Source organism: Rutilus rutilus, assembly GCF_951802725.1.
Source record: "Rutilus rutilus genome assembly, chromosome: 1".
Classification (NCBI taxonomy): domain Eukaryota; kingdom Metazoa; phylum Chordata; class Actinopteri; order Cypriniformes; family Leuciscidae; genus Rutilus; species Rutilus rutilus.
The window spans coordinates 14,734,337-14,857,087 of NC_140209.1; the positions used below are offsets into that span (position 1 = coordinate 14,734,337).

Below are 122,751 nucleotides of genomic sequence, written 5' to 3' on the forward strand. Positions count from 1 at the left end.
TTTTTGTTTTGTTTTGTTTAGTTTTTGCGCACACAAAAATATTATAGTTGCTTCATATTCACAGTCTGTAAGTTTTGCCTCTTTGTTGCCATCTCTGTTTGAAATCTGCTATTGCATTTATTTGTGGAATTATCTTTACGTGCATCAACACGGATGAATAATGTCTTGAGGTGTATGTGTGGGCTGTCAGCCAATGCACCAGTGTGGATATTCACTGTACTTCAGAAATACAGATACGACCTCCTGGAATTATTTCCAAAATAAGAAGGAAAATGTCATCTGAACAGGTAAGTAACATGTCAGCCACTTTTGTTCTGATCAACTGATGATTAAATCTTACAATCACAAAGTTAGATAACGTCAAACCGTGTAAATTGTTGTTATTTTTTGTTCTCAAATTGTTAATGTTATCAACACTACGTGACTATGTGTATTTAAGGCTATAAATGATCCGCCACCTGCAGCAACCTCACACGCAAAATAGCCTACTAGCCGAGACACCTTCTTTATGAATTCAGATGTGATGTAATGACGCAGAGATGAACCGCGGCTAGCTCGTATTTTCCGTGGAAACCTAACGTTACCAGTACCACTCAAATTAGAGCATATTAAAAGCTCACGCTGTGAATCAGGCTACGGTGAGGAGATGAAAATGTTGTAGGGGTGGGTCTAAAAGACAATTTTCACCTGAGATTCAGACCCAGACAGCAACCTCTAGTGCTACCAGATGTGGGCCGTGTCAAATAAGTCTCTTACAACGACTTTGTTGCTAAGAACTTATTTATTTAACAGCTTGCAACAGACACAGTCTTAACAGACACCGTCTCAATACTACTGGATTCAAGTCCCACCCCCTCTTACTCTCAACTTATCCTATTACCAGGCTAGGTTGTCAATCAACATATGTAAATATCTATTCTCTATGACAGGCCGGATCACTCACTCACACACTCAATCACTCACTCACTTACTCACTCATTTTTAATGACACCTTTTCAGTGTTTTAAAGGATGCGGAGTGGGTGGGCCGTGTCAGTAGCGTGATACTGCGAGCACAGAGACAAACCTCGGTTGGTATGAGGGTTGCCTTGAGCCAGGCTGAGGAAGCTGTAAATTTCATTGCGACACAAAGAGTAGTTTGCTTACCACCAATGTTTTAAATGTAATAACTTGTTGGACTTTTTTTCATACATATTGCACCAGTACTACCAGACAATCAGGCCCCACAGTGTTCAGGAAGAGAAAGGCTGCAACCGTTTTTTTCTTTCTTGTTCTGGTGATGCGGTCCACAGTGTCTCTCAGTACATGAACCACCTCCATTCGATGTGCATACCTACACAGATACATGTGCACATATCTGAGTGTATACACTCAGTTACATCTTGTCAGTCACAGTCATTTCATGATTAACATTTCCTTTTAAATTTTATTTCAGCAGGTATAAACTGGGCATGTCAACCAGCCAGGGTGTGCGTAGGGTGGTTGGGGTGGACGCCAAACTTTTATCAGCACACCAACAGGACTTAATAAATTGTGCAAATCTGTTACCCGGTATCCTAAAAGTTTGGACGGGGTGGTGGATTTTGTTCCCTTCCCGAAACCTAAAACCCAAGGGGAGAAAGGCCGGGCGTCATCTTCATTTATATAGCGTTTTTAACAATGTAGATTGTTCCAAAGCAGCTTTACATTGATAATAGGAAATTAAAAGTAAAGTGTTTTGGCTTTATAGCAGCTCTAGAATAAAGTTATTGTCCAGCTCGTGGATCAAGCAGTGTGATTAAAGGCAAGACGGAGGCTCACTGACATAACTTAACGTTACTTAAAAATATATTTAAGCATTTTGTTAATCGACGGCTAAACTAGTACCCCAATCCGATTGCGACTCTCCCGGTGTTAGTTCTAGTATAAGTAAAAGGTAGTTAGTAAAAGGAGGGAACATCAGGGGGCTTGCCGGAGATCTCCAAGGAAAAGGTTGGTATGCAAACTTAATCAGTTCATAACAGTAACGTTAGTCACTTATGTGACCCACGACGTGTGAGCTGTAAGTTAGCCTGGCACACTAAAAATATAAGCGGGAGAATGTTATCATTGCAAAGTGGTCAGGCTAATGTCTTGTGTTTATTCCACAATACTTATGGATAAGCTGTTTGATTTATAAATATTAGATTTTCAAATTTCACTCACCCTGCTGTGCATGCACATAGCTGTTCCTCAATTTGTGTGTTTCCCATTTGAATGGTCAGCGTATGAGGCGCTGCTGCTTGCGCTGGGACCTAACGATCTAGGCTTTAGCTTCAATTTTGATGAAATTATTCTCTAATCGTTTGCATATTATGTCGTGGATATATCCCTCGAATGCATACTGCAGTCCCTTTTGTCTTGCTCTGGTGGCAAGGCACCGGGGGTGGATGAGATCCGCCCTGAGTACCTCAAGTCTCTGGATGTTGTGGGGCTGTCTTGGCTGACACGCCTCTGCAACATCGCGTGGCGGTCGGGGACAGTACCTTTGGACTGGCAGACCGGGGTGGTGGTCCCTCTTTTCAAGAAGGGGGATCGGAGGGTGTGCTCCAACTATAGGGGGATCACACTTCTCAGCCTCCCTGGGAAAGTCTATGCCAGGGTACTGGAGAGGAGAATCCGGCCGATAGTAGAACCTCGGATTCAGGAGGAACAGTGTGGTTTTCGTCCCGGTCGTGGAACACTGGACCAGCTCTATACCCTCTACAGGGTGCTGGAGGGCGCATGGGAGTTTGCCCAACCAATCCACATGTGCTTTGTGGATTTGGAGAAGGCATTCGACTGTGTCCCTCGCGGCGGCCTGTGGAGGGTGCTCCGGGAGTATGGGGTCCGGGGCCCTTTGCTAAGGGCTATCCGGTCCCTGTACGACCAGAGCAGGAGCTTGGTTCGTATTGCCAGCAGTAAGTCAGACTTGTTCCCGGTGCGTGTTGGACTCCGGCAGGGATGCCCTTTGTCGCCGGTTCTGTTCATAATTTTTATGGACAGAATTTCTAGGCGCAGCCAGGGGCCGGAGGGGGTCAGGTTTGGGGACCACACGATTTCATCTCTGCTCTTTGCGGATGATGTTGTCGTGTTGGCCTCATCAAGCCAGGACCTCCAGCATGCAATGGGACGGTTTGCAGCAGAGTGTGAAGCGGCTGGGATGAAGATCAGCACCTCCAAATCCGAGGCCATGGTTCTCAGTCGGAAAAGGGTGGTTTGCCCGCTTCAGGTTGGTGGAGAGCTCCTGCCTCAAGTGGAGGAGTTTAAGTATCTTGGGGTCTTGTTCACAAGTGAGGGAAGGATGGAACGGGAGATTGACAGGCGGATTGGTGCAGCTTCTGCAGTAATGCGGTCCCTGTACCGGTCTGTCGTGGTGAAGGAGCTGAGCCGCAAGGCGAAGCTCTCGATTTACCAGTCAATCTACGTTCCTACTCTCACCTATGGTCATGAGCTGTGGGTCATGACCGAAAGGACAAGATCCCGGATACAAGCGGCCGAAATGAGCTTTCTCCACAGGGTGGCTGGGCGATCCCTTAGAGATAGGGTGAGAAGCTCGGTCACTCGGGAGGAGCTCAGAGTAGTGCCGCTGCTCCTCCACATCGAGAGGGGTCAGTTGAGGTGGCTCGGGCATCTTTTCCGGATGCCTCCTGGACGCCTTCCCGGGAAGGTGTTCCGGGCATGTCCCACCTGTAGGAGACCCCGGGGAAGACCTAGGACACGCTGGAGAGACTATGTCTCCCGGCTGGCCTGGGAACGCCTCGGTGTCCCCCCGGAAGAGCTGGAGGAAGTGTCTAGGGAGAGGGAAGTCTGGGCATCCCTGCTTAGACTGCTGCCCCCGCGACCCGGCCCCGGATAAGCGGTAGAAGATGGATGGATGGATGGATGGATGGATGGATGGATGGATGGATGGATGGATGGAAATATTACATATTTTTTCCACAAATAGGCCTATTTAAATTTAAAAAAATTTTTTATTATTCCATAATTTAATGAGAGCCCAGTTCTGCTACCCACCCCCTGCCCTCATTCTCTCAAAAACCCTTCTAAAGCCCTTTACTGGCCAATAAATATTATGTTGTGAATGGATCTAATCAGCTTTGTTCTTTTGTTTCCCCAGAACAACCAGTACATTTCTAAAATAATCTGAACATTTCAGAGGCAACATTGAATTACAGTAAGTTACCTGTGAAGGGGGTGGATTGGAATCCACTGCTGCTTCAATGTGTAATGAGTGATTGTAATCAAGGTATTCATCAACATTTTTCCTTCTAAATATCGAATGAGTTGAATGACTTCTCTGGAGATTTTACTTTGTTTTAGAAGTTACCAGGGTGATTACTGAAATGTTCTTTTCATGTACTCTTTAATGTCAGTATTTGATATCTGGATGCAGTAACAGTGCTTGCTTATTTAGGCAAGCTTCCAGAAATGAAATAAGGACTTGGTTTGTGTTTGAAAAAGGTCTTCAACGTGTTAAATCATATAGGGGTCATTGAAGCCAATAATTTAAGGGATCATTTCTCAGTTAAAGCCTATATTTCCAGTTAGACTAAAGTGTCCTATCCCTGAGAGAAATAACTTGTTACCTTGATGTTTTGAGATGACACTCCTGTTTATAGTTAGAGCCTGGTCAAATCCTAACCTTGGAAATGCTGTGTGTCGGTGTGTGTGTTAGTCTTCTTGGCTATTTTTACATGTAAAATAATATCACAGGTTTGGCAAATTGGCGCCAATAATGCTATGCAGTTTTTCTTACCTTAATCATTTGCATTTGATTATAAGACATTTGAACTCTGAATTATAACTTCAAGTTTAGTCTTTTTTAGACAAAAAATAAACGAATAAATAAATAAAAGCTATTATATGGTTTCAGAACAGTTACAACACAACCCATAAAACAAGAGTTGTGGATTCATTTGATTACCTTTAGGAACTTTTCTGGGACATTTTTGGAGTTTAACAGAATATTAATCCATTTTTACATAAATTGTTGCATTGAATTGAACTAGACAAGTGTACATAAGAATGGTTTCATGAATGATTTACATAATTTTTTTCTACTTGTTTCATGCAGAGAAAGCGAACGGTGACTGCGGTTGCATTATGCCTGAGATCTGCTTATGGTTCCACAGACAGAAAGTCAAACAGGTCTGGAAAGTCACAAGGCTGAGGAAATTTTAAGTTCACTACTATCTCTTTAATAACATTACTAACAGTACATTTTGTACTTTGCAGGGACCTCGGTAAATATAAGTTTGAACAAGAATAAAAATCCTCCTGTAGACCTGAAAATCACTGAAATGCCGGACCATCCACCAGAAAAGAGGAAAAACAAAATGGAAGATTAAGCTGCTGCATCTTTTCACTTTTCTAACTCGTTAAGTACCTCACATGTCCCTTGTGAAGATTTTATTATTGATTGCATTTTATGTTGCAGCGAGTAAAGGTGCGTCACATTTGTGAATTTCATGATGAAGCACAGCTCACACAGGAGTCACTTTCACACAGCTTTCTGTTGGTCAAATCCAGAGAATTCCAGTGACCAACTTGGTCCCATAGTGACATTTTTTACCACACATGAAATTGCAGATCGTGTGGATTCTTATTGAAATGACTGGAATTCACCAGTAAACATTTACAGAACAACAGGTCATTTTACTCCACCTTAACTCTGTTATAATGGAAAATGTTTTCTGCTTGTTGTGACATAAGGAATAGTGTTTCTGGGTCAAAGCCTCTACTTCCTCGATCTTGTTTCTAGTGAGAATATCAACAACCATTTATGAGCACTGTTGATTAAAGTCACACATTTAAGCTTTTCAAAAGCTGTAGTGTACATTACAGTCTCCAGTCTCACGGCATCCCAGACTTCAACATTGTACGATTCACAATAGCTGAATAACTAACCATCTGAGATTTCGGTATAGAGATAAAAGTTAGGATCATAATTTTCAGGAATATTACAGCACAATTAGTGTATATTAGCACTGTTTGTTGTATGTTTTTGGCATCTGATAGAGCTTTCGGACTTGGAAACAGTGACGTCAGATTTAACAAGCTTAGCAAAACTTAAGTTAAGTGAAGATGCACATTTTTAATTAGGACGGTCAAAATGTTAATGTTTTTAAATTTATTTATTACATGGAACATATGTGTTTCCTTGCATTTTGTTGTCATGTCTTTTCTTGTAGCCTATTGTATATACATGGTTGATTATTCATTTATGTATTATACAATTTTTTTGTGTGTATTCTATTATTAATCTATTTCTAGCTTTTTTCCCAAGTACATTGAAGTGTATGTATTAACCCATTTGTGCCCAATTTTTTCTGAATGGTTTCATGCATATAATCCTGTTAATAGTGTCCTATGTGAACATGTTCTGCATTTATTTTCCCCAGGTTTTTTTTTTTTATTTCTTGAAAATCATATTTGAATGTGCGGCAACTATAGTTGCCGGTGGGCAAATATGTTGTATGCACCCCTTCAATGTAAAATATGAATAGGAGGAGAACATTTGGCATTTATCTCAAAATAACTGCTTTCAACAGATCAATCTTTATTCATAAACAAATTTATTATGTATAAAAGTCGAAAAACATTTGATGCAGACCCAAAAGAAAACTGCATCTAGCTTATAATCTCTTGAATATGAAAACACAACAAACAACAAATCCATTTGCCTTAACCATTGTGCGCTGTTCAGGGTCTTTTTGACCCACATTTCTGACTTTCATTCATGGGGATAACATGGATAATTTGACATGGTTAAGTATTTTTAAAAGATTTTTGCCCATCTTTTGGAAAATGCTGTTCTAAAAGTAACAATTTATCACTTTAACCAGTAGATGGCTGCAGAGCACCACTATTTGCTATTTGCTTTTTGACTAACTGAAAGACATCTTTTCACAAGTTTTTCCAGTTGTTCTCATATCTACATATAATGAAATCACAATTATAATAATAAAAGTTACTTTTTGTACTGAAAAAAAATCTGTTTTTCAGTAATGTTATATATTATGATTAGAATCAAATGAATTTGGTCAATGGACAAAATTCATCCTCAAAATCAGAAACAACACAGAACACACAGACAGAAATGAAGTGGCACACTTTAAATTTGTAGAATTATATGAAAAACAGATGTTTGAAATAAATGATAAACTCTAAAAACTACAACTTTTCTCTTTGTAACATCCTGATCAGGTTTGATTCTAATCATAATGGAACATTATTGAAAAACTGTTGTTGTTTTTTCAGTACAAAAACTGCAAAACTTTGACAAAAAGTAAATTTTATTGTTATAATTGTGATTTCATTATATGTAGATATGAATCTAACTGGAAAAACTTGTGAAAAGATGTCTTTTAGTTTGAAACCTTTAGTACTTTTAGAGCTCTGCAGCCATCTACTGGTTAAAGTGATTTTTTTTATTTTTAGTATGTAAATAATTCAAATTCTTTACTTAACCATTTGTAAGTGATGGCGATTCATGTCCAGAGGAGATGGGGGAGAAATACTGGAAATACCGTGTTCATCTCTTAAAGTGTCAGTTCTTCCAGAGGCCAGTTGCTTTAGTTCAGTTTAGTTTGCTCTCCTTTGTCTATGAGCTTGTTTTTGCATTACAAAGTCGGGTTGAGACTGAGAGTGAGAAACAGGTTGCAGGTTGTTTTAATTATATTTTTAATGCAGTTTTTCTCTAAATGTTCTTTTATCAGAGTAGATACTTCTTGTAATCCTACTCGTGATGAATTTCAGTATTTTGATCTGTAAGCTTTTAATTGTTAAACCTTGTGCAATATTACATCTGTGGTGTTACTTCAAAACATATCTGAAATGTCTTTGCTTCAGAGCCATTTAAATCTTATAATTGAATGTTTTTAGACTGTGAAGTGGTTTTAATTGTTTTATATTGAGCAATTAAACATTTCTTTTAAAAATTGTATTTAAATGATCAATGAAACTGAGTCCTTCCCCTTAACTGTCACCGTCCCACAGGTGGGACGTTTGCCCATATATATTTAAAACAATAATATCTTAGTAAAAACCTAAAGTAATATTGACAAACTATATATCATTTGAAAGCTTACAATCTCTAGTTTTCATATTTGGTGGCTGTTTTTTTAAATAAATTACAGAGGAGCAGTAATTTATCAATTTGCAACAAGAATATTTCATATTCATTAGGCGTGTTTAGGCCTTTATTTTGAAATAGAAATAAACATGAAAAATCATGAAAGATTGGAAGAAACCTCAGTTTGTTTTCATGCCAAGAGTTCAAAAGATAACACCAATTAAATTTTATGAGAAAAAAAGGTCTGAAAATGTTTAGAATATAAAGAAAAATATTATGGATTCTCGATTTGTGATGGGGCACGCAGCGAGCTATAGCGCACATGTGCTCTTTTTATGTTTATTAAAGGTTTAAATCAAATAAAATACTGCCAAAACACCCATACTATTTCTGAATAGGATGTATCCTTCATACATTGTATGAAATTATGGAAATACATGGTTCAGATCACTCAAAACATATATGAAAATGGAGACGCCCTTATATGGTCAGTAAGGAAGCTGGCTGTCCATCTAGTGAAAAAGTCTGGTACTGCGCCCAAATAAAATCTTACTGAAAGCTCATTTTTTGAGATATCAACCTAAAATATGGAACACAACTTGTTTATATTTTTTGCTTTAATTTTCTAGCAGTTTTAGAGTAAAATATATTTTGTAATATATATATTTTATATAAAATATAAATAATTATATTTTTACATTCTATATTTTCATAAACTCAAACTTATATAATTTTTTTTTTCTATTTCACTTTCATAATTTATTTCACTTCTACAATAATCTGGCAAATGTCTTCTTAAAAACAAGACCAACCATTTGTCTATATTCCAAAGCATTCTTGAATTACAACCATTTAAGTTTGTATAGTGATTTTTTTTTTGTCTATGCGAAAAAAGGGGGGGTGACAGTTAAAGGGTTTTTAAAGTAATTTATTTATTTATTAATTATTACCTAAAGTTGCACATCCCTGCTCATTTTAGAACGAACCAAAATTTGACTTCAAATATTGTTAACACCAGAGACATTGACAAGAAGGACTTGCTATTTGTGTTCGGGGTAACGAACGGGGATCAGCCAATCAGCGCTTTCGTTTTGAGTTAGTAGAGAGAGTGACCACGGGCAGCACATCGTAGATATTTCTGAAGTGCACAGTTGTCGTCTGTGTCGTTATCTGTGCATGTGTGCGTTCAGAGACATGTGAGTACCCTGGTGTAAATGTTTACAAATGTGTATTTTGGTGCCTTAGGTTTTTTTATGAGTGTTGTCTATTCTGGGAGACTCAGTTGGAATGCAGAATGTTAGCATAAAGTTCGCTAGCATTATGCTAATACCTAGTATTATTAGTGTTACACTACTATTGTGTTTATGTGTGTACTCACCTGACATTATAGTTATTATCGGAGTGTCTACAATGGTTGTGTAATAGAGAACTATGTTTTTTGGGTTGCTGAACTGAGACCCAGCAGTAAAAGGCTGTTCTAATTTAATAAGGAGCTAATGTGTGTTATCTGGTATATTAATTGGTTATTTGATATAAGCAGCTAAAGTTACTTGAAGGGAAAGTTGTTCTAATTACCATTTATTAGCTTTACTTATTGCATCATGTCAGCACTGTCGTTTATGCTGATATTTTTCTTTGCATTGTTTATTGTAGAACCACACATACTGTACACAGTGTGTACTTGTGTTTTTTAATCAGTTATTCTCTGAAAATCTTCCCTCATGCTCTCAAATCTCATTCATATTATTTTTACATGTAAAATAATATCAAAGGTTTGGCAAATTGGCGCCAATAATGCTATGCATTTTTTCTTATACCTTAATCATTCAATCATCAACACAACCCATAACACAAGAGTTGTGGACTCATTTGATTATCTTTAGGATCTTTTCTGGACATTTTTGGAGCTTAACAGAATATTTGTATTCAATGAAAAATATGTATCTTTCAGAAATGTGTACATTTAAAGAACAAATACCATTTTGAAAATATAAATAATAGAAACAATCACCATAAAATGACCATAACACAAAAAAGACTGTCAATATCTCATTCCCAACTAAAGTAAAATATAAATATATTTTACAAATTAAAAAATTCTGTAAATAACATGTTACTTTTCTCAATACTCCTATTTGCTGAAAGTGAAATACTCAATGGTGTTTGGTTAATTCTTTTACCAATGTCTCTGCCTATGCATTTGCTTCCACCTCCCCTTCTCTATCCCCTCAGACTCGTGTTTCACAGATCCAGCACATCCAGGGAAGAGGCGCACGGTGGTTAAACTTACAGTGGTAAAATTAAAGACAAGAAACACACATTCTGACATATAAAATTAATAACTGGGAATTTTATTAACATTAAATCGTCCCTCTGCCATTTTGCATGATTCTTTTGCAGGAGACAGACTTTTCTTTCTTGATCACGTCCATCAGGTCTAAAAGACAAATTAAATCAAGTGAGTTTCTATGGAATATTTTATGCAAACAACCAGCTAATCATGGCTTACTCATGCAGTTTAAAGTGACGTTCAAGACATTCTCCTGACTCTACTAACACTCTACTAACACTCTAATGAGAGTTAGTCAGACATGAAGGTACAACATTACTTATAGTCAACAGAATGTGTTAAAGGGACCATCAAAATGAAGTGAAACCATGTTTTGTAATCTTTTAAACTAGTAACATCTATCTCTTGACCCCCTCGCTTGTCAATGCAGGCCTCTGTTGTTGTTGTTCCTTCCCTTTAGTTTGGTTTTATACATAGACAGTAAAATAAATGGACACAGCGACCCCACAGACTTCAACGGAGAAAAGTGAAGTCCATTAGAAGCACTCACTTCCTGATGGCCTAGCGTACTGCGCAGACTCAAACTGAGCTTGATGACGTAGATGTGACGTGAGTAACCTGTCTGACAGCTGTGAGTCTTCTAGTAGCTGTGCCGAGAGAAATCTGAATCATTCCCTTCCGAATCTCACAGAGACGGCGAGCGTGAGTAGGAGCTGTCCATGAGCTACTTTTGCTAAGTATTCTGATTAATTATTTTGCCTCCACGTCCCCCCGATTGCCTGCGAGCTTCTCCTCTTGTCTATACGGTAATTTCTCTACTGTGTACAAAAACGGCTTCTACGGGGCCATAGCGTAAGATACAAGGTTAATGGAGCCTTTTAAACATTGTCGTGTTTCTTTAGAAATAAATAATGGACAAATAGAGTCTTTAAATGCCTCAGATGTGAAGTTATAGTAAAGAAGGTACGCTTTCCGGATGCTGGATTACCCCCTTGGTTTTATACTGGGAATAAACAGGCCAGGCCAGTGCTGCCACCTTGTGGAAAAACTGAGTACTGCAAAACAATGCAATTCAATGTGCGACCTGCGTGGCAACATTAAATCAGGTGGCGCACGATCTATACTGATTGATTTTGTATCACATGCACTGTATGCGGACCCTTACGTACACATATAAACCAATATACACTTGATTAACAGAAATAATCTTGAAGCGTCTCTCTCATCTCTGTATCTTAATAATCCCCATAGCAAATACAAAATTCTGAACGGATGTTTGAAAACATGAAAACACTGTTTGACATTCTTCTCCATAACAAGTCAATGTCAGAAACAGAAAGTTGCGCTGCTTCATATAGTGCTTTATTCCTGCTTTTCCAGGAGCGCCACCTACAGTGAGAGAGTGAATTTGCATCTACTGCTATTTTTTGCATTGGTCTGAACAGAGAAAATGCATGTGAAAATCAGACTGAACTTTCGTGTTGGTGTGAACATGAGTGAACATGAACAAAATGTGCTCTCGCTCATCATGACTGTTGGGAAACTAACTTACACAGAATTGTTTCTCAGCACATAAAGATGAACTACTTACCGTTATCTCAGATTGTGTTGGATGGTTAAACACGTTACACATGGATCTTCATGTGTCGCTTCAGGTGACATTTAATAGAGAAAATAATTCCACACTGATCACACTTCAACTTCTCTCCAGTGTGGATCCTCTCGTGTTTTTTCAGAGGTGTTGATTGACTGAATCTCTTGTCACAGTGTGAACACTTGTAAGGTGTTTCTCCAGTGTGAATTCTCTGGTGCACTTTTAAATTGTTTGCTGAAGTAAAAGTCTTCTCACACTGAAAGCACATGTACTCTCTCACACAAGTGTGTATTTTCTCATGTGCATGTAAATATTGCAGCTGTGTAAAACTCTTTCCACACACAGAACATGAATGCGGCTTCTCCTTCATATGAACTGTCAGGTGTCTCTTCAGGTCTGATGCCCTAAGAAATGTTTTCCCACACTGATCACATGAGAACGGCTTCTCTCCGGTGTGGATCTTTATGTGTTGCTTAAGATTTTGTTTGTCTGAAAATCTCTTTCCGCACTGATCACATGTGAACGGCTTCTCTCCAGTGTGAACTCTCATGTGAATCTCAAGTTTATGTTTGCTTGGGAAACTCTTTCCACACTGAGTGCAGGTTGTAGATTTCTTGGCTCTTCTTTTCTTTAAAAATGTCTTTTTAGTCTTTGAGCAACTCAAAGGTTTTTCTCCAGGTTTGACATGATGTTCGTCCTTCACTTCACTCAGTTCTTCACTCTCCTCCTTCACTTCACTCAGTTCTTCACTCTCTTCGCTCTCTTCAATCAGGTCTGACATGAAAGAGAAAATTGAACTTTTATTTTCAGTACATCAAAAGGACATAAAAATGATGTAAGACTGCTACATAATATTATCATGAGGTACACCGATCTTGAAATTTTTATTTTTTAAAACAATATAGAAAAATCTCACGGTAATAAGCAGGTTTTCTACTGATACGAAGCTTAATGCTAATCGGTGAACTATCATTTTAAGTTTACAGTGTCCATAGAAATTCCCAGCCTGATCTCACGGCAATTCGTACGAATTCTACGAGGTGGCTAATTCGTACGAATTCATACGACCTCACTCGTACGATTTTTGCTAAATCGTATATATTGTACGAATTGCCCAATTCGTATGAATTCATACGAATGACCTACCCCTGACCCCGCCCCTAAACCTACCCATCATGTGGGTTTAGACAAATCGTACAAATTCGTACGAGTGAGGTCGTGAGATAGCGTTGAAATTCCACATACTGAAAGTCAAGAGTGACCGCAGCTTTAACTAGTTTTAAATTAGCTATTTTTATTAGCATTATCAGTGTCCTACATGTGTCACTCAACCCTGTTACTCCTGACATGATTTTCCTTATAGTTACTGGTAAGGTTGTATTTATTATAAATAATAGAAGTGTCGTATTTATTGAGATATTTCTTCTTATAATAACGTTGGTAACAGAGTTGATGAATGTGATCAACACTGTACAGTTTGTGTAAAAACAGAGACAATGGATTGAGATTATTTTCTTGTCCTCCCATCATGCAGTAGAAAGAGCCCAGATGATGTCACTTCCTGTGTCACAATTTTAAGAAATGCTCTTATGCTTACAACCCTGTCAGCCATTCTGGAAAGTTAATTTACTTGTTATAGTTTGTCGTTTACTCTGTTAATTGCTAATGTAATTAGCCTATAATGATAACTATATTGAAAAATGTCAAACATATTGGCAACATTGTTGCAAATAAATGTTACATAGCTAGAATATTTAGTTTGACCTGATGTTGACAAACAGCATAAAAGTGTATAAACCTCCCATTACTGATCATTTGTTGAAAACTAACTATAACATTTGACCCATTTCATAGTTGAACTGTTTATCTAAAAGTGATGAAGTGCTTGAATGTTTCTAACATGAATGTTCTTCAGCATCATGAATGAATGAAGAATAAACACCAACCTCTTTGTTCTTCAGGATCTTCAGTGTGTTTCATTCTGCAGGGTTCTGGATCACTCATGTTCTCACTGTCCTCTTTAATAAACTCAGTCTTTGCAGATTTCAGCTCTTCCTGATGCTCTGATGCTCGCAGTGGTGTAGTCTAGTTTTTTGTAGTGAGTATACTCTAATATAACCCCCCCCCCCCCCCCCCCCCCCCACATTACTTTTAGAAATGGTGTTTTTGGAAAAAAAAATATTTTAAAATACATTTTACTGTGCAATTTCTTTCTAATTAATTTGAGTTCGACCGAACTTTATTTTGGTGGGTTGTAGACATTCGAGTTTCTGTGTGTTTTAATAAACTATTATTATTATTATTATTATTAGGCCTGAAGTATACTCCGTGCAATAGTACTATATTTCTGTTATAATTTCTTCAAGTTATACAGAACTTTTAATTTGACAGGTTGTCGTAAAGACATAACAGTTTCTGTATGTATATGAAACGAATGAATGACGATAGTTTTATCAAATGAAATGGTGAAATTCTCATCAAGTGACTCTCATAGCAGCTCTGCGATGAAATGCACATGTAGCTTACATCATGCCTCGAGTCACGCGTGCTTTTGTGTGTGTGTGTGTGTGTGTGTGTGTGTGTGTGTGTGTAGTGGAGGAGCACACACTGAGCGCTCATTCCCAGAGACGCGTAGAACAATTGCAGTCTCTTTTAGCTTTAATATTCATAGACACTAGTCCATATCGAGATTTGATTCATAGTACAGCAGCTACTTTTGATTTATTCATTAAAAAATAGCAAATTCCGTGACGTTCTGCTTTATATAGCAAGTTCCATTTGTGACTGGATTCCGCGATTCGATCCGTCGCTTCGCAAACACAGACGGGGTGAATTTATGAATGAAAGTGTGAAAGTTCTGACACAAAACGAAGTTGATACGTATCCTCACGCTTTTTTTAAGTGGGTATACGCAAATCCTTGGCCTTTTCTAGTGGGTATACGGCGTATACCTGCGTATCACGTAGACTACACCACTGGATGCTCGTCTTCACTTGTAGCTGATGGGAATTTACAGCACTTATGGGTTAATTGCAGTGGGTGGATCTTCACTGATGATGTAATTGCAGTGGGAGGAGCTTCACTGATGATGTAATTGCTGTGGGAGGGGCTTCAATTATAGTAAATTTTAGTGGGAGGAGCTGATCTGCCCAAAATAAAATATATCATTTACGGAGTTTGTTTTTATACTTATATCACATATAAGCATTTATTTCTGTTGGTCTGTAAAGTAACTGATGCTAATACACAACTGTTTTTATTTTATTTTTTGCACACAAAAAGTATTCTCGTCACTCACTAAACTTATGGTCGAGCCACTGAAGTCACTTGGACTATTTTAACAATGTCTTTACTAACTTTCTGGGCCGGCAAGTTTCGTTTACAATAGAAGCATATGGAGGAGTGAGACAGCTCTCAAAAAAATATCTTAATTTGTGTTCCGAAGATGAACGAAAGTCTTACGGGGTTGGAACAACATTAGGGAGAGTAATTACTGACAAAATTTTCATTTTTGGGTGAACTAACCCTTTAATAAATAAATACCTCAGCCTGTTGACACCAATGAAATGAGCTTTAAGTGGCCATTTACAGGAGATCTGAAGACATCAGCATAATAAATTAGGTGAAAACAGCAACTTTTGACGTGAAATATGGGTATAACTAGCCCATTTACTGCCCTAGTACAGCAGTTGTCACTTTAAAAGTATGCATGTGAATTAAATGTTGGACAATGGCCTCATGATCACAGTATGCTAATGCTGTGAATCTGATGCGAGGGAATTGCAGAGTGAGGACTGTTGTGTCTCTCACACCTCTAACACACATGTGTGCCATTTGCTTCACAGGACAAACATGCTTCTTCCCATTACTTACTATGGATGTGTTCTAACATGTTTGGTCTCATCTGACAGCTTATGAACTGAACAGAATTATGTTGAACTAGACATATTAAAGTATTGTAATGTACAGTCTAGGCACAGCTGCTGAAAGATGCACTGAGGAGAATATGTTAATGTACTTCTCCTTCCGTCTTTAGGTTTCGGTGTTGATATTGCAATCATCTTTAACAATCCCTTGCTATGGGTATAATAAGAAAAGGAATGTTTTCCTATACAGTATGTTGTCCCATTCTACTGTGTTTGACCGGTAAAAACAGATTCCTGACTTTCAGTGTGGCGATGTAGGAGAATGCAGCAGAACGGACGGTCTTTTCGCCATCCGTACTCCAGATCTGCTTGGTTTTACAAATATTCGTCAGAATGTCTTCCTTATAGTGTTCATCAGAACAAAGAAAATGATATAGGTCAGACAATTTGAGTAACTGATGACAGAATGTTCATTTTTGGGTTAACTATCCCTAAAAAAAATTGTAATACAGCCAATTAAATACATGTATAACGTTATACCCTTAAGTTTTCTGCGCTCAAAACGGTTATACTGGTTGTACGTTAGATGGCGCTATGGAGTAATTTTCCCTGAGCAATTGCGCAAAAATAACACTAGGGAGTTTGATTCAAATCGTCAATTTAGTTTTATATATTTCTTTATTTTAACTAGAAATTAAAATGAAACTGAATAACGTTAATTAGCTATAATTAGTAATGAATTTTAGTTGAGAACCACTGATGTAAATAATTTGAAAGAATATAGCTTAGGCCTTATGTCCATAAACCAACTAAAAATACCTTTTATTACCTTATTGTTACTAAAATAAAAATGAGGAGGTAGAGGTAAAAACAAACAAAACAAATATAAACCACAAATTGTTCTTATTTTTTTTCTTACCTTTTTTCAATGTTCTGAATCCAATCAATTTTGCGATCTTACTGTCGATAGAAGAGTCACTACACTCATTATATTATCGTAATTAAATTATTAATGTATTGTTATTAATTATTATTGTTACAATTATAGTGGCTAAACATTATGTGTTCTGATTTTTTTGTGGAAACAAATACATTGTTACAATTTTCAAAACTTTTAATAATAATAATAATAGGTAGGCTATGCATGTTATTAACCTACTATTAATATATAAAAACAAATATAAAAAAAATAGTATAGGCTAATCAGAACAGTATTATTGTTTATACAGTTTACAGTTTTCATCTCGTCTGAGACTCTGACCAGCTGCATGAAAGCTCCTCTGGTGCACCTGCCAGCACTGACGGCAAACTGGAGCCCAAACATGGCGTTCAGCATGGTGGATTTCCCAGAGCGCTGAAGCCCTAAAACTGACAGCACAAAGACTCTGGTCTGGTGTCCCAGTTTCTGGATGAGTTCTTCTAGAACAGCAGAGATCCAGACAAGAGGAACATGAGCAGCATCTCCATCCATCAGCTCCAGTGGAAATCCAGAGATCATCATCTCTGCGGCAAGACTCGGGAGAGAAGAGAAGTCAAGCTGCAGGCCTTTCTTGTTCTTCTCCACAGATGAACATGATTCATAGATCTGACCGATCTCCCTCATGATGTGCTCCAAACCAAAGGCAGCTTAAAGTTCCTCAGATAATTTCTCAAGGTGTGTTTGTTTAGCTTTATGTTGTTCAGATTTATTACTATTGTCTTTCAGTTTCAAGACTGTTGACCATGTTTCATCATACTTCTGGAGTAGAGCAGAAAGGTCAGCTGATGTGTGTTCATCCAGGAGGATTCTGAGCCATTTGAGAAAAAACATCTTATCATGTTTAGCATTTGAGTTCATTTCTTCAATAAATTGCAACATAAATTTGCTGATGTCACATTTATGCTGTTTTTTATGGATTATCTTCATCTCTGTTTTTTTTTTTGCACTTGATACCATTTCTATATTTTCTCCTTGAGGTCGATGTAGTTCTTTGTTCTTCTTACTCCACTGATACCACAGTTTCCCTTGGCATATATATACACAGAGGTTAAATTGGGCGTGAGTTTTTTTTTTTTTCTCAAAAGTTGGAACTTTTGCGCGCTTCCACATCCCGCGCAACTATGGATCTCCCAGGAACATTCATTATATATTGCTGCGTACATTTATCCATGTCGGAGTTCTGCAGTAGCCTACATGCGCATGGCCTGCGCGAGCGGTGCGCGATCATGGCCGACTGACGAGATTAAGCAGCTGAACAAGAATACGGCCGTGTCCCGATTGTTCTCATCTCAGTTCCGCCGAGACAAAATAGACATGCCATTTAAAAAATCTTTCATTTATTGTCAGAAAGATGTTTTCAAAAGCATCACTTTCATCAAATTTTATGTGACATAATTTCCAGACTGCAAACAGGCACATCTGGACACAAACGAGCATGCTTAGGCCTATTGGGGCTGAGCCCTGGAGAGCCCCGGCCCAATTTAACCATGTATGATACGAGCAAAGGTTTGTAGTTCACTTTGCAATTTACAGAAATTGTTTTTTGATGAATGTTTACTGAATTATAATTTATTGACTTTTCTATATATAAAAATGTGCATTTATCATCCTGAAAGGGCATCTTTTTCAGGGCTGTAGTTTTGCTTATAATTGTGCAAAGTATTTTTAAACTAACAGGTGAACAACAATAATGGAGCATCTTTAATGATCAAGTGCTTTGAATGTGTACACTTTTAAAACTTCCATTCTTGTATGTTCAAGGGCTAATAGCAAAGCAAGGGCCTAATAATAAAATACTTTTTTTTCTTACAGTCCATCTTATAGGGTTCAAAAAGGAACCGTGACAACAGGCAGGTTCTTCTGCCACATCAAAGGTTCTAAAATGAACTGAGAACATGTGCCAAATAAACAGTGGATCATTATAGCACCTATAGGTTCAACTTTGTACCTTTTTTATAGTTAGAAGTTATTTGCACTTTAAAGTTATTTTTTGAACCCCAAAGGTTCAGTCTCTTTTAAGAGTGCAGTTTAATAGTCTTTTTATCATCTATCCTGACTCAAATAATGTGTTTCTAACAGCAAACACTCAGAATAAAGTGAGATGATCTGCTGATGATCCTGAATGGCTTGTTGAATGAGTGTTGATAGTCTGAGGCTCATCAATATTAACAGATCTGCTGAAAACACTCTTTATTTCATGACAATAGTTCCTGTTTTCACCTCATTTATTATGCTGATGTCTTCAGATCTCCTGTAAATTGACACTTAAAGCTCATTTCATTGGTGTCAGCAGACTGAGGGGATTTGTTGGTTACATTATGTAGCCTACATTTATTTCTGTGTTTATGATTTAACTTTTTTTTTCTTACTATTATTTATATTTGGAAGAATTTAAACTATGTATATTCTTTTCTTTATTTCTAGATACCTGTATTTTATTAAAAAAGCAGAATAATGCTAGGATTAGCAATTCAAATAATGAATGAATTGTTATTTCTCACAACAAATTCACTGTTTTTCAATCAGTGATCAGAATAATCAGAATCAGAATAATCACTTTCCTCCTGAGACCCGAGAGCTTGCCTGGTGTGCATTTTATAATTGTTCTTGCTATTTGGGATAAGTTGGACCTAATAAGTATAATAACTAAAATTTGTTTTTGTACTGGAAGTAGTTTTTGCAGAAAATGATGTCCTCATGCGAGGACAGTGGGTCTATGTTTTACCATTAAGATGTCCTCATGCAAGGACAGTGGGTCTATAATTTACCATTTTACTAGCAATTATGTGAAGTGTCAGTACAAATGAAGTGATAAACACTTGACAAAATCTTTACTATTATATATTATTATTTACTATTATAAAATTTTATAATAGTACTGGTAATGGCCAGCAGGGAGCAGTAGAAGGCCACTTATTGGCTCACTTTCATTTTGAAATTCTTGATTTTTACCAGTTTTCTGCACTACAGCAAACCAGTTTTTCCATGTTAACTCAATAATTCATGCTTACACACACACACACACACACACATACACACACAGACAAATGTTGTTTTTTCAATGCTATTGTGATCCGTCTAAAAATTCCCAAGTTTAGCTAACCACATGGTAGAATAAATAACGTAATATAGTCCCAATGTCCTCAAACGAGTACTTCACATTTACTGATGTCCTGGAGTGCTACTATTACTAAAATATGTCAAATTTTAATCCCCATATGATGATGGAGACAGTATTGTACATAAATACATTTGTTTCATTCATATAATTTGAATAGATTTTTTACCTGGGTCATTTTTCTTTCGGGAAGTGTTTTGCTGATATTTTGCTGATTTTCCAGCCATTTTCTTCTCACTGACATTGGTGTAATGTTGTTATATCACCACAAGATGGTGTGGGCAGTGTCCCTAAATGTGGCCAACATGTCTAAGATTTACAAATTTGACTATCATTGTGTCAAGAGGCAAACATGTAATGTCCTCATATGAGGACGCAGGGACTCAGGAGGTTAAAAAAAGGCATTCTGAAAATGTATCATAATATGTTAGAAGTGCTAATAATATGTTGCATAAAAGTGTCATTTAGTATAAAAACAAACTCAGTAACAGATATATTTTAGATTTTAGGAAGATCAGCTCCTCCCACACAAATTGCATCATCAGTGAAGCTCCTCCCACTGCAATTATACAATAAATGCTGTAAATTCCCATCAGCTACAAGTGAAGACGAGCATCAGAGCATCAGGAAGAGCTGAAATCTGCAAAGACTGAGTTTATTAAAGAGGACAGTGAGAACATGAGTGATCCAGAACCCTGCAGAATGAAACACACTGAAGATCCTGAAGAACAAAGAGGTTGGTGTTTATTCTTCATTCATTCATGATGCTGAACAACATTCATGTTAGACACATTCAAGCACTTCATCACTTTTAGATAAACAGTTACACTATGAAACGGTACAGAAGGTTCTGGTTTTTTCTTCAACAAATGGTCAGTAAAGGGAGGTTAGAGACTTTTTTTGATTGATTGTCAACATCAGATCAAGCTAATACTATTTTAACTGTTTTATTTTACATTTATTTTAAACCTGGTTCCCAATTTGCAATTTTGCAACAACTTTACCAGAATTTTAGAAGATTCTTCTTTCAGTAACGTTGATAACAGCGTTGATGAATCAGCACTGTACAGTAATTAAAACCTTTTTAGTAAAATAAATATCAGTCTCAAAGTTGGTGTCAAAATATGGCAGTATTGTATATTTTTATGTTAAAATTATGTTAGATAATTGTTTCATTGATCAAATATATTTAATAGTTCTTGCTAAAGAAACATGGGATTCTAGATGTTTTAAAGATAATAATTGGAAGATAAATTTACCTCATTCATGGAAAGTTTCAAGGACATATGATCAGTTTATAAAAAGGCATAAAATTATCATAATATTTTATAGAAATTGTCTACTTTTTTATATTACATCAGGGCTCACTTTCATTTCCTTCCACTTTATATTTCTCTCATTGAATTATTTTGATGTACTGAAATTTTTATTTAATAAATTTTTCGTTCATGCCAGACCTGATGGAAGAGAAGGAGGAGAGTGAAGAACTGAGTGAAGTGGAGGAGGAGAGTGAAGAACTGAGTGAAGTGGAGGAGGAGAGTGAAGAACTGAGTGAAGTGAAGGAGGAGAGAGAAGAACTGAGTGAAGTGAAGGAGGAGAGTGAAGAACTGAGAGAAGTGAAGGAGGAGAGTGAAGAACTGAGTGAAGTGGAGGAGGAGAGAGAAGAACTGAGTGAAGTGAAGGAGGAACATCATGTCAAACCTGGAGAAAAACCTTTGAGTCGCTCAAAGACTAAAAATACATTTTTAAATAAAAGAAGAGCCAAGAAATCTTTCACCTGCACTCAGTGTGGAAAGAGTTTCACAACGAAACAAAGTCTTGAGATTCACATGAGGATCCACACTGGAGAGAAGCCGTTCTCATGTGATCAATGCAGCAAAACATTTATCTGGGCATCAGACCTGAAGACACACCAGACAGTTCATACGAAGGAGAAGCCACATTCATGTTCTGTGTGTGGAAAGAGTTTCTCATGGCTGTATAGTTTACATGGACATCAGAAAATCCACACTGGTGTGAGAGAGTACATGTGCTTTGAGTGTGAGAAGACTTTTACTACAGCGGGCAGTTTAAAACAGCACCAGAGAATTCACACTGGAGAAAAACCTTACAAGTGTTCACACTGTGACAAGAGATTCAGTCAATCAACAAATCTGAAAACACATGAGATGATCCACACTGGAGAGAAACCGCACACGTGTGATCAGTGTGGACAGAGTTTTGCTTTTAAAAGTGTCCTGAAGCGACACATGAAGATCCACACTGGAGAGAAGCCGTTTAAGTGTGATAAATGTGGGAAAGATTTCAGTCGATCTTCACACCTTAAAGGACACATGAGGATCCACACCGGAGTGAAGCCGTTCTCCTGTGATCAGTGTGGGAAAACATTTATCTGTGCATCACACCTGAAGTCACACCTGACAGTTCATACGAAGGAGAAGCCGCATTCATGTTCTGTGTGTGGAAAGAGTTTCTCATGGCTGTATAGTTTACATGGACATCAGAAAATTCATACTGGTGTGAGAGAGTACATGTGCTTTGAGTGTGAGAAGACTTTTACTACAGCTGAACATTTAAAACAGCACTTGAGAATTCACACTGGAGAAAAACCTTTCAAGTGTTCACACTGTGACAAGAGATTCAGTTACTCATCATCTCTGAAAACACATGAGATGATCCACATCAGAGAGAAGCCGCACACGTGTGATCAGTGTGGAAAGAGTTTCTCTTTTAAAACTCACCTGAAGCGACACATGAAGATCCATGCAGTGGAGAAACCGCTTAAACACAGTCTGAGATCACAGTAAGTAGTTTATGTTCATGTGCTGAGCAACAAAGTCTCTTCTGTGTAAGTTAGACACACATCACTCTAATAATAAGACTATCGATAGGCGAGACCACGCATGCAATGCTAGTGGGCTAAAGCTAGTAGCGGAAGTTCGGAAAGTTGGATATAAGTAGCAATATCAAAGCAATCCGATTGTTTTTTATAGAGAATAGTATCGGAGATATGTTCACACGCGGTAAAAATAGAAAATGTTCGTTTGTAAATGAGTGTAAAGAAGAAAATCAAGGATTATGAATCAATTCGACAGAGCTCCAAATACAAACAACGTGCTCAGTCGCAACGCATGAAAAATCGTGTCAATTTAATTGACACATCACTCTATAGCCAAATCTCTCCTCTCCACGTATAGCCGTTGTGTGGTGAGCACAGGACACTTTGTTGATTGATATCTATTAACTTGCGCTCTCTGACAGTAGGTGGCGCTCATGTAAAGCAGAAATAAAGCACTATACAGGGCTCTAGACTGCAAGTAAATGGAAATTCATTATAATCCATTATAAAGCTTGAAAGAGCCAGGACATTTTTTTTATATAACTCCGATAGTATTTGTCTAAAAGAAGAATGTCATACACACCTAGGATGAGTTGAGAGTGAGTAAATCATGGGCACTGACTTGGAAACCAGGAGAAACTTTGTGCCTTGAACGAACAAGTTCATGAAGTTTTAAGTTATAAGGCTTTTAAGTCCACAAATCACCAATATTCCCTGTGGATTTAATGTAGTAATGCTAACTGTAACCATGGTATTGTGGCAGAAATAGTCAAATGTTTTTACATTATTCATTTCAGGGTTCGTACATCCTTTTGAGAGTAAAATTCAAGCACTAATCAAGAACTTTCAAGTCCTTCACACTTTTTATAGCTCTTCAAATTTTTTTTTATATTATCCAGTTTTAATGTTATTTTTAATGTGATGACCAAAACCATGATTTGTTCATCCTTCAAAGATTGTTAAACTAAACATTGATTGTTAAACCATTTGTAAAACTAAATGTTTCAAAGTGTAGGAAAACAGTAGACCGAAGATTTAAAACTACAGTTACAGTTTATGTGTTATACTTAAGAGTAAAGAAAGAATATTCGCTGGAATATATATCTATGTATAGATATATATCTATGTATCTATGTATATCTATGTATATCTATGTACACTGGGGATTTTGCTGTGTATATATATATATATATACACAGCAAAATCCCCAGTGTTAAATTAACACTGCTCAGAGTTTATATGAGTCCACACTCAGAGTGTTATAATTAACACTGAAGCAGTGTTAAAGTTAATGAGATAATTAAGTGATTAATTGATTAATTGAGTGATGATTGAGCATTATTGAAGACATATTATGTTAATAAGCAGAATCACTGAAGGAGAATTTTTTTTTTTTTTATGGTCACCATTATGGTGATGGGTGTTTAGTTTAGTTGGACTCTTGACCCTTACTTTATTAACTTTAGATTTTGTTTGGCTGCTGTAATTCGATTATAACAGCCAGATCAACAAAGAGAAAAGGTGTTATGATGGTGTTGGTTATGTTTTAATATAATCATTATTTCACAATCATTTAACCTGAATCACTGAACTCATATAGAGCCTAATTTTTTAATTATATATACTTTATTAATTATAGCAGCACTGTCCTTGAAAAGCATAATATTTTTTAACTTTTACAATGTAATCCAAATCATTTCCTAAAAGTGGTTCACATGCTTTGCTTTTTTTTTTTTTTTTTTTTTTTTTTTTAGACACAGACATCAAGAATCAGCCTGTGAATCTCAACAATGGTGACAATAATAAAGCATGTTGCAGTGCATTCTGGGTACCACCAATCAAAACTCATTCATGGCTCCCATCATGCATTGCTGCATGAATAAATAATGAGCTTATGTTCAGAGTTGATCTGTTTGTCACCATTGTTGAGATTCATACGCTAATTCCTGATGTCTGTGTGTGCCTGAAAAGAACAATTTTTAAGAATTTTCTTTTTTTTGTAATTGATTTGATCATTTGGTTTTCATTGAAAAGGCTAAAAATGGCATGCTCGACAAGGACAGTGCTGCTATAATCCATTAGGGAAACTTAACTCAGAAATTTTACTCTCAATGAGTTCAGTGATTCAGGCCAACTACTGATTATGTTAAAACACAACCAACACCATCAGATCACCTTTTTTCTTTGCTCATCTGGCTGTTATTGTAACTGAATTACAGCAGCCAAACAAAATCTAAAGTTAATAAAGTAAGGGTCAAGAGTCCAACTAAACTAAACACCCATCACCATAATGGTGACCATTTAAAAAAAAAAAATTCTCCTTCAGTGATTCTGCTTATTAACATCATATGACTTCAATAATGCTCAATCATCACTCAATTAATCAATTAATCACTTAATTATCTCATTAACTTTAACACTGCTTCAGTGTTAATTATAACACTCTGAGTGTGGACTCATATAAACTCTGAGCAGTGTTAATTTAACACTGGGGATTTTGCTGTGTATATATATATATACAGGGTTGGGGAGTAACGGAATACATGTAACGGCGTTATGTAATCAGGATACAAAAATCCAGTAACTGTAATCCGTTACAGTTACGTCAAAAAACGTAGTAATCAGATTATAGTTACATTTAAAAAAAAGGGGGAATACTTTCAGGATTACAATGGTTTAATTTAAAACTAAATAAATAAGTATTTTGGCATAATAGCACTATATTAAGCGCTGCTTGATTATACAGTAGTTCCTCGTTCTGTTGCCAGTAATGACTCACGTGTGCCACGCACTGGTGAATGCGCAAATAACAGCTGTCTACAATCTCCTCAGACGCAGATTGAATCACTGCTGCTAGTAGAAACGATGCTGCCTGCGGGTAAAATCGCTTTTAATTCATGGAAATTCCGCTGCTATTTTGTAGAAATTAGGAGAGTATCTTTTTTAGTACTCAAAATGTCCTTTCTTAATCTTTTCTCACGTAACGGGATGTTCGCTGTCTAGGTAACGTAAGGGAACTCCCACTGCCAACGCCACAAGTTCAGTCAGGCAAATTAAGAAAGATCACGGCTTTAGTCAACATGTAGGCCTATTTTAAAATAAACTAATATGTAGATTGTGTAAAATTTTTAAATGTTGTGTTTTTATTTTTTATTTAAAAATTTGTTACAAATAAAACAAAATAATCTGTAATACCATACATTAGCCACTAGATGTCTGTATAGCCCTTTACATAAATATATATTCAGGCCTGTGTGTATATTTTGAAAATATTGTAATGTACACTGAGCCAAATTCTTAATAAATTTTTTTTTTTATATAATATTTCTTGCTTGACTTTATTTATATACGTGACCTTGAAGTAATCCAAAAGTAATCAGTTACATTACTTTCATATTATAGTACTTGGATTACGTTACTGAATACTTTTTTTATGAAGTAATTTGTAACTGTAACGGAATACATTTTTAAAGTAATCCTCCCAAGCCTGTATATATATATATATATATGTCAGAAAAGTAAACAAATCAACGAATACATCATCGCAATTACCAAGTCCATCTCATCTGGCATGTTATTAGAATTACTGATAATGTTTCAGAACTCATCTCTGTTTATATGACACATTAGTTACAGTTTCTGTTTTCATAGACGTTAAATGTAGGTTTTAAATCCTTCATGTTAATCTTTAATGAACAATGTAGATTAATGTAGAATAAACAAATGTATATTTTAGTCAGAATTATTGCTCTTCATCAACTTGAGGTCCTGGAGCTCGCTCTGTAAAGTTGAACAGAGACTCACTCGCTCTCGGGACAAGCATTGAAGGAAAATGGAAATACACACATGACTTTCTAACATTTACTGATAAAGATATAACCATTAAATATAAGAATGTGCCTCAAAAGTCATTGAAATTACAATAATTTATTTCAATCTCTGCATTTAATAAACTATCAGTGAGTGTTTTTTATCACATATAAATGTTTTAAATGATTTTAACTCTCCTGTCAAGCTGTTGGTGAAAATAAGAGCTTGTTCTTCAGTGATTTGCCTGGTTAAATAAAGGTTAATAAGTTAAACAAAGGGAATACCGCATCAGAGTAAACAGCACATGCATCTGAACGACGTGTTAAACTGTATGTTTATGAGTTTATTTGAAGCGCTGAATATGAAGCACTTTCAGGTTTAGGAAACCTTGGCTTGTTTCAGCACTAGGTGATTTATGTTAGTTTTGTTTGTTGTGTTGTTGTGGCTTCGACAAAACCTGATAATCTTAAATTACATGATCAAGGTCACTATATTTTTTCAACATGTGATTAGCCTTAGTACTTAGTTCAGAGTCTGAAATATTGATTATTCCTTCTCGTATCATGACTGTAAGAAATGAAACTTGTCTGTTTTTAGCAGAACTGCCAGAAAGCATCTGGAAGGAGAGGACGGAGTGATCCAGAACCTGCAGAATGAAACATCATGATACTGAAGAACAAAGAGGTTGGTGTTTATTCTTGATTCCTCATTCATTCTTCATGATGAAGAACATGCTGATGCTCACCAGATTTACATTGTTTCATGACCAAACTAGTTATTTATAACACAAATTATTAAAATAGATCATAATCGTGCACAGCAGTTGTTGACCAGATTTGATGGGATTAAAATTACCATTGAACTCATCAGTGATCTTGACTTTGAGCTTCACTTTTCATTTCACGTTTGTCTTTCATTTGAAATCTCACATGATTTAATGTTTCTTTTAGACCTGATGGACGCGAACGAGAAAGGAAAAACAGGCCTAAAAAACTCTTCAAATGTAAATCAAGTCTGAAGAATCTCATGAGGATCCACAGCAGAGAGAAACTTTACACATGTGATCAATGTGGGAAGAGTTTAACTCGGGCCTTCGTTCTGAAATCACTTCTGCCTTCTCATTCAGAAGAAGAACACCAGAAAAATTACACCATAAAAACACTTTCATGTTCAGGGGCTGAAGAAGAGGCTGTAACACTTTTAACAGAGACATGAATCTGAAATTAATTTTAACTCGTTCATTGTTTGAGATCTGTCTCAGTTTTATTTTTTATTCATTTTTGTACTTCAAGTAATGATTGATTAAACTCATTATAATTTTATCAACAGCTTGTTGTTATTGTCCGGCACAGATGAATAATGTCTTGAGGTGTATGTGTGGGCTGTCAGTCAATGCACCAGAGTGGATATTCACTGTACTTCAGAAATACAGATACGACCTCCAGGAATTATTTCCAAAATAACAAGGAAAATGTCATCTGAACATGTAACATGTCAGACACTTTTGTTCTGATCAACTGGTGATTAAATCTTACGATCGCAAAGTTAGCTCAGATCACGTCAAACCGTGTAAATTATTATTGTTATACTTTGTTCTCAAATTGTTAATGTTATCAACACTACGTGACTATGTATATTTGAGGCTATAAATGATCCGCCTCCTGCAGCATCCTCGCACGCAGAATAGCCTACTAGTCGAGACTCCTTCTTTATGTATACAGACGTGACGTAATGATGCAGAGACGAACCGCGGCAAGCTCGTATTTCCCGTGGAAACCTACCAGTACCACTCAAATTAGAACCCATTAAAAGCTCACCGCTGTGAATCAGGCTACGGTAAGGAGATGAAAATGTTGTAGAGGTGGGTCTAAATGACAATTTTCACCTGAGATTCAGACCCAGACAGCAACCTAGTGCTACCAGATGTGGGCCGGATCTGGGCCGACACTATGTTGCTCTCTGGGAGCCAAATTACAAGGGGGACAAAGTAAATTTAGAAAGGCAGCATCATTATTTTTTTTGCTAGGTCTGTTAGTTTTATCTGTTGACTTTAGCAATCTTTGTTGCATAATAAACAAATGGAGACAGTTGTCTCCAAAAAATGGGGAGAAGCACTTTTCATGTTTTTTTTTATTTTTTTATTTTATGTTAGACCAAAACGACAAATAAAAATACATTTATAATGCTTTTTCCTCAGCGTCCATCTGTCTGGTGGCAGACGCCAGTATTTCACAATATGACATATAATATAAAACTTCCTTGCAAATGGCCCGTAACTAGACAGAGGCCAGAAAAACCCGGTGCATGAGCACTACATATAAAAACAAAAGGCAGATTAGGTAACCTAGATCAAACTTTATTACATTCATGAATCAGGTATGATTGAGATGATTTCAACAATAGCCTACATCTTAATGCGGTGGTAAACAGACATCATGGCTTTTTTTAGATAGTAGGAAAATCTTGCATAGTACACAAAATCCCATGGCTTAAAATTAGGTTATTGACCGGCTAGTTATTGAGCTTATTGAATGGCTGGTTGAATTCCGGGAAAGATACACATGTAAGATACACCACATATGGTGATGATCCATTTAATACATTGCAATTGCAGGGGCTCTGCAGTGTTCAGCATGGTTCAACTGGTCATTTGCCCACTTTAGTGAGTAATCAGACAAATAGTGGGTTCGTGGGATGGGGGCGTGGCTTGGGAGTGGTCTGCGGGGGTCAACCGTACATTTGGCCACTTTAGTCGGTAATCGGACAAGTAGCGGGTTAGTCGGATGGGGGCATGGCTTGGGAGCGGTCTGGAGGGGTCATTTGCCCCCTATAGTGGGTAATCGGACAAATAGCGGGTTCATAGGATGGGGGCGTGGCTTGGGAGCGGTCTGCGGGGGTCGGGGGTCATTTGCCCTCAATAGTGGGTAATCGGACAAATAGCAGGTTCATAGGACGTGGACGTAGCTTGGGAGCGGTCTGCGGGGGTCGGGGGTCATTTGCCCACTATAGTGGGTAATCGGACAAAAAACGGGTTCATGGGACGTGGACGTGGCTGGGGAGCGGTCTGCTGGGGTCGGGGGTCATTTGCCCATTATAGTGGGTATTCGGACAAAAAAACGGTTTCATGGGACGTGGACGTGGCTTGGGAGCGGTCTGGTGGGGTCGGGGGTCATTTGCCCTCAATAGTGGGTAATCAGACAAATAGTGGGTTCATGGGACCTTATATATATATAGTTAGGTAAAGTAAGTCAAATCTGTCCTAAATAATAAGCATTTTGAATTTCCATACTTACAATATTTAGATCACAGAAGACTTCTCCGTGGTCAGTTCAGCTCAATCTTTTTGTAAACAGAGACTTATGGCAGGCAAGTTTCTTAATTTAAATTATATATATATAGCCTATATATATTATTAAATACAGGTAAACTAGTTCACATAAAAGTTACTAATATATAAAATAAAAGTAAATCAAAACCAAATAATTTACAAGCTTTCATCTTCATGAGGCGCAATGGCAAGGCATCTAACACTGGAGAGGCTGTCCTTGGTGAATCAGCGTCTGGACATGTCATTCCAGCTCTTTTTAAAGTCCATCAACTTTTTGACATCTTCAGAAATCTCCTGGAAACTCCCTAAAACTTGTTCATTGGTCATCCCCTCCTTGAAAGGACTTGGTCATTAAAGCCTTTGACTCTCCGTCCTCCTTCTTCTAAACCTTTTCTTCATCGCTGTATCTTCTGTATCTCGTCTGCAACACACAGACGGTAATGATTGCATTTTTTTTTTTTTATTTGGCAAAGCTCTAACTAATACATTTTCAATTTCTCTCTACTCTGCCGTATGCTTCATAAATGCTTACAACAATCAGTGTGGTATGTTTTTCTTTATAAACCATTTTCTCAATAAATGATTTTACAACAACAATTGCAGTGTTTTTCTTTATAAAACATGGTTACAATAATTAATGCAAGTGTCTTTCATTATTTAACACTTTCTTTTAACAACTCCTGGTAACTTCTTTTATAAAACCACTTTTCAATAAGGTTACAACTGTGGTTCACTGCCAACACATCAGCACTTCATATACCAAAAGACATAATCATAATAGAATAAGTGCATATTACATAACAGCCCCTTCATGCAATTTTTCTATTTCACAATTATTCTTTTATTCTCAAACTCAGGTACTGCATGTAACATTGTCTGTTTTTATCATACTTTCTTAGTTTAGTATATATTTGTCCTGACTCTGTTAGGACAGTCATCTAAAAAACATTCATGTAACGTTCCACCCAGGGTCGTTAATTTTTCGGCTTCATTACTTTACTTTCAATTATGTTTCCCTGTTCTAAATCTCCAGAAGGCCAGGTGTTTGTACTTTGTTTTATTATGGTCAAATAACATCCAAATTTACTTTGCATCAGTCTACCATTTGTAATCTCATGATAAGATGCTCCAATCAATTGTCCCTTAGAGGCTTCACACAGAAAGGTACGGCCTTTTCCTTTAATCAGAAAAATCTTGCAAGAACTGATCATTGGAATTAAGGATTGGGGTATTACTACCTTCCCTTGGGCCGCTTGTTTCTTCTCAATGCTCAGATGAGACAATTGTGTCTGGCGTGTTTGATCTTGTCTCTTGCGGGACTCCATCAATGTTTTTGTCTATAAGATAAAATGCTTCATCAAATTTGATCACTCTTATAACATCCATGGTATATTTACCATGAAACTCATGTATAAACAGCTGGTCATCTTCAACGTTTCTATATCTCTCAAACACATCTGTGCTAAAATACATTATCAACTCGAATGCTTTCACACAATATTCCATCAGTCCATCACTGTCATTATACCACATATATTCTTCACTTTACCAAAACCATTCTTTACATAGGTCTGCCATCTCAAAATCAGCTTTCTGTACAAATAACATTTTAAAGACATGCATTCATCATCTCTACTTGCAATCCAGCACTTCTGATGTCTTAACAACAGTCGTCTTCTTGCAGTTTTTCTGAAGTCCTATAAATACATTATAATCCAAAGTATATTGATCCATTTCATAACTACTTCTACTTCTTCTCATTAATTACAATGTTCAATTGTTATTAATGAATAAAGTTATATTTTTCTAGATATAATAAATGTTTATCTACCAGTATGTTGTGCATGCCATGTTCCTCCTGTTAAGGCTGTAAGGACTGATTTTCCTGATAAAACAAAGCTCATCCTGCAATAAAGCCATAAAATGCAGCCTGGACAGGAGATAGCAAAGACAGAGCACAGGACAAAGCCCTGACCAAACTTATCTCCTTTTCCCCTTGTGTGACTTCAACTCATCCCCCCTCTCCCTCCTCAAGACACTGAAAGATCATTAAGAATGTCTATATATCACATATGATGTATCTTGTGAATGTGTTGTTTTTTCATTTTCATGTTTGGTATCATTTTAAGTGTTTCAGTGCGATTGGTAAAATGGTCTTAATTTCATTGCCGTCATTGGTTTAATGAGAAAGACTGAGAACTTAGGAGAATCCTGTTTCTCCTCTCTGGCTGATATCTCTTTACGATATCTCCTGAAACAAGGTGCTCCATATCAATCTCTTTGTCTATCACAAAGGTTGCATCCTTTTTGTAGCCAGGATGTATGTCTCACCTTTTTTCCACAGTGTTTTATTGATTTATTATAGTCAAATTCTTATTAAAATTTTGACTACAACCCAGAACACCACCATGACTACTGCTATGTTTATCAATGTTACCACAACACTTGACTTAAACAAGCCTTTCTCCTGTCGTTGTGTTATTCTGGGACACTCTGTTAGCCCAACATCTCGATCCAGACTCTATCTCCTGAAAGATATAACATAAAGTTGAGCTCTCTGTAAGACATCTCTTAGTCATTAATCATTCGGCTCCTTCTTAAACTCTTCAGTATTTGCTTCTGAAGTTCCAAGTTCTTGTTTTATGATTTTTCTCTTTAAATTGGGTTTTCTTCATTCATATACTTACGGTGTTAGATATCCAAGCCATTGCCAACAAGTTTACATTATTTGTTTACAGCCTCATTTACTTGCTCTGCCATGTCCAGTCTCATTTCATATTTAGCTTTGTTTCATATATGACACGTTATTAAACACTTTTATTCATATTAAACTTTGCTTATTTTATTTTCTTTAACTTTGCTCCATCCAGAGACACGCTATCAGTAGTTTTATTACCCCATAAATCTGCATTCTTGCTGTCTCTCTCTCTCTCTCTCTCTCTCTCTCTCTCTCTCTCTCACACACACACACACACACACACACACGCTGGAATGAGTTTGTTCTGCTCTATTCTAGGATCTTTAACGCAGTTATCACAAATAAAGGTAAGAGACCTATCTCTTTATATCGTTTTACTCTTTTTAATTAAAAGAGCATGTTAGAAGTATTTTATACTCTTTCTTTTTCTTTATTTTCTTTGGTCTTTAATTTGTTATTTTACACTGTTTGTAAGATACAATGTTTTTTCTTTTTTTCCCCACAAAGGTAATTCTACCTTCCTTCCTTTCTTATTCCACTAATATCAAATTCTTCTTACTCCAAAGCTCATTTTCTCAAACCATACTGCATGTTTATCAACTCTTTTTTTTATACTGTATCTCTCTTAGTAATTAAATCCTTAAAACATTTAATTGATAATATGTTTAATTTACATTGCGTCTTTCCCAAGCTCAAGGACGCTTCACAATAACAGTAAAGAACAAACAATCAGTTCATACTTAGATGAACAATATACATTCACCCAGTCTAAGAAATGAGCGATTGCAGTTGCATATCATATTACAATTAAAATACAAACAGAAACAATTACAAAACAATTACAGAAACAAAAACAACACTAGTAATACTATTAGTAACACTATTTAGTAATTAACTTCTTATCATCAAATTTTATCCACACAACCTGACGTTTGTCATTATTTTTCTCTTTATCTTTTTGATTTACATTAGTTAAATTATTATAATTTAATGACTCCTCAATCTTTTCATCCCATCTTATGTCCTTATGATTTGCTCTAAAGAAACTTTTTAAAGTTCCCACTGCACATTTTACAGTTACATTACTTTCTGGCGCATATACCGCAAATCTTTATGCAAAACAGTTTGTTTTCCAGATAACCTCTAACTTTCCTCTGACAAAGTATGTTATATTATCAAGCCTAATATTCTCGGGTCTAAAGCATGCTGTCAGTAACTCCTCTATTGCTTTTATAAAGGGATTTACAATAGTGTCTTTATTACCAAAAGACTATCCACTGCTACTAATATATATTTATTTTCCTACTTTGACCTAGGATTTAATGTCCATCTATTTACAATCCACACCAATGGTCGACTCTTTCTGGTGTGATTCTAACATAAGCACTTCTTATCATTTTTGTTTCCCCTATTAATATAATTATCTATATTATCATTTTTAGGTTTTCAGAATATTTCCTATAATCGTGTATTTTCTTAATACAACTGTCTCACTTTCTTAAATTATGATTCTTCTTTTTATTCTTGCTAATTTATCTACTTCTTTGTTTCTTAAAGCTATATCTGTGTTTCACGTTGAATGTTCATGCTGATAAATCACTGCTAGGTCCAAATTCCTCACTGGATCATTAATCTTCTTCCATAAGTCACGGTGTTCAACAGGTTTTATGTTAAACTTAACGAACATGTTCTCTCTCCAAATGTCTAAGTTTTCATTTAAACTTGCCTCAACCTTTTTGCTCTCCGTTATAATAAAAACTTGTAAAAAAATCTAGCTGTATATCGTACCTTTAAATACATTCATATTTCTTCTGTCGCATTTTACGCTCTTTATTTAATATCCTCACATTTGGATCTAATAGTAGTATTATCCTATTGTTGCTCAAATAATTTTGGGTTTTTGCATTTTATACTTATATTTAGTTTAATGCCTCTTTATTGTTTTATCAGTATTAATTAGTCTATTCCTTTATTTATTTATTTAATTTATTTTCTCTTGCAAGACCTGGTAATTCTGCATATCTTTTACTAATATCTGCTAGTTTCTTCTCTACAGAAAGAAATGTCTTTTCTGGATTTTCCCAGCTTTAACACCTTATACATATTGGTATATTGCTCTTCTTATTCCTTGCCATTGATAACCAGTTAAATCTATATCTATAGCTCAACCTCAAGAGCCTTCTCCTCATCTCTTCCTTCTAAGAGCTTAAAATTGCTTTTTACGCTCTTGAAGTGTTTTTTCTGCCTATTCACTAAAACACAATTTATTGCCTTTTATTGTAGCATGCATTAGTCTATCTTTCTGACTAAATTCAGGAATTATATCTCTCATATAATTCATAAGCCGCTCTACTTTTTGTATGTTTCTAACTCTCTCTGGGGTTTTACTGTAGATCTGCTATCCGCTCTTTCATGGATTGCTTAATTCATTTGTTTCCTACAGATACCTAAGATCCTAAATTTAAATACTTCACTTTTATATACTGTATATTCACTCACACATATATATTTTTTTAATCCAGCCTTGGCAAGACAATTAATATATAAATATATGATATATATTAGATTAGATTAGATTATATTACATATACTAATATATCATCAATATAAACTTCCACATGTAACTCTTAAATAGAAATACTGCTGAGGAATTTACATATCCCTTTTTTAATCTCTAATATACATAATGCTTGTTATTTACAGTAAAATAAATATTTTCTTGACTAACCTCTGCTAATGGAGTTGACCAAAAGCCATTAGCCAAATCCAATATTAAGAGAAATTAACCTTCCCTCAATTGTTCAAACACATTAATACCATAACGCCTATCTGACTTTGTTCTTCTGTTTAATGCTTTATTTGTTACTTATCTAAAAGTTTCATCTATTTTTGGTATTTATTGTACAAGGACTGTTTGTTATTGCAGAAGTAATCTTCCTTAACTCCTTTCTCAAATAACTCCTGTATTGCCTTAATTCTTCTGTACCCATTATATTAATTGTATATTATCATGGTAGTTTATGTAACTCACTTTATGTTTTTATGGGCATATTCTTCACTAATCACTATTAGTCTTTACTCCACAATCGGTTTTATATTTTAATAACCCAAAACCCTTATATATTTTATAAGGAAATTTTCTTGTGAAGCTCATAGTAATTCCCCTTTTAATTCTATAATTTTACTCCATATTCATTTTTATTCTTGTTCAATATTTACTTTTAATCTTTAAGTCTCTTCCTGCGTGTAAATTGTCTGCACCTTTTATCATTTTAATGCTGATTTTTTCTCCTACTCATTCACTTTTCTTGTCTTAATAAAAACATTATCTGTAAATTGCATTGGCTCTGTTGTTGAGGACACCTGAGCACCTTTATCTAAAATAAATTCAATTTTTTCCATTAATAAAGGAGTTTACATCGTTTTTAATGATTATTATACCGTTAGATTAATCTAGATTTAATCTAATCTTTAATACCAATTTAATTATTGGTCACAAATGTTTCTCTTCAACAGGCTAAGCATTTTTCACTGTATCCTTTCCTTCTTTTTATCTTTTGCTCTTTATATTCATCAAGCTGTATTTCTTTTCTAATGATGTTTTTATTGTTTACATCTTTTTTATATTTGAGGTTTCTATTTTACTCATCACCTGACTTCTTTGCTCTGGGATCATCTTTCTCCATTTATCATATTAAATATAACTTGTCTTTTGTATAGTTTTTCATTTTCATCCTCACAAATTCCTGCATTATGTTCTGCCAGGCTTTTGTAGTCTAGTCTTCTGTTTTCAGTCGTGTCATCTTCATTTATACAGCGCTGTTAACAATGTAGATTGTACCAAAGCGTCTTTACAGTGACAACAGGGAATTAAAGTATACTAAGTGTTTTAAGTATACTAAACTTATTTCCATCTCTCTGTTTCGCTTTAAAACGAGTATTATATGTCCTTATTTCATTCATCTTGACACTTTGTGCTATCAAAGGTTTAATTTTTGTTTCTATATTCATTTATTCTGTTTTCCTCACTATTCTCACATGCTGAGACATTAAATCATACTCGGCTATATTGTCCTCTATTTGTTTTTTAGTTACAGTATTCAGGATCCAGAGGTGGGAGTAAGTCACATGAACAAGTCACAAGTCTCAAGTCTTAACCTTCAAGTCTCAAGCAAGTCCAAGTCAATTTTGTGAAAAGCAAGTCAAGTCAAGTCATTAATTGAGTGATGATTGAGCATTATTGAAGACACCTGATGATAACAAGCAGAATCACTGAAGGAGAAAATCACAAATTGTAAGTTACCATTATGGCGATTTGTGTTTGCTTTAGTTGGACTCTTGACCATTTTATGTTTACCTTAAATTTTGTTTGTCTGCTGTTATTGATTTAGAACAGTCAAATGAACAAAGAAAAGTGTGATCTGATAGAGTTGGTTATGGTTTGACATAATCATGTTGTGAACCTTAAAAATGAAATTTATTGAGGTATCTTATCTTGATAATTACAGCAGCTCTGCCATTCTACAGCATATGATTATCAGTATTTTTCATATAATTCAAAATATTTATTAAATATTGTTCTGATCAAAACACTTTCAAATGAATTTATTTAAAAACACAGATATCAATAATCTCTAATCTGCCTGTGAATCTCAACAATGGTGACAATAATAAAGCATGTTGCAGTGGCTGCCACCAATCACAACTCATTAATGGCTCCCATCATGCATTGCGGTATGAATAAATTATGATCTGAATTGTCTATGTAATTTACTTTTCCTAATTGAATATTCTGCTCGTCACCATTGTTGAGATGCATAGACTGAATCTTGACGTCTGTGTGTGCCTAAAAGAAAGATTTTTTCATCTTTTTTTTTTTTCAAAACAACTTTTAAGAAATCCTTTGTATTATATCTATCTGGATATTTATGCAGAATCACAGTTATGCTGTAACCAACAACGTAAATCTAAGTCAGAAATAAGGATCTTAATGAGTTCAGTGATCAAGTTGAAATGATGATTGTCATAATATAACCAACACCATCAGATCACTTTTTTGCTTTGTTCATCTGGCAGTTATAACTCAGATACAACAGTCAGACAAAATTTAAAATAAACATATATGGGTCAAGAGTCCAACTAAAGCAAACACAAATCGCCATAATGGTAACTTACAATTTGATATTTTCTCCTTCAGTGATTCTGCTTGTTATCATCAGGTGTCTTCAATAATGTTCAATTATCACTCAATTAATGACTTGACTTGACTTGCTTTTCACAAAATTGACTTGGACTTGCTTGAGACTTGAAGGTTAAGACTTGAGACTTGTGACTTGTTCATGTGACTTACTCCCACCTCTGTCAGGATCGTTACTAATGTATCAACTTTGTGATTTTCCGACCTACTTCACTTAGTAACCTTACTCTATCTGTTATAGGTATTTTATCCTCTATTAATAACCATACACTTAATAGTGGAATCTGGTCTTTAAATGCATTAACTAACATCTCCTTTCATTGCGAATATTTCTCCTCTGTCCCTGTTAAAGGGGTTAGTTCACCCAAAAATGAAAATTCTGTCAGTAATTACTCACCCTCAAGTTGTTCCAACCCCGTAAGAGTTGTCTCACTCCTCCATAGGCTTCTAAGGGACTGAAACTTGCTGGCCCAAAAAATGTATTAAAGACATCTTTAATATAGTCCAAGTGACTCCAGTGGCTCAATCTTAAGTTTATAAAGACCCGAGGCCCAGAGAGAAGGAAATGAAAAGTGGAATAAAGTCGTTATTTTTGTTTGTTTTTGCACACAAAAAGTATTCTCGTCGCTTGATATACTTAAGATCGAGCCACTGGAGTTACTTGGACTATATTAACGATGTCTTTAATACATTTTCTGGGCCAGCAAGTTTCAGTCCCTTAGAAGTCTATGGAGGAGGGATCCAGCTCTCAGATTTAATAAAAAATATCTTAATTTGTGTTGCGAAGATGAACGAAGGTCTTACGGGGTTGGAACAACATGAGGGTGAGTAATTACTGACAGAAACTAACCCTTTAAACTTCTCACATTGCCCATAGCTTTCAGCTTTTGTTATAGCTATATCAACTTAATCAATGTCATAGCTTCTCAACTTAAATTCACATTTTTAGCTGTTTTAATTATACAATCTCTATAAGCGCTGTTGTCTTCTGGTCACATCTGTTACGGCTCCAATAATTTTTCTTTGGGTTTCTGAACTGCAGCTGTCTGACTGGATTCCTCTCCTAACAGAAGTCAAAGGTCTCCTTCTATCATCCTTCCTCTGCTTTGCTTCTACACTCTCCTTCTCAGATATCTCTGAGTTTAAGAGCTTTATTGCTTGCTGACTTTTTTATTGTTTCCAGCATTCTCTTTAGTCTCTTTATTTCTGATGTTTAATAGTTTTATTATTTTTTTCTCTCTCTATTCTACTCTTAAATTCATAATACGATTGTTTCATATTATTCTGTTTTCCTGACTTTAACCATCCCTCTTTTCTTTAGCTATTATTTTAAAGCAGGAGTGATCGGCTGTTTTCACTTGCCCATAAGTCTAGACTCTGTCAGGAACTTTCTCTTTATCCCAGTTTCTTATCAGCGCTCTTTTCACTGCTAGGATTCCTATGTAGTTCCTTTAACTTCTACTTTTGAATTTTTTAGTTATTCATTTCAACTGCAATTTATCTCCTTTTTTATTTTGCAGTCTTTTTCATATCCCTAACTTTGTTTCACTATTTTTGTTTTCACTATATTTAGACCTGAGCGATTTTGTGTTCGTTTGTGTGATTGTTTCGTCAAGACAGAAGTCAAGTCAGTTTGAGATCAGTGAGGGGAATTGATATGGGAATCAATCTCAAATAAATCAAGTGAAAATCAAATAAATAAAAAATCAAGTGTCATACTGGAACAGAGACTGCTAAATGCTTTACATTGAGCCTATAATGAGCCACGTGAGACATTAGTAATGAATATGAATAGAGGAACAATAGTGCAACTCTTTGGAACATAACTATTCCCTTAGTTCCCATAACTATTTGGAAAGTTTTTTGATCGTTTTCAATTTCTGTGCTTATAAATATATATATATATATAAATATGAATTATGTGCATTATTATTTTAATGATCTAACTACTTTATAGTGATTATAGTTATAAGATCAAACTAGCTATATTTAGATTGATCTGGACATTATGCTGCTGTAATTATTTATCTGTAGTTGTTGATGAAGATGAGTGACATTGTTTTGTGTTATTGATGTTTTATCCATGTCATAGTGTGAGAAATAACAGTATTGTCTTTCAATAGAGCAGTTTTACAGTCTTTTATCATGTATCCTGACTCAAATAATGTGTGTCTAACAGCAAACACTCAGAATAAAGTGAGATGATCTGCTGATGATCCTGAATGGCTTGTTGAATGTGAGTGTTGAATATGAGTGTTGATAGTCTGAGGCTCATCAATATTAACAGATCTGCTGAAAACACTCTTTATTTCATGACAGTAGTTCCTGTTTTCACCTCATTTATTATGCTGATGTCTTCAGATCTTCTGTACTGACACTTAAAGCTCATTTCATTGGTGTCAGCAGACTGAGGGGATTTGTTGGTTACTATCTGTACATTTATTTCTGTGTTGATAATTTTAACTGTTTTTCTTACCATTATTTATATTTGGAAGAATTAAAATGATTTATATTTTTTTCTTTATTTCTATTTAGCTGTATAGCTGTAGAAGCAGAAAAATGTTAGGATTAGCAATACAAATAATGAATGAGTTGTTTTTTCTCACAGGGTTATTCACTTGAGCTTGTGTTTCTGGTGTCCCACTTTCACATGCGTATGAATGGAAGTCAGTGAAAAGTCTAGTGTGAACGGCCATTAATAATTCAAAACGTAAAACTAGTAAAATAAATATCGATCTCAAAGTTGTTGTCAAAATATGGCAGTATTGTACATTTTAATTTCATGTTAGATAATTGAGTAATTTATCAAATATATTTAATAGTTTTTGCTAAAGAAACATCGGATTCGTCCCTATAATATTTTAAAAATAATAAATGGAAGACAAATTTACCTCATTCATAGAACGTTTCAAGGACAAATAATCAATTTATAAAAAGGCATTCTGCAAATGTATTATTTTAGAAGTGCTATTTATATGTTGCATAGTAGTGTCATTTAGTATAAAAACAAACTCGGTAACTGATATATTTTAGATTTTGGGCAGATCATCAGTGAAGCTCCTCCCACACCAGTTGCATCATCAGTGAAGCTCCTCCCACATCAGTCACATCATCAGTGAAGCTCCTCCCACAGCAATTCCCCAATAAATGCTGTAAATTCCCATCAGCTGCAAGTGGAGACGAGCATCAGAGCATCAGGAAGAGCTGAAATCTGCAAAGACTGAGTTTATTAAAGAGGACAGTGAGAACATGAGTGATCCAGAACCCTGCAGAATGAAACACACTGAAGATCCTGAAGAACAAAGAGGTTGGTGTTTATTCCTCATTCATTCATGATGCTGAACAACATTCATGTTAGAAACATTCAAGCACTTCATCAGTTTTAGATAAACAGTTACACTATGAAATGGTACAGAATGTTCTGGGATTTTTCTTCAACAACTGGTCAGTAAAGGGAGGTTTGAGACATTTGTATATTGATTGTCAACATCAGATCAAGCTAAATACTATTTTAATAATTCAGATTTAATTTTTTGTCATTTTCAACAGTTTACAAGATAATTTTTTTAGGAATAATTAGTAAACACCAAGTTACTGATAAAGTTGTATTTGTCAAATGCCATAGAGATTCTTCTTACAGTAACGTTGATAATAGGGTTGATGAATCAGCACTGTACAGTTTGTGTAAAACTGAGACAATGGATTGAGATTATTTTCTTGTCCTCCCATCATGCAGTAGAAAGAGCCCAGATGATGTAACTTCCTGGGTGTTATAGTTTTAAGAAATGCTCTGTTTTTAAAGGAGGAAAATCATGTAAGGAGTAACAGGGTTGAGTAAAACATGTAGGACACAGATAAGGCTAATAAAAATTATTAATTTAAAACTAGTTAAAGCCGAGGTCGTTCTACACTTCGAGCATGTGAAATTTCTACAGACGCTGCAACTGTCGTGAAATTACGTCCCGCTCTGTGGCAGCTTTTTTACAAACATATATTCAACATATAACAAATAATAATAATTAGTGCTGTCAAACGATTAAAATATTTAATCGCGATTAATCGCATTAATGTCATAGTTATCTCGCAGTTAATCGCAATTAATCACACATTTTGTCCCTGGATTACAAACTTTGATTTATTTTTGTCCCATTACAAACATTTTAAAGGCACACTATGCAAGAATTGTACTCATAGTAGGGCTACTCATAGTAAACGCAAAGTAGTAAAGCTTGGGGGGGATGCCGCTGGAAAAAGCAAGTTTGAGAGAAGCACCCCTTCACACTAACATTCACACTCAGAGCAAATAATCGCATCAGAGAATTCGCATTCCATCACAGATCATTTTGGTCTTGTCATTTGGCAACTTTTTAAAATGAAACTTTCCATTCAGAATCTTGGCATCCATTTCAGCGTCTCACACTCGCCATCCACTCAAAATGTAGCGTTAAAGGCAGGGTAGGTAGGATTTTTCTAAAAAAAAAAACATTCCAAATTTGTTTAAACTGTCTTTATATACCAATACATAATTAAAATGTAAGTACTCTGAAAAAGAAAATATAAAAATCGAGTGACTGTAGACCTTTTAATCTGCAATAAACAGCTCATTATTTTCTAGTGTTACTAGTTGTTGCAACGGCATGTGAAAAACTACAAAGTTTGCTAGGCCAAAAAGAACGTTAATCTTGCGATAAAAAAAATGTATGCTGTTAACAATGCTTTTATCTGACAGGACTAATAATAATAATAATAATAATAATAAATAATAAAAACAATCCACTCTACTTGAATGCAAAATGCTTGTTATTTTTCACAGGGTTATTCACTTGAGCTTGTGTTTCTGGTGTCCCACTTTCACATGCGTATGAATGGAAGTCAGTAGAAGGAAAAGTCTAGTGTGAACGGCCATTAACAATCAAACATTTTTAGTAAAATAAATATCAATCTCAAAGTTGGTGTTAAAATATGGCAGTATTGTATATTTTAATGTTAATATCATGTTATATAATTGTCATTTATCAAATATATTTAATAGTTCTTGCTAAAGAAACATGGTATTATTGCCTATAATGTTTTAAAAATAATAATTGGAAGATAAATTTACCTCATTCATGGAAAGTTTCAAGGACATTTAATCAATTTATAAAAAGGCATCAGATTATCATAATACTTCATAACAGTTGTCTACTTTCTACGATTACATCAGGGCTCACTTTCATGTCCTTTCACTTTATATTTCTCTCTTTGAATTATTTTGATTTACTGAACATTAAATTTAATATTTTTTTTCTTCGATTTCAGACCTGATGGAAGAGAGCGAGGAGAGTGAAGAACTGAGTGAAGTGGAGGAGGAGAGTGAAGAACTGAGTGAAGTGGAGGAGGAGAGTGAAGAACTGAGTGAAGTGGAGGAGGAGAGTGAAGAACTGAGTGAAGTGAAGGAGGAACATCATGTCAAACCCGGAGAAAAACCTTTGAGTCGTTCAAAGACTAAAAAGACATTTTTAAAGAAAAGAAGAGCCAAGAAATCTTTCACCTGCACTCAGTGTGGAAAGAGCTGTACAAGTAAATGTAGTCTTGAGATTCACATCAGAGTTCACACTGGAGAGAAGCCTTTTAAGTGTGATCAATGCGGGAAGAGTTTCACAAACAAACAAAATCTTGAGCGTCACATGAGGATCCACACTCGAGAGAAGCCATTCCTGTGTGATCATTGTGAAAATAGATTCTCAAGCAAACGACATCTTGATGTTCACATGAGTGTTCATACAGGAGAGAAGCCGTTTAAGTGTGATCAATGTGGGAAAAGTTTCACCCGATCAGATCAACTTAAAGGACACATGATGATCCACACAGGAGAGAAGCCGTTCTCATGTGATCAATGTGGGAAGAGTTTCCCATACAAACAAAGTCTTGAGGGTCACATGAAGATCCACACCGGAGAGAAGCCGTTCACATGTGATCAATGCAGCAAAACTTTTCTTAGGGCATCAGAGCTGAAGACACACCTGAGAGTTCATACGAAGGAGAAGCCGCATTCATGTTCTGTGTGTGGAAAGAGGTTTTCACAGCTTGGTCATTTACGTGCACATCAGAAAATTCACACTGGTGTGAGAGAGTACATGTGCTTTGAGTGTGAGAAGACTTTTACTACAGCGAGCAGTTTAAAACAGCACCAGAGAATTCACACTGGAGAAAAACCTTACAAGTGTTCACACTGTGACAAGAGATTCAGTCGACCAGAACATCTGAAAACACATGAGATGATCCACACTGGAGAGAAGCCGCCCACGTGTGATCAGTGTGGAAAAAGTTTTGCTTTTAAAAGTCACTTAAAGCAACACATGAGGATCCACACTGGAGAGAAGCCATTCCCCTGTGATCAGTGTGGGAAGAGTTTCTCAAACAAACAGACTCTTGATGTTCACATGAGAGTTCATACAGGAGAGAAGCCGTTTAAGTGTGATCAATGTGGGAAAGGTTTCAGTCAATCTTCACACTTTAAAGGACACATGAAGATCCACACTGGAGAGAAGCCGTTCCCCTGTGATCAATGTGGGAAGAGTTTCTCAAGCAAACAGTATCTTGATGTTCACGTGATGATCCACACTGGAGAGAAGCCACATGTATGCCTTCAATGTGGGAAGAGTTTTACCCGATCAGAACACCTTAAAGGACACATGATGATCCACACGGGAGAGAAGCCATATATGTGTGATCAGTGTGAAAAGAGATTCACATGCAAAAGTAATCTTAATACTCACATGAGGATCCACACCGGAGAGAAGCCGTTCTCATGTGATCAGTGTGGCAAAACATTTCTTTGGTCAGCAGCCCTGAAGTCACACTTGACAGTTCATACGAAGGAGAAGCCGCATTCATGTTCTGTGTGTGGAAAGAGTTTTTCACTGCTGCAAAGTTTACAAACACATGAGAAATTTCACACTGGTGTGAAAGAGTACATGTGCTTTGAGTGTGAAAAGACTTTTACTACAGCGAGTGATTTAAAAGTGCATCAGAGAATTCACACTGGAGCAAAACCTTACAAGTGTTCACACTGTGACAAGAGATTCAGTCAGTCTGCAAATCTGAAAACACATGAAGGAATTCACACTGGAGAAAAACCTTACAAGTGTTCACACTGTAACAAGAGATTCATTCAGTCAGCACATCTGAAAACCCATGAGAGGATCCACACTGGAGAGAAACCTTACAAGTGTTCACACTGTGACAAGAGATTCATTCAGTCAGCAGATCATAAAAAACATGAGAGGATCCACAGCAGAGAGAAGCCGCACACGTGTGATCAGTGTGGAGAGAGTTTCTCTTTTAAAAGTCACCTGAAGCTACACATGAAGATCCATACAGTGGAGAAACCGCATCAACACAGTCTGAAATCACAGTAAGTCGTTTATTTTCATGTGCTGAGCAACAAAGTCTCTTCTGTGTAAGTTAGACACACATCACTCTATAGCCAAATATCTCCTCTCCACTTAAAGCCGGTGTGTGGTGAGCACAGTGTTCAACCAACAGGAATGTCTAATTTGTCAGTTCAGACCATTGCAAAAATTCCACAAATTTGCTCTCTGACAGTAGGTGGCGCTCATGTAAATGCAGAAATACAGCACTATGCAGGGCTCTAGACTCAAGATCAGCTTGGAACAATACTAAACAGCGGTTTACTCGTGGGCCGATCTTGATCACGAAACAACATTACTGCGCAGCGCTGGGAGATCAGCATTTTAAAGGGATAGTTCGCCCAAAAAGGAAAATTAGCCCATGATTTACTCACCCTCAACTCATCCTAGGTGTATATGACATTCTTTTCTCAGACGAATACAATCGGAATTATGTGAAAAATGCAGTGAATCGCTGTTTCTATTTTAAAGTCCATAAAAGTGCATCTATCCATCATAAAAGTGCTTCACACTTCTTCAGGGGTTTAATACAGGCCTCTTGAGAAGAATGTCAAATACACATAAGATGACTTAAAGCAGCACTCAGTAGCTTCGGGATTTCTTCGCTGTATTCTCGCTTTTTGCTCGCAGGTTTCTCTCTAGAGCTCCCCCCGCAGCTTCGGAATAGATATTTGACAACACTGTTGTAAAAACTCGTTGGTGATTCTCAGACACCAGAGGCTAGTAGATCAACGACATCAAAGCAGATGGGACATTCTTTAAAACGTCTTCTTCATTCGGGTTCGGACAGCGTGATGGAGCGCAATAATGACAGTATTTGAGCAGATTTCTTTTGGCCGTAAAGCAATTGTTTACATCGCGAGACCTGATATCACGTGATACTTCCTGATGCGGCGGCCGCCGGCCCACCGGCTCAAAGTTGCTAGTGCGGATTTTCCGCTCACGGGCACCAGGGTGGTGCGAGACCTAATTTCTAATTTCAGAAAAAACATAACATCCCTTAGCCATTGAGCGCTGGAGGGGGCTTTTGTAGATTTCCAGTGGAGAAGGAGATGTCGTCTCGCCAGTAAAGATGTGAAAGCAAAGATGTCTAATTGTTTTGATGTAAATCTATTGTAATCCTCTGGGCATACAAATATGGCAATATGTGAGAGATAGTAACAGTCGTCACAAGTGTTTCAGAGATAATATCAAAGTTCCTCTGCCAGAAGGAAAAAACTAACGGGCAAGAATAAAAACACATGAGTTAGATTGCAGGGAGAGGTATGGCATTTGTCACAGCTTTCGGTGACAGTGGGAAAAATTTGCGACAGGCGTGCCTTGGAGAAATGGATCCTGTACAATACTTTGAATTGTATCAAAGTTAGACGGGCACAGGTTGAGCTAGAGTGGATTTTGTTGAGGGCAACGTCCCACCAAGTGTCATGCAACTCCAACCCAAGTTCACCCTCCCAGGCAGCCTTAACTTTAGTGATGGAGGAGGTATCATGATTCAGGAATTTGTTATAGATCTCTGAAATTAAAGACGTCTGAGGGGGGTCCGGAGAGAGAAACTCTTCCCACAATTGGAGTGGGGGTGATGAGGGAAAGGCTGGGAACAAGGATTTAGCGCTGTGTCTGATTTGGAAATAGCGGAAGAGGTGAGATGGCGGGAGTCGGATTTCACTTGACAAGTCTGCAAAGCTACGGAAAGTACCATCTCTATAGAAATCTTTAAAAGTTTTCAGGCCTTTGTCATACCATGTAGAAAACGTGGGATCAGATCGTGTTTTTTTTTAGTAAAGGAGCTGAAATAGATGGAGAAGTACATTTAAGATATCTTCTAAACTGGTACCAGATTTTTAGAGTGGAAATTACCACTGGGTTATTTGTAAAGCCAGAGAAGTTGGTAGGGATTGAGGAGGTGAGCAAAGCCGACAGAGAGGATGAGCCGCATGAATGTGTCTCTAACTTGCACCATGGGGGATGCATAGATTTGGACCAAAATGAGATTTTATGAATATGTGTTGCCCAGTAGTATTGGATATTTGGAAGAGAGAGAATCCGGCATTAAGTTTACATCTCTGAAGAATTGATTTACTTATTCTGGATGCCTTTCCACACCATAAAAAGCTAGATATATCCTGATCAATAGTCTTAAAAAAGCGCTTAGATAGGAATAGAGGGAGACATTGGAATAGAAACAAGAACTTGGGAAAAATGTTCATTTTAACTGTGTTGATCCTACCTATAAGCAACAATGGCAAGCCCCTCCATCTTTGAAAGTCAGACTTAATTTTAGACATTAAAGGGAAGAAATTGGCAGAAAAAAGGGAGGTTAGCTTTCTGGTTACATTAACTCATAAATACTTAAAACCTAAGGGGCTCAATTTGAAGGGGATATCAGACTGACTCAGTTGACAGGCCAGAGCATTAACAGGATAACATTAGCTTTTGGAGATATTAACTTTGTAACCTGAAAATGAGCCAAATTTCTGAATAAAGGACACAATTACTGGTATAGAGCGGCCGGGGTCGGAGACATTTAACAACATTATATGTGATATACCAGAAAAAATGGAGGAGGATCTCAGATAGATAGACAAAGGCTCTATGGCCAGCGCAAAGAGTAAAGGAAATAAAGGACAACCCTGTCTGGTGCCTCGAGATAAAGGAAAATAAGCAGATTGAACGCCATTGGTGGAGATACTAGCTTGTTGGGATATATAGAGAAGGTGTATCCATGAAATTAATATATCACTCAACCCAAATTTATTTAGTACGGGAAGCAGGAAGTTCCATTCGACCCTGTCTAATGCCTTTTCAGTGTCAACTGAGATGACCTCTTCAGGGGTTATTGTGGAATTTTTCAAGTATATTATATTTAAAAGGGTGCGGACGTTGTAAGATAACTGACGGCCCTTTAAAAAGCCAGTTTGCTCTTCTGAAATCATGGCTGGGAGAAATCTTTCCAAGCAACTGGCCAAAGCCTTAGCAAGGATTTTAGCATCCACGTTTAGTAAAGATAGGGGTCTGCAAGAACCGCAGAGGTCGGGATCCTTGTCTTTCTTTAACAGCAGCCTTATGGAGGCAGATGAATAAAAGTAAAGTAGGGCTGCAGCTATCGATTATTTTAGTAATTTTTTTAGAAGTATTTTACCAATTATTCCACCGATAAATCGAGTAATCAAACCAAAATGTAGTAGCAAAGATAGATCCAAGTGAAACAACAGCCTTTAAAATACAAATATATAATAGCAAGCAATGATTGGTTCAAATAAAGTATCAAAGTAAGTAATCATTTGGGTTTTATTGGACAACACTGATAAGTTACATGATCAAGGTCACTATTTTTTTTTATTTTATTTTTACATGTGATTAGCCTTAGTACAACCTCTTTGTTCTTCAGTATCTTGATGTTTCATTCTGCAGGTTCTGGATCACTGGCGTTCTCTCCGTCCCCTCCTTCCAGATGCTTTCTGGCAGTTCTGCTAAAAACAAACAAGTTTCATTTCTAACAGACATGATGAGAGAGGAATAATCAATATTTCAGACTAAATTGTTTATTTCTTGATTCCTCATTCATTCTTCATGATGAAGAACATGCTGATGCTCACCAGATTTACATTGTTTCATGACCAAACTAGTGATTTATAACACAAATAGATCACAATCGTGCACAGCCGTTGATGAGATTAAATTGACTGTTGAACTCATCAGTGATCTTGACTTTGAGCTTCACTTTTCATATCACGTTTGTCTCTCATTTGAAATCTCACTTGATTTAATGTTTCTTTTAGACCTGATGGACGCGAACGAGAAAGGAAAAACAGAAGCATAAAAAACTCTTCACATTTAAATCAAGTCTGAAGATTCACATGAGGATCCGCAGCGGAGAGAAACTTTACACATATGATCAATGCGGGAAGAGTTTCACTCGGGCCTTCGTTCTGAAATCACTTCTGCCTTCTCATTCTGAAGAAGAGCACCAGAAAAATTACACCATAAAAACACTTTCATGTTCAGGAGCTGAAGAAGAGGCTGTAACACTTTTAACAGAGACGTGGTTTTCGGTAATCAACTTAATTTGACTTCTGCTAAGCATGTTCCATTAATTAAAATTGTCATTAATGAAAATTTGTTGTCAGGTTCTGGAACATTACCCTTGTTTATGGTATGGCCTCAATATGGGAAACGTAATATTATGACAGTTAGACAATTCCAATCAATGGGGGTTAGACAAGGAAATTCAGTAATTAGATTAGGAAAGAATGGATATTGGGCTGAAGGTGATACACCAATGATTTCTACCACAGACTGTTGTGTTGAGGAACATGAGTGGGTAATTTGCTCATGCTCTACAATGTTCAGTTTATCTCTTAATGGATCTGCAGTTTGGGAAGTAGTTCCTTTAGATCAAGCCACAGGTGCATGGCAGGTGTCAGAAGCACAGTGGTGCATATTACATGATGGAATAAGTAAAAATATGATTTACGGAGGGAAGTTATGTCCAATTCCTCCTGATCCATTTTGCGTTGAGATTCTCTATCCTCTTTATTTGGGTGGAATTCATGTTCCACATGTGCAATTGTTGCAGTTAGAGGCACAGTGGTGGAATAATGATTTGGTGGAGGAGAGGAATTATGAACTCTTTGAAATGGTTAAGAGAGTTAAAGGAAGTGTTAAGGCAGCCCAAGAGGAGGGAATTCAAGCAATGGGTCATGTCATCGTAGCGAATGGAATAGCTAAATTGATGTCTGAGACAAAATTAACTAAAATTCCAGGAAATCTGTCATGGTCAGAATGGATAGTTTTGACTATGGTAGTAGTCTTGGTGATTCTGTTAGCAATAAATATCATCATATGTGTCACTAGGAAGAAAAGTACCAAACCTGTTAAATTGGTTATTACTAACCAAATGGATAGAACCGGGAACGGGAAATTCGGTGTGAAATAGAAGATTTTACACATTCTACACTACATACAAAACACAACCTCACAAACAATGAACACCCGCTTACTGATTTTCTACCCCAAGGGATAGGATCCTTTAACATCAACGTTTATTTTAGTTTGTTGTTTTGGCCAGGAACTTGAGGAGTTAAGTAATTAACGAGTCAAGGCACTGGCAGAAGACTTATTACTTTTTCTTTCCTTAGATGATTGGGGTTTATTTTTAAATACATACACATAGATGTTAAATGACACATGCGGGGACATAACATGGGTTGGGGTTCTTTGTTCTTTACTTTTTGTTTTGTTTTCATTTCGGTTTCTAGTCTTCTATTCTTTATATCTATTTCTTGGTCTGCTTTTCCTCCTCACTATCACTTCTATAGGTTGGCCACCTGGGAATGATGGTGGAACTGACGGCCGTAGTTCCAGTGGAGGGACTGAAGACTCAAATTTCATAATTTAATGTTTTTAGTATTATTATTACTTTTTTTACCTTTCATTAATATTCGTAATCAGTAGTATTATGTATCTCTTTTATACTCTTTATATACATTCATAATTATTTGTACTCATTGTATTTTGTGAATATGTGGGAGAGACTTTGGGAGACTTTGGACTTGAGTGTGCTGCTGGACTGAAATGTATATGCAGTTTTTCATCAAGCATAGTATAAGGGGAATACATTCCAACGTTAATGGAAACCATATGTTCTTCTGCTAAATGTATGTGTTCCTATTAGGGGTGGCACGGTTCACAAAACCCACGGTTCGGTTCGTATCACGGTTTTAGGGTCACGGTTTTCGGTTCTGTACGGTTCATGTTGTTGTTTTTTCTTTTAATCTTTAACACTCCAAAAATTTACTTCAGCATATGATATATAGCTGAATTATCTAATTATTTATTTATTTATTTCATAAATGGGGTGTGTTTGCAAAACGCAGCTTCTCATTTCCCATTCTGAAGTAATATGAGTGAGCAGTCACCCTGAGGAAACTTTCAGTGGCCCTGGAGGTCCATCATCTGTAGAGCTACGTGGGCTGTGTTGGACCGTTATTTGTCAATTTATCCTCGTGTCTCGTCATCATAGGCGGGACATGTCCCCACCATTTTTTGCCAAGGTTGATATTATCTTGCAGCACGGGTGTACCAATACAAATAAATAAAACATTTCCAGTTAACTAGCAAAGTATTTGTTTCATTCGTTTGTTAAATAAGAAGCAATTTAGCGCTGAAATGTGTTTTTTTAATCAAGTGATCAAAGTGCTCGTTGCAGTTGCGATCAGTGGTGCTGATACAGTGTTCTCGTGGCTCGCGCACACACCGCAGCGGCCGCACATTCATCACTCGGACGCGCGCTTCAATCCATTGAGGAGACTCAAGGCTACTCGTTCCGATTAAATAATAAAACAAAATTCATACAAATCGGTTCCTGCTTGATATACAACCGCTGATAAACATAATCGGTTTTGATAAAGAAAAAAATATATACGAGCGCAGATTAGAACTCAGAACCTTTGATACGCTTGGCAAGTTCTGCCACTGGACCATTAGGCTACGTGGAACAGTCGATCTATGTAGCCTATTTATTCACAGTAGATCTCATTAAATGTCTAGGTAAACTCAGTGTACTATATAAATCGATTGCTGGACATTGTAATGTAATTCTACATATGTCTGATTTATGATTTAGCATTGTATTAGCACGGGCACGAGGCTACATTGCGCATGCGTCGAACCGTGCAAACCGCGCGACGCACACGCGCACCGAACCGAGACAAGCGAACCGAACGGTTCGGATGTTTTTTCATGTACCGTGCCACCCCTAGTTCCTATGGTGATGTAGTTTTTTTCCTTGGTCAGGGATATAAAAACCAAGCCCTGTTTGTCCGAAAATTAGAGAAGAGATGGAAATAATGGAAAGATGACTGAGCAGCTGAATTAGATCTTCGCTAGTCCAATGTCTCTCTCTCCTATGTTTTATATTAATTAAATAAATACGAGATATCTTTTGGCAAAATCACTGGTGTCTGTTTCCATGAAATTAAACAACAGGGGAAAGCAAGATTCTTAAATCAACAGCATAAGATACATTTTACGGCAGACTACATGAAAGTGTACCCCTGTCTTATTAGAGCAAAACATAATGAAAGTCTTGCACGCTGTACAGTTTGTAACAGTGACTTCAGCATTGCCCATGGCGGGTTAAATGATAAGACATGTTGAGGTGAATTCAACAAGTTTCATTTCATTAATGTGCATATTATTCCTTAGACCTGTTTAAAGCTGCAATGGAATATAAATAAAAGCAGTTTACATGAATAGTATTCATGTTACGAGTTTGACAGTATATGGTATGATTCTTCGGCTAGCAGTTGTGGAAAAGACATAACATAAGCAGCTTATAAATAGTAGGCTAAACGTAATCTACATATTGTAACATTATGAACAAATAATTGCATAGGCCTATAGCCTATATAAATTATGTATTATGATTTTATATATTTTAGGGACAACAACTCTGTGGTGAAATGTCCTTGTCCTCCTTCCTCTTTTTTTCTTTTTTCTTCGGGATACCTCCCTGAAATGAACTTTTGTAGGTTGGGATGTCTGCAAACACGAATAGAGCGTCTGGCGCGAGTGATTTCAATGTTAAAAGTCAATGTATCTGGAGGTCTTGCGGCGCGAATGAGGAGTCACGCTCTCTGTGCATAACGGTTTAAATGAACAACAACAAATAGCAAATGTTGAGTGCTGATCTAGAGTTTTGTGCAAGCAATTTAAGGTCGTGACTCTCATATAGCAAGTTTCATTCAGTGATTGAAACAATTATTATATTCATTGAAGTTTTAGAATGCTCCGAGCGAGCTGTGCTGTGGTAAACATGGAATTTTTTCTTGACATGAAACGGTAAATAATCAAACCAGTGGATGCCTGCAGTGTATGAAACTGCTGTATCTAACCTACCTTATTCATTCAGTATCTATTCAGTCAGTACAGTAGCCTACACTTTAGTAATGTTTCTGTTTAATGTTAAGCTTCTTCCTGTTACCTGTCCCTGACCCCTCAGGCAGCGCGCCCACTCGCAAAGCAGACAGCCGCGCCTCTGCTACCATGGGCGTTTTCCACATTCGAATATTCATTTTCACCTTCGAAATTCTGTTTTTTTAAACTATTGGAATATATTTGAATTTAGAATATTCGTTGACAGCCCTAATACTCACGGGAGTTGTAGTGTTGTAGTTTCACACTTATTTCAGATGCCTTTTGAAAAGACTACAATTATTCAACACGCCAAAGTGGCTAGTTGGAGTGACTGTGTTACCCGCCATGAGCAAAATCCACCCGCATTTGGCGGGTTGGCGGGTGTTAATGTCAAGCCCTGGTCATCTATGTTGTATTTTGAATAAAATATTGAAATTTGAAACTTCCAGATCATTGCATTCTGTTTTTAATTCACAATTTGCACAGTGTCCCAACTTTTTCTGATTTGGGGTTGTAAGTAACTGGAGTGTTAATGCAGAACTACTCATTAGTCCTTCATTACTTCCTGCATAGTTCTTTATTAATGATGGAGCATTATTGTAAAGTGTTACCCATGAATGAAGGATTAAAAACCTACATTTAACGTCTATGAAAACAGAAACTGTAACTAATGTGTCATATAAACAGAGATGAGTTTCTAAAACATTATCAATAATTCTAATAACATGCCAGATGAGATGGACTTGGTAATTGCGATGATGTATACATTGATTTGTTTACTTTTCTGACAATACATACATATTCCAGCGAATATCCCAGCATATTCTCTTTACTCTTAAGTATAACTGTAGTTTTAAATCTTCGGTCTACTGTTTTCCTACACTTTGAAACATTTCATTTTACAAATGGTTTAACAATCAATGCTTAGTTTAACAATCTTTTAAGGATGAACAAATCATGGTTTTGGTCATCACATTAAAAATAACATTAAAACTGGATAATATTTAAAAAATTGAAGACCTGGAAAAAGTATGATGGACTTAAAAGTCCTCGATTAGTGCTTGAATTTTACTCTCAAAAGGATGTATGAACCCTGAAATGAATAATGTAAAAACATTTGTCCATTTCTGCCACAATACCATGGTTACAGTTAGCTTTACTACATTAAATCCAAAGGGAATATTTGTGATTCGTGGACTTAAAAGCCTTATAACTTAAAACTTCATGAACTTTTTTGTTCATGGCACAATGTTTCTCCTGGCTTCCAAGTCAGTGCCCATTATTTACTCACTCTCAACTCATCCTAGGTGTGTATGACATTCTTCTTTTAGACAAATACTATCGGAGTTATATAAAAAAAATGTCTTGGCTCTTCCAAGCTTTATAATGGATTATAATGAATTTCCATTTACTCGCAGTCTAGAGCCCTGTATAGTGCTTTATTTCTGCTTTACATGAGCGCCACCTACTGTCAGAGAGAGCATTGATCTGAACTGACAAATTACAGATTCCTGCTGGTTGAACACAAGTTAATAGATATCAACCAATCAACAAAGTGTCCTGTGCTCACCACACACCGGCTATAGGTGGAGAGGAGAGATTTGGCTATAGAGTGATGTGTGTCTAACTTACACAGAAGAGACTTTGTTGCTCAGCACATGAACATAAACTACTTACTGTGATCTCAGACTGTGTTGATGTGGTTTATCCTCTGCATGGATCTTCATGTGTCGCTTCAGGTGAGTTTTAAAAGAGAAACTCTTTCCACACTGATCACACGTGTGCGGCTTCTCTCTGCTGTGGATCCTCTCATGTGTTCTCAGATATGATGAGTAACTGAATCTCTTGTCACAGTGTGAACACTTGTAAGGTTTTTCTCCAGTGTGAATTCTCTGGTGCTGTTTTAAAGATTGCGCTGAAGTAAAAGTCTTCTCACACACAAAGCACATGTACTCTCTCACACCAGTGTGAGTTTTCTGATGTCTTTGTAAATTTGACAGCCGTGAAAAACTCTTTCCACACACAGAACATGAATGCGGCTTCTCCTTCGTATGAACTCTCAGGTGTTTCTTCAGGTGTGATGTACTAAGAAATGTTTTGCCGCACTGATCACATGTGAACGGCTTCTCTCCGGTGTGGATCCACATGTGTCGTTTAAGGTGTGAAGATCGACTGAAATCTTTCCCACATTTATCACACTTAAACGGCTTCTCTCCAGTGTGGATCATCATGTGTATCTTCAGGTGACTTTTAAAAGAGAAACTCTTTCCACACTGATCACATGTCTGCGGCTTCTCTCCAGTGTGGATCATCTCATGTGATTTCAGATGTCCTGACTGTCTGAATCTCTTGTCACAGTGTGAACACTTGTAAGGTTTTTCTCCAGTGTGAATTCTCTGGTGCAGTTTTAAACAGTTCGCTGTAGTAAAAGTCTTCTCACACTCAAAGCACATGTACTCTCTCACACCAGTGTGTATTTTCTGATGTGCATGTAAATTTGACAGCAGTGAAAAACTCTTTCCACACACAGAACATGAATGCGGCTTCTCCTTCGTATGAACTGTCAGGTGTTTCTTCAGGTTCGATGCACAGAGAAATGTTTTGCCGCATTGATCACATGAGAACGGCTTCTCTCCGGTGTGGATCCTCATGTGAAGTTTAAGACTTTGTTTGGATGTGTAACTCTTTCCACACTGAGTGCAGGTGAAAGATTTCTTGGCTCTTCTTTTCTTTAAAAATGTCTTTTTAGTCTTTGAGCGACTCAAAGGTTTTTCTCCAGGTTGGACATGATGTTCCTCCTTCACTTCACTCAGTTCTTCACTCTCCTCCTTCACTTCACTCAGTTCTTCACTCTCCTCCTTCACTTCACTCAGTTCTTCACTCTCCTCCTTCACTTCACTCAGTTCTTCACTCTCCTCCTTCACTTCACTCAGTTCTTCTCTCTCCTCACTCTCTTCCATCAGGTCTGGCATGAAAGAAAAATGTATTAAATAAAAATTTCAGTACATCCAAGTAATTCATTGAGAAATATAAAGTGAAAGGACATGAAAGTGAGCCTTAAAGTAATAGTAGAAAGTAGAACTGTTATAAAATATTATGATAATTTGATGCCTTTTTATAAATTGATTATTTGTCCTTGAAACTTTTCATGATGAGGTAAATTTATCTGACACACTCAGTGCTGATTCATCAACGCTGTTATCAACGTTACTGTAAGAAGAATCTTCTAGAATTCTGCTAATGTTGTTGCAAATTGGGAACTAGATAAAAAAAGTTAAATAAAGCAGTTAAATTAGTATTAGCTTGATCTGATGTTGATAATCAATATAAAAATGTCTCAAACCTCCCTTTACTGAACATTTGTTGAAGAAAAACCCGGAACATTCTGTACCGTTTCATAGTTTAAAGGGATAGTTCACCCAAAAATGAAAATTCTGTCAGTAATTACTCACCCTCATGTTGTTTCAACCCCGTAAGACCTTCGTTCATCTTCGGAACACAAATTAAGATATTTCTGATTAAATCTGGGAGCTGGATCACTCCTCCATAGGCTTCTATGTGACTGAAACTGGCTGGCCCAGAAAAGTTATTAAAGAGATCGTTAATATAGTCCAAGTGACTACAAGTGACTTATTGGTTCACTAGTGTTTTTGTGCAGTTTATCAAGCGACGAGAATACTTTTTGTGCGCAAAAAAAAACAAAAATAATGACTTCCACTATTCATTTCCTTCTCTCTGGGCCTCGAGTTGGTTCACTATTGTTTTTGCGCAGCGCGTCTGTGTTGCACGTCACACGCATTACACACATGGCCAGCGTTGGCCAATAGTGAGCCTACGTGTGACGTACAACACAGAAGTGCTAAAACCCTAGTGAACCAACTCGAGGCCCAGAGAGAAGGAAATGAATAGTGGAATAAAGTCGTTATTTTTGTTTTGTTTTTGCGCACAAAAAGTATTCTCGTCGCTTGATAAACTTAAAGGAGAACTTGGTAACTTTTTTTAACTTAATAAAACTGTCTAGAAATCATTTGGATGGTTAAACAACCTGTTCTGGTGATATTGGTGACTTTCCCCACTCCCCCCAGCGTTCCCAGGCGGAAAACCAACCTTGCCACTTGGGGACTACCGTCCCGGCAAGATAGAAATTGGAAGTCTCGTGAGAAGCGAGAACGAGCGCGAAACACGAATTGCTTTACGGCAATTCGACATAAACAAACACGCATGATGTATGATGTATTACCAGATTACCCACCTCGGTAGACATAGCTCCACACGATACAGTTGGCTTGCTCCGATCAAAACAAACGCACATGAGCAGCGGTAGAGAGGGGGAGGAGGCCGCCGCAAGTGAGTTTTTTACGGCCGTGTTGTGAAATATACGCACGCCCCCCCACAGCTGTAGGGGGAGCTCGTGGGGAAAACATGCGACAACAAAAGGGAAAATCAGCGAAGAAGTGCCTAGAGTTCGCTAGAGTTGCCGAGTTCTCCTTTAAGATTGAGCCACTGTAGTCACTTGGACTATATTAACGATCTCTTTAATAACGAAGATGAACGAAGGTCTTACAGGGTTGAAACAACTTGAGGGTGAGTAATTACTGACAGAATTTTCATTTTTGGGTGAACTAACCCCTTTAACTGTTTATCTAAAAGTGATGAAGTGCTTGAATGTTTCTAACATGAATGTTCTTCAGCATCATGAATGAATGAAGAATAAACACCAACCTCTTTGTTCTTCAGGATCTTCAGTGTGTTTCATTCTGCAGGGTTCTGGATCACTCATGTTCTCACTGTCCTCTTTAATAAACTCAGTCTTTGCAGATTTCAGCTCTTCCTGATGCTCTGATGCTCGTCTTCACTTGTAGCTGATGGGAATTTACAGCATTTATTGGAGAATTGCTGTGGGAGGAGCTTCACTGACCATGTGACTGATGTGGGAGGAGCTTCGATGATGCAATTGGTGTGGGAGGAGCTTCACTGATCTGCTCAAAATCTAAAATATATCAGTTACTATGTTTTTATACTAAATGACACTTCTATGCAACAAATGGCTATTATGATCATTTGCAGAATGCATTTTTATAAATTGATTATATGTCCTTGAAACTTTCCTTGAATGAGGTAAATTTACCTTCTAATTTTTTTTTTTTTTACATTATCAAATCTGAATCCAGGGACAAATCCCATTGTTGCCATACTTTGAGATTTTGAGATTGATATTTATTTTACTAAAAACGTTTTGAATTATTAATGGCCGTTCACACTAGACTTTTCCTTCCACTAACTTCCATTCATACGCATGTGAAAGTGGGACACCAGAAACACAAACTTAAGTGAATAACCCTGTGAGAAATACAGTGCTATGCATACGTTTAGACACCCATGCTAAAGTTGACTAAAAAGAGGAATGAAAAAATCATCTTTTGGAAATTGAACTTAATCACGGAATCGCGGACGGAATCGCGGAATTGCCAAATTAACGCGGAATAGTGTCAACGCGGAATTTCGCGGAATTTTACATATTTGGAATAAAATTCTGTTTTTGTGTGGGAGAAAAACGTAGCCTATGTCTGAGGAAAATCGCATATTACTGACAGAACGAGCAGAGAGAGAGGCCCGGTCGCGCGCGCGTCTTCAAACTGTCTTGCTCTCTCTCACTCCCTCGCGCTTATTAATATAAATCAGTTGAGAATTGACACAATGGTAAAAGATCGGAAGAACGAAGTTTCACGTTGAGCATTCGGATATTATTTTCCTGAATTAGGCTAACACTGGGTGTGAATTGTGCAAAAAAAAACAAAAAAAAAAAACTTTTTTACCTTTCCTTCTTCTCTGAAAAGCGTTCCGCCCATTCAGCTGACATAAAAAAACACTTTCAATAAACTAAACAAAACCTATCCAATGATGAAATGTTTTCTGTGTTGACAAATCTTGTGCGATGTCCTAAAACTGCCTGCTAATGATACGTCCGATTCGCGAACGAATGACTCATTTGAACCGATTCACTTTAATGAATGGTTTAAACAACTGATCTGTCCAACACTGAATCGGTTCGGTGTATAACAAAATCGGAAACACTTTACAATAAGGTTCCATTTATTAAACTCTAGTTAACTAGATCAGTTAACATTAACTATTAATAAACTGCACTTCTACAGCATTTATTAATCTTTATTCATGTTAATTTCACCATTTAGTAGCCTACATTATTTAAATGAAAAGTTGTATTTGTTAACATTAGTTAGCTTAATGCACTGTGTGAAGTAACATAATAAAAATACAGAGGTAGGGTTAATTAAGATTAACAAAGATTAATAAATACAGTAACAAATGTATTGCTCGTGGTTCATGTTAGTTAACCTAATACATTCACTAATGTAAACAAACCAAACCACATTTAACACCTCTTAAAATGAGAATTGTGTGTTACCTCAATACATTTAGGGTCATTCCTATTTTATTTGTGTACATTAATTTTAATCATTAACATTAAAAACGCTCTTTTTACGACTAAAATTACAGTAAAGGGTAAAAAAAAAAAAAACTGAATTCCCAAAAATTAAAACGGAAAAAACGAAATTTAGGAAAAAATAAAACAGATTTAATAGGGCAGAGGGGCCCTCACTGGAACTGTTTGATCCTACAAAATGTGCTGAAAATTGTCTGTCTGCTGGAAAGAGGTCAAGACGACCAGGCTACAAAGCTTGGCCAAGTGACTCAGACATGATCTTCATTTCAGATAAATTGTAAAACATACATAGGGCCTACATACAATGATAAATGAAATCTACATGACGATAAAATAGAATTAAATGAAAATCTTTTGTTTGAAAGGTTTAGTCTGATGTTCTTAACCTTACAATGAGCATTGTAAATTTAATTGTTTAATAATTCTAATAATAAAACTATAATGATAAACTTATACAACAAAAATGACTGTGCCCCCAAATATTTGTCTGTGCTCCTAAATTTTTTTATTTAGGCGCACCAGTGCTCCTTGTTCAAAAAGTAAGTGTAGAGCCCTGATTTATGAGACACTGAATTAATTAGTGTTTGAATTAATGATTCAAACGAGTTTAAAAAAAAAATAGACTATGCTATTCTGAGTAGGCTAGTTGTCTGATGTAATCGTGATCTCCATTTAAAACAGAACACAAATTATTTTAAGCCACATAGATTCCTGAATTAGGGACCGTTCACATATACAAATGCATGGAAAAGCACGGCTGTGCTGCTTTCTCCTTCTTTCCACAAACGCTTGCGCTACTGTGGCGTCTGTCGTTGCTATGAACTGCGCTCTCCATGATGACGACGAGGAAGTATCAGCAAAGAATGCATTGATTTATAGCCCTTGCACTAGCTTTACTAGGCTACTAGATATATTTATGGAGATGAGAAATAAAAACCCGCCCTGTTCAGCTATGATCAGCTGTTCGGCCGAGCTTTCGTTGTTACAGAAAAAGGTTGGTTACATTTGAAATAACGAATTTGCAACTGTCCCAAAGTCAGGAATCGATAAGAGGAATCGTAATGCGTGCGTCTTATCGAATCCCCGGTTTTTGGAAATTTGTTACTGGTTCTAAAATGGAACCAGTTCTCGATACCCTAGTCTGGGATCATAAAAGTGGTTTTCTCAAAGTAGGCCTAGTCATTAAAATAATAACATTTTATATGTGCAGAAACTGAAAATGATCAGATAAAGATCACCACAAAGCACTATTGTTCCAAGAGTAAAACACTATTCATATTTATTAGTATTGATTTAATGTCTCACGTGGCTCATTATAGGCTCACTGTAAAGCATTTAGCAGTCTCTTTTCCTTTAATAATCATTGCTATGCATTTAAAATTAGTTTAATATTCTATATCTATTATTAAAATTGCAGCTTAATAACATTTTGATTATTTTAAATCATTTTAATCAAACACTGGTGAACCAACCACTTATGTCTGTAATGGTGACTTGATAGCTAGGACTGTAACTGTAGCTAGTTGAGAATAGGTGACCACTGTGGTGCATCGGTAAGAATGCAATCCAATGCTCTAATGCTCTTCAATGGATTTATTGACAGACAGCAGATGATTATCTGTCTTCCTGAGTGTACAGTATGTGTGGTTCTACAATAAACAATACAAAGAAAAATATCAGCATTAAACGACAGTGCTGACATTATGCAATAAGTAAAGCTAATAAATGCTAATTAGAACAACTTTCCCTTCAAGTAACTTTAGCTGCTTATATCAAATAACCAAATAATATATCAGATAACACACATTAGCTCCTTATAAAATTAAACAACAGCCTTTTACTGCTGGGTCTCAGTATTATAAGTATAATTGTAATTCTATATCTATAACATTGATTATTTTAAATAATTTTAATCAAACACTGGTGAAACAACTACTTATGTCTGTAATGGTGACTTGATAGCTAGGACTGTAACTGTAGCTAGTTGAGAATAGGTGACCACTGGTGCATCGGTAAGAATGCAATCCAATGCTCTAATGCTCTTCAATGGATTTATTGACAGCCAGCAGATGATTATCTGTCTTCCTGAGTGTACAGTATGTGTGGTTCTACAATAAACAATACAAAGAAAAATATCAAGTAAACGACAGTGCTGACAGTGACATGATGATGCAATAAGTAAAGCAAATAAATGTTATTTAGTAAAACTTTCCCTTCAAGTAACTTTAGCTGCTTATATCAAATAACCAAATAATATACCAGATAACACACAACAGCCTTTTACTGCTGGGTCTCAGTTCAGCAACCCAAAAAACATAGTTCTCTATTACACAACCATTGTCACTCCGATTATAACTATACAATGTCAGGTGAGTAGCCTACACACAATAGGCTACTAGGTATTAGCATAATGCTAGCGAACTTTATGCTAACATTCAGCATTTCAACTGAGTCTCCCAGAATAGACAACACTCATAAAAAAACCTAAGGCACCAAAACACACATATGTAAACATTTACACCAGGGTACTCACATGTCTCTGAACGCACACATGCACAGATAACGACACAGACGACAACTATGCACTTCAGAAATATCTACGATGTGCTGCCCGTGGTCACTCTCACTACTAACTCAAAACGAAAGCGCTGATTGGCTGATCCCCGTTACCCCTAACATAAATATCAAGTCTCTTTACAATGTCTATGGTGTTTACAATAGGCTATTTGAAGTCAAATTTTGGTTCGTTCTAAAATGATCAGAGATATATGCAACTTAAGTAATAATAAATAAATAAATAAATTACTTTAAGGACTCAGTTTCATTGATCATTTAAATTTCATTTTTAAAAGAAATGTTTAATTGTTCAACATAGGCCTACAACAATTAAACCCACTTTACAGTCTAAAAACATTCAACAATAAGATTTAAATGGCTCTGAAGCAAAGACATTGCAGATATGTTTTGAAGTAACACCACAGACGTAATATAACACCACAGATGTAATATTGCATAAAAGGTTTAACAATTAAAAGTTTACAGATCAAAATAATGAAATTCATCACGAGTCGGATTACAAGAAGTATCTATTTAGATAAAAGAACATTTAGAGACAAACTGCATTAAAAAAAAATATAATTAAAACAATCCGCAACCTGTTTCTCACTCTCAACCCGACTTTGTAATGCAAAAACAAGCTCGTAGACAAAGGAGAGCAAACTGAACTGAACTAAAGCAACTGGCCTCTGGAAGAACTGACACTTTAAGAGATGAACACGGTATTTCCAGTATTTCTCCCCCATCTCCTCTGGACATGAATCGCCATCACTTACAAATGGTTAAGTAAAGAATTTGAATTATTTACATACTAAATACGATTTTCAGTTCCAATCCCTTTTATTCGTTTTTATGTGAAAAGGAATATAGTGTGTACATGCCCTCGGCCCAACAGCCCTTCTGTTCTCTAAAGCATTCAAGTTGTAAGGAGGCTTCAACATTTAGACACTCAAATATTGCAACATTTTAAAGGAAGAAAGTGGTTTTAAACAGCTTTTCAATTGTCAATTTGCTTTTACATTTCAATCTTTCTTTCAATCAAACAGTTTAAGATATTAAATACTTCTGAACAAACTCCAGTGTTGTGCTGGCTTCCACCTGATACTCTAGGTTGAATACACAGTAACAGGCGAGGAGAGCGGCCAAGGCAGTGGTGGTGAAGTCAGCCATGTGAACACCAGGTGGGATTACGACCCTCCCCTCAATCCACAGCATCCATTTGTTTGCAGTCAGGATTGTCTCTCCTAGTAAAGACAAGAGTCATCACAAAAATTATATTTCATAGCAATACATTCTCTAAAAGATTTGCTCCACATAAATGATTGTAAATAGCAATCCACATAGCAAGCGATCTGAAATAGCAATAACGACATCAGAGGTGGCTACTAAGGATGAGAGAGTACTCCACATAACTTCAGTTTTTGAAGTGACTGTGCTGTTCCTGACTGGTGAATGACACGACACAAACTGCATTCACTAGTGTTTTCCAGACTAGACTTTATTTGCTTGTGCTTATACATTTAAAGGATTTGTTAACATTGAATGTAAAACTTGCAGAGCATGATGATCCTTGGAGTGATGGGGAGAGACAGCTGGGCCTCTGCGTCTGCGGGACTGGTAGTGTTGTGGCAAAAATTCATTAAACACTCATCACTGCGTAAGAGACACTCTGAAATTCAAATGATCATTAAAAAGTATTTTATTCTTGCAAGAAGGCCCAGTTGCCACACAGAAGTCACAAGTACAGTCTGTGGAACAAGTGCAACAACGAGGAAGAGAAAAACAGAGCCTTTATATCTTTTCCAAGGTCTCTTACAGGCCGGCTCTTATCTATAGAAGGAAAGGTTTTTCTAGTGATCTAATTCTGCCGAGTTTATTCTTACAAACTCAGAAGTCCCAAATGTGACCACCTCTGATCCCAAGGGGTCAGAGGTTCCCTTTTCAGCTGTCTCCCCCTTTGTCTCAGTGTTCACATTAGTTCAGAAACACAAGTCAGCTATAATATTATTTCAATGTATTACTGCAAATGGAGATTCATACTGCAATCAATGAAAATCAAAATTTTCCATTACAGTAGTCACCTATGAATGCCAGCAAAGATAAGTGTTACTTGAAACAAGCTAGACGTTATATTATATCTAGGATAGAAACAGCTTTTTGAAATTTGTTGAAATTTTTGTTGCTCCGAAGTACCACACTAACTTTATGCCAGGCTACATCAATTTTCTCTTAATTAAAATATTGTGCACACAGTGGACAACAGTAACTTTACCCAGCATGCTCTACCACAGAATTGAGATAGAAGCTTGCACCATGTGGATTATAGTGTGAGGTTTATCAATGAAAAAGTGCTCAACCACCAATAGCATAAAGGTGCCCTCAAACAATATACCTGGCCTGAAACCCATTGCGTCAAACTATTAACAAACTACAAGCACCAACACTGTAAAAATAAAAGGTGCCTGGAGGAACCTTTTGGGGATCTTCACTTCGCCACACCGCCGGACCCATCTGTAGATCCTCTAGGACCCTTTAAAAAGGGCCGATTCTCTGAGGAACCACACAGGTTTCCTGAGGAACTCTTATATGAGGCACTGTGGGGAACAGGTTTGGGGTTTTATTTAAATTTTTTATTAATTTCATGTTGTTACTATGGTTACCATAAACTTCTATAATAATAAACAAACTGAACCAAATACAAAATAAGAATTGTTTATTACATATTTTAGATACATTTTAATACATACAATTCAATGCACTTGGGAAAAAAAAGCTAGTAATAGATTAACATCAATGAAAAGAATACACAAAGAAATTGTATAATACATAGGCAACATGAACAATCAACCATGTGTATACAATAAGCTATATAAGAAAAGACATCTCAACAAAATGCATGGAAACACATATGTTCCATGTAATAAATCAAAAAATCTTTTAAAATTGACATTAACATTTTGACTCCCCTAATTAAAAATGTGCATCTTCACTTAACTTGCTAAGTTTTGTTAAGCTTGTTAAATCTGACCTCACTGTTTCCAAGTCCAAAAGCTCTATCAGATGCCAAAAACAAACAACAAACAGTGCTAATATACACTCATTGTGCTGTAATATTCCTGAAAATTATGATCCTAACCTTTATCTCTATTCCGAAATCTCAGATGGTTAGTTATTCAGCTATTGTGAATCGTACAATGTTGAAGTCTGGGATACCGTTAGACTGGAGACTGTAATGTACACTACAGCTTTTGAAAAGCTTAAATGTGTGACTTGAATCAACAGTGCTATTAAATGGTTTTTGATATTCTCACTAGAAACAAGATCGAGGAAGTAGGGGGTTCGACCCGGAAACACTATTCATTATGTCACAACAAGCAGAAAACGTTTTCCATTATAACAGAGTGAAGGTGCAGTAAAATGATCTGTTCTTCTGTGAATGTTTACTGGTGAATTCCAGTCATTTCAATAAGAATCCACACGATCTGCAATTTCCTGTGTGGTCAAAAATGTCACTTTGGGACCAAGTTGGTCACTGGAATTCTCTGGATTTGACCAACAGAAAGCTGTGTGAAAGTGACTCCTGTGTGAGCTTCATACATCGCTACACTGTAAAAATAAAAGGAGCCTGGAGGAACCTTTTGGGGATCTTAACTTCGCCACACCGGCGGAACCGTCTGTAGATCCTCTAGGACCCTTTAAAAAGGGCCGGTTCTCTGAGGAACCACACAGGTTTCCTGAGGAACTCTTATATGAGGCACTGTGGGGAACAGGTTTGGGTGCCTCCAGGAACCAAATTTTTTATTTATTTAATTTCATGTTGTTACTATGGTTACCATTGACTTCTATTATAATAAACAAACTGAACCAAATACAAAATAAGAATTGTTTATTACATATTTTAGATCCATTTTAATACATACACTTTCATGTACATGAGAAAAAAGCCAGTAATAGATTAATATCAATGAATACACAAAACACTTTTATAATACATAGGCAACATGAATAATCAACCATGTATATACAATAGGCTACACAAGAAAAGACATCTCAACAAAATTTTCAGTTAAGCTTGTTAAGTCTGACGTCCCTGTTTCCACGTCCAAAAGCTCTACCAGATGCCAAAAACAAACAACAAACAGTGCTAATATACACTGATTGTGCTGTATTCGTGTGTGGTCAAAAATTTCACTATGGGACCAAGTTGGTCACTGGAATTATCTGGATTTGACCAACAGAAAGCTGCTTGAAAGCAGTGGCGGTTCTACATTGAATTACACCCTGGGCGAGACCTCTTTCGTACTTAATACTTAAGTATCAAAAGTAAATGTCAATGCATTGTTTTATTATTGTTGCATTGTTGTATGTAATACTTAAAGTACCGTATGCCTCTGAATCTACGCCTGCCTACCCTCATATCAATATCAAATTTATTTCTAGAACACAGTTCCAGTAGTGGGATTGAATGTGAGATTGAATAAGTGCACTCAATAACGTCCACAATGGTTTCGGACACCCAAATGGCTGTTCCCTCAAATATTGCCCTATTTAAAGTTTTTTGAATGTTAGTATGAATATGTTAGCCTTACTGTTATCTATAAGCTAGTGTGCTCCAAAAAAGTGACAAAAGTCGCATTTAGAAGACCAAACCCAACGTTGAAAATGAAAATCAGGTTTATATCAGAATCCAATGTCACATTGATGTTGATCTCCAACATTGGACAGACGTTGTATTGTGGTTGAAAATAAAAATCAGGTTGACGTCAGAATCCAACATCAGTCGGGTTCTGACATCAACCCGATTTTTTTTTCAATCAATATCCAACGTCAATCTGACATCGGGTTCTGATGTCAATCAGATGCAGGGTTCTGACGTCAACCCGACTTTCATTTCCAACCAAAATGCAACCCCTGCAACCAAAATCATCCACTGACTGATGTTACTTTCTACTCAAGGACCTTGACAGAACTGTAGTTGAGTAAAAAGTACAATATTTGTCTTTCAAATGTAGTGAAGTTAAAGTAAAAAGTTTCCAGAAAAAATAATACTCAAGTACAGATACTCAAAAAGTGTACTTAAGTACAGCACTCAAGTAAATTTGAGTGTCCACTTTGTTACTGTCCACCTCTGCACATGGAGAAGAAGCACGGCGGAAGGAGGAACGCTGCCGTCGATTTATCCCCCTTCTAAAAGCAGGGCTGTCAACGCATTCAGCGTGAGACTCCCGCAATTCACACACTCTCCCGCCACACATCTATTTTCTCACGCAGAGAAAAATCACGGAGCAAAGACACTGATACCGACAGACTAGAAAGAGCAGGCTACTTTTGAAATGAAAAAAATTCTCAGCTCTCAGATTCTGTCCATTTTATTACGAAATTCAGACAATAAATACCGTTTTGGCGCTTGTAAATGTGACGTGAACAATCGCTGTAGCGCCTCAGTTCAAGTAAACCGATCATCTGTTACTTTTTATTTAAAGGTACAGTAAAACTTACTGAAAGGTTTTAAATGCCTCATACATAATATCGATCAATCAGTGTTTTTCAACCATGGAAAGAGGTCAATAAAACTGCAGGTGAACAATTATGTCACAGAACGTTACATTTACCTCATTTAATGACCAACACGTTAGTTGACTAGAAAAAAATAGCTATAGAGAGGAGTATTTTGCTAAATAACTTGTGTCTTAATTGTTATTATAATGAAAACCAAATTATATTTAATTTCATTTATTTTTTAACCTTTAATAATACCAGCTGACAGGGCTCTCTGTATGTTTACAGCATTATGTGAGATATAGTTTTTCTTGAGAAAAATTAACATGTAGGCTATCTACTGTAGCCTAATATTTATCCAAAGAGTAAATATTGAATCAAGATTGAAATCAAATCCCAAGAATTGAAATCGTGAAAATTGTGTAAAAGTCTGTTTAGTTACCAAATGTTTTGACAATCACAATTACACCTATTGTGATGCAAGTGTTTTTTTTTTTTAAGTATGAAAATTTGATACCGGCACATGCCTAAAGGGACATGTGAGGTACTTAACGAGTTAGAAAAGTGAAAAGGTGCATCAGCTTCATTTTCCGTTTGTTTTTCCTCTTTTCTGGTGGATGGTCCGGCACTTCAGTGATTTTCAGGTCTACAGGAGGATTTTTATTCTTGTTCAAACTTGTATTTCAGCTTACTGAGATCCCTGCAAAGAACAAAATTTACTGTCAGTAATGTTATTAAAGTGATAGTTGTGAACTTAAAATAATTTCCTCAGCCTTGTGACTTTCCAGACCTGTTTGACTTTCTGTCTGTGGAACCCAAAGCAGATCTCAGGCATAATGCAACCGCAGTCACCATCTGCTTTCACTGCATGAAACAAGCAGAAAAAAATGTGTAAATCATTTATTAAACCATTCTTATGTGCACTCGTCTAGTTCAATTCAATGTAACAATTTATGTAAAAATGGATAAATATTCTGTTAAAGGTGCCATGTGTAAAAATTGAGGTAAAAATATCCCAAAAATGAGCTACACGCATCAAAAGAATGAGAAGAAATAAGGGCGATGATGTCATAAAAAAAATGTCAAGTTAAAGAGCTGCAGAGATATCAACCTTAATTAGCATTAGCATTACTAGCCACGGCCCGACAGGTGTCGTAATACCAGTTTCGGCCATGGGAGGCGGTATGCGGGCAACATAAACATGCAATACACGAATAAATCGCACGGCTTGTGGGCGTACTTGAACCTGATGTCAATCGTGTGGAAAGTACAGCCCACTACTACATTTCAGTTCAGGGAAGAGAGCGGAAGGATGGCTGAAGCCCTTAGCAAGAGACCCCTTTTCCGCTGCAGGGAAAAACCGCGCTCTGAAGCACAAATAAAATCAGATAAGAAAAGGAGCCGAACCCGAGTAAACATCGGCACTGCTTTCCATCGCTGGAGACAACTGATGGACATGAAAGAAATTAGGTTCGACTCCGAACTTGCAACATTTCTTTTGGATTGGCAAGTAAGATGCTGTTAGTATTTCGCTAGAAGTTTGTTTAATATGTTTGTGTAGTTTTTTCGGGAAGTTATAACATAGAAATGTATCGAAGGCTGTTCGATAAACATGCTAATGTTAGCGATGGCTAACCGTAGCTGCGTTTGATAATTAGCTCTAACTTACCCACAGATCCGATCCGGTTTTCACCTGTTATCTACCAGAGCCCGTCTCTACCAAGCTGATGCTAAAATGTAACATTACCTAAGAAGCTTGAAATGTCTTCGATGATAATGAACCCCAAATAGACGCACGCAGGGTCCAAAACTAACACCCGCCAAGCGCCATATGCGGGTAGATTTTCTGTTTGGCGAGTAAATCTCAAAAGGCTATCTGCCACACTGGCGGGTGAACGTTCATGCCAAAATATGACATTTTAAGCGCGCAAGCGCTCTTCTGCCTCTAAGAACTAGCAGAGAGAGCGAGAGCGAGCCCCGGCCGCGCGCGCGCACACACTCACTATATTCAGAGCGGTCAAGTTTCCCCGTACTTTTTGACAAGCGTCCTTGACAGGGCGGCCAGAGCTTCTTTGCAGCTCAAGTCAGCGACGGTGTGTACAGTTTTAGTAACGCTCTATCTGTTGACGGCGCTGAGGAAAAAGCTCCCGCCACTGGAAGAAGCTATTGCCGCTCATTTGTGTCGTCCTGCGCACCCATCAAAGCCGTGCAGAACGTCTTCAGCACTCACGGATCGCGCATACTCCGCCGCTGGCCAGGCTGCTTCTGCTTTACACACCCTGGACGCACGAAACGTAATGGAAAACAGTGCAAGGTGTAATGAGACCGAATGTTTTTTGGTGACTAATGATAACTTCGCTAGAAGTGGTATTGCTAATGAAAATCAATCTTGATATATGCAGCTAAATTAGCTTCAGGCGGGCAGCATACGAAACACTCTAAATAGATGTTGTCCCTATTTTCACTTGTATATGTGCAGCTAAGAAGGTAGGGGCGGAGCATAGAGACTATGCCGTTTCTCGTTTGTTACTCTAGAGTAGACCAATTCACTTTCTGGAGGTATACTGCCCCCATCTGGTATGGAATGTGGAGTATGACTTGATTTTTTTTTGCCAGACATGACACATGGCACCTTTAAGCTCCAAAAATGTCCCAGAAAAGATCCTAAAAATAATCAAATGAGTTCACAACTCTTGTGTTATGGATTGTGTTGTAAGTGTTCTGAAGCCATATAGTAGTCTTTTTTTTTTTTTTTTGTCTAAAAAGACTAAACTTGAAGTTATGTATACGAGTACATAAAGAAGGGACTCCTTCTTTATGTATACAGACGTGACGTAATGATGCAGAGACGAACCGCGGCAAGCTCGTAGTTCCTGTGGAAACCTACCTCACTATTTTGCGTGTGAGGATGCTGCAGGTAGCCGATTCATTTATAGCCTTAAATACACAGTCATATAGTGTTGATAGCATTAACAATTTGAGAACAAAGTATAACAATAATAATTTACACGGTTTGACGTGATCTGAGCTAACTTTGCGTTTGTAAGATTTAAGCTAAACCTATTTTTAAAATAAAGGAAATATCTGAAACAGAGGTTATAAAATTCATAACCTCGTTAAAGAATTCAAAAGCAAGGGATTCACATGGTTTGGATACCTCATTTTTAAAATTACACAGGGACGTACTTGCTCGCCCTATTGCACATCTGATTAACCTGTCAGTTAGGCAAAGTATTTTTCCAAGTTCTTGGAAAAAAGCAGTAGTATCTCCGATTCATAAGTCTGGTGATAAAACAATGGTGTCAAATTATAGACCCATTGGTATTTTATCAGTGATATCTAAGGTGACAGAAAAATGGGTAGCAGAACAGCTGAAAAAACATCTAAATTTGGGCTACACACCTTTGCATCCAATGCAATTTGGATTTCGCACAAACCATTCTACAGAGACAGCTAACTGTTTCCTCCTTGAAAATATTAAGTCACAATTAGATGAGGGTGGTATAGTAGGTGCAGTGTTTCTGGACCTTAAAAAGCTAGAGACTAGATTACTGTAATGCTTTATTAGCCGGTTGTCCTGCATCCTCAATAAACAAGCTACAGTTAGTCCAAAATGCCGCCGCTAGAGTTCTTACTAGATCAAGAAAATTTGACCATATAACACCAATTTTATCATCACTACATTGGTTACCTATAAAGTTCCGTATTAATTACAAGGTATTGCTACTGACTTATAAAGCCCTAAACGGCTTAGCTCCAGTATATTTAACGGATCTTCTATCGCCCTATAATCCATCGCGCTCTTTAAAGGGACACTTCACCCATTTGCATTAAGCTTTGTATTGTTAGAAACCCAGTCATATATTATAATAAACGTGGATTTTTCATTAATTTTTCCCTGAGATGGGAGAAATAAGGATTTAAGTGTTTTACTTCCTGCTTATTATGACGTAAAAATCATCATTTTGCGTCATAATAAGCAGGAAGTCACATTTCATTGAAAAGTGTAGAGACTACAAACACTAGCTCCTCATTATTCCAGGGGGCGGGACCCGCTCACGCTACAGGCCTATTACAGATCAGTGGGTGGGACTTCACTTTCTGAAACTAAAAGCAATATCCTCCATCTTGTTTGGAAGCTAAGCTAACAGGCACTGTGGAGCAAGCTGTGAAGATATGACAATAGCGGAGGGTAACGTTACTCAATATGATGTAGAAGAAGAGGATTTCGGAAGTCTGATGCTCGAATCAGGTGTTTGTGGCTACCTTTACAAGCCGCATAGCGAAGAGCAGCCGAGGCAGAAGACCTGCCTGTCGCGGACGAGAAGCCCAGACTGGCTCGAGCTGGGGGCGGACTGGTGGCGCCGGTGATCTCACTATGCAACTACGAACCGCTACGAACACAGAGATAGAGTCCGTCTGCTGCAAAGAATTTAAACGATGCCAATTTCTCCTGGACGAAATCTCTGAATCAGACGAGGACACGGACGTTTGTGTTGTGAACCATCCTAGTTTCGCACCGCATCTGACTGAACATCCCGGTAACGTAACCATGCAATAATTCACCACTTCGAAAGAAATACAAATGAGGAGTAATTCACTAATGAGTTCGCCAACTAACTAACGTTAGACATTTTGTGTGAAATGAATTTCAAGCTCCGGTGGTAGCTAGCCTTATGGACGGATGAGTGATTCATATGCTGTTCTGGATTAGTGGGAGTGGCTTGCGCAGCTGTGCAATGTGGTGCATTGTGGGAGTTGTTGTCTTTCATACAAATGCGTCCTGAAGTTACTTTCTTTCTTTCCTCGGTCAAGAAGGCACCAAATTCAAAATTTATTTTACATTTCGACTACATATATGACCCACTTTCAATAAAGATCAATGTTCCCATGGGTGAAATGCTCCTTTAAGATCACTAAATTCGAGGCTTTTGGTCATACCTAGGATATCCAGATCCACCAAAGGAGGGAGAGCATTTTCACATTTAGCTCCAAAACTCTGGAATAGTCTTCCTGATACTGTTCGTTGCTCAGACTCGCTCTCCCAGTTTAAAACTAGATTAAAGACGCATCTCTTCAGCCAGGCATTTATATAACATTTTTAATCTTACAGTTTAATCCGGTCTCTACTTCATAAACGCCAGAGGAGAACTGGCCCCCGACTGAGCCCGGGTTCTCCCAAGGTTTTTTTTTTTTTTTTCATTAGGTCACCTGATGGAGTTTTTCGGTTCCTTGCCACTGCTGCCTTTGGCTTGCTCAGTTGGGGATATTTAATTTGATTAATCGATTCAACAGTGCTATTGATCAGCATTACCAAACGTGCATGTTTTACACCAGAAACAAACACTGATGTACTATTTTATTTAATACTGTGAAGCTGCTTTGATACAATCTGTATTGTGAAAAGCGCTATATAAATAAAGTTGACTTGACTTGACTTGACTCTTAGATCGACTACAAAATTATACTGGTGTTCAAGGGCAAGCATTAAGCTGGTTTAGATCGTATTTATCTGACCGCTACCATTTTGTTTATTTAAATGGAGAAAAATCGATCATAACTCCAGTAAACTATGGAGTGCCGCAGGGATCTGTCTTAGGCCCTCTATTATTCTCAATATGCTGCCACTTGGAAATATTATAAGGAAACATGGAATTAGTTTCCATTGTTATGCTGATGACACTCAAATATATATTTCATCACGGCCGGATGAAAACGCTAAATTATCCAAATTGACAGAGTGTGTTAAAGATATAAAAGATTGGATGACGCGCAATTTCCTTTTATTGAATCCAGACAAGACAGAGGTAATACTTATCGGTTCAAAAAACCACCCACAAAACCTCTCACAATACAACTTTAACATAGTAGGATGTCCTGTTACTTCATCCTCTACCTGGGTGACCTGGGTGTTATACTAGACTGCAAACTGTCTTTTGAAAATCATATTTCATATGTTACAAAAACGGCCTTTTTCCACCTTAGAAACATTGCTAAGCTACGTAATATGCTATCTGAGAGAGTGACCACGGGCAGCAAAAAGAGAGCCTAGAAAGATAAATATATATTTATATACCCTTGGGGAGGGTGGAACTGAGGGAAAGGGTTAAAGAATGCTTAATTAAAGAATGGCAGAATGGATGGGAAAAGTAAATCAAGGGTAGACACTATTTTTCTATTCAACCAAAAGTTAGTAAAAAATGTTTTTGTACCTTTCCGTCCCCTACGGGACTCAGTTAAATTGTGCAGATTGAGGTTGGGGCATTGTGGGTTAAATTATTTTTTGCATATTATAGGAAAGCACATTTCTGGTCTATGTGAATGTGGGAATGTGGAAACAATAGGACATGTTTTTTTAGAATGCAGGAAGTATAATGTAGAAAGGAGAACTCTTTTTTGTAAATTGGCAGAACTTGGACTTAAAGTCTTTTCTGTTACTTCTTTATTTGGACACAGTGACAAGCATAAACAGATCTCTGAAGCAGTCATCCAGTTCTTGCATGAGACAGGACTGTATTTAAGAATTTAGTTTACAAGTTGACCTGTGGAGGGCAGTAATACGCCCAGTAGAGTCTACACTGCCGGAAAGAGAAGAAGAAGAAGACCACAGGCAGCACATTGTAGATATTTATAAAGTGCATAGTTGTCGTCTGTGTCATTATCTGTGCATGTGTGCGTTCAGAGACATGTGAGTACCCTGGTGTAAATGTTTACAAAGTTCGCTAGAATTATGCTAATGCCTAGTATTACACTATTGTGTTTATGTGTGTACTCACCTGACATTGTATAGTTATTATCAGAGTTTTTACAATGGTTGTGTAATAGAGAACAGTTTTTTGGGTTGCTGAACTGAGACCCAGCAGTAAAAGGCTGTTCTTTAATTTAATAAGGAGCTATGTGTTATCTGGTATATTAGTTGGTTATTTGATAAAGCAGCTAAAGTTACTTATTGTAGAACCTAGGGCTGTGCAATTAATTGTGATTTTGGCTCCCAACGATTACCAAAATAGTACAATCGAGTAAAACGATTATTTTAGAGAGAGAGAGAGAGAGAGAGAGAGAGAGAGAGAGAGAGAGAGAGAGAGAGAGAGAGAGAGAGAGAGAGAGAGAGAGAGAGAGAGAGAGAGAGAGAGAGAGAGAGAGAGAGAGAGAGAGAGAGAGAGAGAGAGAGAGAGAGAGAGAGAGAGAGAGAGAGAGAGAGAGAGAGAGAGAGAGAGAGAGAGAGAGAGAGAGAGAGAGAGAGAGAGAGAGAGAGAGAGAGAAGACGCAGCAGCAGCGCTGAACACTCGCGCGGTTTGTGAAATTGGGTCTTGGAGAAAGTTTTAAAATGATTGATTTGATTTTATAATCTGTGTGGATTAATTTAGGCTACTCATACAATCTACATGCTAAAGTGAGTCAATGTTACTTTGCGGGGGAATTTCCCGCATTATAAGTGGTAGACCTGCGGGAATTATTAAAATACTCATTGAAGTATTATTTTAATAGTTCAAAAAGTAGGCTACAATAAATGTTAAAATTTCGAAATTTTTTTAGCACTTTACAATAAGGTTCATTAATTAGCATTAGTTAACTACCTTAGTTAACATTAACTAATAATGAACAATACTTCTACAGCATTTATTAATCTTAGTTAATATTCATTTCACCATTTACTAATACGTTATTAAAATGAAAGGTTGTATTTGTTAACATTAATTAATGCACTGTGAACTAACATGAACAAACAATGAACAGCTGGATTTCTATTAACTAACATTAACAAAGATTAATAAATACTGTAACAAATGTATTGCCCATTGTTAGTTCATGTTAGTTAACACATTAACTAACGTTAACTAATTAACATTATTGTAAAGTGTTACCGTGTCTTTTTAATAAATGCAACACATTCCCTAGAACCACACATACTGTACACTCAGGAAGACAGATAATCATCTGCTGGCTGTCAATAAATCCATTGAAGAGCATTAGAGCATTCGATTACATTCTTACCGATGCACCACAGTGGTCACCTATTCTCAACTAGCTACAGTTACAGTCCTAGCTATCAAGTCACCATTACAGACATAAGTGGTTTTTTCACCAGTGTTTGATTAAAATGATTTAAAATAATCAAAATGTTATAATTTTAAACTAATATTAAATGCATAGCAATGCATTTTATTAAAGGATAATATACTGCTAAATGCTTTACATTGAGCCTATAATTAGCCACGTGAGACATTGAATCAATACTAATAAATATGAAGTGTTTTACTCTTGGAAAAATAGTGCTTTGTGGTGATCTTTATCTGAGAATTTTTGGTATCGGATCGGATCGATTCTGAAAAAAATGGTATCGTTACATCCATAATTATTTTAATGACTGCTTTGAGAAAACCACTTTTATGATCCCAGACTAAGGTTACAATTTAAATTTCTGGATTGTTTTGAAAGAGTAATAGAGAGTGATGTTTATTTCAAAGTGAATTAATTTTTTTCAGATTACATGATTTGTCAGTGTATTTTACAGTTCTTTGAAGTAGGTAATGCAGAATTGGTGTTCATATTTTACTCTCTTGTTGTAACTCTGTGTCGGTGTTGCGAGAGGCAACACTTTGAGGGTTCTTCCCATATTTACACTTTTAAGTCAAGTCAAGTATATTTGTATAGCGCTTTTCACAATACAAATTGTATCAAAGCAGCTTCACAGTATTAAATTAAAATAATACAAAAAGTTTTTTTTCTAGTGGAGTTTATTGATTGTTAAAAATAAATGAATATTCCCAAGATATCCCCAACTGAGCAAGCCAAAGGCAACAGTGGCAAGGAACCGAAAACTCCATCAAGTGACCTAATGGTGTCCTAAAACTCCATCAGGTGACCCAATGGAGAAAAAAAAAAAACCTTGGGAGAACCCAGGCTCAGTTGGGGGCCAGTTCTCCTCATGGCGTTTATGAACTAGAGGTCGGATTTAACTGTAAGATTAAAAGTATTAGGCCTAAATGAATGCCTGGCTGAAGAGATGCGTCTTTAATATAGTTTTAAACTGGGAGAGCGAGTCCGAGCAACGAACAGTATCAGGAAGACTATTCCAGAGTTGTGGCGCTAAATATGAAAACGCCCTCCCTCCTTTGGTGGATCTGGATATCCTAGGTATGACCAGAAGCTAGGGCTGAACGATATGGACAAAATTTCATATCTCGATTTTCATGCCAGATATCTCGATATCGATACAATACGATATGACTACGGGTTTGGTGAAAACCAAGCATTTCTCAGAAAAATAAAAAGATCATAATACAAAAAAAATGTGGAAAGTATAGTTAGACAAATGTTTGGAGCGTAAAAAAAAAAAAAAAGACGAGCAAGCAAGCCGAGCCAACAGCGAGTAAAACATGTTTGATCAATTTAGCCTCTCAAATCAACGCTAATACTTTACTCTTTTTAATAACAACGCTAATACTTAAAATCCATAGATATAAAACACTTCAAGCATATCACACAGACAGTTTAATGTTTATTTATTAAACCACAGTGAGTAAATTTTTTTGAAATACTGAGGCAGGCTCAGGCTGCTCGCAACAGCGCTTGCAAAGGAAATGAGCAATAGTCAATCTATACAAATTAAATTAAATAAATCAAAAACAAACTTGCAGGTTATCTTACCTCAAATGCACCACAGAACATGGCCATTCTTTTTTCCAGTAGGCTAGTTTCCAACAGTTAAACGAAAATAAAGTCCAATCAAACGAAAAACCAAAAACATCAGTAGTTTCCAACAGTTAAACGAAAATAAAGTCCAATCAAACAAAAAGTTAGAACAGTCTCTTACAGAGCATCTAGGAGAAAAAGAATAGCATCCACAGTGGAAGATTTTAACCCAGTCCTCTCTTCTATCACTCGCGATTTTTCTCTTAATATTCTCCATTATTTGCACGAGGTGAATCGTTGGTTCCGCTGACGGGAAACCACCTGTGTGTGTGCGTGCGTGCGACTGTCATGTCAGTCAGTGTAATTATAAGATTATGAAAGTTATGAGGTTATTAAATGTCTTTCTATGTTTGTTTTTCTATCGTCAACGTCTCATATTTTTTTTAATTAATGTCTAAAAATATAAAAAGAAAGATAACTCAAAAAAGGCCCGAGGCCCGGCCCGCATGTGAACTATGATGTGAAAATTGGCCCGAGGCCCGGCCCTAGAGGCGTAAAAAAGTCGGGGCCCGTCGGGCTCGGGCTGAAATGCAGGGCTTTAACTCTTCCTATTCTCCGTGGGAGCGCAACAAGACCACGCCCCCTTTTTTTGTGTATTCCTGTAGGCAGAGGTTAGTCAAAAAAACTGTTTTAGTGACATCATTAAAGCAGGAAGTAGAGGGATGTAGTCCAAACTGACCGTTCGCTGTAGTCTTTGAAAGGAGACTTCTGTTAAATAAAATATCTCGCTTGGCATTGAACTTTATAATTTTACAGGTATTATTTATACTCTAACAGCAACATTACACACTAACTATAGTTTGAAACATGAAATAATGAAGAGCAGGACCTTTAACTGTTTTTCTTACCATTATTCATATTAGGAAGAATTTAAATTAGCCTAGTTATATTCTTTTTTTTATTTCTAGATACCTGTATTTTAATGAAGAAGCAGAATAATGTTAGAATAAGCAATACAAATAATGAATTAGTTGTTATTTCTCACAGGGTTATTCACTTGAGCTTGTGTTTCTGGTGTCCCATTTTCACATGCTTTTATTATTATTATTAAACCTTTATTTTTACAGGCAAGAACAAGTTCTTATTTACAATGGCGGCCTGACAAGTGGAATAACCACTTAGGGAAAGGGAAGGAGGGCTAAAATAAATACATTAAATACATACAAGATACAGTTTAAAACACAACACAGTACAGACAACAGACACTTATAACCAGCTAAGTGTATAGGTACATAGAAGTGATAATGGATGATAAAAAAATAATAACTATGTAGAGAAGCAGCTGCATATATCCGTGAACAAGGATGATATAATAGTTTTGAATGATGCAATTGAAATGAATGTCTCCAGTTTGATAATATTTTGGAGCGTGTTCCAATCGCGAGCGGCAGCAGATTGAAAAGATGCTAGACCAAAGGCAGAGTTGGTTTTGGGAACGCTTAATTGAAGATGAATTGAGGATCGAGTATTATAAGTGACAGTCTTTGGCTGCAGCAGGTATGAATGGAAGTCAGTGGAAGGAAAAGTCTACTGTGATCAGCCATTAATAATTCAAAACGTTTTTAGTAAAATAAATATCAATCTCAAAGTTGGTGTCAAAATATGGCAACAATGGGATTTGTCCCTGGATTCAGATTCGATAATGTTTTAAAAATAATAATTGGAAGATAAATTTACCTCATTCAAGGAAAGTTTCAAGGACATATAGCCTAATCAATTTATAAAAATGCATTCTGCAAATGATCATAATATTTTAGAAGTGCCATTTATTTGTTGCATAGAAGTGTCATTTAGTATAAAAAAAAACTCAGTAACTGATATATTTTAGATTTTGGGCAGATCAGTGAAGCTCCTCCCACACCAATTGCATCATCAACGAAGCTCCTCCCACACCAGTCACATGGTCAGTGAAGCTCCTCCCACATCAATTCTCCATTAAATGCTGTAAATTCCCATCAGCTACAAGTGAAGACGAGCATCAGATCATCAGGAAGAGCTGAAATCTGCAAAGACTGAGTTTATTAAAGAGGACAGTGAGAACATGAGTGATCCAGAACCCTGCAGATTGAAACACACTGAAGATCCTGAAGAACAAAGAGGTTGGTGTTTATTCTTCATTCATTCATGATGCTGAAGAACATTCATGTTAGAAACATTCAAGCACTTCATCACTTTTAGATAAACAGTTAAACTATGAAATGGTACAGAATGTTCTGGGTTTTTCTTCAACAAATGTTCAGTAAAGGGAGGTTTGAGACATTTTTATATTGATTATCAACATCAGATCAAGTTAATACTATTTTTTTACTGATAAATAATCAATTTATAAAAAGGCATCAAATTATCATAATATTTTATAACAGTTGTCTACTTTCTACTATTACTTTAGGACTCACTTTCATGTCCTTTCAATTTATATTTCTCTCAATGAATTATTTTGATGTACTGAAAATTGTATTTAATACATTTTTCTTTCATGCCAGACCTGATGGAAGTGAAGGAGGAGAGTGAAGAACTGAGTGAAGTGAAGGAGGAGAGTGAAGAACTGAGTGAAGTGAAGGAGGAGAGAGAAGAACTGAGTGAAGTGAAGGAGGAGAGTGAAGAACTGAGTGAAGTGAAGGAGGAGAATGAAGAACTGAGTGAAGTGGAGGAGGAGAGTGAAGAACTGAGTGAAGTGGAGGAGGAACATCATGTCAAACCTGGAGAAAAACCTTTGAGCCGCTCAAAGACTAAAAATACATTTTTAAAGAAAAGAAGAGCCAAGAAATCTTTCACCTGCACTCAGTGTGGAAAGAGTTACACACGCAAAGATAGTCTTGAGCTTCACATGAGAATTCACACTGGAGAGAAGCCGTTCACATGTGATCAATGCGGGAAGAGTTTCACGCAATCATCAAGCCTTGATGTTCACATGAGGATCCACACCGGAGAGAAGCCTTTTAAGTGTGATAAATGTGGGAAAGATTTCAGTCAATCTTCAAACCTTAAAGAACACATGAGGATCCACACCGGAGTTAAGCCGTTTACATGTGATCAATGCGGCAAAACATTTTTCTGGGCATCAAACCTGAAGAAACACCTGACAGTTCATACGAAGGAGAAGCCACATTCATGTTCTGTGTGTGGAAAGAGTTTTTCACGGCTGCAAACTTTACATGCACATGAGAAAATCCACACTGGTGTGAAAGAGTACATGTGCTTTGAGTGTGAGAAGACTTTTACTAGAGTGGACAATTTAAAACTGCACCAGAGAATTCACACTGGAGAAAAACCTTACAAGTGTTCACACTGTGACAAGAGATTCAATCAATCATCATCTCTGAGATCACATGAAATCTTGATCCACACTGGAGAGAAGCCGCACAGGTGTGATCAGTGTGGACAGAGTTTTGCTTTTATAAGTGCCCTGAAGCGTCACATGATGATCCACACCAGAGAGAAGCTGTTTACATGTGATCAATGCGGCAAAACATTTATCTGGGCATCAAAGCTGAAGTCACACCTGAGAGTTCATATGACGGAGAAGCCGCATTCATGTTCTGTGTGTGGAAAGAGTTTTTCACAGCTACAAAATTTACATAGACATGAGAAAATTCACACTGGTGTGAGAGAGTACATGTGCTTTGAGTGTGAGAAGACTTTTACTACAGCGGACAGTTTAAAACTGCACCAGAGAATTCACACTGGAGAAAAACCTTACAAGTGTTCACACTGTGACAAGAGATTCAGTCGAACATCACATCTGAAATCACATGAAATCTTGATCCACACTGGAGAGAAGCCGCACAGGTGTGATCAGTGTGGACAGAGTTTTGCTTTTATAAGTGCTCTGAAGCGACACATGATGATCCACACCGTACAGAAGCCGTTCTCGTGTGATCAATGCAGCAAAACATTTATCTGTGCATCAGAGCTGAAGTCACACCTGAGAGTTCATACGAAAGAGAAGCCACACTCATGTTCTGTGTGTGGGAAGAGTTTTTCACTGCAGTGTAATTTACGTAGACATGAGAAAACTCACACTGGTGTGAGAAGAGTACATGTGCTTTGAGTGCGAGAAGACTTTTACTACAGTGAACAGTTTAAAACTGCACCAGAGAATACACACTGGAGAAAAACCTTACAAGTGTTCACAGTAGCCGCGTTTCCATTACCCTTCAAATTGCGCAAATTGAAATTGCGAATTGTAAATACGCCCAATGGAAACACGTCAATTTCGCAAAAACTCCCAGTTATCGCAAAAAAGTTTTTACGCTCGCTTGAGGTGGTTTTTCAGGCAATTCGAAAAAGAAATATTTTGCAAAACTGCAATGGAAACAGTTTTTGCACATTTACAGGTCACCTGACTTCAGTGCCGGCCCGAGCCTTTTGGGGGCCCTAAGCAGAATTTGATTTGGGGGCCCCCTCCCACCACGCGGAGTCACCTGTGCTTGACGATTATTGACACAATGTCACTCTATAATGTTACATTATAAATTAATACATTGAGGTTATGTATTAATGCAAAATAAATAGCCTACTTAATAAAAAATAGATAGGCTACTTAAAAATGTTTTAACTTTTTCTTTACTCTTTTACTAACTCTTTGAAACTTCTGAAAACAAACTGTCAAAAAACATATTTAAAAAAAAAATATTTGCAAAATATCCTCCAACGTTTTGCAACCCTTTGCAGTTTGAATGATGTCTTATATGAACATGACGGAGTATGTGTTTATGTTTCCACTGTTCGATCGCGCCCGCGCCTCACACACACACACACACACACACACACACACACACACACACACATATTCCACATATTCCAGCACTGCAATCTTGACATCGCAGCCTGTTCGTTATAGCCGTAATAAAATATAATAATAAAATAGTCAAACTAACATATAAAAATTACACTGCTCTATTTAAATAAACAGTAGTAGCAATTCGTACCATTCAGCGCTGCGTAGCCTAAGCACCGCTCCACTGTGATGTTTCCAAGCACATTTTTGCGCATGTGAAGAGAATTATTTTTTCCCTCGATATTGGATTTCAAGCACATTTTTGCGCTTGTGAAGAGGATGATTTTTTCCCTCGATATTGGAACGTGGGTGAAGTACAAAGAAGCCTATAATAAAGAGTAGTTTACCATCCAAATCCATCGCGAATGTTGAAACATTTTGATTCTAATGACAGAGATCCGCTTTCACTTTCGTTTTAAATTATTTCGTTTTGGCTTGTTTATAGTTATTTTTTTATTCTTGTTCTGTTCTGAATATCATTAAATTTAAATGATAAATCATTGATCAAATCAAATTTGTGTGAAATGGCTTAACATTACCGTGACTTTGCGCACGAATTTTCTATGCACGCGAGGTTATGCGCATGACTCAAACACTGGCAGACACAGCAGCAGTTGTAGGCAGGTATATTGATCACGAAATCAGAATTTTCTTGTCTTGAATTATTAATCCATTCATTAATTTATGTCACTTGTTTAATTTAATTAATATGTAAAAAAAAAAAAAAAAAAAAAAAACTCGCTTGGGGGCCCCCTGGTGGCGAGGGGGCCCCAAGCAGCCGCTTAGTTCGCTTATGCCTCGGGCCGGCCCTGCCTGACTTGGAAGGCGCGGTGTGTTTGGACAGAATACGAGATGGACTTCTTGATCCAGAAATACTGGATTCTAAACCTCAAAGAAATGCCACAATAGAGACCTCGGAGCAGAAATGAGTGAGAAAAACCCAGAAACACATCATATGTGCTGCTCACAGACACAGTATAACTTTCCTTGACATTAATGCTTGGATAACACGCCTGTTTCCTTCCATTAATAATGTAACGACAATGACTATGACGTACGGTCACATGCTGTTCAAATTAGTGAATCCTGGTCTCCAAACACATCCTTCGTTGTCTCCTTAGACAACGGATCTGTCCATGGCGCCTTTAAATCTGCTCGGACTGTAAAAAGTGCAACCTTGTTGCTCCCCAGAGGGACATTTGAGTCACAAAGGAAACCCTGTTTTTGAGAATCCCCTCTAAAACCCCCCAGCTCAGCATGGACCCCTAGTGATTTTATAGTCGCGTGACAAGCCTCAAAGACATTCCAGAGCACGCACACACACACACACACACACACACACACACACACACACACACACACACACACACACACACACACACACACACACACACACACACACACACACACACACACACACACACACACACACAAAACATCCTTTAAGTGCAACTTCATATAGAAATATGGCTCTTGAATGTATACCTTCCGATATGTAGGGCTGTACTCAACCAAAGAAAATCTTGGTCGACTGAAGTCCTGGAATTTTCGACTAAAAATCGACTAAAATCGACTAAAAATGACGTTAGAAAAAAAAAACCGTTAAATTAATTAAATGCGCACTGTGCGCAGGACTTGGTAGCCTTGTTGTTGCCTAAATGAATTATAAATAAACAAACAACTAGTAGGCTATTTGCAGTATATTAAATCGTTTTTGACCTAATTATTTTGCACTGAAATGAGTCTGACACTCGAGTCTGTCAGCTCTGACAGCGCTGCATCACGTGCACCTGCGCAATATCATAGCTTATGATTTCCGAAAATAGTACTATGTTGTCAACTAGTGATATCATCACAAGAACTGTTGAGGAATATGCAACATAATTTAGACAATTATTTTTGTCATATGTTATAATAAGTTATAACTGTCAGACACTATCATTTCACCGTGCATGTCCTCGCACCGAGCGAGGCTGAACATGAGCTCAGCTTAGCAGCTGAGACACGAATAGACTATTAATATTAACTTAAAGCTTTTACTCTTAATAAACACAAAAGGCACGTCCACTTTAATAAAAAAAAATAAAAAAAAACATTTATTAAACAAACCAGATCAAGAGCAGAAACGAAATAAAGTGCATAACTGAAAAATAAAGCATCCTAGGCTCAAAACTAACACAACCAACAGCACAGCGCAATTGCGCATTAGGCTCCAAATAAAAAATAAAAAAGTTTTTTTTTAAAGATTTTTTACTTTTAGATGATATGTCATGTTTGTCGTCAAGCTGTGGAAAACTGTTGCTTGCAAACTTTGCATTCGACCTTTTTCATGTTATCAATTTTAACAAAATGCTGCCACACTGTCCATTTCTTTGTTGTTGACATGTTAGAAGAGGACTGACTATTAAACGCTCTCACAATTAAATAAATAATATTCAGCATCAAACCTTCTATGCTCGACGCTCTCTCTTGGGTTGGACTAATCCAAAAAAGGTGAAAACAAGGGGGGTGTTTTGAAGACAGACTGTTACAGTGAAACAAGGGTACTCTGAAAACACCCCCATTAGCAGTTAGTGCTTTCCACCTGATGAAATGAGCGCGCCTCAGCGCGGCAAAACTGATGAAATAAACGCGGCAGAAAATCGACCAATCAGAATTTTGGTCGAACCAGAACGTATCGACCAACTAATCGACTAATCGACTAGGACAGTACAGCCCTACCGATATGTATGTGCTTGTATTTGCTAGAGTATAGTTTTGAATTCTAAATGTTCACTGAAAGAAGGTTCCTCAATAGTGTCTTGTAAACCGACCTCGACATGGTCATAAACTTTATGACCCCAAAGCTGCAGCTCATCCAGTTCCTCTGCAAGCCAACATTCCAACACCTTAACACACATGGAACTTTTCATGGAACATTTCAGAGAAAACTCTTCAAACGTTTGATACGTATTCCTGTGTTTCGCAAGTGTTGTCACTAGCCATAATGGAAACACTGACAATTTTATTGTGTGTTTAATCCAACGTAAGTTGTGTGTAATTATGCATAAAATGTAACATTATGTTTCCTCGACCTTTATCTGTCATAATTGGTACCTGTCTGACCGTCCGGTTTTAATTCAACCAGTCACACACAGATTACAGTAAAATGTATTGTTCTGTGTGTACAAGCTTAAGAGGAAATATGAATTCTTTCCCTCATAAGACGGTCAACGGAGGCGGGTTTTCTTTACACAAATAAACTCTTTCCCGCTTCAGAAAAGACGATCTGATTGGCTGTTGTCCCAACAGGAGGGCGTAAACAGAGGTCTGTTAAAAGGCAGAAAGGCTTCCTTTGCAACGAAGATTTGCAGCCTCTCCCATCCCGGGAGATGAATCTGAACTTTCTCGGTAACGTTACATTCAGTGAGCCTTTTTAAACTTCCCGCAGCACCGGATGACGCAGCAGAAACAGGATACCGTCCGCGCTGTCCTGCCTCAGCCTCAGCCTCACCCGAAAGAGCACAGAAACTCGCAAGTATATTATCTGATAAAAGCTGTTCCAGGTGTCTCGTAACTGAGGTTTCTGTATGTAATAATTACTAGCTTTTCCCTTCTCTCTATTTCTTTCTTTCTTTCATTTCATTTTATTCCGATCACGTATGTTATTGTTTGGTTAAATGTTTGTTTGTGTTTATTGTTTGCATTTTTACGTATGTTTATATTTGTAGCCCATATAATCTCTAGTCTTACATTTATTAAAATTCATTAATACTTTTCACTGTCTCTGTGTTTGAAAACCCACCTTATAAGTCAATGAAACTAAAAAGATCCAATTATAAGCTACAGAGCTCGATATATAGACTACATAGAGTAGTTCTTAATTCATAAACTCAGAAAGTTTGATGTTCGTGGCCAGAAGATAAAACTTTCCTGGAGTTTGTATTTTTTTGTGGATCTTACATTTATTCGCTGGACGAATGACTGATGACCAGACCAGTTACAGAACAAGGTAATCTCGATAATTGATAAAATAAATATACATGCGACTTATGAATTATGACCATGAGTTATGATTATTAATATTTCCAAAATTCCCTATATCCTTCAGCTAATTCACATTTACCCAGAGTCGTATTTGTTACAATATTAATGTCTAGTGCGGTACGTGGCTGTTATATATATATATATATATATATATATATATATATATATAAAAACTTACCAACGTCCGTTGCCATGATTTTTGGAATGACTTATCGCGAGAGGAAAAAATGGCGTTTTAGTCGCATAACATCGCTTAATGGAAACGCCATCATTTCGCAATAGTTTTTTTATCGATATGTAGAAAAAATCGTTTTGCGCGAATCTTTAATGGAAACACGGCTACTGTGACAAGAGATTCAGTCAGTTAACAAATCTGAAAACACATGAGAGGATCCACACTGGAGAGAAACCACACACGTGTGATCAGTGTGGAAAGACCCATATGAAAAAAACCTGCATGGTTCATAAACAGCAACCATACATCTTCCTTACTTAAATCGGCCAGAATTACCTTCTGTGTTTCATGTAAGGCCAATATATGTCCTATACAAAATCAGACCGATTATGGCCCATTTCATACTAAATAGCACACATACAACTTGTAGGGGATGTTTGCATTATATATGAATACTGTTAAAAGTCTTATATGAGTTTTACATGATAAAAGTATATGCAAATGTGTATGGTATTAGGATAAATATATAAAACTCATATAAAATTCATATATAAATCATTTAAAGTTCTTATATTGAATCATGTGCTAGTCAAATTAAAGTCATATTGAATTTATACACATTTTTTGTCATTTGTGTATGTGTTTCATACAGATTTCATGTTTTGATGACCAACATCTGATTCACTCATATGCAGTTAGCAGATTTGTAAATTGTACAGTGCAGAAGCCGGTTCGAGGATTACTGTCAGAGTATCACTGACCTTTATGAAGACTGTTCATTTTCCCACCGGATTTGAAAGAGCAGTTATAAAGCAATGACTTTGTAAGACCGTGTATTTACATTAATTGTGAACTGTCTGGGCCTGTTGTTTGTGAACAAATCATAACATATTATTGCAAATGAACAAAGTTGTGTCAAATATGTTTCTAGAACAGTGATTAAAATGTTGAAAATTGACTGTAATATGTTTTTGTATATGTGGCATGAACTCTGGTGGTGATGCACTCTAAAAACTATGATTTAACATTTTTTATAAACATTTTTAAGCAGTGAAATCAATTACATGCACTGTATATTAACTGAGTAAATGTAAGTAAAACCAATTAAATGATCTGAGTAACTGCATTTGATACATTAACAAATAAAAACAAACGGTGTACATTAACTGTGTTTATATGCCAGTAATATTAACTTTATTTCCTCTAAACCTTTGTAAAAATATTCCATACAACCACCAGTATAACTATGTTACATGACATTGGCCTTTATTGTCTTTGAGTAACGTTAGCCTAACGAAAGCATATTTTTCAGCGATTTTTGTGTGAGCAAATCAGTGAACACCCCTGACCACTCGGTGAGTTTCACGTCTTTGTAAACAAAAGTTTAATGTGTTTTAGGAAGGAATGTTCCAGTGCACCTAGACAACCATTGTGGGGGTGGGGGGGAAAGCGAAATAAACCTAAAATTCTCAGGACAGGAGCATGTGTCCAAATTTTAATCTTAACTGTTCTATTTCATCAGATACGATCTGTAAACAGGGCTTTAAATGTAAAATACAGAACTTGTCCTTTAAGAGAAAACTCCTAGCTGAAATCTTTTAGTGCGATTTAGGAGTACTCCTAGTGGTAAGATAAAATGCTTTGGGAATACGGCCCCTGGGGCTTATACCATGAAGCCGGTTTAGGTGGCTAGCCAGCTATGTTCCAGTTTAGTTACTGCCAACCCTGGGTTTTAGGTACTATGAAAGTAGCTCGGCTTTAATCGGTGTTCGTCGCCATGGTATCTTACGTTGCACGGCTAACCTGCTCCGAGGCAGGTTATGTTCTGGATTCCAGGGCCCGTATCCATAAAGAATTTTTGTGCAAAAAGTGGCTCCTAGCGGACAAATTCTAAGAAAATTCTCAGAGTCATGACATTTTCTTAGAATTTCCCCTAAAAGTGACACGAAAATCCCAGTTAATATAAAAGCTATTCCTCAAGATTCCTAGCGCTTAAAAGGGCTCCTAAGGCGAGATCTGCTAAGAGCAGGGAAGAGGACTTTTAGTGGCTTAGGAGTTCCCCTAAGCAGCTGCACAAAATGGCCAACAGAGGAGGCAGGAGAGATGCTTTCCTTTTTTTCTCCATTTTCTGTGTTTGTAGGATATTTGTTAACAAGCCTTCATAAATAGACCAGCCAGCAATCACAGACATTGATAAAAGCTGAGCCGTGTTACCCTCGTTAAGACCACACTGAGTTGTAACGTTGCAATTAATTAATTCTACTTCATTAAGGACAGCCCCTTGAGATAGGCCATCTTGTTTTCAATGGGGTCCATATGGGAGTGAAAGTACAAAATATGCCAGCTAGGATATTAATATGAGCAAATAAGACACAAATCATTATTTGAACAGGGTGTAATGAGCTTAAGTTTTCACATATTTTAGATTCTAATGTTAGGCTATAACCCCTACAGCTTACTATTCATTTTCCAGATATTTTCTTGAATGTGAAATATTATTTACAATTACAGTCTGCATAAGATTAGAGTGTATAATTATGTTTATTGATTTGAGGGTACATCCTTTGCTCATTTTCACCAAAAGTTCATTTTCATCAAACTTGTAGGATCAACCAATCACGGCTTTTGAAATGATGACTCATGCCTAGCAACGGGGTCAATCACACCTCCTCACTAAGATAGGATTTTCCATTCTTTCCTTGCTCAGAGTTCACTGAAAATGTTCTGGAATCACTTCTAAGCTAAAACTCCTGGCAAGGAATTTTTAGGTTAAGTTAGGAGCTCTCTGAGAGGATTCTCAGAATCTTTAGGGATACGGGCCCTGATCTCAAACTGAAGTTTGACCAATCAGCTGAGAGCAAAGAAACATATAGGTGACGTAACTTATTCCCAATGTCTGTTGCAATGACTTCTCCTTTTCTTCCAAATCCGGTGGACATCTCAGCGCAAATTGTTTGATGAGCACTTCGTGGAGAAAGAGTTTTTAGCCAGACAAAATCCCCTTGCCTTAACTGATAGTTACTTGTATGAAAGATACAGATTTTCCGCGGAAGGAATGTCTTATCTTTGCGAACTTCTTGAGCCGCACATAAAGAATTTAACATGTCGAATTCATGCACTTACTGTACCGCAAATGGTATTGCTTTGCGTTTTTTAGCGCAATTTTCCACCGGACAAAATTGCGATTGTTAACTCATGATTTCTGTTCTGTCTGTGCGCACCAATCCTGCACTTCTATCTACTCCTCAACCAGACCACCTAGAGACTTCGGGTTTTCGGCATTATGTTAAGGAAGGTCTAATCTCGGGAACGCACAAAAAAAATCCAGGAAAAGATTTACTATCTCTTAGTGTTGTGATCCCTTGACGTCAGAAAATTGCGCTAAAACACTCACTGAGTTTTTATTACTTGTTTTTTTGCAAGTGGTACATACTTGCACGGTGGGTGACGCACAGAAGCTAGGGGAAAACACGGGTTGTCGAACCATTCGCAAGGTGGTCCTTGCTCTGCAGGAGAATAGTTTCATTAATAGTGTTCCCTGGACATTTATCGACCATGTCCATAAAAGAGGGCTTTTATAAAATTGCCGGTAAGATATATTGATAGGGTGACATCACATGAACACATTTTTTTTCTTTTTTTTCAAAAAGCAAATTTCACAAATGTACAATATAATACATGTTAAGAATTATTTTAAATCTTTATTATTCTGTTAATCTTATGATAGGATTCCCAATTCATTGCAACATGTATGCAGTCTATTGCTCCAATATCCACTGCTCTAGGAGAACATGAGGAAGATTATGTTAATAGGAAATCCTATCACAGCCATAATGTTCAGGTAGAGATGATGTGAATATGTGAGATGATTATTTTCTGTGAGATGAGTCTTTAAATTAATAGTAACATTAAAAGATATAACAATGATCTACTAAACATTTCATCTGCAGACGACTTGTGGTCATGAACGTATGATCACAAGTTTGGATGCTGAATGGCCTGGCTCCAGTGCTTGTCTCACAAATTTTCTGTGAGTCTGTGTTGTGTCAGCGCTTTGAGGAAAGCAAGTTAAATTTGGTACAATACAAAACACTGTTAATTTGAACTGAGATAGAAAAACCTACACAATAACACCCTATCATGACCCTCAGACAGGGCCACAGCACCGCTTCAGTGTGGCCCTCAGTAAAACCAGAGTGAAGATAGAGATGACCTTTGGCATCCTAAAGGCACGTTTCAACTGTGTTCGGCGCTTGAGTCACCAGAGCGGGCATCACAGATAGTGGCTGCATGTGCCATTCTGCACAATATAGCCACCAGTAGAAAGGAGCGAGAAACGCCACAAAACCAGCTTCTCCCCGATGAAACTGACCCGATCACACTTGACCACTCAGCTGATGCAGATGTAGATGCAATCACCATACAATATTACACTTAATAAAAGCACATTGAAACTGCAGATAGGTCTCAAACTGTTTTATTGGTTTTGTGGGATGGGAGGGAGAAAGAGAGCAAGGGAAAGTTGCATTAATAAATATTCATACTAAAGTGTTACTTGGTTAAATAAGTTCACATACTGATGTCACAGGTCGGGGTGGAGCGCCAGCGGGCCGCCCACCCCTTCGCCCGCGTACCGCCCCTGAGGAGCTGACCGTGGACACAGGAGACAGACACAGAATTAAAAATAAATGTTCTTTATTAAATAAATAAAAAAAAAGTGCTTAAGAAGTCTCTTCAGCGTTCTCTTCGTGTATCTCAGCACTTTTAGACAGAGGGAGGGATGAACATAATTCACAGCTTCCGCGTTCTCTTCTTCAGCGTTCTCTTCGCGTGTCTCAGCACCTTCGGACAGAGAGAGGAATGAACATAATTCACAGCTTCCGTGTTCTCTTCTTCAGCGTTCTCTTCGCGTGTCTCAGCACCTTCAGACAGAGAGAGGAATGAACATAATTCACAGCTTCCGCGTTCTCTTCTTCAACGTTCTCTTCGCGTGTCTCAGCACCTTCAGACAGAGAGAGGAATGAACATAATTCACAGCTTCCGCGTTCTCTTCTTCGGCGTTCTCTTCGCGTGTCTCAGCACCTTCAGACAGAGAGAGGAATAGAATAGAATAGAATGAGGCATTTATATAGCGCTTTCATATGTACTACTGTACACCCAAAGCGCTTTACAATCATATCAGGGGTCTCTCCTCAACCACCACCAGTGTGCAGCATCCACTTGGATGATGCGACGGCAGCCACAGAACAACGGCGCCAGTGCGCTCACCACACACCAGCTATAGGTGGAGAGAGGAGAGAGAGTGATAGAGCCAATTCAATGTAAGGGGATTATTAGGAGGCCATGATTGGTAAGGGCCAATGGTGGAATGTGGCCAGGACACCGGGGTTACACCCCTACTCTTTACGAGAAATGCCATGGGATTTTTAATGACCACAGAGAGTCAGGACCTCGGTTTTACGTCTCATCCGAAGGACGGTGCTCTTTGACAGTATAGTGTCCCCGTCACTACACTGGGGCGTTAGGACCCACACAGACCACAGGGTGAGCACCCCCTGCTGGCCTCACTAACACCTCTTCCAGCAGCAACCTGGTTTTCCTCAGGAGGTCTCCCATCCAGGTACTAACCAGGCTCAGCCCTGCTTAGCTTCAGTGGGCATGAACATAATTCACAGCTTCCGCGTTCTCTTCTTCAGCGTTCTCTTCGCGTGTCTCAGCACCTTCAGACAGAGAGAGGAATGAACATAATTCACAGTTTCCGCATTCTCTTCTTCAACGTTCTCTTCACGTATCTCAGCACCTTCAGACAGAGAGAGGAATGAACATAATTCACAGCTTCCGCGTTCTCTTCTTCAGCGAGCTCTTCGCGTATCTCAGCACAGCATTAGCCGGCTCTTCACTGGACTCAGGCAGAGAGAGGAATAGATACGTGTAACTCACAGCATTAGCAGGCTCTTCACTAGCCTCAGACAGAGGGTGGAGAATACGTATAACTCACAGCATTAGCCGGCTCTTCACTGGACTCAGACAGAGAGTGGAATAGATACGTGTAACTCACAGCATTAGCAGGCTCTTCTTCCAGCATTAGCAGGCTCTTCCAGCATTAGCAGGCTCTTCCAGCATTAGCAGGCTCTTCCAGCATTAGCAGGCTCTTCACTAGCCTCAGACAGAGAGTGGAATAGATACATGTAACTCACAGCATTAGCAGGCTCTTCCAGCATTAGCAGGCTCTTCCAGCATTAGCAGGCTCTTCCAGCATTAGCAGGCTCTTCCAGCATTAGCTGGCTCTTCACTAGCCTCAGACAGAGAGTGGAGGATAATGGTATTTCCCCAATGCAGCTGTAACTTCACAAGGCTCAGATAAAGGAGAGGTTAATGAACAGCTGTGACTGCGAGTGAACAGCAGAAACAATTCCCACACTCACATATCCACCACACACTGCAAGGTTCCACTCGTGCTCATTTCCATAATAAAACTGCAATTCAACAGACTCACGGTGCAACCAAGGCTTCCGCCCGCAATCCAGCCGAAGTTTTCTGTCTCTCTCTTTCTCTCTCTCGCGGCCTCCCTCCGCATCAGCGGTCGCGGCCTCACATGTCCTCTCTGCTCGTGCCTCTCGTGCCTCTCGTGCCTCTCTCTCCCATCTCTCCTGCCGCCTGCGCGCGCGCCCCCCACCTCCGTCTCTCTCGAGCGTCAGCTTCTTTTATCTGCCACTCGGTCCAATCGCCTGTCGACATTTTTCCCCGTGCAGCTGCCAGCGATTACCCTCATTCGCGGCGTTTTTCCGGCTTCCGTGTATCCCCGGAACTGTGTTCCTTTCTTGAAAGAAATGATATCTGCGAGGATTTCCAGTCAGGATTTAGACCGTACCATAGTACCGAAACAGCTCTCGTTAGAGTCACAAATGATTTGCTCTTATCATCCGATCGTGGTTGTATCTCGCTATTAGTGTTACTCGATCTTAGTGCTGCATTTGACACCATCGACCACAACGTTCTTTTAAATGGATTAGAACATTATGTTGGCATTACGGGAAATGCACTAGCATGGTTTAAATCATACTTATCTGACCGTTATCAATTTGTAGCAGTAAATGATGAGATGTCTCATCGATCACAAGTTCAGTATGGCGTACCACAAGGCTCAGTACTAGGACCGCTGCTGTTCACTCTGTACATGCTACCCTTAGGAGATATCATTAGGAAACATGGCATTAGCTTTCACTGTTATGCCGATGATACTCAGCTCTATATTTCTTCAAAACCTAACGAAACTTATCAATTCACAAAATTAACGGAATGCATAGCGGATATAAAAAATTGGATGACTTGTAATTTCCTACTTCTAAATTCTGAAAAAACAGAGTTTCTAATTATTGGACAAAAAACTTCCTCACGTAATAATCTAGAATACTGTCTAACACTTGATGGCTGCTCTGTTAAGTCTTCGTCATCGGTTAGGAACCTGGGTGTGCTCTTTGATACCAATCTTTCATTTGAAAGTCACGTGTCTAGTATCTGTAAAACTGCATTTTTCCATCTTAAAAATATATCTAAATTACGTCATATGCTCTCATTGACAAATGCGGAACAATTGGTTCATGCGTTCATGACCTCAAGGCTAGATTATTGTAATGCTCTACTGGGTGGTTGCCCTGCACGCTTAATAAACAAACTACAGCTAGTTCAAAACGCAGCAGCTCGAGTTCTTACCAGAACCAGGAAGTATGACCATATTAGCCCAGTTCTGTCAAAACTGCATTGGCTCCCTATTAAACATCGCATCAATTTTAAAATATTGCTGATTACTTACAAAGCACTAAATGGTTTAGCTCCGCAGTACTTGAGCGAGCTCTTAACACATTATAGTCCTTCACGTCTATTACGATCTCAAAATTCCGGCCAGTTGATAATACCTAGAATATCAAAATCGACTGCTGGCGGTAGATCCTTTTCCTATTTAGCACCAAAACTCTGGAACAGTCTTCCTACCATTGTCCGGGAAGCAGACACACTCTGTCAGTTCAAAGCCAGATTAAAGACACATCTCTTTGACCTAGCATTCACATAATACATTATAGACTTCTATAATTTAATGTTAGGCTGCATATAGTAGGTCAGCCGGAACCGGGAACACTTCCCAAAAATCCTGATGTACTCGTTACATCATGAGAAGAATGGCATCTACGCTAATTTTAGTGTCTGTGTTTATCCCGAGGTTTTCCTGCAGCCTGCCGGATCCAGGCCGTATCCAGATCTGACGAAGGACCTTCATCTGGACCGATGACAACGCAGTGCTGAAGTGCCAACTAGTCTCTCCCTATGGAGGATCCCTCTACCACTATACAGATAAGGCGTTGTCGGGAAAATTCGTCTCGCGGTCCTACCCCAAAGCAACAAATAAAATATAATTCCTTATCAAAATTTATAAGGAAAGACAAGTACTTTGTTTAGGCTTGGCTTGTAGGGAATTCCAAACCTGCGTATATTCAAACGCACATAACTATAGAACCCATTCTAAATGCGCATGTGAACGCCATCAGCGTTTCTCACAGGTTCGCGTTTAAAGTCTGTGTAGAGGGAATGGTGTCGTCTTAGCGGCCCCTAATTTAATAACAAATGATCATTGCGACAGAAGCAAATCAATTAAAACTAACTTTAGATGGAAATAACTTAACTCTGCTATAAAGCCAAAACAATCTCTGTTACCTTAAATTATACGCTTATCTCTGTAAAGCTGCTTTGAAACAATCTACATTGTTAAAAGCGCTATATAAATGAAGATGACTTGACTTGACTTGACTTGATAAATAATCAATTTATAAAAAAGTCATCAAATTATCATAATATTTTATAACAGTTGTCTACTTTCTACTATTACTTTAGGGCTCACTTTCATGTCCTTTCAATGTATATTTCTTTCAATGAATTATTTTGATGTACTGAAAATTTTATTTAATACATTTTTCTTTCATGTCAGACCTGATGGAAGAGAGTGAGGAGAGTGAAGAACTGAGTGAAGTGAAGGAGGAGAGTGAAGAACTGAGTGAAGTGAAGGAGGAGAGTGAAGAACTGAGTGAAGTGGAGGAGGAGAGTGAAGAACTGAGTGAAGTGGAGGAGGAGAGTGAAGAACTGAGTGAAGTGGAGGAGGAGAGTGAAGATCTGAGTGAAGTGAAGGAGGAGAGAGAAGAACTGAGTGAAGTGAAGGAGGAACATCATGTCAAACCTGGAGAAAAAACTTTGAGTCGCTCAAAGACTAAAAAGACATTTTTAAAGAAAAGAAGAGCCAAGAAATCTTTCACCTGCACTCAGTGTGGAAAGAGTTTCTCAGACACATATAATCTTGATGCTCACATGAGAGTTCACACTGGAGAGAAGCTGTTCTCATGCCATCAATGTGGAAAGAGTTTCATTCGATCTTCACACCTTAATGTTCACATGAGGATCCACACTGGAGAGAAGCCGTTCTCATGTGATCAATGCGGCAAAACATTTATCTGTGCATCAGAGCTGAAGAGACACCTGAGAGTTCATACGAAGGAGAAGCCGCATTCATGTTCTGTGTGTGGAAAGAGTTTTTCACGGCTGGATAGTTTACATGAACATCAGAAAATCCACACTGGTGTGAGAGAGTACATGTGCTTTGAGTGTGAGAAGACTTTTATTACAGCGAACAGTTTAAAAGTGCACCAGAGAATTCACACTGGAGAAAAACCTTACAAGTGTTCACACTGTGACAAGAGATTCAGTCGATCATCACATCTGACAACACATGAAATCTTGATCCACACTGGAGAGAAGCCGCACTCGTGTGATCAGTGTGGACAGAGTTTTGCTTTTAAAAATGGCCTGAAGCGACACAAGAGGATCCACACTGGAGAGAAGCCGTTTAAGTGTGATAAATGTGGGAAAGATTTCAGTCAATCTTCATCCCTTAAAGAACACATGAGGATCCACACCGGAGAGAAGCCGTTCTCGTGTGATCAATGTGGAAAAACATTTATCTCTGCATCAGAGCTGAAGAAACATCTGAGAGTTCATACGAAGGAGAAGCCACATTCATGTTCTGTGTGTGGAAAGAGTTTTTCACTGCTGGTAAGATTACATAGACATGAGAAAACTCATACTGGTGTGAGGGAGTACAGCGGACAAGTTAAAACGGCATGAGAGTATTCACACTGGAGAAAAACCTTACAAGTGTTCACACTGTGACAAGAGATTCATTGATTCATCATCTCTGAAAAGACATGAGAGGATCCACAGCAGAGAGAAGCCGCACACGTGTGATCAGTGTGGAAAGAGTTTCTCTTTTAAAACTCACCTGAAGCGACACATGAAGATCCATGCAGTGGAGAAACCACATCAACACAGTCTGAAATCAAAGTAAGTAATTTATTTTCATGTGCTGAGCAACAAAGTCTCTTCTGTGTAAGTTAGACACACATCAGATCACTCTATAGCCAAATCTCTCCTCTCCACCTATAGCCGGTGTGAGGTGAGCACAGGACATTTTGTTGATTGATTGATATCTATTAACTTGCGCTCTCTGACAGTAGGTGGCGCTCATGTAAAAGCAGAAATAAAGCACTATACAGGGCTCTAGACTGCGAGTAAATGTAAATTCATTATAATCCATTATAAAGCTTTGAAGAGTCAGGACATTTTTTTTAATATAACTGATAGTATTTGTCTAAAAGAAGAATGTCATACACACCTAGGATGACTTGAGGGTGAGTAAATAATGGACACTGACTTGGAAGCCAGTAGAAACATTGTGCCTTGAACAAACAAGTTCATGAAGTTTTAAGTTATAAGGCTTTTAAGTCCACAAATCACCAATATTCCCTGTGGATTTAATGTAGTAATGCTAACTGTAACCATGGTATTTTGGCAGAAATAGTCAAATGTTTTTTACATTATTCATTTCAGGGTTCGTACATCCTTTTGAGAGTAAAATTCAAGCACTAATCGAGGACTTTCAAGTCCTTCACACTTTTTCCAGCTCTTCAATTTTTTTAATATTATCCAGTTTTAATGTTATTTTTAATATGATGACCAAAACCATGATTTGTTCATGCTTCAAAGATTATCCCTATTTGTAAAACTAAACGTTTCAAAGTGTAGGAAAACTTATACTTGGCAAACCAACATATTTATTTAAGAATTTGAAATTAGCACTATAAACAGTAGATGGCGGCAGAGGACCGCTTATTGACTTATAAGCCATTTCCACTCCATAATAGTTTTTTCTAGCGCTGCCACTTATGACTATTTTTGTATCGATTAATCTATTGACTAAATTGGTAAAAAATTGTATATAAACAAAAAAAAGATGGTAAATATTATTAATAATAATAACAGCAATAATAAGTCTGAGAAAGTCAGCATGTTCTGGATGTCAATATATCCACATGTTCTGGGCTTCTGTTCAGGACAGCTAGATGAAAATATTAAATAGAGGACTTCAGTAGTGAAACTCCACATGAAATCCAAATTTCTATGAAATCCTTTTTTAAAGCAAAAGTAAAGTAGGGCTGCAGCTATCGATTATTTTAGTAATTGAGTATTTTACCAATTAATCCACCGATAAATCGAGTAATCGAACATAAATGTGGGAATAAATATAGATCCAAGTGAAACAACAGCCTTTAAAATACAAATATATAATAAGCAATAATTAGTTCAAATAAAGAATCAAATTAAGTAATCATTTGGGTTTTATTGAACAACACTGTTAAGTTACATGATCAAGGTCACTATTTTTTTTGACATGTGATTAGCCTTAGTACTTGAAATATTGATTATTCCTCTCTCATCATGTCTGTAAGTAATGAAACTTATTTGTTTTTAGCAGAACTGCCAGAAAGCATCTGGAAGGAGAGGAAGGAGAGAACGCCAGTGATCCAGAACCTGCAGAATGAAACATCATGATACTGAAGAACAAAGAGGTTGGTGTTTATTCTTGATTCCTCATTCATTCTTCATGATGAAGAACATTCTGATGCTCACCAGATTTACATTGTTTCATTACCAAACTATTGATTTAAAACACAAATCATCTTCATGACATTAAAATAGATCATAATCGTGCACAGCCGTTGTCCACCAGATTTGATGAGATTAAAATGACTGTTGAACTCATCAGTGATCTTTACTTTGAGCTTCACTTATCATTTCACATGTGTCTCTCATTTGAAATCTCACTTGATTTAATGTTTCTTTTAGACCTGATGGATGCGAACGAGAAAGGAAAAACAGAAGCCAAAAAATCTATCTTATTTATTCTTATTTATTAGATACTAGTACTTATTCATTAGTTACTAGTACTTACAGTATTATTAGATACTTGTACTTATTCATTAGATACGAGTACCTATTAAATAGATACTAGTGCTTATTCATTAGATACTAGTACTTATTCCAATAGTGACTAGTAAATATTCTTTTGTTACTAGTAACAAATAAAAAAAAAAATTCCCATTGACTTCTATGGGGATCTGTCATTCAGATATCAACTATTCAGTTCTGACTAGTATGTATTCCAATTGTGACTAGTACTTATTTATTAGATACTAGTAGTTATTTATTAGATACTAGTACTTATTTTTTAGATACTAGTACCTATTACTAGATACTAGTATTTATTCAATAAATACTAGTACTAAGTCATTAGATACTAGTACCTATTAAATAGATACTAGTAACTATTTAATAGATACTAGTACTTATTCATTAGCTACTAGTACTTATTCAATAGATACTAGTACTTATTCATTAGATACTAGTACTTATTCATTAGATACTAGTACCTATTAATTAGATACTAGTACTTATAAATTAGCTACTAGTACTTATTCAATAGATACTAGTATTTATTCCAAATGTTACTAGTACGATTTTTTATTTTACTAGTAAGATTTTTAATTGAACTATCCAGTGGCCGTTCTGACTAGTCATAACATAAGACGAGTAAAAAAGCAGTTGTGACTAGTAAAATAAAAAATCTTACTAGTAACATTCGGAATAAATACTAGTATCTAATAAATAGGTACTAGTATCTATTGAATAAGTACTAGTAGCTAATTTATAAGTACTAGTATCTAATTAGTATGTACTAGTATCTAATGAATAAGTACTAGTATCTAATGAATAAGTACTAGTATCTATTGAATAATTACTAGTAGCTAATAAATAAGAACTAGTATCTATTTAATAGTTACTAGTATCTATTTAATATGTACTAGTATCTAATGACTTAGTACTAGTATTTATTGAATAAATACTAGTATCTAGTAATTGGTACTAGTATCTAAAAAACAAGAACTAGTATTTGACAAATAACTACTAGTATCTAATAAATAAGTACTAGTCACAATTGGAATACATACTAGTCAGAACTGAATAGTTGATATCTGAATGACAGATCCCCATAGAAGTCAATGGGAATTTTTTTTTTTTTTTGTTACTAGTAACAAAAGAATAGTTACTAGTCACTATTGGAATAAGTACTAGTATCTAATGAATAAGCACTAGTATCTATTTAATAGGTACTCGTATCTAATAAATAAGTACAAGTATCTAATAATACTGTAAGCACTAGTAACTAATAAATAAGTACTAGTATCTAATAAATAAGAACTAGTATCTAATGAATAAGTACTAGTACCTAATAAATAAGAACTAGTACCTAATAAATAAGAACTAGTCACTATTGGAATAAGTGCTAGTATCTAATGAATAAGTACTAGTATCTAATGAATAAGTACTAGTATCTATTGAATAAGTACTAGTACCTAAAGAATAAGCACTAGTATCTAAAGAATAGGCACTAGTACCTAAAGAATAAGCACTAGTAGCTAATGAATAAGTACTAGTACTTAATGGAATAGATACTAGTATCTAAAAAATAAGTACTAGTAGCATGAAAATAGATACTAGTCGGTTGAAATGATTAAATGTTAAAACGGCTTGCCATAGTGAGTTTCAGTGCTGAAGTCTGATAGAATCTGATATTAATTTTTAACTCGTTCTTCATTGTTTTTCATCAGAACATCTAGTTTCTCTTCCACTTCTGCTCTTCCATGCAAATGCAAGATACACTCACCTAAAGGATTATTAGGAACACCTGTTAAATTTCTCATTAATGCAATTATCTAATCAACCAATCACATGGCAGTTGCTTCAATGCATTTAGGGGTGTGGTCCTGGTCAAGACAATCTCCTGAACTCCAAACTGAATGTCAGAATGGGAAAGAAAGGTGATGTAAGCTATTTTGAGCGTGGCATGGTTGTTGGTGCCAGACGGGCCGGTCTGAGTATTTCACAATCTGCTCAGTTACTGGGATTTTCACGCACAACCATTTCTAGGGTTTACAAAGAATGGTGTGAAAAGGGAAAAACATCCAGTATGCGGCAGTCCTGTGGGCGAAAATGCCTTGTTGATGCTAGAGGTCAGAGGAGAATGGGCCGACTGATTCAAGCTGATAGAAGAGCAACTTTGACTGAAATAACCACTCGTTACAACCGAGGTATGCAGAAAAGCATTTGTGAAGCCACAACATGCACAACCTTGAGGCAGATGGGCTACAACAGCAGAAGACCCCACCGGGTACCACTCATCTCCACTACAAATAGGAAAAAGAGGCTACAATTTGCACAAGCTCACCAAAATTGGACAGTTGAAGACTGTAAAAATGTTGCCTGGTCTGATGAGTCTCGATTTCTGTTGAGACATTCAGATGGTAGAGTCAGAATTTGGTGTAAACAGAATGAGAACATGGATCCATCATGCCTTGTTACCACTGTGCAGGCTGGTGGTGGTGGTGTAATGGTGTGGGGGATGTTTTCTTGGCACACTTTAGGCTCCTTAGTGCCAATTGGGCATCGTTTAAATGCCACGGCCTACCTGAGCATTGTTTCTGACCATGTCCATCCCTTTATGACCACCATGTACCCATCCTCTGATGGCTACTTCCAGCAGGATAATGCACCATGTCACAAAGCTCAAATCATTTCAAATTGGTTTCTTGAACATGACAATGAGTTCACTGTACTAAAATGGCCCCCACAGTCACCAGATCTCAACCCAATAGAGCATCTTTGGGATGTGGTGGAACGGGAGCTTCGTGCCCTGGATGTGCATCCCACAAATCTCCATCAACTGCAAGATGCTATCCTATCAATATGGGCCAACATTTCTAAAGAATGCTTTCAGCACCTTGTTGAATCAATGCCACGTAGAATTAAGGCAGTTCTGAAGGCGAAAGGGGGTCAAACACAGTATTAGTATGGTGTTCCTAATAATCCTTTAGGTGAGTGTATGCTTTCATGTATCTTTGAAACTGGACACTTTTCTGATGCTTTGGCTCTCATAAGTCAGTAAAGAGAGAGATCTGTCTCATTCGCTTTCACTTTTACTTAATGGTTGTGTTTGCTTCATGTATTGATTGATTAAACCCTTTACTCATTTGATCAACATTTCATTGTTATTGCCCATTTTTATTTTCTGTTGATTCTGCTTGAATCAGGAATAATTCTAGTTCTGAAAGTCATGAAGTATCCTGATATGTTTGCTTTTTGAGCTTTCCATGTTTTATTTTTCTCAATAGAGCTTTTAAATGCCTAACTAAATTATACATTTCTAGTCAATTTGATGTTTCAATCACACCATGAGGCTTCATGAATCAGAACAATTACAATGTACTTTAAACAACACAGATTTTACAAAATACACTGAAATTATCTCCATCTCAACATAGCTTTACAAAACCAGAAGAAAGAGAGCAGCGTGAACAAAGAGAAGTTGCGTGTAATCCTTATTGGTGTTTTGACGAGTTATATATGAGAAATATAATATTTCTTTGATGAGAAAATACCATTTACTGCAGATGACGTCATCATTAGCAATGTTGTATCCATGTCAGTGGTTCCCTTTCGTCCTGGGAACTCCAACGTGTCGTCGGGGGAGTTCCCAGACGAATTGGGATCACGCTAGGGAGACCAATTGCCTACGAGTGAATTAAAACGAGCCAATGAAAATTGGCATGCAGGATTTAGTGGAGAATTTAATTTCTGTTCCGCCGCTGGTCATCCAGTCAGCAGTACCCAAAGTTTGAGCAGTCCATTTCCTCTGAGTCACTCACGGGCCCCAGTGCTCAGATGACAGTGAGGGCTTCGGCCTTGTCACTCTCGCTAGGTGAGGAGGTGGAAACCAGGACTCGATGCCCCCGGGCCTCGCTCCTCGTTTCCCCTCACGGTCGAGTCTGGCAGACCAGTAAGACCAGTCTCCTCCATCCGAGAGGGTCAGAATGGCAGTGTGCGCCGTCCCCGAACAGCGCCACACCCGTTCCCCTCTCCCCAGCTCGCGGATAGCAGTGATGCAGCCTCGGCTGTGTCGCTCCTGTCTGCAGCTGGACACGGAGGCGCAGAGACCAGGTCACGAGGAGTCAGGGCCTCGTTCCTCGTCTCTCCCCCTCCCCTCGCCACCGGGCAGCCCGCAGCAGAATGCCCACGGGCCTTCTCTGCCGTCTGCCCACAGGTGGAAGCAGGTTGGTGTCAAGTTAAAACGCCCAGACCCCGCTCTCGGTCGCTACACGAGACGATATCTGGAAGCCTGGCTAGAGTGCTTGTATAGAAGAATTGTGCTTGTATAGAAGAGACCAACAAGTTAGAGCCCGTTTATGGAATATTCGCTTCTTATTTATTAAATCCATGCAATTGGTTGATGACAAATTGCTTAAAATCAAGATACAATTAAACAAAATTCACTTTAAATAAAGGTTTCCTACAAAATCATGTATCCCGATATAGCCTATTGCAAATCCAATCTTGTGTATCAGGCGTCTTATTAGGCGACGTGCCTGGTTCAGACCAAGTGTGCCGCACAAGCCCTGAAAAGTGAAGCCAAAACGTCTCGATCGCCCCCCGGTGACTGGTCCTAGTATAGGTCATAAGCCTCGCCTCCCATGTTATTCAATGGGAAGTGAGACCAACTAACCAATTAAATTACACTTCAAATATCTTTTTTCCAAAGGTGGTGTCTTTCATTTGCTGTCGTTTCTATCACGCTTATGTAAGTTCTAGTGTCTGTTTCAAAAATAAGTTGGTTTTTAGTTAGTTATGTGATGCAGTAGTGTAACGTCATGATTGACAGCTGTGATTGACAGGTTCTCTGATCGAAGTAGTCACTGAAGCACCAATGGCCATTTTTCCGGGATCTTCGGAGGACTGAGGAGATTATATTTACTTTATTTTAACAAGTCTCTTGTCGTACTGCAATCAATTTTTTAAAAAGAACTCTGGAGGCTTCAGTTCTCATCAATGGAAGAGAGCGAAGGGGCGTCGTCCATCTTTTTTTACAGTCTATGGTTCAGACGTTATGATTTTTTATACATTTCTCACGTACGCCCTCGCCACGTCGCCGTAAGGTATACGTTACTACTGTGACGTCGCCGTGACATCGTCGCCGGTCTGACGTCTCTATCAATCCCATTCAAAAATAGACACGGACTGACGGCGACAGAAGAGTAGACTACTCCTTCGCCTTCTTCAGTGTAGTCTTAGAAAAGTCACGTTTTACTCGCCATACTCCTCCTGCGTGTGTCTTCTGTAATGTCTCTGTTGGAACCAGGATCGTTCAGAAAAAAATTTAACTGAGGAATAACATCACGATACGTGCCGTCACATTGTGATCTGGTTAGTAGTGTAAAGGAATTTCCGCCTGGATTATTGTCAATGGACAGGCGCCAGTTTTGAGAAGAATATTATTAAGAATGATTGTCAATATTTAAAACTTTAAAAATGTAGACTTACATGATACCCTACCATGCATGTCATCTTTCATTTTATTGTGTAACATTATCTAAGCGTGGCGATCATCAGCACTGCCAGTCAGGAGATTATACGAGCAGCTTTGTTGGTTTGTGAGTTTTAATGTTAAAGACACTATCAACATAACAGTAATATTTAGACTTTTATTGCCTAAATGTTGACAATATTAGTCCAAAGTACTCTTTTATTAGCCTACTATAATTCAGTTTTCAAATACTGAATATAAATAGACATTTTGTTTGCCACATTTATTCATATTTGGTAATGTTTGCAATAAACAAATTTGATACTTCCACAAAAAAAGCTTAAATTGCATGTTAGTTATATTGCAACACTCTGTGATAGTGTGTAATAACAGGTATTTACGAGTATCTGTTGACAGAAATGCAATATATACATAACTATGTTTACAGTGGTGTATAAAGACTTTACTTAATGAAAGTTATGTTTTTATTACCTTAGAAGTATACATAGTATAATTGTAATAATTGTATACAAAAAATTATTAAAGGTGCAATGCACAACATTTCATGTTAAAAATACCCGTTTTTCTAACCCATACATGCTTAAACAATTGCCTGATGGGCTGAATGAGCCCTTCTCTGATCACTGCGATTGCCTCTATAATCCTGTACAGTAAAATAAATAAGAGGGATTCGGGACGGAATTTGAGACTGGGCGTGACGTCATGCGCGTTCACGCTCACCTGGCTATGTCTGGCAGGTTTGTGTATTCGCCGCCATTCTCCGTATCAGCGAAGACAACTCGAGTGACAAAACTTTAGTCAACTTTCGACAAAAGTAGAAGATTGATTCAAAGAGACTGTGTGGTCCATGAGCGTGCACACCTCTGGTTGCAGTTTTAAGGCAATGAGACACGAAATAACCCAGCACATGAGTAAGACTTAACCCAGCAAGAGGGTTAATTTCACCCACTGGTTGGGTCAAATGAATGACCCAGAAATATGGGTTAAATGATAAACATAAAAAAAAAAAAAGGCAACATTCGGTTTTTCGGTGCGCTTACTCAACCCTCTCATGAACGCGCAGGTGACAGTTGGTCGGAAGCGATAGTCTACAGTTTAAAAGTGTAAAATATTTGGTATCTTTATTACAAACGCTTATCGTTTCACTTCAGAAGACATTGATTCATCCATTGGGGTCGTATGGATTACTGTAGTTATTGTTGTATGTGTTGTTGTCAACTTTTAGGAACACATGAGCTTGCATTATATGCATTCACAGAGATTATTTATTTTTCTAAAAACTTATGTTTGTGTTAATCTGAAGAAGGAAATTCGTATTCATCTTGTGTAACCCCTATCACCGGTCCTTCACACCCTGCTTCGTGCGGGTCTCGAACCCGGGTCTCCGGCATGAGAGTCAGGCGCTCTAACAAGGAGGCTAAAGACTGCAGCCTCTAGCATCTGTCGCTAGAGCATCTATTGAGATCAGAGGAGTGAGGTTTACTCGCACAGCAACTACACTCGGTTGACATGAGGGTAAAAGATGAGTAAATGGTGAGGACATTTCTGTTCTGTATTTTCTTTTAACACATAATACAGAATAGCAAGAGACATGTCATGGGATTCATTCTTAAGATTCATGATTCATCAGTGGAAAGAAAGAAAAAGACAAAGAGGAACAAGAGGAGGAGGAAACCAAGCAAGAGAAACAAATTGCTGTAAATCCGTTTTGAAATAAGTTGTTTTTCAAATAAAGATTTCCGAGTGATATCAGATTGTGTGTGTGTGTACATGTGTTTTTATAGTACTTACCCTGTAACTACATGAAACAAGAGGGTAAGAAGCACCACTTTTAATTTACAGCCCGCAATGTCATACTTTACCTGTAACTACATGGAACAAGTGTATATTTTCCCAGCATCAAAAAAAAAATAGTTTTACTTGCCTTGAAACTTAATCAGTGCCCCTTTGCAATAATAACAAATTAGCCTACTTTATAAATGCACTGATATGTACCCCGTCATTTTAAAAAAGACTTTATGTATTTTTATACACTATTATTACAAAAAGGTGCCATGTATGTACTCGTTAAATTGCTCCCAAAAGTAAGATTCTAAAATACTTAGTCTAAATAATTTGCCTAAATAGTTTGCTATTTTCCTGGTTGTTACCCCTTGATTCCCAAAACTTTACATATTATTCCCCTATACTTACACGTACGCACTTTATAGGTACTCTGTAATTACCGAAAGTTACACTGTACTTTTGTTTTAATTACGCAGTATTTTCCTGGTTGTTACACCTTTATTCCCAAGACTTCACATATCATTCCCCTATACTTACACCTAAGTACATTATAGGTAAACTGTAATTACTGAAAGTTACACTGTACTTTCATTTTAATTTTTGCAGTAATGAAACCGAGTCTTTAAAGTAATTTATTTATTTATTAATTATTACCTAAAGTTGCATATCTCTGCTAATTTTAGAACAAACCAAAATTTGACTTCAAATATGTTTAACACCATAGACATTGTAAAGAAGGACTTGCTATTTATGTTCGGGGTAACGGGGATCAGCCAATCAGCGCTTTCGTTTTGGGGTCACCGAGACGAGAGGACACTTTTTGTGTTGACTGATTGTGGATAAAAAAAAAAGTCATTGCTTTTATGGTGGAAGTGGTTAATTGTTCAGCCCAAGTAACAAGTAGAAGTGATAGAATTAAAATAATTAAAAAGCAGCCGAAAAGTATCTAGATATTCATGATTTAGTTGCTAATGGTCAGAAATTAAAACACTTTATCGAGGAACAAGATGTCAAACCAAACATTGATGGTTCATAAAAATAAGAACCGGTTCTCGAGTGGAACCGGTATCAATTCTCATCCCTATTAATATTTATAGCTAATATTGAGGTTTTAAACCTCTTTGTGTGAGGGGTAAAACAATTTGGTACATGGCAGATTGCTAACGTTAGCTATCCAGCTTTGCTAACATCACTTACTCACTTAAAAAAGATGGGTTAAAAACGACCCAACAGCTAACCCAATAGTGGGTTGATATAGCACCGACCTATTGTTGGGTTATTTTAACCCAATAAATTAGGTAATTAGTTTTACCCAATAAATTGGGTTACAAAAAAATAATCTGTTGGGTTATTTGGTCAAAATGCTGCCATGTAAATAAATCACAACTTAAGTATATTAACAATTCTTTATTTACATTCAATTAGACATTGCATTCAAAAGTTATTGTTGCAATTGTTTTAATGTATTTCCTAAAGGTAAGAAATTGTTTCAATAAAAATTAAAAAAGTAATGCAATTATAAACACCTCCAGGCACAGAATATTAATGCTAAAATTACAATTATGTTTTAAGTTCTAAGATACATGGAATACAAAAACAAAAATAAACAAACAAAACAAACCAAAGCTTGTCCAGCTTATCCAATTATAAACTGCCTAAGTAGGCGACAGTGAGTTGATGGAACTCCTTCATGGCACAGAATATTGTGTGTTGTAGAAACTGCCAAACAGCTGTTGCAGGCTTTGGATACTCAATGTCTAAAACATAAAATAATTTAAAGCATGTATCCACAGCTTGTAAAAGGCTGTCTTGCTCTAGTGCCGCTCCTCCCACAATAACGAAAGCTTGTGAGCAGTTGAATTTATCCCCAAGCTGCAGGACATGAGGGAATTGCCTCCGTTGCTCCTCCTCCTCCAAATATTAAATGATGTTTGTTCCAACCTTTAAAAATAATTTTTAAATGGTAAATATGCACACATGGATCAAATATTACCCAAAACGTGTTGTCATAAATGATGTACCTACAGGCTGTATCAACAAATGACAAATAACAAATAACAATTATTATTTGAGGTGTTTTAAAATTGTCTGGTTTTGCAATAACACCACAAATTTGCAAAAATATAACTTAAATGCCACTAAAAGAAAATATGTAGAGTTTTGATTGTCAAATTATATTTATTTTAAAGAACCAAATGCTGAAAAAAAAAAATTAATTTTAAATTTAAAAAAATATTTAAAAATGTGTATATAAAACCAACACCAATTAGCAGAAATGAAGTTGTGTATGCATGTGTGTGCACTGCGTTTGTGTGGGTGTTAGGTCTCACCCCTTTATGTGCATTTGAGGCTGTTCTATACAAATGCATGTTTGTGTGCATGTATGAGCAAGCATGTTTGTCCCAAAATGCATTTGTGACTCAAGGCTTTATTTCTGTGTGAAAATGTTCTGGTTTATTTTGGATTTATTGATGTAAAAAAAAAAAAAAAACTCTTAGGAATTGTGTTCCAAATAAGAACGAAATTCATACAGGTTAGTAGGGACATGGTGAGAAAATTATGACCGATTTAAAACATTTTGGTGGACTACTCCTTTAAGGAGAGGTGTCATTTGAATAATTTATTATCCTTCATTAGGCCTAAGTTCTAATTTTCATGAAGTCAAAAAAGGTTTCACTATATTAGTGATGCTGCTATATGCTTGTTACATTATCTCTCACCTGCAAATCTGTCGATTAATGTTTCAAGGTTCCACTTCTGAGGCGTTTCCCTTACATGAATCCATAGCATCCTGTGTAAAAAAAAGTTTAGTTAATATAAAGTGAATTAACAAAAATAAAGCCTATTGTCAGTAACAATAGAAAAGATCTGAAAAGTGTTATGTAACTGGCTATTAACTTACTATCTTATTGAGTCATAGTTATATTTTATAACTTTTAATCTTTATAGAGTTGTATAGATAAAATGTTTAATTAGGGTGTCCATATTTCAGGCTTTTAATCGGGAACACGGGAAATGTCTCGGTAAATAGTTTGTGAAAATCAAGCATAGCGTTAGTTCTGGCAGGTCACGTTAGTCAAGCTCGCATCAGCTGACCCTCAGCTGATCCACATCTACCTATAGGAATACGACACCTATCACCGTATACATATATAAGCTCCTTCAGTATTATCAGCAGCTATCGCGTTTCTCAGGAGCAAATTAAATGGCGAAATTCGTCAGGCAAACAACATCATCTCACAAGGAATCGTGCAATCGGGAATTTAGCAAGAGGAATTCATTCCCCACAAGGATTTCACCTCAGATTCATCTTAAACTTGAACACGAGATTTGTCGCATTGATCATAAGTTTCCTGATTTGGAAGTTACCTCAGTCTGCATTGCTGCTCACATCGCTGCATTATTGTCACAGGACTCGACGTGATTCATTCTCCATTCATCTCTGGAAGTTTTCACAAAGCTAAGTTCCTTTTTAATGCTCATTGCTAAAATCTATCAGGGTTTTGGCTACATGCTTGTTGCTAATGTTATACGTGTGGCTTGGGCTATTCTAACTTAGTCGTTTTCATTAAAATTGCTCTTGCTAGGCTTACGCAATCATGTGCGTTACTATGTGTTGTCATTGGCAACTGATCGCGTTGCACACGCTGTGCTTTTAGCGCTATGCAGCGCAGATTCAAGCAGCTGTTTGATATGAATTAACAATTCATGGTGCAAACGGAAATATTCTGCTGTGGCACAGCTTTAAAAGACATAGTAAACAGTCACAATTCAGTTGAGTCACTTTGGACACGCTTGGTCTATCTAATTCTTGGAAACACGTCGTTCTTAAAGCTACAGTGTATTGTATTTTGTAGTGCTTTCATTTTAATATATTTTTTACAGTCTATGATTTTAATGCATTGTTTCTTTTAAGGGCGTGCATCTTTATAGGCTGAAATTCAACATGATGGTGTATTTAAGCTGTGTAAGTTATATGTAAAAAAAAAAAAAAAACTATTATTGAAACACTGCTTGTTCTAAGGCTATATAGTGGCTATTAAAAAATGCTTTCTTTAAAAGATGTTAGTTGCTATTGAAACAGTTATTTTATTTTTAAGGTTATTTAGCTCAGTCGTTTTTGGAACATGGCTGTGTTTTAGTCTTATACCTGGTGTCATTGTCACATGCTATGCTAAATTTTTCAGGCATCAGTAATATACTGTCATTTCAGCAGCAGCATTGCTATCAGTACTGTATAGTGGTTGCTAGATCAATGTTATCGAATATGTGTTTGTTACTTCGGCTTGTGCATGCTGTCCTCAGCAACATGCTATAGTAATCAAGCGTTGTTTGTGCTGGTTGCATTGGGAAAATGCCTGCTTTATTCTATCTGATTATTGCAACATAATGTGTTAAAGTTACCACATGCTTGTGGCTAAATCTATCTAGATATCAGTAACATACTTGTGCTTAATTCACAGTACATTCACCGCAGAGGTCGGGTATTCAACACTAACAACACTGTAGCTTGATGGTCCTGTGAAGGAGTGTGGAATCATGGGAGTCGTCATCGTCACCTCCACAGCCGAAGGAATCCGTAGGACGGGAGCAGTAATCATGTTCATTAATGATGAAGCACACTGTATGTCATTGCTTAGCTGCGCAGTGCACACTGCATCTGACTCAGAGCTAGAGGGTTATGATTCTCCGACCGGACTACACAAGTTTAATACTAGTCCTATGGTTCTACAAACATGCTAGTTGTATTAGTTTTCTTGTCGCTAGTCTGAGCTATTGCTGTAGGGTGTATGCTTCCCCTGCCAAACTACACTAGTTTTAGCAATAGTTCTGTGATTTACACACTGATTGTTGTATTAGTTTGTTGCCGCTAGTCGGAGCTATTGCTGTAGGGTGCATGCTTCCCCTGCCAAACTACACAAGTTTTAGCAATAGTTCTGTGATTTACACACTGATTGTTGTATTAGTTTGTTGCAGCTAGTCGGAGCTATTGCTGTAGGGTGTATGCTTCCCCTGCCAAACTACACTAGTTTTAGCAATATTTCCGCGATTATACAACATGCTTGTATTAGATTTTGCTGCCGCTAGGGGTGTAAGCTTCCCCCAATAGATCCCATACAATTGTTAAATTGGCTACAGCAACACGCTTGTTGCCATGTGTCCTTGGCTTGCTCCAGCTTGGTGTGATGCTTCCCCAATTAGATTGGATATATAGTGCTCAACATATGACGCTAAAATCAGGATGTAACCATTCTATCAGCCTCAGTCATGGTGGGTGTAAAAATTATAATAACAAAATGTGTGTGTGTATAATATAATTTTTTATAATTTTTCTCTTTTCTACAGAAGTAAACTACAACCAAGTATAACAAGGTTATGACGTCATTGACAGGTGGCAGTGTACGCAGTACACGTCAACAAATTACTTGTCTATAACTTTGTGTAAATGTATCCAAGCATCAACATCACGCTTGTTACATTAAACCATCCAGCTAATTCTAATTCAGTATTGCTAATTCTGGGTGAACCAGAAGTTTCCACCAGGATTACTCCAGTATTGTGTACTTCAGTACTTATTTCCAATGAAAAAGATCATTGAAAATTAAATCTCCATCTCTCATCTCTAGCTCACACGCGTCACTCAAGAAACTGGAACTGGACCGCGGATATACAACAAGAAAGCAGCTGATTCATTTTGATATCTAACTTTAACTTCTTCATTTCAGGTGGTATGTCATTCATTGCAATATGCATGTTTACTGCTGAACATTTCGGGTATTAACAACATGATTGTTGCTATGGCTTATGTGGGTATTGGCATCATACTCATTTAGGCCATCTAGGTAAGGGCAACATACTTGCTTAAGGCTTCTGGTATTGTTGGTAACATGCTGTTGCTCAAGCTTTTCAGATATTGGCAACATGCTTGTTGCTTTGGCTCACTCAGGTAACTTCAAAGCATCCAGATTGCGCTGTCAGTTGGTTTTGGGGGATATTGGCATATGGTTTTGTTTTGGGGGATTATTGCTGCTCTCCCTGCTCTTATCCATGCTAGGCTGCATGGATGCGCAGGGAGTTCTCGCCCAGAACGGAACCATTCCGCCAATCCAAACTGTATGCTAATTGTCAATCATATTTGACGGTAGTGGTCCTGACAGAAATCAAGCATAGCGTTAGTTCTGGCAGGTCACGTTAGTCAAGCTCGCATCAGCTGACCCTCAGCTGATCCACATCTACCTATAGGAATACGACACCTATCACCGTATACATATATAAGCTCCTTCAGTATTATCAGCAGCTATCGCGTTTCTCAGGAGCAAATTACCCTCCTCCATCCCCAGCTCCTCCTCTCGCCCAGTCAGGATTTGACATTCTGATTCCCCTTGAATCAGAATAATTATTGAATAATGTTGTACTTTAAATCTTGAATTAAATATATTTGCAAATTTTCATGTTGGTTCTGTTCTGTTTACCCCAAGGGGGATTATTGCTGCTCTCCCTGCTCTTATCCATGCTAGGCTGCATGGATGCGCAGGGAGTTCTCGCCCAGAACGGAACCATTCCGCCAATCCAAACTGTATGCTAATTGTCAATCATATTTGACGGTAGTGGTCCTGACAGAATTACATTTGGGCTCTTTTTTAACGCAGTTCAGGAGCCATGTGCCACTGTTGACAAGCCGTGGTGCAGTTTGACCAATGTTTTGCGTTACGTACTACATGACCGACCGAACAATGGCGCGAGAAGGCGCGATCTAAAGCAATGCAAAAACGCACACAATGAATGGTGTCCCGGCCGGGCGCATTTTTTTAGGTCCAAAAAGAGGACATGTCCGGGAAAAAGAGGACGTATGGTCACCAGGGTGGGAATTATACCGCGGCCACGCGGCCATGGCCGCCGTTGCCCTACACTTTGGCCTTCATGCCCCGTGAAAAAAAATCATCGTACGGCCACAGTGGCCTGTGTGCCCTGGCCCTGTCCAAGTTCCACCCAAGTAGTCTCTGAACTCCAATTAGTTTGTGGATTCGTGCAGGTGCAGTGTCATAATCACATCGATGATCTCACGCATCAAAACAGCAGTGCAAGAAGCATGTAACGTCAGCACCAACAGAAGAACGACACTCTGTTGTCGACACTGGTGCCAACATGACATCATGACTTTGCGTAAACATACACGCCACTTTCAAGTCAAAAGTGGCGTGTTATTTATACGCAATTTGAGCTATCCGCGTGTATGTTCACGCCGAAACGAACCGTCATCTTCCGCGTGTATGTCTACGCCGTTAAATGTCCGAGCGAAACGGAGCAAAATGTACGTGAAATTAATCATGTTGGTCCCCTTTGGAAAACGTGTAGATGTCACAGTTTAACAGCCTCAGACGTGAATCTTACACGTACCATTATCCCCGGACGTTTGCTAATCCTACCATCTAATCATAACCATTTCTTAAAACTACGTAGGCTACAATTATAAAGAAAAACAACAGACAGACAAATATAATCACAATAATTTATTTAATGAGAAAATGTCAAAATCGGTACCAAAAGTTGTTCACGTGACGATGTGTCCTCTCTGGCAGTGGTTTTGTATGAGGTAACAGAGCAGAATTTAATTTAGTAATTCAAATCCATGAAAATGTTAATCCGTCTTCGGTTCGGTTCGCTCTGAGGGCTGCCGCCTGCGCGGCAGTGCGCGCTTCATTTCAAATGTGAATGTGCATGACGCAATCTGTGACGAAGCAGGCGAGGCGAGAGCCAATGAGCGTTTGATATTACTGCCGTAACCATAGTAACCTGTCTTCTTGAGGGCGCAATTTTTGAATTTGAATTCATAACAAGCGCGGGGTTTGACGTTTACGGTCAAGATGACGATTACTGGATAAAGGGCTGAGTTTGGATCTTTTTCTTGCAAATAATGGATTCTGAAGGTTTGGATTACATCAAGCTAATAAAATTGGTGTATTTTGTGAATCGATGTTGTGTTGTAAGGTTAATTATTGTGATTATACATTTTAATATTGTCCATAAAATGGGTATGTTTAGGTGTGGGAGTACAGTTAAGGGATCTTACATTTATAATCTATACATGGTATTAACCCCAGTGACGGGTAGGTTTAGGGACGGGTTTGGGGTAAGTCATATATATTTATATAGAGAGTAATGTAACGTTAAGTCAACGGCGTTGATAAACATGCTGAAAAGCGATTATGCGTGTTGATAGCACGCCAAAAATGGAAATCGAATTGGCGTGTCATACATACGCCATTTCATGAGATCAGCCTGCTGGTGCATAGATATATACACTAGATTTCGCCTTGGCTACGGCATTCGTTCATGAACTGCCGTAGCCAAGGCGAAATCTATATGTCTATCTATGCACCAGTCTGCGCACACGTCACACAGCAGGAAGCGCGGGCGCCCTCAGATCACTTGGACGTCGCTGTGTTATAAGAGGTAAAAACGATATAAATACTGTTCGTTTTCTCACACAAACCGCTCGTTTCGTGTCTTAGGCCATCAATGTGTACTTACGATGGGTAATTGTTTTAATTTGGACTGTGTGGATGCTCTTTGAGACCGTGACCATAGACCTGCATTATATGACTGACAGACAAGAACAGTTTGACCTAAAAATATCAAAATCTATTTGCTAGTAACTTAGATAAGTGCCCTTTTCAGAAAAGGGCCCTATGCAAGATTCCAGAGGTAACGGCGTCGGCGCACTGAAGCGTTTTTTTTTTTAATAGTTCAAAGTTACTATAAGATTTAATGTTATTACATTGACAAACTATAACTTACATCATTAAAAAGATATAAGACTCACGTTTCAGTATTTGACCACTATTGTATTCTGAGAAATTTATATTGACAGTTATGTCTTAATTTGTGTCAGGAGTTATGAAATGCAAAAATGAGTCGATACCTTTAATATGAATTATGAGCGTCAGACGCTCCCATTCATAAAAAACTCCTGTGCTGTCGTCCTGAAAGCGATTCACAAAACAACGTCCCTCACGGCTTTTAGCTCAAAAGTGTGCAGATTTGGAGAAATATTGATATATTCTCAGTTTACATCAGATTTCTATTGACAGGAATAATATTTTATTGAATTTATAGCCAAATGCGTCGATGTAATCATTATGAGCGCTGTATACTGATGTGCTGTGTTTTCAATTCATACCAGCAGCCTGAGGGCGCTCTACTGAACATTATAGTCCATATTTGAAACGCATGAAGAAGAGCGTTCGACAATGCAGGAAATTATTAATTTATTGGCATTTGTGTTGTTTCTGAATGCTTTTATTGGCATTTGTGGTGTGTCTGAATGCTTTTATTGGCATTTATGTTGTTTCTATTGTTGTGTGAGGGTGTATACCTTCTGGATGTAATGGCGCTCTCTCTCTCTCTCATTAAAAAATGTTTTTTTTTATTAAAAAAGTCATAATCCATGTCTTATTCCAAATTAGGATGTTATGGTATCAATCTGAATGGGAAAACCATCGAATTGTACGATGGCCTTTGTGCCCTGTCATATGGCCTTGGTGCCCCTAAAAAAAAAAAAAAGGTGGAGGCCAAATGGCCTTGCCCCTAAAATTACATAATTCCCACCCTGATGGTCACCCTAGTTTAACACTTTGTAGTATTTTAAATGCACACTGTAGTTGGGATAAAACAAGCAAGTCTTACTTCCTGCTCAGCTACTGTTCGGACGCTCTTGCTTACTGCTCCGCGCTTTGCTCTATCGCTTTTACATTTTATCTCCTATTTTATTTCCTTTATTTTATTTCCTTTTATCACCTAATTTTAACTTCAGCAAATCAGCACAGTGCTTAGACGACAAAGTTTGGATTACTACAAAAACGCAGAATTCTTTTACCCGACCAGCTTACATTCCGGGAAAGGAAAACACAACTGCCTCAAGGATAAGAGAAAATGCCTCTTCTGGAATCTACTTGCTGCACCAACTGCCACAGACTTTTACAAAGGATTGCAGTTCTTGAAACAAAGTTACTTACGGGACCACCAAACCAGACGGAGCACACAACAGAGCTTCGTCATGGACATCCTCAGCATACAGCCGGTGAGTCCCATGAAACTAGTGCTCCTCGACAGGTAGAGAAACAAGCCGATCGACTTACTAATCGATGGCACAAACAGGGAGCGAGACCCAAAGGCACTCGAGACATCAGATTGTCACGAGCATCACATATTGCCGCAGTAGCATCCTCTACCCCAGATACAGCTCTGACAAGGATTGCAAACACTGGTCTCCTACCACCGCCTATACATCTTGAGAACAGATTTGAAGTGCTAATGAATGTAAATGAGGAATCCCCAAATGTGATGAATGTAATTGAACTCAGACTGAATGGGCCAGTAGCTAACACTGATGCTAACTGGCGCTCAAGGTCGAGCAGACAGCGGCACTCAGCTCAGAGCGCAGCCGAGCCCAGGACTCTGATAGTGGGGGACTCCATAATCAGAAACATTAGCAGCAGGGATACAACTACATGCTGCCTTCCACAAGCATTACATTTACATTTATTCTTTTAGCTGACGCTTTTATCCAAAGCGACTTACAATTGCTATATATGTCAGAGGTCGCACGCCTCTGGAGCAACTAGGGGTTAAATGTCTTGCTCAGGGACACATTGGTGTCTCACAGTGGATTCGAACCCGGGTCTCTCACACCAAAGGCATGTGTCTTATCCATTGCGCCACATCACAAGCAACAACGTCTGATATAAACAGGGAACTTCAGAACATTCTGATGAAACATAAGGCTGCAAATCGACTCATCATACATGTGGGGAAGAATGATATTCATAAAGAGCAGTCAGAACTCCTTAAGAAGGATTTCAATGAACTTTTTGAAACACTTAAAAGACTGAAAGTTCAAACATTCATCAGTGGACCACTCCCAGCAAGAGGAACAAACAGGTTTTCACGGTTGCTTGGGCTTAATACGTGGCTGCAAAAAACCTGCAATATAAAAGGAGTGAACTTCATTGACAATTTCAATCTTTTCTGGAGTCAGAGACAACTTTTTCATCGGGATGGCCATCACCCAAACAAACTTGGTTCAAGAGTGTTAAAGGACAATATCTACTTCTCCCTCAATCATCCTTCAGCAGTGTGTGCCAATCCACTCAATCTGAACGGCACACACACACCTGGACACAGTATTAATGACCACAGGACTTCACTTCAGCAGCAAAATGGACATAACACCACTCCGCCACAACAACCTCTGCTCACGGACACAATCTCAGCTGAGCTCTGCCAACAGAGCTCACCACAGACAGACATATCAGAACTGCTTGAAGATTCATCACCCAAGGACGACTTCCTGGAAAACAGCCAGGGAAGCCAGGACAGCATATCACAGCCTCCGATAACACCAGAGCAACAGCCCCTCTCACCAGACACTTTCTCTCTCTACCCAGCATCAGCATCGCCACTACTGTGCTTCTCACAGAAAATGGAAGAACTAGTGCATGCTGGAACCAGACTATCCCACTCTTTTGCTGCGAGCCCCCAGATACCAACCAAAAAAAGACAGGCACCATTACCACCCAAGCCTGCGGGCCCAGCTCGCCCTCTCCCTCCTCCTGTGAGAGCTCTTCGGCCTCTGCCACAACGCCAGGGCCCACACCCTCCTCCATCTGCTCGAGGTGAACCAAAAACAACTGATACCAGCACTCAGTGATATGTGTCGGGTCCCCGTTTTGATAACAGTAACTTTCTCAAATGTTTACAGAACAAACGGGAACCCAGTGTGCCTGTATCTTCCTCTATTGCTGTTATATTACAAGATAGAAAGTCTAAGGCCTTCAATAGCCGTACAGCAAACCTAACTAATCTGGTGCCTCTTACACGTCAAACTAATATTGCTGTGGGGAAAAGTAAGACTGTTAAGTTAGCACTCCTTAACATCCGCTCACTTAAAAATAAATCACTTCTAGTCAACGACTTAATAACCACAAACAATCTGGATTTTATGCTTCTAAATGAAACCTGGCTAGAAGCCAGCTGCAGTGCAACAATCCTCAATGAAGCAGCCCCTCCTAACTTTACTTTTATGAGTGTCTGCAGAGCTGTTAAGAGAGGTGGGGGTCTAGCTGCTCTTTTTAAAGATATCTATCAATGTAAGCAAATATCATTTGGGAATTACTTGTCTTTTGAATATCTGGGTATTGTGTTGAAAGGTGCTCCACGCATTTTACTTATCATTATTTACAGGCCTCCAAAATACTCTCCAGCCTTCGCTGAGGACTTTACAGAACTGTTATCAAAAATTAACTCAGAGTTTCACTGTTTTGCCATTGCTGGAGATTTTAACATCCACATAGATAGTGCAGAAACCAATATGGCAAAAGAAATCAATACTGTTTTAAAAACTTTTGATCTGACTCAGCATGTACATGGACCCACACACAATCGTGGACACACTCTAGATTTACTCATCAGTAAGGGTCTAAACATTTCATCGATTGTTATTAAGGATGTAGCGCTGTCTGATCATTTCTGTATTTTCTTTGATATATTGATCTCTCCTGCCACTAGGGTTGGGCGGTATTACGGTAATATCGGATACCGCGGGATCTTAAAATAGCACCGGTATCAGTTTCAATACCGTCATTACCGGCACTTATATAGCCTAATATATATAATTTATTTTTTTGCCTAAAAAATGCTTATGTGTGGTTGCAGTTTGGCAATATTTCTGGTTCCAACCGAATGAGAAGGGAGAGGCGGTAAATACTGACGAGGCAATTTGTAAATTGTGCAATAAAAAGGTGACCGCGAGAGATGTAAACACTTCTAATGTCGCATCTCCGAAACAACCGCCCACTCACTGCTGCCACGTTACATAAGCGCATTAAGTTTCGTATTTGTTAAAATATTATAATGTTATTTTTTCCATCTTTGTTGATTATGAAAAGTGAACAGCACAAATAAGATGGGATGCATCGGGAGTCAGACGATTTGACCACTTCAATAAATTTAGTTTTGTAAAAGGCCTCTTTAAAACGAATTTCGTTTTGTATAAATTGTATCTAAATTTTTATAAAATTTTCATCAACCTGGATTTAATATAATCATGACATGATGGGCATGCCGCGGTCACATTGAAATCTCATAAGAAAGGCTATGCCTCACAGACATGACAAATAAATAAAGCTTGAAATTTCTTTAAACGAAACAATTAAAAACGAAAGAAATAGGCAACTCACTGATTAGGCTAAGTAATGAAATGATGTGCATTTCTCTCGTTCATACAGAGATGCGATCGTCAATTTCATTAAACGAAACAATTCAAAACGAAAAGAAATATAGTCTGATTAATCAATGGTGTGCATTTCTAGCGTTCTCTACAGAGATGGCTATCGTCAATTTATTTAAACGAAACAATTCAAAACGAAAGAAATAGGCTACTCACTGATTAGGCCAAGTAATCCACGATGTGCATTTCTCTCTAGGCGCGTTCATACGGAGATGCGATCGTCAATTTCAGTAAACGAAACCATTCAAAACGAAAAGAAATATAGTCTGATTAATCAATGGTGTGCATTTCTCTCTAGGCGCGTTCATACGGAGATGGCGATCGTCAGTTTCTTTAAACGAAACAATTCAAAACGAAAGAAATAGGCTACTCACTGATTAGGCTAAGTAATCCATGATGTGCATTTCTCTCTAGGCGCGTTCATACGGAGATGCGATCGTCAATTTCAGTAAACGAAACCATTCAAAACGAAAATAAATAATAGACTAGCCTACTCTCTGTAATCCATGATGTGCATTTCTCTCTATAGCGTTCAGATGCCGATCGTCAATTTCTTTAAACGAAACAATTCAAAACGAAAAGAAAAACGCCACTCTCTGATTGTGTAGCCTAATGATGTGCATTTCTCTCTATAGCGTTCACTACAAATGGCGATCGTCAACTTCCATCTTTGCAGAAAAGTTTTATTAATAAAAATCAATGGACACGCGTCACCGGATTACAAAGGCACTTCTTGCTTGTTGCACGCACACAGATATTATGTTGAATAATGGTGGGCTCCGGCTCATAATAACAGTTAATGCCGTCGGCCTGACTCAGACACAACGTGCAGGGGTTGGGCTGGGTTTTTTTGTTGTTGTTTTTTTTGCCCGATCTGGCATTCAGTTTCTGAACGGTGTAGGCACAAGCCAACAGTTTGGTGACGCCGTCTGAGCCCATTATGTCATAATTTTTAATTAGTCACGGTAATACCATATACCCCGGTAAAATAGGGAGGCGGTTTGACGGTTTCAAAATTCGAATACCGCCCAAGCCTACCTGCCACTGAAGCTAGATCTGTGTCTGTCAAGAAGAGATGCTTAAATGAGAACACTAGTGTACTATTTATGAAGGCTATATCCTTAACACCAAGCATATCTGCTGACTTTGTTGATTTTCTCCTTGATTCCTTTAACTCAAAAGTTAAAACTGTAATTGATGATATTGCTCCTGTTAAAGTCAGGAAGAAGAGTGGCAGACAAAAAGCACCTTGGAGAAACTCAACAGCAGTGCAAAATATGAAAAGACAATGCAGAAAAGTAGAGCGCATGTGGCGGAAGACAAAACTTGTAGTCCATTATAACATCTACAAAGACTGCATCCATGCTTTTAATATGGAACTAGGCAAAGCTAGACAGACTTTCTTCTCAAATATTATAAACAGTAATTTAAACAACACACGCACTCTTTTTGCTACTGTAGAGAGACTGACAAACCCCCCAAGCCAGATTCCCAGTGAAATGCTCTCAGACAACAAGTGCAGTGAGTTTGCCTCTTACTTCTCTGAGAAAATCAATAATATCAGAAAGGTGATCAGCACATCCTTGAGTTGCCCTGGGGTTAGACAGATCAAACCACCTGAGAAAGTAGTTACTATGTCTGACTTCAAAGAAATTGATGGCAAAACTTTGGAAGAAACCGTACAGCACCTTAAAACATCAACCTGCGCCCCTGACACACTTCCCACATCGTTTTTCAAAAGTGTGTTAAACAGTTTAGAAGCAGATCTTCTAGAAGTGGTAAATGCCTCACTACTCTCTGGGAGTTTTCCAAACTCCCTGAAAACTGCAGTTGTCAAGCCCCTCCTGAAAAAGAACAATCTTGATAAGACCATATTAAGCAACTATAGGCCGATCTCAAATCTTCCTTTCATAGGCAAGATCATTGAAAAAGTTGTCTTCAATCAGCTGAACAAATTCTTATGCTCGAACGGATACTTTGACAATTTTCAATCTGGTTTCCGACCGCACCACAGCACAGAGACAGCGCTAATAAAGATAATAAACGATATTTGCTTAAATACTGATTCAGGCAAATTATCAGTGCTGGTACTACTCGACCTCAGTGCTGCATTTGACACTGTTGATCATAACATACTTCTTGACAGGCTGGAAAACTGGGTCGGGCTTTCTGGGATAGTCCTAAAATGGTTCAGGTCATACTTGAATGGGAGAGGTTATTATGTGAGTATAGGAGATCATAAGTCTGAGTGGACATCCATGACATGCGGAGTCCCTCAAGGCTCAATTCTTGCGCCACTCCTGTTCAACCTGTATATGCTCCCAATGAGCCAAATAATGAGAAAGAACCAAATTGCTTACCACAGCTATGCAGACGACACACAGATCTACTTAGCCCTATCGCCTAACGATTACAGCCCCATTGACTCCCTGTGCCAATGCATTGATGAAGTCAACAGTTGGATGTGTCAAAACTTTCTTCAGTTAAACAAAGACAAAACTGAAGTCATTGCATTTGGAAACAAAGATGAAGTTCTCAAGGTGAACGTATACCTTCACTCTAGGGGTCAAACAACTAAACATCAAGTCAGGAATCTTGGTGTGACACTAGAGTCAGACCTTAGTTTCAGTAGTCATGTCAAAGCAATAACTAAATCAGCATACTATCATCTGAAAAATATTGCAAGAATTAGATGCTTTGTTTCCAGACAAGACTTAGAGAAACTTGTTCATGCTTTCATCACCAGCAGGGTGGATTACTGTAATGGACTCCTCACTGGCCTTCCCAAAAAGACCATAAGACAGTTGCAGCTCATACAGAACGCTGCCGCCAGAATTCTGAGCAGAACCAGAAAATATGAACATATCACACCAGTCCTCAGGTCTTTACACTGGCTCCCAGTTAAATTTAGGATTGATTTTAAAGTATTATTACTAGTATATAAATTATTCAATGGCCTAGGACCTCAATACATTGCAGATATGCTCACAGAATACAAACCCAACAGATCACTCAGATCATTAGGATCATATCAGCTAGAACTACCAAGGGTTCACTCTAAGCATGGCGAGTCCGCTTTTAGCTATTATGCCAGCCGCAGCTGGAACCAGCTTCCAGAGGAGATCAGATGTGCTCCTACTGTAGTCACATTCAAATCCAGACTCAAAACACTTCTGTTTAACTATGCATTTACTGAATGAGCACTGTGCCAATGTTCGTCCGACTGTCTGTACTGTACTGTATTTTTATTTTTTTAATTTTTTTTTATAAACTGTTTTAATTACTCATTTCTTTTTATTTTAATTTCTTCTATGTAAAGCACTTTGAATTGCCACTGTGTATGAAATGTGCTATATAAATAAACTTGCCTTGCCTTGCCTTGCCTAAACATTTGCGCTACAATATAGGCCTTTATATAACTCAGCATACCTTCTTCCTGTAACGTTAAGTGACTGCAACACTGGATGGATGGACCAGGCTTCTGCTCGGTCTTGAAGCCGAGCGCGTCGGTTAATATATGAAAATATGAATAACTTTCCCAAAA

General features: G+C 37.6%; 4 protein-coding genes across 10 annotated transcripts; 3 read left to right on the forward strand and 1 right to left on the reverse strand.

Annotated features, from left to right (window-relative positions):
* Positions 1-9,206: 9,206 nt before the first annotated feature.
* LOC311291021 (uncharacterized protein) lies at positions 9,207-81,405 on the forward strand. 2 transcript variants are annotated; one of them, XM_084409840.1, is made up of 3 exons: positions 9,207-9,269; positions 79,167-79,437; positions 79,822-81,405. In XM_084409840.1, the coding sequence occupies exons 2-3, from the start codon at positions 79,380-79,382 to the stop codon at positions 81,387-81,389; spliced, it is 1,626 nt and encodes a 541-aa protein (XP_084265966.1). In that variant the 5' UTR covers positions 9,207-9,269; positions 79,167-79,379; the 3' UTR covers positions 81,390-81,405. The 2 variants fall into 2 exon arrangements, with proteins under 2 accessions (XP_084265966.1, XP_084265965.1); XM_084409839.1 differs by lacking the exon at positions 9,207-9,269 and adding an exon at positions 74,239-74,330.
* Positions 32,835-46,695, forward strand: LOC311304187 (uncharacterized protein; the record flags this gene model as incomplete). The annotated part of the gene is made up of 4 exons (XM_084431063.1): positions 32,835-32,942; positions 40,826-41,099; positions 43,091-44,744; positions 46,518-46,695. Exons 2-4 carry the CDS (start codon positions 41,042-41,044, stop codon positions 46,693-46,695), a joined length of 1,890 nt encoding a protein of 629 aa, XP_084287189.1. The 5' UTR covers positions 32,835-32,942; positions 40,826-41,041.
* LOC311291178 (uncharacterized protein) lies at positions 48,082-62,228 on the reverse strand. Of its 6 annotated transcripts, none has more exons than XM_084410073.1 (4): positions 62,121-62,214; positions 57,844-58,100; positions 54,799-56,086; positions 48,082-48,671 (listed from the first exon to the last, which is right to left on the reverse strand). In XM_084410073.1, the coding sequence occupies exons 2-4, from the start codon at positions 57,899-57,901 to the stop codon at positions 48,605-48,607; spliced, it is 1,413 nt and encodes a 470-aa protein (XP_084266199.1). In that variant the 5' UTR covers positions 57,902-58,100; positions 62,121-62,214; the 3' UTR covers positions 48,082-48,604. The 6 variants fall into 6 exon arrangements, with proteins under 6 accessions (XP_084266199.1, XP_084266200.1, XP_084266198.1 ...); XM_084410074.1 differs by having other exon boundaries at positions 57,844-58,111; XM_084410072.1 differs by having other exon boundaries at positions 48,084-48,674; positions 57,844-57,983; positions 62,121-62,228.
* A 13,899-nt stretch (positions 81,406-95,304) lies between the features above and the next one.
* LOC311304196 (uncharacterized protein) lies at positions 95,305-102,952 on the forward strand (the record flags this gene model as incomplete). The annotated part of the gene is made up of 2 exons (XM_084431076.1): positions 95,305-96,354; positions 102,515-102,952. 2 exons carry the CDS (start codon positions 95,305-95,307, stop codon positions 102,950-102,952), a joined length of 1,488 nt encoding a protein of 495 aa, XP_084287202.1.
* Between the last annotated feature and the right edge of the window lie 19,799 nt (positions 102,953-122,751).

Bases quoted from the DNA above. Each gene is read 5' to 3' on its own strand.
- LOC311291178 (XM_084410072.1), bottom strand. From the start codon at position 57,901: ATGAGTGATCCAGAACCCTGCAGAATGAAACACACTGAAGATCCTGAA. The intron at 56,087-57,843 runs GTTGGTGTTTAT...CTTTCATGCCAG, and splicing joins AGATCCTGAAGAACAAAGAG to ACCTGATGGAAGAGAGTGAG. The intron at 48,675-54,798 runs GTAAGTAGTTTA...GTTTGTTTTTAG, and splicing joins CAACACAGTCTGAGATCACA to CAGAACTGCCAGAAAGCATC.
- LOC311291021 (XM_084409840.1), top strand. From the start codon at position 79,380: ATGAGTGATCCAGAACCCTGCAGATTGAAACACACTGAAGATCCTGAA. The intron at 79,438-79,821 runs GTTGGTGTTTAT...CTTTCATGCCAG, and splicing joins AGATCCTGAAGAACAAAGAG to ACCTGATGGAAGTGAAGGAG.